This window comes from Henckelia pumila, chromosome 3 (assembly GCF_033568475.1).
Source record: "Henckelia pumila isolate YLH828 chromosome 3, ASM3356847v2, whole genome shotgun sequence".
Taxonomy (NCBI): domain Eukaryota; kingdom Viridiplantae; phylum Streptophyta; class Magnoliopsida; order Lamiales; family Gesneriaceae; genus Henckelia; species Henckelia pumila.
Window position 1 is genome coordinate 58,371,594 of NC_133122.1, and position 144,179 is coordinate 58,515,772.

Genomic DNA, 144,179 nt, shown 5'->3' on the forward strand with positions numbered 1-144,179 from the left:
CTTGAAAAGATTTTTCGCTTTGTTCATCCCACTCAAAGTTTTTAGTTTTTTCTGAATGCTTTGAAGAAAAGAAAACTTTTTTCCGCCGATCTTGAGATGAATCGCGCCAGTGCGCAATCCTTCCAGACAGCTGTTGGACTTCCTGAATGTTCTTGGGTGACTCCATAGAGATGATGGCCTGAATTTTTGTCCGGGTTAGCTTCAATTCCTCTCCTAGTGACCATGTACCCCAGAAATTTCCCGGTTTGAACCCCAAATGTACACTTGCTCGGATTCAACTTTAGTCGATAATCACGCAATGTTTGGAATGTCTGAGTCAGGTCGGCAATGAATTGTTTAGCTGTTCGGGTCTTGACCAGAATGTCATCCACGTACACTTCAATATTTTTGCCTATCTGTTGTTTGAACACTTTGTCCATCAATCTTTGATAAGTGGCCCCAGCATTCTTGAGCCCAAAGGGCATAACCACATAGCAATAAGTCCCCGCGAAAGTGACAAAACTCACTTTATTTTGATCTTCTTTGGCCAAGGGGATTTGATGATACCCCTGATAGGCATCCAGGAAGCACAACAACTCGTGCCCGGATGTAGAATCTACCAGCTTGTCTATTCGGGGCAAGGGATAGCAATTCTTTGGACATGCTTTGTTCAGATCACGAAAATCTACGCACATGCGCCACTTGCCCGAAGACTTGGGTACCAGTACTATATTTGATAACCAGGTCGGAAAATATACTTCTTGAATGTGTCCAGCTTTCAAGAGTTCCTCAACTTGTCCTTGAATCACAACATATTTTTCAGGCCCGAAGTGTCTTTTCTTTTGAATAATGGGGCGATAGTCCCGCATAACATTTAGCCTATGCTCCATTACTTCTCTTCGTACTCCCAAGAGATCAGATACAGACCATGCGAAGGCGTCTTTGTTCTCCATCAGACATTGTATTAATTGCTCTTTAAGTGAAACGCCTACTACTAATAAATGCGGAATTTTATTTTTTTTTTAAAATAATACTATTATACATACATGCCCATACATATATGTATATAAAAATAACATACTTTTTCTTAAATAACCTGAAAAATATTAAATAAATAAATCATTAAAAATGTTTCATGCATCAATTTAAAATAATAAACAATGCTGCTGAAAAATCTCATATGCGGAAACAATAATAAAATAAAACATGTTTCAAAATTCAACATAATAAACTAAATAGCTGCGACGGTCACGGGGTCCACTGCTCCGTGAGCTTATAAGTCCTCACCACCGGTAGGAGCTACATAAACGTCATCATGCTCACCTGCACCATATAAGCGTAGTGAGCCTACGGGCTCAACATGTCTAATCTTTTATAACAAGGTTAAAAATAATGCATCACATAATTACTAATACATATACATGTACATGAGCATGCATGGAAATATTTTCATCACATAATAAAACTGCTGAATCATAAACTGAATCATAACCATAATCATAAACATATTATTTCTTCATCATATATTACATAATTGAGCAATGCTTTTGAAACCTGAAGATGGTCCTATCCATAAGTGTGACGCTCATGTGTCGACTGATCAGTCTCCTGAACCAACGTACGATGGCGGTGATAAATCACCTCCTATGGTAGTAAACTACCGAATCATGTGGTGGATAACCACCCCTATGGTAGTAAAACTACCGAATCATATGGTGGAAAACCACCCCTATGTCACACATACTTCAATTTCCACCAAAATATTTTATTGCTCATCATTTACATAATTATATACATAAGAAATTTCATGAATGCATGCACTGAAAATATGTCTGTAAGATATATATTTAATTAATTTTTCATAATATACTTAAAATAGACTTCATGCATAAAAATAATTAAATATATATTCCGTACTTATTTATTTTTCATGATTTGGTCCAGACTGCTGGTCACTCACTCTAAGCCCATTATATTTAAATTAAAGCCCAATAATCATATCTTAGCCCAAATAACTTAATTAAACTTAACTGGGCCTAAATAAAATATTTAAGCCCATTAACTTAATTAAACCGAATAAAATTCTAGATTGACCCAAAAATCCACTGACTGACCCAAAAATTCTCATGGGCTCCCAAGCCCATAAAAAATTGGGCTAACTTAAATAAATTATTTAAGGCCCAAATAAAATTATTTGGAGGCCCAAATAATTTTTTAACTAATTTTTAAAACCCAAAATACACTTAAAACTATTAAATACTTAACAATTAAAATACCCGAGCCCGGCCCACCTATCCCAGACCCACCCTACTGACCCGACCCATGACCTAACAGACCCGACCTAACCCAAACCACAGCCCAAAACCCGATCCCCCTCCCTCTTCCTCTCTCGGCCGCGAGCAGCAGGCCTTCTTGGCCTGCTGCCGGCCAGCTCCGGCCGCCCCTGGCCAGAGCGCTGCCGCCCAAACTTAGCCCATGTTTGGTCGGTCCTAACCTAGCCCACGCCCCGCTGGTCCATGACCATGCATGGACCAACCGAGCTCTCTTCCATTAAACCCTAACCCTGCGCACCCACAGCCCTTCCATGGAGTTTCTGATCGGCCAGCCCCTAACTAGCCTGTAACCTGGCCATGGTTCGATCCTTAGGCACCCTAGGACACCCCCTGACCGAACCCTCAGTCCTGGACCAAGCCATACTATGAAAAACGTGAGCTATGAGTGAAAGAATCATCAAACATACATCAAAAACCTTACCTACATGCATAAATCGAAAAGTTCATGATAAAAATCTGAAATAAAACCATCATGCGTGAATAGTAGCTTATATGGTGGCCAAGAGAAGGATTTAGACATGCCTTGAATTTATTTGACGAGAGTTGATGCGTTTACGGGTCTCTGGGACGACGAACGGACCAAAATCTCCAAAGAAAAATTGTTCGATCGACTATGGGGCTGAGTTTTCTGGTAAAGAAATGTGAGGAGGGTTGATGATGATGATAGGAGGCGGCTGATGGGAGAATCACGTAGGGTAGGAATTTATTTTAGTGTAATTAGGAAATTAACTAGGCTAAATTAGTGTAAGTTAAATAGATAAATAAAATACCATAAAAATATAAAATTTTAAAATCTTAAAATACATACTTATCTGATAATAAGTCAAAAATCTCGAAATACTTAATTAGGCTAATTTTAAAAATCAATAAAAGTCAATAAAGGGACTAATTTTGGCTAAAAATCAACCCTTAAATAAATATATAATTAAATACTAAATTTTTTTTGACAAAATACCTTAAAATATTATTCTAAGGCTCATAAAACTGATAAAATATTTTTGGCTAAGAATTTTGGTATCTCGTCCGTCCACGGTCCCGTCTACGCGATCAAAACCAATAATTCCTTAAAAATCTAAAAATTCTAAAATAGCGGGTTAAATGCTAAAATAAATTAAATCATGCATATAATTCACATAATAACACATAAATGTCATTTAACCAAAATATAAATTTTTAAATAATTATTTTCCTTAATTATGCATGCAAATTTACGTATTAAAATTTTCGGGTGTTACAATTCTCCCCCCCTTAAATTGAATTTCGTCCTCGAAATTAAAGTGCTTACTCGAATAACTCCGGGTAGCGAGTCCTCATGTCTGCCTCGGTCTCCCAAGTGGCTTCCTCCTCGGAATTATTCTGCCACTGGACTTTGACCATCGGTATGACCCGCGTCCTCAATCTCCGCTCATCTCTGGCTAAGATACGAACAGGCCTCTCCTCAAATGCTAGATCTGGTGCTAACTGCAAAGGCTCGTACTCCAACACATGCGTCGGATTAGAGATGTATCTCCGAAGCATAGATACATGGAAAACGTTGTGCACTGCTGCAAGCCCTGGCGGTAGTGCTAAACGGTATGCCAGAGTGCCAACTCTCTCCAAGATCTCAAATGGCCCAATATATCTCGGATTCAACTTGCCTCTGCGACCAAATCTCATCACCCCTTTCATAGGTGATACTTTCAAAAACACATGATCATCTACTACAAATCAAAGATCTCGTCGTCGAGTATCAGCATAACTCTTCTGACGACTCTGAGCTGTCCTCATACGATCCTGTATATGTGTCACAATATCGGCAGTCTGCTGTACAATCTCGGGACCAAGTAAAATCCTCTCGCCAACCTTATCTCAATGCACTGGCGATCTACATCTCCTCCCGTAGAGAGCTGCATAAGGAGCCATACCTATAGACGACTGAAAACTGTTTGTAAGGCCCGAAAATATTAAATTATTAATTATGGAATTTGAGAATTAAATTCCATATTAAGGGCTAATATTTATTTGAGAAGTTATGGAAATGATAATTTAATTTTCGAGCCGAAAATATTTAATTTGAGAATTTACGAATTTTGAGAATTAAATTCCGAGAATTTTTAAATTAAAAGAATCAATATTCGATTTGAATATTTATGGGATTTAAGATTAAATTCCATGTTTCGGGAATTAACGAAGATTAATTTTGAAGATACAACCCGATCAGGGACTGATTTGAAAATATCGAAGTTGCAAGGGTTAAAGTGCAAACGGTCGGGATTATTTAATTAATCCGAATTTAATTTATTTTAATCCAAGTATATTTAATTTGGAAATATTTAGAGTTTCGATTTTAATTCTAATATTCTTAAATTATTTTGGACTGAAATTGAATTAAAAAGAAGGTCGAGGACTGAATTGCAATTAATGAAAACTTGAGGGACTAAATTGAAAATATTCAATACATATCAAATTTTCTGAAGCTTACTCAGCCTTGATACGTGTATGTCAATATCAGATTCAGAAATGAGAACAGAGGAGCTCGAACCCTCTTCCATTTCCTTTGCTTTTCGATTTTCAAACGTCGATAACTTTTGTTTCGCTCGTCCGATTTCAATTCCGAAAGATGTTCGGGAATCCTTGCGACGAGGGCTTCGATTTGATATAAGTATTTTGTTATCTCAGCATGTTTTGAAGAACAAAATATGGCAGAGATCAGATTATGAAACTATGTTGTGTTTTTGAGTTCGTATGCCGTTTGATATCGCAATCGGATTGAAAATGAATTAAGAAACGAACTTGTCATGGTTTCAGCATGTTTTGACTTGTTAACATGTGATTATAGCTGCTGATATGTGAAGTATGAATGATATGAAGTGATTAGAAGTTGATAAGAAGTTCATAATAAATTCGATACCGAGTCGGTTCCCGATTTTCAATTGCTACAACACCGGTTGATGTTTTAATCAGTTTTGATAACCAAAGATTGAATTGAGATGTTAGTGAAATGTTAGCAATGATATAGCATTTTTATTTCTCAGTTTCAGTCATGTTTGAAAGACGAACGATGCAAGACTCCGAGTTATACCGAATAAGAAGAAGTTGAAGTTTGAAATGATGTTGATTGAATCTATATTGATGATTTTGATTCAATTCTGAAATGATTGAATAGAATGAGGTTTGATATGCATGTTTTGATTATATGTTTCAGAGTTTAATAGGAGACTATTGACTCAAGAACCTCAACTTGAAACCGAAGAAGAAGTGATCAAGATGGAAGCGAATGTGAGTGAAGATGATTGATGTTTGAATGATCAGATTCTTGTAGGCATTGTTGTTGTACTTCCTATTCAGATGTGGAACATCGTCAACTCTATAATGACGACATCGCGAGTCAGGGAACTTTGAAACTCAAGAACGACTATTCTTGAGTTATCCCGAACAAATCACATACTTGTTTAAGTACTTGTTCTTGAGGTAGAACTTATGTTATTGTCGATCCATCACAGGTAGTGGATCTTTATTGCTTTTGATATGATTGTATATTGAGTTGATTCTATGCCAAGGTTGCGGTTAACCTTATTTGCGAGTCGTTTACGAACTCGTTAGATGGATATCCATGTCAAGATCATTTACGAATCTTGATGGCAATGAAGTGATAAGAATCAATTTTTGAGATAAGCGCGCTATATAAATTGAAGTTTTGATTTGAAGTTTGAGTCGAATTATGCATTATATTTACTCTATTCTTGATTTGATATGTTTAGAGTTGATATGAATTTATTTAAGGCATTTATATGCCGATTATACTGAGAATGATTTCTCACCGGAGTTTATCCGGCTGTTGTTTTGTTTTGTATGTGTGCATCACAACAGATGGGGCAGGAGCTGGTCTGAGACGATATTGATAGCTCGGAAGAGAGATGTAGCAAGTGTGGACTCGGGTTTATAAGTTAAAGCTTGGTATAGTGATAGCATCAAACATAGCAAGAACTTAAAACTTGAAGTTGTTTATGCTATGTTGAATAGCTTGTAGTTTTATATCTCGTAAGCTATTCATTTGATGTAATACATGTATGATTTGATGATAGGAACTTGGTATATGAAAGTATGCATGTTCTCAGAATTTATTATATGTTTAGACTTGAATTTGATTGAGAAATCATGCTATGGTTCCACGTTTTGACAGCAAAGATCAGCAGCAGATTTTGAGTAGAGGGTAGCTCGCTCGATCGGGTGAAAGTTACCGATCGAGCGAGGCTTGTGATTCTTGGGCAGAAAATGTGATTTTTATTGCCCGCTCGATCGGTAGATTTTGCCCGATCGAGCGAGGCCAATGTTTGTGCAAACCCGAGAATTTGATATTTTTTCTCGCTCGATCGGCTGACTTTGCCCGATCGAGCGAGGCTCTAAAATTTTAAAAAAAAAATCTGCTCTTGATTTATTATTCTTTAATTGTTTGATTAATTGTTTAATTAATCATTAGCTGCCCTAAAACAAGATTAGCAACCCGAGGTCCCCACAACAGGTGGTATAAGAGCGTAGGTTCTGGACTGAGATAGAAGCTGAGCGGGGTAGAGTGAGTCATATGCATTTATAGTATTGCATGATTATACAGTATTTGATTCGATGATTTAATAAATTGCATGTGCTCTTGATCTACCTTTGAAATTAAATTGATTAATTTACTGATTTGTAAATTTTTGAATTCTTATCGATGTTATTATAAGAATTTCCTCGGGTGATGTAAGCACCCAGAATCAAAGAGAATATTGTTCTTTGGGTGATGTAAGCACCCCAGACTGACAGAGTTGTATGGCCAGACTGAACAAAATGGTATGGTCAGATTGAACAGAACAGAATATCAGCGAATGAATAGATGTATTGCAGGTAGAAGTTGTTCTGAAGAACTGATGTTCAGATATCTGGAAGATACCGATGAATGATATATCAGATTGATGTTTTTACCAACTTCAAGACCTGGCAACTAGCTGATAGATTTTGACGAAGAAGTTCTAACAAAATAGAGGTATATATGTTTGTTGGTAAGTGCTTAGAATAAAGTTTTAATTAACAAGTTCTTTGCCACAACAAATAAAAATGAGGAGAAAAAGAAGAATATACCAATCAGAAGAATAGTACTTTGAATAGGAAAGCATGCATTGCTAGATTTCAAGCCTATTATGATTCTTTGAATTGTAAATGATAATAATGAAGCTTGGGTTTTAGTTGTTTCATTATGGCTTGAATTGGAAGATTATGCCTGAATAAATGCTGATGACTGAAACATGTTATGAAAGACATAGTCTTGGTTACTAGAACTGAAGTTGAATGATGAATCAAAAGGACTGAAATTGTAAAGATGCTACGGTGTGTGAGAAAAAAACGTATTTAACTACAATTTCTATTTCAGAAGTATACAGAGAATCAGAATGAAATTGCACTTGAGAATGAAAGTACAGGTAACAAATTTATGTTGTTTTAACCTGTTTAATTTTTGGTGCAATAGATGATGATGCAATAATCGAATACAGATGAATAGAAGAATTGATGATAAGAAGCGATAAAATTAGATCAGCAAGAACATAACGTGCATATGAATAAGTTGATATGATATAGAATCTCGAATTAAGATTCTGTGATTTCGGTTTGATATATGATGTTTGATTACAGAAATATTCCGAAATCAGTATATTCGATGCATTAGATATGTTCAAGATCTAAATCAGCAGTGATAAGTATGCCAATGAATAGAGATTACGGAGATGTTCCAGTAATATTTTTGACTTTAGATTAAGTTGCGAACTGGAATTCAATAGTGAATTGATGAATTGATGAAATACCGACGTGATGAGAATATGAACTAAATAATGATTTTGAGGTTTAGAAAATAGAGGATGATATGAAAATCAGTTACAGATGAGTCTTTTCTTTGATTATGCTGAATCGATTACATCAACTGGAGATATAATTCTTGAATGATTGAATATTGATTGGCTCTCATGGCACATTGCTTTCGTTTAGAGCCTGTGTTGATTCACTCATTCTGAGTTATGCGATGCAAGTGAGTTGTTTTCACTTTGCAGAGTTTGTTATCCAGATGATTTGATTTTTGGATGACCTTGATTGAGGGATTTTCTCAATCTTGATTTATTCTTTTGATTTTGAGAATTCTTGATCCTTTGATGATATTTCAGCGTATTTTAAGATTGTTGGCTCGTAACTGATAGAAGAATTTGAATTTGATTCCTGAATTTTTGGGATTAGATGATATGAATTGTCTGTACTTAGAGATAGAAATGAGGAATGGACTAGACATCCGATGAATTGATTTTAGATTTCTGTGTATTCTGGTTTGACTATTCAGATGAATATGTGATCAATCAGAATGATTTTTGCTTGGAAGCGATCCAGAACTGGTTATAAGATGAAAGAAACACAGAAAGTAAACTGAAGCGATGAGAATTCAGTAAAGAATGCCAGATGAAGATATGAATTGAAGCCTCAGATCAGAATGAATGAATTCTATTATGATTGATTATCTGATTGTGCTTGATATGTCCGAAAAAAAATATCAGATTTTGAAGAAAATGCACAACAATGAATTTGGGATTCATCCAATAATTGTTTTATCAAAAGATAGAGCAACTAGATGGAACTGAATTAGTATGTTTTCGAAGTTAAACGTACAAAGAGTTTCTGATGAAGTTGCAAATCATTGACCAGATTAGTTCAGTGATAGTTTAGAAACTCCAGAAATTGAAATGAGATCATGATTTGAAAGAGTAATTTGTGAAACTACCAAGATGAAGCCGTTTATATAAAGTAAACAGGTGGTAGTCATGAACAGATTGATTGAAATTACTGGATACGATAATTTGTCTGTATGATCAAATCACTGAATTGTGATTAGATTCGTTGTAAGACGAACAGTAAGCCAAGAAATAATGTTTCAGATTGAAACATTGGGTTTACTATTACATTGTAATATAGATGATTCGAAGACTTTGAGTACTTTTTGAGGTAAAGGTACAATATGTTATCCTTGAATTGGAAGAATAATCAGAGAAGATGAATTGAATTTCGAGAATAAAATTTTATCTGATATGATACCGATTATCAACAGTTCTGAATATGTTGAAATCTGTGAATACAGCATAAACTCTGATTACGAAATAATCTGAATAGACTAATCAGATTTGTGGAATACACTGTATGAGATGTGAACAACAGCTATCGATTCAGATCTGTGAAGAAGGTAGAGATATGATGAATTACAGAAATGATTACAATCTATTGTCAGGATTAAGACTTTAGAATTATTCAACAGATGCGGCATCGATTGATTGATTGATGTTCTGAGAGTTGGTTATATGTGATTGCATTATACCATTTGTCGATTTATGGATTATCTGAGTTGATTTTTCGGATATTGAGACTATTCTCAGAACTTTGATACCTGATTCGGCAATACTTGTCTTGATGTGTTGCCACTTGATAATTATAATTCCTATAACAGCTAATGAATCGATTTTGAGATAAGGTCATGATGATATGATGAAGGAAATTAGATTTCTTTGTGTTGGAATGATACTACTGAAGTATATGATATCAGATCAGACATGATTTGTTGACAGCAGATCAGATTTGATTTGAGGAACACAAGGATGATGAATATGAATCTGTATACAAAGAAGATGAACCAGAATTAGTAATTGAATGATAGATATAACTTTTGAAGCTGAAATTGATTAGTTAAGTGGAAAAGTTATTCTTGAAACATCATTCAATTCAGAATAGAGAAAGATCAGAGTTAATTTACAGATTCAGAATATGAAGTTGAATACTTATCTTGAAGCGATGAACTGAATAGCAGTGTAGACTTGATTTATGTTCTATACTCTGTATAGAATGATATAGAGAAAGAATCAAGTCATCACAAAGGATGAATTTCACTAAATGAACTGTCAGACATAATTGATGATTTCATTAAACGAATGTATTCTTTTCCTGTTTGATAAGTTCAGTATCTAAGTGAAAGAAGTATCAGTAGATTCTTCTTATGTACTTTATTCAGATGAGATAGATATTGACGAGATTCTAAGTTAAGTCGATTATTCGACAAATCCTTGATTGAAGGAAGAAACAGCTCAGAATAAATTCTTTTCAATGACTTAAAGTACAACTGAATAGATACCGAATACAAGAGAATAGAAGCAGATTCGAAGTAATAATCTGACATGAGATTGAAAGATGAAGTGAAATATGAAATGCAGAGTTGGATGATTGAAGTGAGAATCACTTCAGATAATCATTCAGTCAATTAGATTTGATATTCCGGATGAATACGATTTCGAGGACGAAATCATTTCTTAGAGGGGAGGAATTGTAAGGCCTGAAAATATTAAATTATTAATTATGGAATTTGAGAATTAAATTCCATATTAAGGGCTAATATTGATTTGAGAAGTTATGGAAATTATAGATTTAATTTTCGAGCCGAAAATATTTAATTTGAGAATTTACGGATTTTGAGAATTAAATTTCGAGAATTCTTAAATTAAAAGAATAAATATTCGATTTGAATATTTATGGGATTTAAGATTAAATTCCATGTCTCGGGAATTAACGAAGATTAATTTTGAAGATACAACCCGATCAGGGACTGATTTGAAAATATCGAAGTTGCAAGGGTTAAAGTGCAAACGGTCGGGATTATTTAATTAATCCAAATTTAATTTATTTTAATCCAAGTATATTTAATTTGGGAATATTTAGAGTTTCGATTTTAATTCTAATATTCTTAAATTATTTTGGACTGAAATTGAATTAAAAAGAAGACCGAGGACTGAATTGCAATTAATGAAGACTTGAGGGACTAAATTGCAAATATTCAATACATATCCGATTTTTTGAAGCTTACTCAGCCTTGATACGTGTATGTCAATATCAGATTCAGAAATGAGAACAGAGGAGCTCGAACCCTCTTCCATTTCCTTTGCTTTTCGATTTTCAAACGTCGATAACTTTTGTTTCGCTCGTCCGATTTCCATTCCGAAAGATGTTCTGGAATCCTTGCAATGAGGGCTTCGATTTGATGTAAGTATTTTGTTATCTCAGCATGTTTTGAAGAACGAAATATGGCAGAGATCAGATTATGAAACTATGTTGTGTTTTTGAGTTCGTATGCCGTTTGATATCGCAATCGAATTGGAAATGAATTAAGAAACGAACTTGTCATGGTTTCAGCATGTTTTTACTTGTTAACATGTGATTATAGCTGCTGATATGTGAAGTATGAATGATATGAAGTGATTAGAAGTTGATAAGAAGTTCATAATGAATTCGATACCGAGTCGGTTCTCGATTTTCAATCGCTACAACACCGGTTGATGTTTTAGGATCAGTTTTGATAACCAAAGATTGAATTGAGATGTTAGTGAAATGTTAGCAATGATATAGCATTTTTATTTCTCAGTTTCAGTCATGTTTGAAAGACGAACGATGCAAGACTCCGAGTTATACCGAATAAGAAGAAGTTGAAGTTTGAAATGATGTTGATTGAATCTATATTGATGATTTTGATTCAATTCTGAAATGATTGAATAGAATGAGTTTGATATGCATGTTTTGATGATATGTTTCAGAGTTTAATAGGAGACTATTGACTCAAGAACCTCAACTTGAAACCGAAGAAGAAGTGATCAAGATGGAAGCGAATGTGAGTGAAGATGATTGAAGATCAGATTCTTGTAGGCGTTGTTGTTGTACTTCCTATTCATATGTGGAACATCGTCAACTCGAGAATGAAAGGTATAATGACGACATCGCGAGTCAGTGAACTTTGAAACTCAAGAACGACTATTCTTGAGTTATCCCGAACAAATCACATACTTGTTTAAGTACTTGTTCTTGAGGTAGAACTTATGTTATTGTCGATCCATCAAAGGTAGTTGATCTTTATTGCTTTTGATATGATTGTATATTGAGTTGATTCTATGCCAAGGTTGCGGTTAACCTTATTTGTGAGTCGTTTACGAACTCGTTAGATGGATATCCATGTCAAGATCGTTTACAAATCTTTATGGCAATGAAGTGATAAGAATCAATTCTTGAGATAAGCGCGCTATATAAATTGAAGTTTTGATTTGAAGTTTGAGTCGAATTATGCATTATATTTACTCTATTCTTGATTTGATATGTTTAGAGTTGATATGAATTTATTTAACGCAGTTATATGTCGATTATACTGAGAATGATTTCTCACCGGAGTTTATCCGGCTGTTTTTTTGTTTTGTATGTGTGCATCACAACAGATAGGGCAGGAGCTGGTCTGAGACGATATTGATAGCTCGGGAGAGAGATGTAGCAAGTGTGGACTCGGGTTTATAAGTTAAATCTTGGTATAGTGATAGCATCAAACATAGCAAGAACTTAAGACTTGAAGTTGTTTATGCTATGTTGAATAGCTTGTAGTTTTATATCTCTTAAGCTATTCATTTGATGTAATATATGTATGATTTGATGATAGGAACTTGGTATATGAAATTATGCATGTTCTCAGAATTTATTATATGTTTAGACTTGAATTTGATTGAGAAATCATGTTATGATTCCACGTTTTGACAGCAAAGATCAGCAGCAGATTTTGAGTAGAGGGTAGCTCGCTCGATCGGGTGAAAGTTACCGATCGAGCGAGGCTTGTGATTCTTGGGCAGAAAATGTGATTTTTATTGCCCGCTCGATCGGTAGATTTTGCCCGATCGAGCGAGGCCAATGTTTGTGCAGACCCGAGAATTTGATATTTTTGCTCGCTCGATCGGCTGACTTTGCCCGATCGAGCGAGACTCTGAAATTTAAAAAAAAAAATTCTGCTCTTGATTTATTATTCTTTAATTATTTGATTAATTGTTTAATTAATCATTAGCTGCCCTAAAACGAGATTAGCAACCCGAGGTCCCCACACTGTTGTTATAGGTAAACTCCACTAATGGCAGTCTAGTCTCCCAAGAGCCCTGAAAATCAATGACACAAGCTCTCAGTAGATCCTCAAGAATTTGGATCGCCCTCTCCGACTGACCATATATCTGGGGATGGAACGTTGTACTGAATAATAGCCGTGTCCCCAAAGCTGTGTGCAAACTCTTCCAGAATGCAGACGTAAATCTCGGATCTCTGTCCGATACTATCGACACTGGTATGCCATGCAGTCTAACAATATTCTTGATGTAAAGCTCTGCATACTGCGTCAATGAGTAAGTAGTCCTCACCGACAAGAAATGAGCTGACTTGGTGAGCCTATCCACGATCACCCAAATAGATGTACATCCTCTAGTACTCCTCGGAAGGCCAACTACAAAGTCCATCGTGATGTTCTCCCACTTCCACTCCGAAATGGGTAGAGGCTTAAGTAACCCTGCAGGACGCTGATGCTCTGCCTTGACCTGCTGACAAGTCAAGCACTCTGATACAAATCGGCCAATATCTCTCTTCATGCCGGGCCACCAATACAATGACTGCAAATCTCTATACATCTTTGTACTTCCGGGGTGAATGGAATACGGAGATGTATGAGCCTCTGTCAAGATCTCAATCCTCAATTGATCAACGTTCGGTACCCATATACGACCATGGTACTGAACGATATCATCAACAACTGTATAGAGAAGCCCACCCTTGGCTTCATCTCTCTGCCTCAATCGCTGCAACTCCTCATCTGCAGGCTGTCCAAGTCTGATACGATTCCGAAGATTCGGCTGTACCACTAACACTGCCAAACTCGGTGCCTGACCGCTCGAGTACAACTCCAGCTCGAATCACTGAATCTCCTCCTGAAGTGTCAACTGAACTGTCACACAAGATACCACTGAAGTCTTCCGACTCAACGCATCAGCCACTACATTAGCCTTACCCGGATGGTAGCTAATGTCACAGTCATAATCCTTATCTAATTCCAACCATCGGCGCTGTCTCATGTTCAACTCCTTCTGTGTGAAGAAGTACTTGAGACTCTTGTGGTCTGTGAAAATCTTGCACTTCTCACCATACAGATAGTGCCTCCAGATTTTCAAAGCAAAAACCACTGCTGCTAGCTCCAAGTCATGCGTCGGATAGTTCTGCTCATGAATCTTCAACTGTCTCGACGCATAGGCAATGACTCGGTCACTCTGCATCAATACGGCGCCCAACCCAAGCTTAGACGCGTCCGTGTAAACCACTAACTCCTCGTGTGGAACAGGCATCGCCAACACTGGTGCAGATGTGAGTGCTTCTTTAAGTCGATTAAAGCTCCTCTGACAGTCTGAACTCCATATAAACTTCGCATTTTTCTTGGTCAAGGAAGTCAAGGGTACTGCAATAGAAGAAAAACCCTTGATGAACTTCCGGTAGTAGCCTGCTAAACCCAAGAAACTGCGAATCTCTGAAGCATTCTTCGGAATTTCCCAATCCTGCACTGCCTGCAATTTCGTCTGATCCACCGCTATCCCATCTTTCGAAACTATATGGCCAAGAAATGCCACCTGCTCTAGCCAAAACTCGCACTTACTGAATTTCGCATACAGTCGATGCTCCCTCAAAGTCTGCAATGTTGTCTGCAAGTGTTGTCTATGCTCCTCAATGCTCCTCGAGTAGATCAAGATATCATCAATAAAGACTATGATAAACTGATCTAAGTACGGCTGAAATACGCGGTTCATGAGATCCATGAAGACCGCTGGAGCATTGGTCAATCCAAACGGCATTACTAAGAACTCGTAATGCCCATAGCGTGTCCGGAAAACAGTCTTGGACACATCTGCATCTCTGATCCTCAACTGATGATAGCCAGATCGCATATCGATCTTAGAGAAAACCGAAGCTCCCTGCAACTGATCGAACAAATCCTAAATCCTCGGCAGTGGATACTTGTTCTTCACAGTGACCCTGTTGAGCTCTCGATAATCGATACAAAGTCTCCTGCTACCATCCTTTTTCTTCACAAACAACACTGGAGCTCCCCAAGGAGAAAAACTAGGACGAATAAAGCCCTTCTCCAACAACTCTTGAATCTGCTCCTTCAACTCTTTCATCTTAGTAGGAGCAAGTCGATACGGTGCCTTAGAGATAGGCACAGTACCTGGTATCAGATCAATACTGACCTCCACCTCTCTAGCTGGTGGGACTCCCGAAATGTCCTCCGGAAAGACATCTGAAAAGTCACAAACCACCTCTATATCTGACAATGATCTGCTAGGTGGTTCTGATGAAGTGACTACACTGGCGAGAAACCCCCGGCAACCACGTCTCAATAACTTCCTCGCACGTGTATAAGAGATAACAGGCGAGATCTCACTGCTCGGAGATGCATAGAAAACAAACTGGTCGCCTACCACTGGTTTTACTCCCATTGTCCTCTGCCGAAAATCAATCACTGCTCCGTTGACTGACAACCAATCCATACCCAAAATCAGATCGAATCCAGTCAACGGTAAAACCACAAAATCTGTTCTGATAGTATGTCCCTGTAAATCCATCTCCAAATCTCTGCAGACGCTAGTGGTAGTAAGAATCTGACCAGACGGCATAGTGACATCGTAACCTGTAACAGCAACCTCAGGCTTGATGCCTACCCGCCTGATAAACTCTAGGGAGATGAACGAATGTGTGGCTCCTGAATCTAGCAACGCAAACGTGGAATTTCCTCCCACTAGAATTCTCCCTGCACGCAGAAAATCCCAACAATCGCATACTAAACTTACTTTTCTCCCAATACGAGTTGCAAAATATTTCTCTTAATTAAACACGAATAAAATGAACATCCTACTCTAACCAAACAAACAGATAATTCATGCAATTTAAAATCATGAATTAAATTCCCAAAAATTTCTTAAAAGAAGAAGTTTAGGAAATACCGGTGATTAAAGAGGTATCTGGGTCTGCCTCCTCAGCCTACATGACGAACACCCGCCCAGTGGTGTTCTTCCTCTTCGGGCAGTTATATGAAACATGCCCTGGATCCTTGCAAACATAGCATACATTGGACCCCACTAGACACTTCCCGATGTGCGGCTTCTGACACTGCGGGCAGATCGAAACTCCTCAAGTATTAGGGGCCCCACCCCTCTGCTGCTGCTGTGGCTGACGCCCCTGAGGCCTCTGCTGCTGTCCCTGCTGATTCGGGCCCTTAGACGGCCCAATATACGGCTTCTTCGTAGGAGGCTGCGAAGTCACCCTCTGATACCCTGGCTGAAACTGCCTCTTACTCTGCTGCTCTTGCTGCATCTCTCGCCTCCCTTCCTCAGAATGTAATGCTCTGCTAACTGCCGCCTCATAAGTAGTGACATCCAACATGCAAACGTCATGCTTGATGTCAGCCCGCAAACCATCCAAAAATTGCCTCAACTTATCCGGTGCACTGTCAGCAATAAGAGGCACGAAACGACACCCTCTCTCGAATTGGGTGATGTAATCCACCACAGACTTGTCTCCCTGGCGGAGACTCATAAACTCCTGGATCATGCAACTGCGCACATCCTCAGTGAAATACTTGGCATAGAATATGCGTCTGAACTCTATCCAAGTCAATGTAGGTAGATTCACACCTCGAACCGCACCTTCCCTCCAAGAGGCTGCATCACCTCTCATCATATACACTGCACACTTTACCCTGTCAGCATCAGTGATCCCCATGTAGTCAAATATGGACTCCAGTGATCGAATCCACCCCTCAGCAATGAGTGGATCAGTGGTGCCGACAAACTCCTTAGGTCCCTTCTTCTGGAACCGCTCGGCAACATCCTCATCATGTGTGAGCCTAGGACGTGCCGCTTGCTGCTCCAACAGAGCAGTAATCCCAGCCATCATGTTAGCATTGGCCTGCTCCAATGCTGAGAGAGGGTTCTGCGGAGCTTGAGGTGGAGGTCCCCCTCGCCTATTCATCTGTCTCGGAGGCATTCTGCACCACCACATATTTTCTTTACGTAAATCACAATGCATAACTAAGGGTTTCAAAAGTCTTACTGAACATGAAATACTTAAACTTAATACATAAGCTCCTTCTAAATATTATTAAAGCATTTAAAACTTACAGACCGATAGTGAGATTTCTGAGCTTCACGTGATAGTAGATACCCTCCAAGGACCGTTCTTTGATACCAAATGAAACGCCTACAACTAATAAATGCGGAATTTTTTTTTTAAAATAATACTACTATACATACATGCCCATACATATATGTATATAAAAATAACATACTTTTTCTTAAATAACCTGAAAAATATTAAATAAATAAATCCTTAAAAATGTTTCATGCATCAATTTAAAATAATAAACAATGCTACTGAAAAATCTCACATGCGAAAACAATAATAAAATAAAACATGTTTCAAAATTCAACATAATAAACTAAATAGCTGCGACGGTCACGGGGTCCACTGCTCCGTGAGCTCATAAGTCCTCACCACCGATAGGAGCTACATAAACGTCATCATGCTCACCTGCACCATATAAACGTAGTGAGCCTAGGGGCTCAACATGTCTAATCCTTTATAACAAGGTTAAAAATAATGCATCACATAATTACTAATACATATACGTGTGCATGAGCATGCATGGAAATATTTTCATCACATAATAAAACTGCTGAATCATAAAATGAATCATAACCATAATCATAAACATATTATTTCTTCATCATATATAACATAATTGAGCAATGCTTTTGAAACCTGAAGATGGTCCTATCCATAAGTGTGACGCTCATGTGTCGACTGATCAGTCTCCTGAACCAACGTACGATGGCGGTGATAAATCACCTCCTATGGTAGTAAACTATCGAATCATATGGTGGATAACCACCCCTATGGTAGTAAAACTACCGAATCATATGGTGAAAAACCACCCCTATGTCACACATACTTCAATTTCCATCAAAATATTTTATTGCTCATCATTTACATAATTATATACTTAAGAAATTTCATGAATGCATGCACTGAAAATACGTCCGTAATATATATTTAATTAATTTTTCATAATATACTTAAAATAGACTTCATGCATAAAAATAATTAAATATATATTCCGGACTTATTTATTTTTCATGGTTTGGTCCAGACTGCTGGTCACTCACTCTAAGCCCATTGTATTTAAATTAAAGCCCAATAATCATATCTTAGCCCAAATAACTTAATTAAACTTAACTGGGCCTAAATAAATATTTAAGCCCATTAACTTAATTAAACCCAATAAAATTCTAGATTGGCCCAAAAATCCACTGACTGGCCCAAAAATTCTCATGGGCTCCCAAGCCCATAAAATCATTGGGCTAACTTAAATAAATTATTTAAGGCCCAAATAAAATTATTTGGAGGCCCAAATAATTTTCTAACTAATTTTTAAAGCACAAAATACACTTAAAACTATTAAATACTTAACAATTAAAATACCCAAGCCCGGCCCACCTATCTCGGACCCGAACCCTACTGACCCGACCCATGACCTACCAGACCTGACCCGGACCCCCAGGACCCGACCCAACCCAAACCACAGCCCAAAACCCGATCCCCCTCCCTCTTCCTCTCTCGGCCGCGAGCAGCAAGCCTTCTTGGCCTGCTGCCGGCCAGCTCCGGCCGCCCCTGGCCAGAGCGTCGCCGCCCAAACGTAGCCCACGTTTGGGCGGTCCTAACCTAGCCCACGCCCCACTGGTCTATGACCATGCATGGACCAGCCGAGCTCTCTTCCATTAAACCCTAACCCTGCGCACCCACAACCCTTCCATGAAGTTTCTGATCGACCAGCCCCTAACCAGCCTGTAACCTGGCCATGGTTCGATCCTTAGGAACCCTAGGACACCCCCTGACCGAACCCTCAGTCCTGGACCAAGCCATACTATGAAAAACGTGAGCCATGAGTGAAAGAATCATCAAACATACATAAAAAGCCTTGCCTACATGCATAAATCAAAAAGTTCATGATAAAAATCTGAAATAAAACCATCATGCGTGAATAGTAGCTTATATGGTGGCCAAGAGAAGGATTTAGACATGCCTTGAATTTATTTGACGAGAGTTGATGCGTTTACGGGTCTCCGGGACGACGAACGAACCAAAATCTCCAAAGACAAAATTGTTCGATCGGCTATGGGGCTGATTTTTCTGGTAAAGAAATGTGAGGAGGGTTGATGATGATGATAGGAGGCGGCTGATGGGAGAATCACGTAGGGTAGGAATTTATTTTAGTGTAATTAGGAAATTAATTAGGCTAAATTAGTGTAAGTTAAATAGATAAATAAAATACCATAAAAATATAAAATTTTAAAATCTTAAAATACATACTTATCTGATAATAAGTCAAAAATCCCGAAATACTTAATTAGGCTAATTTTAAAAATCAATAAAAGTCAATAAATGGACTAATTTTGGCTAAAAATCAACCCTTAAATAAATATATAATTAAATAATAAAATTTTCTTGACAAAATACCTTAAAATATTATTCTAAGGCTCATAAAACTCATAAAATATTTTTGGCTAAGAATTTTGGTATCTCGTCCGTCCACGGTCCCGTTTACGCGATCAAAACCAATAATTCCTTAAAAATCTAAAAATTCTAAAATAGCGGGTTAAATGCTAAAATAAATTAAATCATGCATATAATTCACATAATAACACATAAATGTCATTTAACCCAAATATAAATTTTTAAATAATTATTTTTCTTAATTATGCATGCAAATTTACGTATTAAAATTTTCGGGTGTTACATTAAGAGAGGCTTCTAACGTCCGAGCTACCTTGACCGACCCGGTCGGAGGGCAAATCAAAAATTCTTCGCACTCTTCTTCGGCAGTAAGAGGGGTATCTTCTTCCAACAAATTTACTCGTTCCCGACCTATAGGCCCGGGTCGGTCATCATGATTAATTTTGACTGCTTTTTGTTCTATCTGTACCTCTTCTACGTAGCACTTTCGAGAAATCTTCTGATCTCCTTGAACCTCGCCCACTTCATTACCCACAGGAAATTTGATCTTTTGATATAGTGCTGAAGCCACGGCCATGAATGTAGTCATGGCTGGTCTTCCCAAGATAACGTTATATGCTGATGGTGCATCCACGATAATAAAGCTGACAATTCATGTTTTACTTGTACGGTCCTTGCCCAAAGTGAGCGGCAAATTGATCAATCCAGTAGGTCGGATGGCATGACCCGTGAACCCGAACAATGATGTCACCACGGGTTCTACTTTATATTCTCCCAAATCCATCTGATTTATTGTCTCTTGGAATAGTACATTGACCGAGCTCCCGGAATCCACAAAAATCCGGGACACATCGTAATTGGCGACTAGAGCTCGAATAACCAGTGTGTCATTATGAGTAGTATTTGACAAGCCTTTTAGATCATCTGGGCCAAAGGAAAGGGTCGGGCCTGTCCTAACCACCTGGTCGGCTATCTCCATGTTGCTCAATTTCCGACTGCTTGTCTTTCTTGCTCTATTGGAATCTCCATCAGTCGGTCCCCCAGATATCATGTTGATGAAACCTTTTGTGGGAGTTGGTGTTCCTTGGTTATTCCTAGGTTGATTTTGATTCGGACGCTGGAAATTTCCCTGTGGCGGCCCAGGTCGGGGTCTTTGTGCATAATGATCGGGACCTTCGTGACTCCTCTTATTCGAGGGATATCCTCCTTTTTGTGAAGACCCGGATTCTAATCTATCAAACATAAATAAATCATGTAATCAAAAGAAATAAAAATAATCAATAAGACATTTAGCGACGCACACCTTACATTCGGCGACGCAAAACCACGTTGCGAAAAGTAGATTTTTTTTTTATAAGGGGGGACGCGCGGGCGCGCATAACGCCCTGCCCGGGCCTCCGAGAGAGTGCAGGACGTGCGGACAGGGCGTTATGCATGCCCGCGCTCACGCGCGTGGTCTGGCGTGGGCGCGCGTGAGTTCCTTTAAAAAAAAATTTTGATTCGTTTTTACGCGGCTCATCGTGTTTGATTTTGTTTAATTATTCGAGAATAGAAGATTAGAAACGGGGTCTCACACTTTTTGTCGTGCCAACCTATCCTTCATCCCTGGCTCCTGTTGTATTATTCTTTCAATCTCTTGTTCCAGCTGACGACAATCATTAGTATTGAGCCCATACTCATTGTGAAAGTCACAATACTTATCTGATTTTGGCCTACGGGGTCCCTGCTCACTCCATGGAGGTCTCTGTAGAAGTCTCTTTTCTTCACATATTCGCATGACCTGAGTTTTACCCATCCTTAGAGGGGTGAAAGAGGTGAATTGTCCAAGCAGCTCGGGTCGAGGAACTGGTCCCGCTCTCCGAGGCGGGTTAGGAGTTCTAACATTCTTTGGACTCAAGGGCTTGTTCGTCCACCCATTCGACCGGGAAACTTGTATCTCTTCTAGATTCACATATTTTTCCGCCCGAGCAAGCAGCTCATCGTAAGTAGATGATGGTTTTTTGATCAAAGATTTAAGAAAATCCCCCGTAGCAAGTACTTGGGTGAAAGTGCTGATGAGCAGATCAGTAGTAGCAGTAGGCACTTCAAGGGCCAAAGCACTGAATCGTCGAATATATGTGCGCAAATCTTCTTGGCCTTGCTGTTTGATGGCAAAAAGACTAAGAGTAGTTGTAGGGTGTTTTTTGCTACTAGCAAAGTGGTGTAAAAATGTCTTGCTGAAATCTTTGAACTCCTTGATATCCCCCGGTCGTAGTAGGTTAAACCATTGTTGCGCTGGCCCAATCAGGGTATTGAAGAAGACTCGGTACTTGATCGGGTCAGAATATTTGTGCAGCAGTGCGGCATTCTCGAAACGGGACAAGTGCTCTTCTGGGTCTCCTTTTCCATCATATTCTCCCACATGTGGGAACTTAAAGTTTTTGGGGAGTTCGGACTCTAGTATTTCAGTAGAGAAGGGAATATTTCGGGCTGGCGTGGCTAGATATCCGGATTGTTTTTTTTTCAAAAGCTCCATCTCTTCTTTCAATTTCTTGATCTCCTCTAATTGCTCGTTCTGATCTGGTGGTGGGGGAGGGAGATTAGCCGCCCTTGCAGCCATAGCTTTTTCAACCGCGGCCGCAACTAGTTGCTCCATCTGTGTATCTACTCCATTCGTGCCAACCATCTTAACTCTGTTTCTTTAATTTTCCACAGACGGCGCCAATTGATGATGTCGAATTTTTCCTCCGGGTTCGGTCTGGTAAAGCGAATCTCCAAATCCTCCACAAAGCGGGTCGGGTCGGGCACGACGGAGCTCTGCACAGACAGAAGCTAAATTAGGGGCGCCGAAGGTGTTTCGGCGTGACCCCTCTGATGCCTAAGCCAGTGCTCGAAAGTGAAAGAGCTTGACAAAAAGTAAGAACAAGATAATATGTGTGCGTGAGTGTGTGAACAAGAAGTGAATAGAAGAGATGAATGAATAAATCATGAACCATACCTGTATTTATAGGGGCTTGGAGGGGTAGGTTACCTTGATGAGGTAGAACATGTGTTAGAGTAGGACTCTACTCGGATAGGAGCCTTGACCCAGTAGGACTCTAACACCAACTTAGAGATAATGTCAAATCTTGGATTCATTAGATACTGTCCTTATCTGTTGATGATCTTCATGTGCCCGAGAGTAATAGAAGGTTCCAGATATTGGGCCCTTCCTGGGCTCGGGTCGGCTCCAACCATACCAGTTAGGGCTCAAGCCCATGAATTCATGATTATGATCTTATTCCCTAACAGGGCCATTTCAGACTGGGCTTTTCATAAAATAAACTAGATGAGCCTCAAAGTATATTTCCAAAAATATGGATTATTGGGCTCGGGTCGGGTTAGACCTGTATATTTTTTAGGGGCATCAATATGGTAAGTTTTCGATGTGCTATAATTTTTTTTTTAAAAAGAAAGAAAAATGTTTGTGTATGAGTTACATTATACTGTTACAATGATATTTTTCAATATGAGAATCACAATTTTGAGATGACTAGTAACTAATACGCATATTGTAACTATGAATGCATGTTCAAATCCACGTTTGAGAAGCATATTGACAAGGGGAATTTCGATCTTACAAATATCATGTGGGTCCCACATGATTTTGGGTCAATAAAGACCCACCACGCGCAGAATGGGTAATACCCTCTCTATAGCTTCGAATTTTCCATTAAGAAGCCGCTAAACATCTCTTCAGGACTGCATAAGTCTTTGCAATGTGCAGTTCAAATCGGTTTAGTCTATGCTACCCCATTTGGATAATGCTCGAATGGGAATCCAACGGTCCACATTTTTTTGCATTTGAGATGTTTATGTGAACATCTCAAATGCAAAAAAATTGAGCCCTTGGATGATGCAAAAAAATTGAGCTCTTGAATGCAGCACATGAGCAATGCTCAAAAAATAAATGATTATAGAGATTTTCTTCATTAATTTGTGAAGAAAATCTTCATATTGCAAACACTACCTAAACCGTTCAAATCAACCTCGCAACTTGCCCAAAGCAAAAGAGATCACCGAAGTTCATCCTTTCCCACAACTCCCACTCCGAAATAATTCAGATTTGGGTGGATAAGGGCTTCAACATTGATTTTGATCAAGCCTCTTGGACTGTTGTATACACATATAATAATAGAAAAATGAAGAAAAAAAAATATTATTATTATTTTGAAATAAAATATATACAATTTTAAATTTTAAATGATAGAATATTATGTGTAACTAGTAGAGGAAAAATAGAAAGAAGTAAAAATATATATTTGGTAATCTAGATTCCGGGCAGAGGGTTTTCGCCGGGTTTAAGGTTAACAGTAGAATCCTGCAGAGCAGAGATTTCCAAGACTTCCCCCGTCAAATCCATCGCCATGAGAAGAGCTGCATTCGAACTCTTCTCCCACCTTCGAAAACGTCACTCCACAGCTACATTTTCTCTTCTTTCAAGAGACTTTGCGAACACCACAAATTTACACTCTCTTGCTCACCCAGCAAAAGCCCATCACAAGTCTTGCGCCAAGATTCGATCTTTGCTGTCTCTCGACCTTTACTTGAATGGGTTTCGGGTCATCCCATCTCAAAATTTCAGTGCCTTCGTGGACGCAGAGTCACAAAATGTGCCCGTGCCCCAGATGTCCTCAAGGCAGAGGAAAATCAAGGAAAAATCCGAGCTTGAGGAGGCCTTTGAGTCTGCGGAGTCTCTTGATGACATGCTTAAAGCTTTCAAAGACATGGAAGCGTGCTTTGATGAGACGGAACTGGGATTGGCCTGTTTGAAGCTAGGGCTTAAACTTGATCAAGAAGGTGAGGACCCTGAGAAGACTTTTTCTTTTGCCCAGAGGACTTTGAGAATTTTGGATGATGGTGATATAAGCAGCAGCAGTAAGCTATCTTTACCTCTTGCAATGACTTTACAATTGTTAGGTTCTGCTTGTTTCAATTTGAAAAGGTTTAATGATAGTTTGAGTTATTTGAATAGGGCGAATAGGGCTTTGAGTAAGTTAGAGGGGGATAGTTCTTACTCTCCGGATCATATTATGCCTATTTTACACGCTGTTCAGTTTGAATTATTTAATGTCAAGACGGCTATGGGGAGGAGAGAGGAGGCTCTTATTCATCTTAGGAAGGCTTTGGAAATTAAAGAAAAAACTTTGGAGGAAGATAGCAGGGAACTTGGTAAGGCCAATAGGGATGTTGCAGAGGCTTATGTTGCTATTTTGAATTTCAAGGATGCGTTACCGTTCTGTTTGAAGGCTTTGGAGATTCATAAGAAAGAGTTGGGGCAAAGTTCGGTGGAGGTTGCCTATGACAGGAGACTTCTGGGAGTTATTTATACTGGATTAGAGGAGCACGAAAAGGCCTTAGAACAAAATCAGTTGTCTCAGAGGGTATTGAAGAAATGGGGCCTTAGTTCTGATTTGCTGCGAGCGGAGATTGATGCTGCAAATATGCAGATTGCTTTAGGGCGATATGAAGAGGCTATTAGTACCTTGAAGGGAGTTGTTCAACAGACTGAGAAAGAGAGCGAGGATCGAGCTATGATCTTTATTTCCATGGCCAAAGCACTTTGTAATGAAGAAAAGATTGCCGATGCGAAGAGGTGTTTGGAAATTTCCTGTGGGATTCTTGACAAGAAAGAGAAAAGTTCTCCTCAAGTTGTTGCTGAGGCATTTATGGAAATCTCAATGCTGTATGAGTCCATGAATGAATTTGTGGCTGCAATTTCATTGTTAAAGAGAGCTTTATCGATGCTGGAGAAGCTGCCACAAGAGCAACATTCTGTGGGAAGTGTATCTGCAAGAATTGGTTGGTTGCTTCTGTTAACAGGGAAAGTGGAACAGGCAGTCCCTTTCTTGGAAGATGCGGCAGAAAGATTAAAGGAGAGTTTTGGTTCCAAGCATTACGGAGTGGGCTATGTCTACAATAACTTGGGGGCAGCTTATTTGGAATTAGATAGACCCCAATCAGCTGCTCAGGTTTTTGCTTATGCAAAGGATATCATGGATGTTTCCCTTGGACCTCATCATGCAGATTCAATAGAAGCATGCCATAACATTTCGAAAGCATATGCAGCCATGGGAAGGTAAAAATGTTGGACAACTGCTTCCTGAATTCTTGATTTGGTTTATCTTTTGCTTGATACTTTGTCTTACCTAAATCTAAGCATGATTTTCCATTGTGTTGCGGTCCTTGATTACCTTTCTTCTTACTATGAGTTACTATCTTAAAAAAAAACTTTAATAGATTAATTTTGAAAGATTAACATTATGGCTTATGCTAAGTTAAATTGTTGTATACAAGTTGCGTCAAGGAAGTTTTTGGTATTAGAATCCATTTGGCACTCTAGTCAATAGATTGCTTAGTCCTATGGTGCCGTTTCAACTGCATTTTTTGGCTATAAGCTACATGGTCTTAATGGAATGAAAAAGAATTATCATCTCAAATGTAGAATTAGAAAGGCGAATGAGAAATTTTCATTTCTCTGCATGTTTGCATGTGTGTTGTTAGAGGTGGCCCACAATGGCATGGCATGTTGCGAAACCTTAGATCTCTTTTAGTTTATGATTCTATTTTATGTGTGGTTAAACATAAAACTTGAGAGACACAAACGTGAAAATCAGAATATATATGAGAAAAGATGAAAAAAATGGGTAATTACTCAGTTGCAGATATTGTTACATCTGCTAACAATTGATTGAATTTCACTTCAAAATCTTCAATTCAGTATGAAGTTTTATACATCGTTGAAGAAGTTTCTACACCAGTGGCTTCATCAAGTGGAAGTATTTAAAACCTTGATTCAAAACACTTTTTGTCCTGATTTGGGCATGAAATTGTTTAGTTTGGGATATGTAGCTAATTTTCCATGTATTCCAGTCATTGATATATGGTTTGCTCTATATCAGAGGACAGATATCCGAGATCCTGTGAATTCTAATAGGTTTTTGCACAAACATGTCAAGCTGTGATAACCTGAACCTCTCTTTTTCAATTTAGCAGCTATCCAATAGCGATCAACTTTCAGGAGAAGGTAGTTGAGGGCTGGGAGGGACATGGACCTAGCGCACGCGATGAATATGATGAAGCTGTGCAAGTTCTTGAGGAATTAAAGAATAAAGCTAGCGGTTCTGTCATGGAATCTCTTATGAAGGCATTACCTTTGCCTCAAAGTGATGAAATTTCAACTGCAAAAGATTTAGAATGCAATACCCCAGCTGTGGAAAGGTAATACAATGCACCATACTGCGGAATTCTGCTTTACGACAAACAATGCTTACATGGAGTTTGGAGAAGTTGCCTTTTATCTCAATAAGAGGTTTTTGTTGTCCATTTTACAGTTGTTACATCGATTTGTTTTTGGCTATTCTTGTAGCTACCTCAGGTTTAGTATATGCTGCTGATTAGTATTTAGTGTTCGAATTTGATTGGTGTCTTGTTCTCGTGGCCCATATACAGTCAATTTTGGAAAATCTCCGGCTTGATCAAATATTTCAATAAACATGTCTTCTTGTTGTTTATAAAGGATGCATCCGTCCACTTTACATTCAAAGTTCTACCAAAATTGTGAATAAATTTAAAAACAAGTAAAAATAATATTTTTACCTAGGGAGTGGAGTTTGTCACATGGATCATGTTCTCACTTCACTGGTCAAAAGGATTATAGAAGTCTGGTTGTCAGTGCATTTTTGAAGAAGCATGTGCATGTAAAAGTCAGCTTGAATGGCTTGGATGGGGAACCATTTGACGCCACATTTGCTGCTCATTTCAAGTTTTTTGCTGTGTTTGATAATACATTCTTATTAATTGTTTGATATCGCTTCACTTTTTCTTTTTTTTTTTCTGGAAAATGACAATACTTGGTTAATATAGCACCAGATTTAGCAACAAAATTGTACTGGTTCTATATTTTTAAGTTTTGTATACGTATATAAGCCAAATAGTATTTGGAGCACGCGGGCTTTCCAGTAAAATAATATTTTGAAGAGATTCTGGCAAAGCTTAGGATCTGATTAATATTTTCCCCAAGATCGCACCATCTTGAACTTCATTTTTTTTCCCGTTTGACTCGATATTGCAATATCGATGGGCTCCGTAATCACGCCTAGTGGTCTAGATTAATTAATAAAGAAAGCTCCCAAACTTGGAACAAAATATTTTTCATTCATGAAAAATTAGTGCAACAATCCCTTCAAGAAAAAAAAAAAAAAGTGTAACAATTCCTTTTGCCAATGCCTGCTTTTTTATTCCATTTACTATATACGAAAGGGTGGTTGCAAAAAAATTTAGTCGAGGGAGTAAACTTTCCTTTTACGTGCTAAAGCTCAAATGGGTAGAACTGCATTTCTTGATTCTCTTCCATGTCGAAAAGAAAAGAACGATCTTTGGCTTCTGCTGCTGCTTCCTTCATTGCTTCTGACCTGACTAAGATCCCTGTTTTGCCGTAAATTCTCTTGAACTGACAAGTAAACGCGGCGATCCACCACGGAATCCATAGAGAAAGATCTTCTGATGGACTGAACGGAAATCTGATCATCCTCATCTCCCATGATCGGAACATGCTGAAATTGTCTTGGTTTTGATACCCCAACATTCTGCTCAAGCTTTCTTGACGAATGGCTTCTGGGTTGTGCCAAGAAACGACTCAAATTGACTCGTTCCTGCTGTCTACTAGCTAAACCACCATTCCCATCTCCCCCACTTAGTTCAATCACTGCAAAATCTTCTTCACTTCCAACCATTGGGTGTGGATCTTGAGGTGATGAATTAGGCGCCCATATTTTATGGGGCCGAAAGCGGTTTCGGCCAGAAATGGCCGATCTGCATAAAGGGCAGTTGGAACAGTTCTGAAGCCATAAATCAATGCAATCCAAATGGAATGCATGATTACACTTTGGGAGAACTCTCAGCAATTCATGTTCTTGGAACTCTGTCAGGCACACGACACATGTCCAAAGAGCGCTGCTATGTCCAAACTCGCTCTTTCTGTACTTGTAAGTTGGAAGTTCCCGGATCAGTGACTCGTCGAGCCCTTGATTCTGCCACAAAGGCGAGTGAGATGCCGATGGATTTACACTTGGCGGTGTTCGCCTGAAGGAAAAACGCCGTAAAGGGTCGACTTGTTGCCATATGAAGTAACGTTTGGTCACGAAAATGTAGTAGCTGATCAGTAGGAAAGCTGTGGCTGCAATGGCTAATATTAAGATGGCAATTATTGGGAAGCCATTGTTGGAAAGGTGCTGAGGAGATTGAGTTTCAGGTGTGTTTTGTGATCTCTCCATTAAAGAGAATCAAGTTTGGAGAATGAAATGAAATGAAATGGAATGGAGACGATTCAATGAAAGGAGGTGCTTTAATGTATTTGTGAAATTTCATTGGGACAAATATTTTTTTTTTTTTAATATTTAAAATTGCTTATTATCGTACTAATGAGTTGACTTCCGAATATGCGATGCACTCATAAATTATAATATAATAGTTGACTAAATTAAAGTTATTTAACGAGGGAAACGAGGGGGGAGATTTGATAACTTGAATCCAGCCTTGAAATATTCTTCGAAATTCATACCAATATTTTATCTTCTATTCTGTACAATATTTTGGGAAAATTGTATTTTTGGTCATGTATGTTTGTCGCTTTGCGATTTCAGTCATCTATATTTTCAAATTTCAGTTTTAATCCGCTATCTTTGTTTTTTTTTTTGGCCATTTTAGTCATTTTCTGATGTGGCGCTGATGTGATATCAATGCAGTGCTGATGTGGAGCTGACGTGTATAGTGCTTACATTTTCGAAGAAAAATGACTAAAATTGCCAAAAATTAGAACATATAGGACTAAAACTGAAATATGAAAATATAAAAGATCGAAATTGCAAAATGACAAATATACAGAACCAAAATTACAGTTTTTCCTAATATTTTAGTTTTGTTATTTTTTTATAGTTGTGCCAAAGTGATGTCTCTACTTGATAGTTAATTGGGTATTTAATATTTGTTAATCAATATTTTGGTTATTAAAATTCTTTAATTGTCATTCAATATCCACACACTATTTTCTTCCTCTCCCAAATTGGACTATAGTAAGAGCTCTCACATTTTTTTTTAAAAAAAAAAAAAAATTTATTTGTTCTTTCGAGATAAACATAAGGAAAAGATAAAAACGATAGGCATAATTATTTTTGTCATATGAGGTTATCTATGTTCTTTGCATAACAATCTGAATAGTGTCAATTTTGCTTTTTTTTTATAAAAATAATAATAATAATAATAATAATAAGTACACATCATCTTCATTAATTAATATCTGTCACGTTAAGATATGATATAAACGTTACAGCCGTTTAAAACATCTACCGCTGAAGTAATTAAGCGGATCAAATTAATGTCACGTTTACAAATTCAAATTGGTGTTCACAAATATTAAAAGTTAAAATAAATGTAGTAAACTCAAATAAAATAAATATATTGTGGCTCGTGAGGAATATCCGAGTCAGTAGAATATGTAAGCACTTAATTAATAATTAAAGTTCGATTATCCCGATCAACTTTTTTTTTTTTTCTTGAGATGACCTATTTATTTCATAGAAAGAAAGACCGATTTATATATGTAAATGTAAGTCGTGGCTTCTATGAAGTTTTTATATTTAATCAAAATTATTACTTTAATATTTTTCCATACTATCTAAGTCGGATATCCGGGACAATTGGTTGCTCGGTCAAAATTAAGTAGCATATAATCACGGGTGAATCGAATTAATTAGATGGGAAAACTATTTTAAAATTATTTAATAGATAAATTTTTAAAATTATCGAAAATATGATTATTTTATACATGCAAAGCGTGTATCTATGTATATGTTCAATGAATCACACTTAGTACGAAAAAAAATATTATTTCAGTTCGACCGAGCCTCATGTATGAAATAACGAATACATGATGGTTAGTTGGTAACTAGAAAATATAACAAGTGTGCTAAAAACATTAGTAACATTTTGCTTAAAAAAATTCATGTGACTCCATTTTCAATCAAGACATGCGAATAATTTTATATAAATGTGCGTGCGTGCGTGCGTACCAGATATATATAAAATTTCAAATATATAACATATAACTAATTAAATGTTCGATTAAAGTATATAAATTTTAAGAAGTATATATCTTATATTGGATCAAACTGCCATGAATTTATAGATTTAAATTATATGATATCGAGTTCTTACATTCAAAAACTAAAAAAAGAAATATATTATAAATTTAATTAAAAAAGAAAAGAAAATAGTGAGTTTGAAAATGACTCACAAACAGAACTCATGTTTATAAATTACAATTATACGATACAAATATGTTAATGAATAAGACTCGGACATTTATTTTAAACAAAAATCTATTTTAATAATTATCTATATTTAAAAATCATATCCTAAAACAATAATAATTATTTTGTATTTTTTTTTAAAAAAAATCAGATGAATACTCTAATTAATCTTTCGAGAATTATTTTGTGAATTGAAGAACCAATGGACCGTGACATTTACAATAGGATCCTTTATAATCTAATATTAGGCCCAAAATTTGTTGGAGTGAAAGAAAATTACAAAAGTAATAAATCGACAATGCAACAGTTTAATTAGTACCTAAAAACAAATAAAATAATATATTCTTTTCTTTCTTTTTCCTGGTGGCAATATCACATTATGGGGACCAGATTGCCACCCCGGTACTAAACATTTCGAAATTAAAAATATATCATGTAAATTTTTTTTTAGGTAAAAAATATCATGTAATTTCATCTGGAATTCATTTATTGATTTTTAAATGTATGAGTATACACACACACAAATACATTTATTATATTTTTATTATTAAACATGAACCATTTATACTAATTAAATCTGATATACATCATGATACGTTTTTTATTATTTAATACTAAATATATGTATATATCTTTATTATATATAGTATAGATTTTGAAGAAAATTCAATTTTTTTTTTACAAAATTTCTGATAACCATAATTACACTCGTCAATTTTTTTACAAAAAAAATCTTATAAAAATAATTTATATATATAGTTCTGAGTTTAAGTGAAATTTAGGAAATATATATACGTCCGGACTAGGAATCTTAATTACTTAATAAATGACAAACAAAGTTGATATATCAAATTTGGCAGTAACCGAAGAAATTTCTTCAACACTCGGATGCTGATTCATTATTCAACTTTACAAAGCTTTGTGGTCACCAGATATACATCAAATCAAAGTTGATATTGAGTTGAAAGCAATTCAATTACTTAACAAATAAGAAAAATTTGTGGGGCAATGTATTTTTATTATGTAAAATTCCAATTATATCAATTTCCTGGACATCAATTGAAAGTCTAATGAATTAGCATGCATATAATGGTCCCCTTTTGTTAATCAATCGCGCATTAATTAATTAATAGACTCTTGTTATGGAAGAAACATAAGAATTAAGACCAATTCGTCTTGTTTGAAGAAAATTGTCGAGAATTAAGGAAATGTATAGAGGAGAACGATAAGATCGCTACCGAGACGTGTAATCGATGTTGAAGATAAGTTTTGAAATTTTCTCGTTTTTATGTTATTTCCAACGTCTATGATATGTTTTACTTTTATCATATTCATCTTACTGTTTGTTTGTAATTAAGGTTGAGGTTCTTATATTAAGTAAGTTATTAACTTTTAACTGATTTGGTGAGACTTTATTTACAACTTCAATCAGAACCTTTATTATATAACTTTATTGATGAAAAAATTTTATATTATGAGCGTTGAATGTTTATTTTAACTTATGTCCTTATATATGGTGTTATTATTATTTGATTTGTTATTTTATTAGCATGCATATATATAATGGTCCCATTTTCTTAATCAATCGTGCATTAATTAATAGCATCTTGCTTTTGAAGATAGGTTTATGAGGGTAGAGTTCAACCTACCTTATGAATATTATTCTAACTGTTAATTTAATGGTTTAATGATTTCTCACTCTCCAACATTAATACTTTATGCTACATTCAGGACTTAAAAGTCTAATTTTATTTAGTTATGATGTCTATACTTGGTGATGTACCATATCTTATCAGCCTTTGTTCCTTTTCAACTGCATGTCATGTCCCCAACAAAGATAATATTATTTGTTAAAATCGTTTTTTTTAGATCACCTACTAACCAATCAGATAAAAAAGCGAAACTCGTCAGCTTTACTCACAAGAGTTTTCTCTAGGAGGTCACACAATTAATTTCTCAATATTTCTCTTAATCATAATCGTGTAGCCCAAAAATTTATTTACAAACACGAAGGGTAAATGACGTAACATCATATTATAAGAATCTAATACATTCTTGATCACTATTCTCTAGTGTCTATCATTCATTTAAGTTCGAACAATATCTTATATGCGCATGCACTTTATCTCCTTAGATCATATTTGTCCCCTTAATAATATATCAAGTGCAACTTAATCCACTTGTATTATTAATTGTATCAACTTGCCACCTCATATCAATAAACAATAAATACACTTAATTTTATTTTTTTACAAAAAAAAAAAATCGCTAATAATACCATCAACTTATTTTATTTTATTTTATGATTTAAATAATTTTAATTTCATCATGGTACATGATAGAATATATTTTGGTTATGTAATGAATATAATCGGTTTAAATTCAAGTTCTTGCGAAGGTACACATACAAAACGTCATATCAAATGGATATTTCGAATTGAAAGCTGAAATATTTGAGTTATTTTGTTTTAATAATTCGACCTATTTCAGATAAAAATAATAATAAATTTGGGTTACAACTTACAACTTACAAGTATGTACGTTTTCACGCTATATTTAAAACTGCTTAGTTCTTGCTTATGAAGTAATTAATACGAAACAATAAATAGTAACATATTATATTATCAAAAATATATATAAAAGATTAAATGAGATGAAACCCTTAGGTAGTATCCTAAAAGTTTATATCCAACAGTGAACATTTATCAATATGCTAGTAATCGAGACACACGCGATGCATGTGCAACATAATAAATGACAATTATGTAATTAATAAAAAAAATGAGGAAGATATATGAGAAATAAATAAATAAACATATTGGTTGGAAAGAAGTTGATATGCAAGGTTTTTAAATTTGAAATTGAAGATGATAATATATTCTATCAACTGAGAGAGTATAATTTTGATTTCAACCTCTTTGTCATTTATCCATACAAATAAATGAGTATTTATAGTTTTATAGGATAGATGTATAATTTGACGTTGGTAACTTTGATGGACCAAATTGATCAGTATAAGTGTCTCAAGCTTTAAATATAGTATAGATATAGATGTGAGTTCGGTCGATTGGTTATTCAGTTTATAAAACATATATTATTAAATAATCACCGTTAGATGCACTATCATATCAATATCTTAAAGTTAACTTGAAGTTTGTCGTAAAGACACAATCATATATATTCACTTATTTTTATAGTTAGGGCTTGTTTTCTAATTATTTGTTGTTTACCTAAATTTAATTAAAGAGTTTTTTGAGTAGAATATGCAAGTGGATCCGCCCATGGTACTCAACCCCATTTGCTAGCTGGTCCATACCTTTGAAATGAAATATATGATTTTTTTAAAAAAAAATTCCAGGTCCTATGATAGATCACTTTAATTAGCCTCGATGATTTTTCTTCTTCACCTATTTAATCAGGTTCTTGGAGTCATAAATCCTCACCAGATATCAAAATAAAGAAATTATAATTAATGGAGGTTCTTATGTCAAACTGGAGCACTAAAACGGCACAATATTTGCCAGAAAATTACGTGTTCCCGCCTGGAAAAAGGCCTGGAAAACTTGATTTCCCTGTATGCGAAAACATCCCCGTTATCGATCTTGAGAAGGCGAAAAGTCAACAGATTCTGAATGCATGTCAAGAATTTGGTTTCTTCCAGGTCTCAAAGCGTCAAATTTTTTACGAATTCGTCAATTTTTTTTTTTTTGGCATAAGAAAATATAATATTTTTGTTAATTTTTCCAGGTGATCAACCATGGAATCCCTGTAAGCCTGATGGACGAAACGATGCGCGTATGCCAGGAGTTTTTCGGTACGTCACCGGAGTACAAATCCGGCTTCTATTCTACTGACATGAAAAGAAAATGTAGAATCTATTCCAGCTCCATGGATTATGACAAAGAAGATTTTCATTACTGGAGGGATAATTTTACCCACCATTGTCATCCTGTCGAAGATCACATCGGACTGTGGCCAGAAAACCCGACCAGATACCGGTATATATAAATAGTGTTTGGAAGAGCTTCTAGAAAGTACTTCTCAGCTTTTCTTTCACAAAAATTCAAAATTTTGTTGAGAAAAAACTATAACGTGTTTCCTAAAAGCTCTCCCAAACACTACCATAGTCCATACATATATATGAATATTGATGGATCCTTATTCATCATATTGGTTCCATATTTCCATTCACTAACTATTTGTTTGGTTAATTGGTTTACCAGGGAAGTTGTGGGCAAATATTCATTAGAGGGGAGGAAGTTTTTGTTTCGGATATTGGATCTTATTGGTGAAGGATTCGGGCTTAAACCCGGATATTTTGATGGAGAATTGAGTAATACTCAGTTACTGTCGATTAATCACCATGTTCCATGCCCGGATCCGAGTTTAACCGTCGGAATGCCCGAACACCGTGACCCGAATCTCATAAGTATGCTTCAGCAGTGTTCAGTTCCAGGGCTTCAAGTTTTTTTCCAGGGGCAATGGATGAATATAGAGCCAATGGAAAATGCGTTTTTTGTTATTCCTGGAATGCAACTTAAGGTATACTATTATTATATATTCTTTCCAAATTATTATTTTTTTTTGGAAAAACTTTTTTTTGGTTGCGTATATTTGTCACTTTGCGATTTCGGTCATCTATGTTTTTATATTTTAGTTTTAATATGCTATCTTTGTTTTTTTTTTTTTGGCAATTTTAGTCTTTTTTCTGATAAATTTTAGTCATTTTTCTGATGTGTCACCAATGCAGTATTAATGTGGAGCTGACATGTATAGTGCCACGTAATAATTTTCGAAATAAATGACTAAAATTGCCGAACATACAAGACTGAAACTGAATTATGAAAACAGGAAGGACCGAAATTACAAAGTAACAAATATACATAACCAAAACTGTGATTTTCTTTTTTCTTTTTAATGAAAAGAATTCCCTAGATTAAAACCATTTTGTAAAACTCAGTTTTTGTAAATTATATCTACAGGCTATCACTAATGGAAAATTTTCCAGCCCGATCCACCGGGTGGTGACACACTCGGAACGGGCTAGGACGACGATTGGTACTTTCTTGATTCCGTCCATGGACATAGTCGTGAAGCCTGCGGAGGATTGTGCTGTAATGTCTCCTGTTTATAGAGGTTTCACATACAAAGAGTTTTTCAGTGCCTATACAGAAAATAAACGCGACTGGGAAGTTACTTTGGAAAGTTTCAAAGTTAAGAATAATTAATATTTAATATGGATATTGGTGAATTTGTAATATGTTTGAGAGTTCGTTGCATTAATTGGAGTCAAATTGTGTGGAAAAAATAAAATATGAAGCTTGTAAAATTTGGTGTGTACCTGTCGTTGAGTGTGTTTGAATTTGTATATTGTTTGTTTATAAATTTGTAAGTAGATTGCAAACAAATCTTCTTTACCCCACTTAGATTTGATGTCTGCCCACCAATAAAGTCGTGATTAATGGTGATTTCATCGACCCACTAATTATTTAATTGTACCAACTAAAATTGTATTTTGGTACCCTTCCCTTTTCTTGATCAGTTTAAATATAAAAATGTTTGATTTAAAAATATTTATTGTTCAGATTTTAATCAAAGTGAATGCACCGTTTGATTTGAGTGATAGGATAAGTAATCCATTGATAAGTAATATAATGTAAATTAAAAATAAATAAGAAAAAATAGTTAATACATTATTTGATTTGATGGATAGATAGATTATAATTTATTTAATTTAATTGATATAAAATTATTAATTAATAAATAGATAAATAATATGATGAAAATAAGGCAAAATTAATTGGGATAAGTTATACATAAATTAATAATATATCAAACCAAACAATGTCTACGAATAAAAGCAATTCACATGTTTGATTGGCTCTTTATGTGTTTGCGCTAATGATTCGAGCGATGAGTTTGAAATTAATCCATTTGAATTTAGTCTATCCAAGTAAGTCGAGAATCTGAATCTATAATTTCAAGTTCATCAATCCAATCGCAATATATATATATGAATGTGTTCCGTTTGTGTGATAAACATTGAATATATAAGATGAAAATAAATCGAGTTCATACAAATGAAAATATAAAAAATATGGGAAACAAATATTATATTGCATACCTAAAAGAATGACGTCACATGAAATCTTCCAAAATCGTATATGATTTTTTGGGAAAATTATTTTTTTGATACATTAACTTGTCCATTTTTTTTAAAGTTTGGTTTAGATACACTATATTTTAATTGTCGGCTATATTTGATATAATTGCGAACGTGATAGCTTGATATGTCAGTATTTTTCGATATATTGTCATATTTTGATGACATGTCAGCAATTAAAACAAAATAGTTAAAAATTAAAAGTTAATGTATCAAAATTAAAATTTAAAAAATTAATGGCTCAAAACCTACTAACCAACAAATTAATGTAAAAAATCTATTTCCCATTTTTTTATTTATCAAATGCTGACAAGTTTACGTACGAGTATGAAATACATCGATCCAGAATGGCATTAATTATTTGAACTCATTGCTGATGTCTATCGAATTTTTTTTTTTGGTGAGTCATACAACGAAGGATAAAAAACAATTATATGTATGTATATATAATAAAATATAAAATTGGTGTAATTAGATGGGCTTTTCGTTTTAGAAAAAATAAGCACCTAAAAAATTTAGAAGTCAAAAACTGATTGTGGATTTCTGTTCACGCATAGATCATATATCTCATTAATATACATTCGTGACATAAGTCGACAATCCGCGTTATATTTACTTGTGACATAAGGAATAATAATTTTTTTAATTGAAAGAATTGAATAGGAGATCTGTCTGTTTTTGTGTTATTATATGAGAAAATAAGTTTTTTGGTCCAGTAATTTTACTCTTTTTGGGTTTTGGTACATTGACTTTTTCGATGTTAGTTTTAGTACACTAACTTTGCATTTTCAAAGTTTTTTAGTCCAACTGCATACATGTCAGCTTATGATTGGTCCATGTCATCATTTTGGACCAATCAGAAATTGACGTATGCAGTTGGACTAAAAAACACTGAAAATGCAAAGTTAGTGTACCAAAACCCACATCGAAAAAGTTAATGGACCAAAACCAAACCATGGACAAGTTAATGGACCAAAAACTTATTTTCTCTTATTATATTAACCTTTTTTGTATCTGGGAAATCTCATATGTTCGAAACTTGTTTATACTGAAAGTGTACGTGCTTAATGATACAGGGAAAATAGTCGATAAAATTACACAAAACGTATCTCAAACAACATATTTGATGATCCAAAATCAAAGAGAAAAATTAATTATATAACTGCTTCTCAAGAAGATCATCCAGCAACTTATTATCCAAATACTCCAACTCCAAAGCCTGATCTTCCGACCCTTTACACGGCCATCCTTCCAACGCGAAACCATCTCCCGAAATCCCCGAAAATTCGAGGAGGAGGAGGAAGAAGAAGAAGGATCAAACAGTTGATACTGTACTGCTGGTGCCTGCTGATAGTTACTGATATTATTTATAATACTTGGCGCGACGGGACAGGGATTTCTGTAAAGCTCTTCATTTGGGAAATTGAGAGTTGCCCGATGACCTCTCAATGCGTAAGCAGCCCTGTCGTACGCCCTCGCCGCCTCTTCCGCCGTCTGGAACGTGCCTAGCCACAGCCTCGCGCTGTTTCTGTTGGGGTCACGTATCTCTGCCGCAAATTTCCCCCACGGCCGGCGGCGGATGCCGCGGTATTTCGCTTGTTTCTGTTCTGATCCTCGGTTGGATTCCATAATAAGGAGGAAAATGTGAAGTACTTTTTTGTGAAGATATGAGTTTCAAATTTGGAGTTACATAACATTTGTTATGGCGGTGAAAAATTATTTAAATATATATATGGAGGTCATATATGACAGCTTGAATTTGTCGACTGTTTAAATGGTTTTGTATATACTGCTCATATGCTGCCTCGAAGGGCCCATGTTTTTTGAGATTTAATATAATCTCATTTGAAATGAGATTATATCAAATCCCAAAAAATATGGACTGTTGGATCCTCATTCGGACACTTGAGGTAGCATAGACAAAAACCTGTTTAAATATTGTTTCTTCTCAAAGAGTCAAAAGTCATAAGTACACTTCAAACTTTGCTTCTTCCGTGCCCTAAATTTAATTCTGTTGAAAATTTCTTCTTTTTTTTTTTTTTGTCTCTTCTCAAAAAAAAAAAAAAACTATTTTTTTTCCTTTTACCCTCGATTTTATTTTTGTCATTTTTTCCGGAGGATTAATGAGACATAAGACACACCCACCGCCTCAAATCATTTTCGAAAAAATTGCTAAGTAATTATTGTTGTGTACAAATGAGATTAAAAATTTGATTACAAAGTGCAATTGAAATTACAAGATTATATCCCTACACTTTATTTGGAAAAAATCTTTCAAAAATATGTTTATGATAATTTTGTAATTACAAATGCAATTTGTAACCCAATTTGTAATTCAATTTGTACATGCATGCATGTAGCATGATCCATAAAAATATATTAATTTCTCATTTTATAATGAATAATAAATCACTACAGCATCTATATTATATCTAAAATGGCCAAGCTAATGGGGGCATTGTCGATGAAAAAGAGGCCAAAACCTTGTTACATATATTATTGCCTCGAGTATAATTATGGTAGTCAATTGGTTCGCGGGAACAGGAATGGTAACTCATGTTGTTCCAATGTTCCGAGCAAAAGCTTTGGTGGTATTTTCACTCGATTTTCATTGGTGGTATTTTCACTCGGATTTTGAAAATCGAGTATGTTTAATTTCAGACATATAATAAAGTTTAAGAGCTGACAATTGACATTTGATAGTTGGAATATTTTACGAACGGATAAAACTTTGGAGCTGATATTGGACTGATTATATATATATATATATATATATATTTCAAAAACGTTGTATCTAGTGATCTATGTCATGATTTATATATTGCATTGTTACATATTTAGGAACACAAAAGTCATGCATACAAAATAAAAAAAAAGAAAAATTGCAAATTTAGTTCTGTATATTTGTCACTTTGCGATGTTGGTCCTCTATGTTTTCACATTTCAGTTTTAGTCCTCTATCTTTATTTTTTTGGCAATTTTAGTTTTTTTTTTCGATGTGGCGCTGATGTATCACAAATTCACTGCTGATGTGGAGCTGACGTGTACAGTGTCACGCAAGCATTTTCGAATAAAAAGGACCGAAATTGCCAAAAATCAGAACATGAAGGACTAAAACTGAAATGTGAAAATATAAAGGACCAAAATCGCAAAGTAACAAACATACAGGACTAAATTTGCAATTTTTTCTAAATAAAAAAAATTAGGGTTTCTAAAGTACTTACAATACAACAAATCATTTTCGTGAAGAGATCATCGTACATGCGCACGGGCCAAGGCCCGATGCGTGACAGTAATAACATGACTTTGAATGATTAAAAATTACACAAACATCGATCCTTGAATATCCTCATCCCCAAACTGCGTCTCAAGAAGATCATCCAACAACTTATTATCCAAGTACTCCAACTCCACAGCTCGCTCTTCCGACCCGTCATTCGACGACCTGCATCCCTCTCCGGGAGCCGAAGAAAAATTCGACGATTTCACGTCTGGTGTCTGCTGAGATTTACTAGCTATACTTGGCCCAATGGGGCCAGGATTTCCGTAGAGCCCTTCATTAGGAAAATTCAGAGTTGCCCGGTGACTCCTTAATGCATAAGCAGCCCGGTCATACGCTCTCGCGGCCTCTTCCGGCGTCTTGAACGTGCCGAGCCACTGCCGAGCCCCTTTCCGGTTGGGGTCACGTATTTCTGCGGCGAATTTCCCCCGAGGCCGCCTGCGGACGCCGCGATACTTTGTTACTGCTGGTAGCTGTTCTAGTGCCCTATTTGATTCCATGAGGAAGAAATTTGATGTTGTTTTGATATGTGGTATGGAGTTTCTATATTATATATATATATATGCTTGTTGGGATATTATTTGGCATTGATCAAGTGAAGTGTTATTTAATTAAGTTTCAAGGTCATACATGGCAGCTTGAAATTATTGTGAATGTTTTAAGGGATTATTTCTACTTAAAATTAGTCAAAAGGTAAAAATTAAAATCTTTATTTAATTATTTATTCTTAATTTTTAATAAATATTATCATTACTTAATTATATACATTATATATAAATCATATTATATATTTAACAACATTTATTTATGGCCATTATATTTATTATTTACCAATTATTTAATAAACAAAAAAGGGCTAGATATATATGGTAAAACTCTGCTCCACGTCATATCATAATTTTTGGTACCCAATTCTGAACTGTGTAAAATTAAACCCATTCCATTTGCATAGCTATATTCCAGTAGGCACAACCATTAAACACTAAAATCAATCAACGTCTCTAGTCACTTTCTTTCTACAATTTCATTATTTTTTTTTTCCAACTGCTGTGTGGAATTTAATTGCTAGGTGTTCAACAAAATTTCTTCAAATTCCGTTGCAGAAAATTTAGTCGCTAATTTAATTAGAGATCGACAGATTATGCTGGTCTAAGAATTAGAGAGACCCAACATTTTGTTATCGGGAAAAATTGGTCACTGATCGGTCTCTATTATAAAATACAGGCCTATTATCAATCTCTAATCTTCAGTTTTTTTTTCTCGTAGTGTCGCATTCTCTACATCAGCTTTTTTCTTCATTTTTTTTTTTCCAAAATTGGTCTTTGGTCTAAAATTTCGACAACTATGTAAGATATTTATTTATTATCTTACACATATGCAACACGGGTGGGCACTCACTAGTTAAGAATAAGATAGCATTAAGAAAAAACAAGTGATGAGATCTGGTAAATTTTAAATTTCAAGGATTCAAGGAAGTGAAAATATATGGTACTCATTTTTGTTGAACATATTTTTAATTGAATTTTAAATTTTAGCAACTTATTTAATGATCATATATGACTGGTTATATAAAATTAATTATATAAGGATTTTCAGAGATAAAATACTATTTAACTAATTGACTGAAACTGAGAATTTATTATTGCTTAAGTTGAGGCAAAGAAAAGTTGTTCGTTACTAATTAAACTATACATATATCTTAAAAATAATGATTTTGTTTAATAAGTCGAATCGACATATATACATTTGTCTTGTGTCACGGGCCCGTAACCAACGCCAAGGCTGCTATAACTAAAAATTATTATAGAGAGGGACAAAGATCGGCTCACAGGAAAGCAAGTCTGACTCTTATGAGTAATTTATGGTCATAAAAAATTTAAGTTAGATGTGAAAACAAACGTCACATTCTTTAATTAAAAAATGATTAAAATTGAAAATAAAAGATAAATATTAAGAAGTAAAATGATCAACAACAAGAAAAAAAATAACAAGATCCAAAAATAGAATTTTTCCTTTTGTTTATTTAATATATAATCATATGCAACGTCTATGAATATATAAGCCTAATATATAACAATACATTAAAATTGCGTGGTACAGATAATACTAATCAATTTTATAGCCCTTGAAATTATTGATGTCATTATTCTTAGTTCAAACGACCGTAATGGACCAAATTAAGGAACCTGGATCTTCTATTGTTCAAGAAAAACAATACCCTGAACTGTACAATGAAACGATATCGTTTTGTTGCAATTTTTATTTTTTCCAATTAAGATATATGTTCACGTGAACATCTCACCAAAAACAAAACAAAACATCACCAGATACTGTTTTCGTTGGACAACAAATAATCCAAATCCGGCAGTAATCTACTTATTGCAACTTCTAGGAAACTAGAATTTGGTCCACTTAATAATTATATAGAGTTATCGTCGATTGACTACTACTCATTGACTCATAAATAAGAATTTGCGATTGTCTCGTGGGTGAGTAGTACATAAACCTCTCCCACAAAAAGACAAGTCGTGGATTTCATTTCTGGTAAAAAAAAATAATAATAATAAATAAATAAATAAATAAATAATCCCCAACCTCACCTAAAGTTGTATTTTAAAAAAAACAGGAATTTCGGGAAGCTATATACTGAGATCATAAAACGATTGAAAGAAAAACGAAATTTATTTTTCAGAAAAAGTCAAATATTCCACAAAATTTTCATTTCCAAAAATATATTTTTTTGTCAAAATTTATTATGTTAATTAAATACTAGATTTGACCAATTGGATGTTTCGTGATGATAATTTAATAAAATAAATTTATCAGACAAAAAATTTCAATAGATTTTTCCGAGACCAAATTTTGTATGGTACTTTTTTTTTTGCTAATTTTCTAAAGTTATATAAATAGTTACTCACAAACCAATTGCATATGTCGGAAGCGTGCTCATTTTATTTAATTTTTTTTATGATGTGGTAACTCGCAGTCGCTATTTTTTAGGTGTGCACTGGGTAAATCCCCGAAATAACGTAATATCCTTCAAACTACGCTAGTCAGATAAATCACACTAGGCAAGTCTTTTGTGTCAGACTAGTCCAAGAAGGTGTTGGTAGGAAAAATTGAACTCATGACTTCTAGCCAATAGTCCACTTAGGCCATCAACTTGGTCAATCTCTAATTTTCAATTTTTTTTCTCCTAGTGTCGCATTCTCTACATCAGCTTTTTTTCTTCCTTTTTTTTTCAAAAAAAAAAAACAAATTGGTCTGTGGTTTAGAATTTCGACAACTATGTATGATGTTCATTTATTACGTTGAGAAACCATCCAGATTTCAGACCAACTCTACAACCTCCAAATGCAATAAAAAAATAAAATAAAAACTAGTGATGAGGTCTCCAAGGGGTGTTCAAGTTGGTGGAGTATGTGAACTTTTGGCCATAGGTCAGGAGTTCGATTCCCTTTGTCAACACCTTTTTGGACTAGTTTGTCACAGAAGGCTTGCTTAATGTAGTTTACCTGACTAGCGTAGTTTGCAGGCTATTACGTTAGTCCGGGGGTTTACCAGAGCGCACCGAAAGGTAGTGGTTGCGGGTTCCCACGTAAAAAAATAAAATAAAACTAGTGATGAGATCTGATATTTTTAAATTTCAAGGAAAAACAAGTGAAAATGTGTACTCATTTTTGTTGAACATATTTTTATGTTTCATTAAAATTTAAATTTTAGCAACTTATTTAATGATCATATATGAATGGTTATATATTAATTATATAAGAATTTTCAGAGATAAAATACTATTTAACTAATTGACTGACACTGAGAATGTGTTATTGCTTAAGTTGAGCAAAGAAAAGTTGTTCGATCGTTACTAATTAAACTACATATCATAATTTTGTTTAAGAAATCGAATCGACATATATACATTTGTCTTGTGTCACGGGTCCGTAACCAGCGCCAATGCTGCTATAAATTAAAGGCTCGTTTGAAGTGGGTGATAAAATAAATAATATAAAAATAAGTAATATTTTGTAATAAAAAATATATAAAAAATTATAGTTAATATAATATTTGATTTGATTCATAGATTATAGTTTGTCTGATTTGATTAATTATATTTTATAAAAAAATAATAAATTACTATTTTATCTTTTTAATAATTAACAAAATATGAATAATATTATTTATGAAGGTTAATATAATAATTTAAATTTAATAATTTGATTTTGATTGATGTAAGATAATTAATTAATAATTTGATTGATGTGAGATAAATAATTGAAAGATGGATAAATAATATAGTAAAAAAGCCGTGAGACTAGATAAGACTATTTATACATAAATTAATAATACCTAACTTCAAACGGACCCTAAAAATATTATAGAGAGGAACAAAGATATGCTCACAGGAAAGCAAGTTGACTCTTATGAGTAATTTATGGTCATTAAAAATTTGAGTTAGATGTGGAAACAAACGTCATTATTTAATAAAAAAAATGATTAAAATTGAAAGAAGAAGAAGAAGAATTACAATGATCGACAACAAGAAAAAAATAACAAGATCAAAAAATAGAATTTTTCCTATTGTTTATTTATAATGTATAATCATGTGTACACTATATTATGTATGATGGTATTATGTATGATTGAGAAAAAATGGGATTGTTAAGTTGATTATAAAAGATATTCAAAAAATGGGTATTTGTTTGGTTGGTTGTTTGTGATAGGGATAAAATATTAAATATTTTGTTATATGCCAAAAATAACCCTGTCAAATATTTGATTTTACGATGCAAGTACCAAATCATAATTCGAGCGTAGAAACTTGGATCTCATTTCCTATATCCTCTACACCAAAAATTTCTGGCCTCCTTAGCAGATATGTCCTCATCGGCTTTTACCGAGATTTGTCCTCCACGGCTTCTGTCGATCTCTTATACTTTTTCAATTCTTGTAGTCGTTAAAATTTTTGCTCCTCCGTAGTTCTTGCTCGGCCGTGGATTTTCACCGTTTGGTGTCTTTGGGTGAGACCTATGTTACTCCACTACGGATACTTCGACCGGAATACGGGGATGGTGAAATCTTCTCCCTGTCGAGATGTGAATGTTTTCTTTAGAGAATAACAACTATCCTTCTTCCAATTTATTACAATTTATTTGAATCATATGCCCGTGGAATAATAGGTGCTTAGTAGTATGAATTGAATTGAAAAGTTTGATGGTGGTTCATGATGGAGTAATCCCTCGTCCAGGATTAGTTGTAATTTACCAATTCTTGGTTTGGTGTAAAATTTTTGCAATATTATTTGGTCTCTAAACTTTGAAAAACAAACAATTGTCCGGAAGAACATCAATACTGATGATTTTGGGTTTCCGTTTGCCCAAAATCGTACAAATCACTGCATCGTAATTCTTGCGTTTCCCCACTGTCTCGCAACTTCATTCTGCACAACGGCGAAAAATATGCGAAAATGGTGAAGGGTAAAAAGGTAACATCCACTGCTTGTCCGAGATACTGTTCAAAGCGTGACTCCAATACCTTCTGAAATGGAGGACACATAATCTGCTCTTTTCAGGCTCGTACAGTGAATTATCACGGGCCCTTGGTTATCCAGAGTTGAATTAAAAACGAGACAAACATTGAACTAAGTATTAATCTTTGAGTTATCAGCCCTACCAAACGGGCCTAAATACATAAACCAATCAACAATACATTAAGATTGCGTAGTCCAGATAACACTAATTATTGGATATTATTGCGATATTTAATGTGTTTGGTATTTTACATATATTGTAATTAAAATATTAGATATATCAATAATATTATCTCATAATATATCATTTAATATAAAATATTTGATATATTAAATTGTATTCACAGTTTGAAATGGACTAGAATTTCAGTCAGACCATACCAGGAGTCCTTTAAAATATAAATATAAGTAGTCCTATAGTTGGCAGATACATGAATAATACAGACACACACAATACACACAACCAAACAAATTATTGTTGGTGTGATTTGTTCGTGAAACTTGCTTGTAGATCGAGTCAGAAATTTAACAACCGTATCTTATTTTCCGTTGAAAAGGTACACATTATTTATTGCTTTTAGACAATATATTTTAACGGTGATATTAGAGCGATCAAACGCTCGATCTCGCCTGTAAATTAATTTGAGGTGTTCGTTTGCTTGTCGATCACAATTAATCAGATTGTGCAGCGCATCAGGCGAGACGCCGCCACCAATACTCGATTCGTTGCTCCAAACTAACTTCAAAATTGGCCCCATATTGGAGCAATAACGAGTTTAATAATACAGGCGTTTTTCTGTTTGATTTTTTCCTTATATTTACCATTACATATAAATTATTATTTCATAAATACGTGAACATGACTTATTTAAATTATCTTAGATGTTCATGTAATCAACATAATTACTTTTTTACATAATTATCATTTTCGATCATAATTTCTCAAAATTAAAGTATAAAAATCATTACATATAAGAATGATTTCACATAAATATGATAGTTACACAGATTATATTGGCAAATATTAAAAGCATCCACCCAACATAAAATTTCTTTGTATTTTGTGATGTTTGATATGGATTTTTTTTATTTTATGTTTTCTTATCAAATTTTATAATTTAATCGGGCGGGGTATTCATTATATTATAATATCTGATTAATACTAAAAAGGAAGTAAATTAGAATAAGCTCTGTATTTGGTGCAAAACTTATAATCATATTTTTTGTTCTCACTAGATAGAACTCGTGATAATGGGAAAATAAACAATGGTGGAAGAGAGGAATTAATCATACTTCTTTTTTGGAATTCCTATTTTAAGGAAAGAAATATGCGGCCATTAAGAAATACAAAGTCTGCTTTAAATTATAACCCTTGAGATTGGACTTGCAATCGAGTGATGAGCACATGCAAGTCAGTGGGAGATGGGAAAGTTAGTGATAATATTATTGTACTAAGGAATCTTACAATAATATTGAAAAATTACAATTATTTTATATTTGTCTCTTCATGATTTATATTATCTATGAATATTTGTTGGATTTTGGTTTAATTTATAATCTGTTATTTTTGTTTGTTTGTATTTTGCCGTCTTAATCTTTTTATCGATGCGATGTCGATATAATATTAACGTGTGTGTAGTATTATTTTAAAAAAGAATCGAAATTACTGAAAATTTAAAAATACACGGTTAAGACCAAATTTTCACAATCCATAGGACCTAACTCTTCTACCCTAACTTTTAGATACTTTAGTTCATGTTTTGAATTTTTTTAGCAGTTTGATTAATTATTAACTGAAAAAATCGATTCTTAATTTGGTTCATTATGTTTAATTTTGATGTACTTGGGTTGATGAATTTAAAATAATGATTTCAAGTTGCTTGGTTTGTTTGGATAAACAAGAAGATAAATTTAAAATAATGATTTGTATATATCGAGTTAAACAATTTCAACAATAATTGTGATAGATTGTAAATAAATCATATATGAGTTACATATGAAATTCACCTTCCAAATTAATTTGATGAAATGATAATTAATTTTACCATTCAAAAAAAGAAATGATAATTAATTTTATAGGATCCAACATAATGGAATCGGATAATTTGGGAAAAATCTAGGTAAACCAAAACGTGACGAGAAAATTTTGTTGGTCAAAAGTCAAAAGTGGTTATAATGTGCATTAAATATTGCGATCTTTCCCAAAAATACAACTATGCAAATACAATAAAATTTTCTGATTATGTGCTTTAATAAATATTACACTATAAATTAAAAAAATAGAACGTGTAATCTTTCTCAAAACTAAAATTCTGTCTCTAAAAAATATAAGTAAACCATTAGATTATTATTATTATCGACTATTAATGTCAAACTTTAACCTTCAAAAAAATCATCATATATACTCATAATTATCTCAAACTTTACTCGACCCTTTTAAGAAAAAAAATTACAAATATGAATTCAACCCAAAAAACAACAAAAATCTTCGTTACATAAATTTTATTACTGAATTGTTATAATAAAATCTCAAGTCTATGGGTGATGATTTCGTGATTATTACGATTATAAATAATATAAACCAATTTTTTTGTAAAAGGATAAGAGTTGGCTCAAAATATTGACTGGTATATGACTGAGGATACCCGAAAAAGAAGGGAATATTCCGGCGAAGATCCTTGGCGGTTTGAGTTTCCTCCGCCGTATAAATACCCACAACCTCTCCGTATTTATTTCACCTCCAAACACTTTTACAACCACAAAATTGTACAATCAAAATACATTCTCTAATTCAAGAATACTCTTCCTCCTCCATTCACTCCTCTGTATTTTCATATCCCCATCTTCTTCACAAATTAAGAAGGTAATTAAATTCATAGTAACATTTTCTGAGTTTCTTTAACACTAATATTCTGGGTTTTGAGAATCGGAAGAATATTGGGTACGTATCTGTTTGCATGATGCAAATATTGATCGATTTTATGTTTTTTTATGCTTTATTTATTTATATAACATCGTCCTATTTTTGTCGGGTTGTATTCATGGGATCTTATCTTTTTTTCTTTTCTTGTTCCATGCAAAGGTGGTCACTGGTTTTTTTTTTATTATATATGTATAAACAGTCTTCGATCTGATTTCTCCGTGTTAAAATATTTGTATATACAATTTCAAGAATTAAGGTACCAATCTTTTATCTTGTTCGTTGATTTCCATGGAGGATGGGAACGAATTGAACAAATGTTGTGATTTGGAAAAATTGTATGCATATAATTTCTTGTTCATGAATCTATGGATCCGATCCAGATTTGTTTGAAGAAAATTTGGAGAAGATATGAAAATTTTTGAGAGAAAATAGGTAACAAAGGGCAAACGAACAAATCCTACTCCTTAAAAGTAGGCGATTGGTTATGCTGTATTTATCTTCTGTTACTCTGATTTTTTAATTCAATTTTTTCCCAAGATTTTGTAAAATAACTCATCCATCCATATTTATATGTTTGATATCTGCTGTTAATTTTTGTTGTGCAGAAAGAAATTAATAGAGAGAAACAATGTCGGGGGAAAACTTGAAAGTGCTGAGTGCTCTGGATGTAGCCAAGACACAATGGTACCATTTCACGGCAATCATCATTGCGGGGATGGGATTTTTCACCGATGCATACGATCTCTTCTGCATATCACTCGTCACCAAAATGCTGGGCCGCATATACTACCATGTCGACGGATCGCCTAAGCCGGGAACCCTGCCTCCTAATGTATCGGCAGCTGTTAATGGCGTTGCTCTCTGCGGGACGTTGGCAGGGCAGCTCTTCTTCGGCTGGCTCGGCGACAAATTGGGACGGAAAAGGGTCTACGGAGTCACCCTCATGCTCATGTGCCTTTGCTCCATTGCGTCGGGTCTTTCTTTCGGGAGAAGCGCGAAATCCGTGATGACTACTCTCTGCTTCTTCAGATTCTGGCTCGGTTTCGGTATTGGCGGAGACTACCCGCTTTCGGCCACCATCATGTCTGAGTATGCTAACAAGAAAACTCGGGGCGCGTTTATTGCGGCGGTGTTTGCTATGCAGGGATTTGGGATCCTCGCAGGAGGGATATTTGGTATGATTATTTCTACAGCGTTTGAGGCCAAGTTCAAGGCGCCTGCTTACGAGGTCGATCCCATAGGCTCCACGATTCCTCAGGCGGACTATGTTTGGAGGATTATTTTGATGGTTGGTGCAGTCCCTGCTTTGCTGACATTTTACTGGAGGCTGAAGATGCCGGAAACAGCCCGTTACACAGCCCTGGTGGCGAAGAACGTGAAACAGGCGGCTTCGGATATGTCTAAGGTGTTGCAGATGGATATTGAGGCCCAGCAGCAGAGTGTTGTGGTGCAGCAGCGCCCCAAGGTGGAATACGGCTTGTTTTCGAAACAATTTCTCCAACGCCATGGTTTGCACTTGCTTGGAACTACAAGCACCTGGTTTTTGCTGGACATTGCGTTTTACAGCCAGAATCTGTTCCAGAAAGACATTTTCAGTGCAATCGGATGGATCCCTGCTGCTAAAACCATGAATGCAATTCAAGAAGTTTTCACCATTGCCAGGGCTCAAACTCTGATAGCCCTGTGCAGCACGGTCCCTGGATACTGGGTGACAGTGGCGCTCATCGATGTAATCGGAAGATTCGCCATTCAGATAATCGGATTCTTCTTCATGACCGTCTTCATGTTCGCCTTGGCCTTCCCTTACCACCACTGGACTCTTCCAGAGAACCGGATCGGGTTCGTGGCCATGTACTCGCTCACCTTCTTCTTCGCCAATTTCGGTCCAAACGCAACCACATTCGTCGTGCCAGCGGAGATTTTCCCAGCAAGGCTGCGGTCCACGTGCCATGGTATATCAGCTGCATCTGGTAAACTGGGAGCCATAATCGGCGCTTTCGGATTCTTGTACCTGGCACAGAACCAGGACCCTAAAAAGGCTGATGCCGGATATCCGGCTGGAATCGGGGTCAAGAATTCGCTCATCGTACTAGGTGTTGTAAATCTTTTAGGCTTGTTGTTCACTTTCTTGGTGCCGGAATCCAAGGGAAAGTCTCTGGAGGAGATGTCCGGAGAAAACCAGGACACTAACGAGGAATCTGGTAGCAGCAGCAACAGGACAGTTCCCGTAGCATAAAATCTCCTCTCTGTTTTTTTTTTTTCCCCCTTTTTGTGTTGGATTTATATTGTTCTTGATTTCAGAATGAACCCGTAATTGCAATGAGACTCCACAATTCAGGAGGAAGCAAATGCATGCATTTCTTCTTTTTTTTTTTCTTTTTGTAGATATTATGAAATCCATTTCGGTTTTTATATGGTAGAAATATATATTTTGTTATTTTTTCAGCATTAAAATATAAAATGAACATGAAAGGGTGCGACCCTTGAAATTTTTAAAAAATTTAGTACTATATACATGATCTATCTTTTAAATACAAAGTTAATTGTGAAACCACCTCCTTTATTTTTTTTTTAAAAAAAATAACTTAGTATTATGTATATAATATTTCTATAAAATATTGATTTACTTATTCATTGATCAATGATCTTTGATGAATAAGATAAGAATAAATTTATAATTTATTTTAGGCTATAATAGATTTGACATTATGCTTTATATTGTTCCACATATTTTTTTGAAAAAAAAAAACGAAAAACCTTTTGATTTGAATGTGTTAAACGAAAATAGCTTTAGTTTGCTAAGTTTTATCCATCTGATTTCTCTTTGATGGAGTTAATACATCCTACAACTAATTTGATAACTTTATTTTTGGCATGCGACGTAGCAATTAGTCTTTTAAAATTGCTTGTAAAATAATGATTAATCAAATAAACATCAATTATATCATTTGATATATATATATATTTAATTTTAAATTTAGCATTATTAATATCCATTATAAATGTAAAGAGTGTTTTTAGCAATGAAAATCATAAAAAAAATCAATTCGTAATAGGTTGGGAGATGATATATTATTAAATGATTGTTTGATACCACATATTGAGCGATGTGTATTTGAGACAGTTGATAATGAGCTATTATTCGCATTTTCAAATTATGAAATTATATCGATATGTGTTAGAGAAAAAAAAAGAAGTTAATATATGACATTTATTATACGTTGTGTTATATTAATTTTTTAAGATTTTGAATTTGCCTCTCCTGATTGAAATCCTGGGTGCGTCACTGATGATGATAATTAATAACAAATGCATAAAAACTACAATTCATAAAGAAATATTATTGCTGTGAATAAAAATAATAATAAGAGTAATAAGTAACACATCCACCAACCAAATGTTTGATTACAAAAATGATGTTAAATTAATCGCACCAAATTAAAATTAATTATTTCAGCTATTATCCAAAAAACTGAATGTCGAAAAAAATTAAAAATTGTAAGTTTTATTTTTTAAAATTATCATATAAACTGAATTTAATAGAAATTAATACATTATTAAAAAAACCCATTTATTTGGTTTGACTTATTTCTTTAGACAAATAATCTAACAATAAATCTTAATTTCCCTAAAATTATTTCATTACTTTTGTTGATTTTTTCAATGTATTTATTTTAAATATTTATAACAATAATATTATAAATTTATTTCACATTATTTTTTTTAAATGTATTATTTATTGTTATTGGTATTACTAATATGATCATTCTTAGTTTATTTCTTTTAAATAGTAATAATTTATTTGATTTATTTAACATTCATGTAAATAAATTTCATATATTTCATTCATACATTAAAATATTATACTTTAAGAATTTTTTTTTAAAAATTGAATCTATCTTTAAGAAACCCCGGTCACTTGGGAATTATATATATTTTAATGTATTATTTAATTTAATTTAAATTTTTTGTTTGAAATCATTTAATTTAATTTATTAATTAACAAACCAAAGTTACCCTTTTTATCAAAATTTGAAATTAGGGGTTTTACCTTCTAAACGACGACGTTCCTCGAGCACCCCGTTTCATGGTTTCTTGATCGCGCTGGGCAGGAACACAAAAACGAGGAAGAAACAGTAATACAACGTTGATCGGAGCCCATTGAATCTCGTAGCAACATGGATTCTGAAGGTAAATCAACCATTTCAGCAACCCTTTTCATATGTATATTTCAATCGCATCATTTGGTCTCGCATCTTTCGTTTCCTTTTTTGACCAATTTTCACAGGACAACGAACTACTTCAAACCCTTCTGCGATGCTGACTGCACTTTTATGCAAGAGGGCCAAACTGCATGAAGAACTTCGGAATATAGAGAAACAGGTGAAATAATGGTTCCTTTTTTTGGTATTTTTGTATGGTTGTACTTTATGTGATCATAAATTTCTTTAATTTTTTTTCTTGGATGTGATTCTGTAGGTATATGATATGGAGACGATTTATTTACAGGATCCAAGCCAATGTGGCAATGTTTTGAAAGGTTTTGAAGGGTTTTTGTCATCCTCCAAGAATACTGCTCTGTAATGTTTTCTTGGCATGCTTACCTTTCTTTGACTCCTAGTTTTTATTCAGAAATATGCTGAAAAATGGATGAGTGTGTGAAATAATACACCACCTTGTGCATTAAAAGATAAGTTGACTAAAAACTAAAGCTCGTTTGGCACCAATCAATGCTTCTCGAGTGTGTCTAGGATTCGATTCCATTCAGCTCTTTTCATGTTTTAAAGTTTCTTTTATGTGTTCATTTCAGGTGACTTGCTTTTCTTGCATGTTATATACAGTGGTGTTCTTTACTACCTCCTAATTAACATTTACATTGCAGCTTGAAACGATCCCGGAAGTTTCAGCCTGAAGATAGGCTCTTTTCGTTATCTTCAGTCACTTCACCAGCTGTATGCCTTTTGCTTGTCTCAATCTTTTTCCCTAATGTATTCACAATATTATTTTCTTATGGCTAAATCAACTAATGTGTGCTTGATTGTTATTGGAAACCTGCGATTCATTTTTCTTGCATATGCTGGCTTTGCGGATACTTGAATGGATGATGATTTACACAAATTGCGGATACTTTGAGATTGGCTACCACCAGTGTCTTTTTGATTCCTTATTTTATATTTTAATTTGCATGTGTTAATTCGATTTTGGTTGTGGTCATTGAAGCCGTATTTTCTGTTCTCAGACAGCTTCATATATGTATTGCATGGAAGTATAGTTTGTAAAAAGAGTTGTGGTGGGACTTGGTGCTATTCATTTTCTTGAAAAGTAGTCATCTTGATGTGATATGAGTTTCCCTATTCACTTTGTGTATCAGGCCGAAGAAGTTGCACGGGACGGTGGTATAGCAGCTAATGGACCGTAAGTTTTCCTTTTTCTCATAGCTAGTCAGTCTATCCTCAGTTTTGATATATTTAGTGACTTCGTATATTAATCTGTTGAGGATCCATCTCACCTAAAAACTACATTTTAAAAGCGATATCTATATCATGGGCTCGATACATTTGATAGGGGAAAACCAAAGAAAGGTAGAGGACCAAGAGAGGCAAAGAAAAGGCAATCAAGCGAAGTTGACTGTGACTATGAAGATGATGCTGATTTGATGTAGCCCTCATTTCTTTTTTCGACTGGAGTTTGTGCATTTTCAGCTATAGAAGGTTTTTGGTGGTTGTGAAACAGATATAATTTGCAGAAAATTATCTTGTTTCGAACAATATCTAAACCATCTGGCATGTATATATAGAACTAATTTCTGTTTCTGGTGCAAAGTTCATTTACCTTTTCAAACCTATCCATTATTTCCGGATTATTCGTCTTCAGTAAAAAAACGATATACAAGCTAACATGACGGAATGATAGTTTGCCACCACGCTGTCTCCAAATTTTGTCTATTTTACATCTTCTATGGAGATTTCAGCCATGTTTTTTATATATCTATCAATGTTTGTTACATATTCGCTGTTTCTCTGAGTCGGAAAATCAATCATTATTTCTTTTAGCCTGAGCATGAGGAATGCTTATGATATAGATCTAGGATGATGGTCGACCGTGGATGGAAGCATATTATTTTCTCCGAGTCTGAGCAATACCACTCTTGTTCAATTCGTGGATCTTTTATTCCTTAAATAGTTGGCTAATATACTGACTGACATGTGATTGTAGTTGCTGGTTGCATTTGTAGCATAGAAATTCTTGAGTTTTGAGTCCAAATAGACTCACCGCTGAACGCTCGTTTTCGTGATGGAACTTATATCGTTTTTAACTAAGTGAGATTAACTCTCATAACAACTTGGATCGACTATTTACGTAAAGTAAAGATAGATACAAAATAGTTATTATAAGAGCTCATTGCATAATTGCGTTCGCACGAGTGTGGAGCCAGAGTCTTCACGCTCGAGTGTGACTAAGTGGGATCGAGTGTGACTAAGTGGGATTATAGTGGTGAAACGAAGTAGCTAGCTAATGATGGAAGTGGGTAGGCGGCACTCTTTGGTTTTAGTCGTTTAAGATGGTATCTTTATCAATTCGCACACCAAGAAAAAAATATTAATAATCCCCCTTTGGTAAAGCTTTACATAAAGTGAAAAATTTGTTCGCATCATCAAATTATTAAGCTAATAAAGTACTAACTAAATAGACAAGTGACATAATTACCATTTGACTTGCTACCTTTTACACAATTTTTTATTATTATATATGCTAGGCAGATCATTTTCCAACAAGTCACTAGTGTCTGAAAATTGAAATTATGATTACCAAACATGAATTAAGTCGAATTGTCACGTGATTAATGAAATTTTATAAAAGTAGTATATCATATTAAAGGCTGCATAATATTATAAATAAGATATCTTTTTTTTTGATTTGGGTTCATTAAAATACTGATTAATATGGATCGAGGTGATGCCTCATCTTAATTAGTGCTTCAAGAAAATGACCCTTTTTTGATCTATTCATAGAAGTGTCGATTTACTCTCGCACCACTTAGTTAGTATCCATAAACACTAAATTTGTTTATAACAATTAATCAAAGTAATTAGGGATAAAATTAAATTCCTTCGCTGAGATTTCTTGAAATAAATTTATGATTTTTTTCCCTTGAATATTTAATTTTAATCAATAAATATTATGAAAATGTTGGTGATTATTTATATTTTATGTATATGACATGTGATCAAGAATAAGTGGACAAAGTCTTGAGGGGTATATGAGTTGGTTAGATTGAAGAATGTTTGGTAAATGATCAAGAATTTGATTTTCTTTACCAATAATTTTTCGAACAAACATATCGTACAAAGTTTGTGTAATACGATTTAACAGCTAATGTGGTTTTATAAACTATATAATTGAGAATATACTAGGAAATAAAAGAATTAGTGAACGAATAGTGTATAGTACTAGTTTCTATCCATTTTCTCTTTTTTATTTTTTTTTAATAATTTCAAGGTTCATGCATGAGATATGATTCAAGGTTCAACGGGGAAACATGCCTTTTTCGATGGTAAAATCAATGCATCTCTTATTGATTTAGTATAGTGGCAGTGATGGTGCATCATTTTTGGATATTAATAATATAAACGAAATTTAATGAAATCAAACATATAGTATATATTACTTTTTGTAGCCAACTGCAACCGTGCGAAGCTTATACTTCAAGCAACAATTGTTTCTATAAGAGATTAGAGAAATAGTTTAAACGTGGTATTTGAGTTGTTGCACTGTCAATCAATTATTATTATTATTTTTATAAATTAACAAGTTGATTGGTTTTAAATTTATCTGATCGGAATTAAGTTGGTTACACAAAGTATTAATTAGAAATGACCATATTGTTTTTTATGAATAATAATTATCCATGTTAAAAGATCAATCGAGACATGAAATTTAAATTATTCTATATTTGACTTATATTTGTGTCACTCATCACTACTCGCTAGCTATAACATTTTGCAAACAAAACAAACCATCAATACTACAACTTTTATCGTTTTCTATCGGGTCTTGTGGTTATAAAATGATATTTTTAGATCGATATTGATGAAGTTAATTGACTTGAGTTGTGCGTAGTTGTAAAATGATATTTTTTCTTTATAAAATGCATTATAATTTATTTTATTTTATTTTTGGTTAGTGGTATTAGTTATTCCTTGATCAATTGTAAGCAGCCGCGAAAATATTCATAAATATAGATATCTTTGAGACTTTTGACAATATCCCATAAAGAGCACCTCTTCAAAGTTGAGAGGAGTGGACTATTAATTAAATGATTTAAAAACATCTCCAATGGTATGCCAATTTATATTTTAGTTATAACTCTAGACATACAAATTATTTTTTTATTAATATTTTTTTAATTTCTTCATGTAAATATTGATTAAAGTAATATTATTTGAGTATATTAATGTTTTTCAGATTTTAATTTGTGATATTTGAAAGAGTGAATGAGAGCCAAAAGAGAGTTTTATTTTTCAGACAGATAAAATATAAAATTATTTCCAAGCATGAGACTGAGTGACCCATTCCACCACTCTCGACTCTCGAGCATCCTTTTGTTTACTTTGGACGAACATTCTTAAAAATTATTTTTATATGAATTACGTTAATAAATTTTAAGTTTTACAAATATTTATCTATAAATAGGATTTAAAATTTTTTACTACTTACTTATATTTCACGTACATATTTGATATTTCGAATATAATTCTGTACTTTATATCAAGTGATCACAAACCTTTATATTAAAAGAATTTGGTGTAACTTTGTGACACCAATTAATTTCCCCTTTAAAAAAAATCACACACTATCCCTTACAAAATATATAACACAGTGTAGTCGCCTTATTGTTATCCCAAATAGTGATTTAATGGAGAAATATGTTTTTTGGTCCATTAACTTGTTCATATTTTGGTTTTAATTTGTCCATTATAACTTTTAAAAATTTAGTTTTGACGTGTGCAGTTGGCCACCAAAATCACTGAAAATTAAAAGTTATTGTACCAAAATCAAAATTTGAAAAATTAATTGAACAATACCAAAACATGAACAAGTTAATGGACCAAATTTTTTTTTTCTAATTTAAAATATAACAAAATAATCGATAATCCTATTTTTAAAAATAAAAAATAAAAATAAAGATCAATCATATAAGCATGCAACACGTGCGTGGGACACTAATATATTATTATAGCCTTTTCATTTAATTAAACTTATTATTAATTAATTGATTTAATTTCATATAAGAAGTGATATAACTAAAAAAGATTTAAATAAACGACTTACTAATTTCTTTTTCAGGCAATTCAATTAATTAAAATTAAATTTTACTATCCCTTCCAGAATATGTGTTTTTGTTTCTCTTGAAAAACATTTTAAACTCCCAACAGATGCTTCTTTCTTAATTTCTAAGAAAATAAATTTTCTACATATTTTCAAAAAGAAAAAGAAAAAGGAAATTGTTTATTGCATATGCAAGGACAAAAACAAAACAAAAATAATGTTATGTTAATCGCCTCCATAATTGACTGATATTAGATCAGCCTATATGATTACCAAAATGGAGTCTCCCAAAGCCATGACATGCTTTGAGTAGATGTGTCAAAATGCACTATGAGGTGGGTGTTGATCCCGGTGCGACATCACGAGATAGAAATTATGGAAATTAAAAAATAAATAGACACCAAGATTTACGTGAAAAACCCCCAAAAATTATTAGGATAAAAACCACGGACAAGACCAAAAGATTCCACTATAATATTTGGAGAATTACAACCTCTCTCTGTGTTTCGAAAGAAACACTCACTCTCTTAATACAGGAGAAAATCTATCTCACAAATATATATAGAAATATAGGAGATGAAATACACTCAAGAACAGAAGAATGCTTGAGGCTGGGATGATTCTGAAATGCCGAGGGAAGAGCTCTATTTATAGAGCTGATCCCTCGTCTGAACATGCAATTTGAACACAAGCAGCAAATTCAAGAATGAATTTGCCACATTTATTGCACCTGCCAAGTTAGACTTTTCAAACAACATGTGCACATTTGCCTACATTTCTTCCACTTGGAGATTTGATTGAGAATCAAACACATCTCCACGCATCCTTTCAATCTTGTCATTCCCACTGCTTACGTTCCTGCGAGGCCACTTGAGGATCTACACCATTCAAACTTCTCCGTGTTCACTGGCTTGGTCAGAATATCAGCAATGTTATCTTTCGTATGGATTTTCTGCATATCCACACTTTCTTCCTCTACTACCTCTCGTATAAGTGAAATTGAACTCCAATGTGTTTAGTCCTAGAATGAAAGGCTGGATTTTTTGCAATGTGCAAGGTACTCTGACTATCACAAAACAAAGGAATCTTTTCTTGTTTGTGCCCAAGCTCCTCCGATAACCTTTTAATCCATATTGCCTCCTTGCAAGCTTGAGTAGCTGCCATGTATTCTGCCTCCGTTATAGATAACGCCACAACTGTTTGCAGTTTTGAAACCCAGCTGATTGCACCTCCTGCAATTGTAAACACATAACCAGTAGTAGATTTTCTTTTATCTGGATCACCCGCATAGTCTGAATCCACATAGCCCCTGAGTGTAAAATCTGATCCTCCAAAACATAATGCAGCATCCGAGGTATCCTTAATGTATCTAAGGATCCTCTTAACCGTGCTCCAATGCTCTTGTCAAAGATTCGCCATATACCGACTGACTGCTCCCACTGCTTGTGCAATGTCTGGTCTTGTACAAATCATGGCGAGCATTAAACTTCCCACTACTGATGCATACGGTACTCGAGACATCTCCATCTTCTCTGCTTCACTACTAGGACACATCTCAGAAGATAACTTGAAGTTAATAGGAAGAGGGGTTGAAACTGGCTTACTATCTTGCATGTTGAAGCGCTCCAAGACTTTCTTCAAATAATTTTTTTGGAAAAGCCAAATCTTCCTATTGCTTCTGTCTCGGTAAACTTGCATCCCTAGAATCTTGTTTGCTGGTCCCAAGTCCTTCATATCAAATTTCCTAGTCAACTGTGCCTTCAATTCTTGGACCCGATTTTTGTTGGGGTCTGCTACCAACATGTCGTCCACGTACAACAACAAAATGATATAATCATCATCACCAGACCTCTTAAAATACGTACAAGGGTCTGCACTGAGTTTGTTGTACCCAAGGCTCCTGATATAGGAATCAAATCTCTTGTACCAACACCTCGGCGCCTGTTTGAGACCGTACAGAGATTTGTTCAACAAGTAAACCAAGTTCTCTTTGCCTTCTTCTGCAAAACCTTCTGGCTGGAGCATATAGATTTCTTCTTCAAGATCACCATGAAAAAAATGCCGTTTTCACATCTAGCTGTTCTAGATGTAGGTCAAACATCGCACACAATGTCAATACTACCCTGACTGTTGACAGTCGAACCACAGGAGAAAATATCTCATTGAAGTCAATGCCTTCTTTCTGAGTGTACCCTTTGACAACCAATCTTGCACGATACCGCTCCACTTGGTTATTATCATCACGCTTGATCTTATAGACTCATCTGTTACCGATATCTTTCCTCCCTCGTGGTACTATAACAAGATCCCAAGTTTTGTTTTTGTTTAATGCTTCCAATTCTTCCTGCATCGCTGTCATCCACAGAGATACATCTAAGCTTTGAGTAGCCTCATGGAAACTCGATGGCTCACCATCCTCTGTTAATAGACAATATGCAATGTTGCTTTCAGTGACATAATCTGAAAGCCAACCTGGTGGTCTTCTCTCTCGAGTTGACTGCCTCACTTTGGAAACTTCTGACTCAACTGGTTCTTGTACCTCATGCTCTGGTACTGCTTCACAAAAAACTTGATCTTCGTCTGTATTATTTTCCACCTGAATGATAGTAGTTTCTGAATTTAGTGTGTCTTTGTCTCCCTTCACTTTATCTTCCTCGAAGATAACATCTCTACTGATGATAAGCTTGTGGACAGTAGGATCCCACAAGCGAAACCCCTTTACTCCATCAGCATAGCCCAAGAAGATACACTTTCTGGATTTAGAATCCAACTTTGATCTTTCTTGCTCATTGTACATAACGTACACCGGACTTCCAAATGTATGTAGCCGAGAATAATCAGCTGGCTTGCCAGTCCACATCTCCATTAGAGTCTTCGAATCAATCGTCATTGAAGGAGAACGATTGATGATGTAAGAAGCGGTTTTTACTGCTTCTGCCCAAAATGACTTTGGTAGACCCGCAGTACTCAACATGACCCTTGTTCTGTCCAACAAAGTTCTGTTCATCCGCTCTGCCACTCCATTCTGCTGAGGCGTGTAAGCCGTCGTGAACTGTCTTTTGATGCCCTCATGCTGGTAAAATGCATCAAACTCATCACTGGTATATTCTCCTTCATTGTCAGTCCTCAAACACTTGATTTTCTTATCAGAATCAAGTTCAACTCGCGCTTTGAAAACTTTGAAGACTTCGAAAACATCTGACTTCTTCTTGATTGGATACATCCAACATCTCCTAGAGAAATCATCAATAAACGAGACAAAATATCTCGTTCCTCCTAGGGATACCACTGGTGCTTGCCAAACATCAGAATGAATCAGCTCCAATATGCCTTTGATTTTGGCCGTAGATGTGCCAAACTTTAATCTGTGTTGTTTACTGGTAACACAATGCTCACAAAAGGGTAGAGTCACTTTTGTAAGCCCCGGCAATAGCTTCCGTTCTGAGAGAATTTTCATTCCTCGTTCTGACATATGCCCAAGCTTTCTATGCCACAACACTATTGATTCTTCTCCCGAACCAATTGATGCAACAACTAGTTCTGCCTCTTTGTGTGTTTCCCCCAACAATACATACAGATTTGCAGCAACTTTTTCCGCCTTCATAACCACAAGCGCGCCTTTCACAATCTTCATGATCCCTTTCTCGATACGGGTTTTGCACCCAATATCATCCAATTGCCCAAAGACAAAAGATTATTTGTCAGACCCTTCACATGTCGTACCTCCTGTATGGTGCAAATAGTACCATCAAACATTTTGATTTTAATGATACCAACCCCACCGATTTCCAAGGCATGATCATTTCCCATGAATACAGATCCTCCTGAGACTGGTTCATACTGATCGAACCATTCTCTCCTTGACGTCATGTGCCACGTCGCTCCTGAATCCATAATTCATGCATCACAAAACCTGTGTCTGCCTTCTGCAACTGTTGCTTCTTCGCTGAATAATATTTCACCACTGCCTGAAGTACTGGCCACATTTCCTTGAGATCCCTTCTCGATGCTCTTCGTACACTCTCTCTTGAAGTGCCATTTACCGCCACATTTAAAGCAGTAAATATTCTTCTTCTTACTTCTTGACTTGGATCTACCATATCTGTGGCTCCCACTGGAGTCACACTCCGTCAATCTTCCTCTCGTCATCGGTAAAGCCTCTGCTTGATTCGACGTTGCCAACATATCTTCCTTGTTCCTTCGACGACTCTCTTCTCCAAGAACCGCAGTTAAGACGTCGTCAAAATTTAAATTATCCGAAAGAACATTGTTGGTAACATTGATGATGAGCTGATCGTATGAATCTGGTAGACTCTGAAGTAGAAGCTCCGCACGTTATTTTTTCTCTATTTTATGCCCCATAGACGTGAGCCGTGAAAATAGAGTATTCAGTGTATTGATATGATCGGTCATTGATGAGGATTCCGTCATCCGAAGGTATAAAGCTTTCTCTTTAGAAAAATTTTGTTGTGTAGTGACTTGACCTCGTACAGTTTTGCCAGAGTATCCCAAATAACTTTTGCACTTTTTATTTCAGAGATACTTGACAAAACTTCATCCGTTATAGCCAAGTGCAAATTGGCAATAGCATTGTGATTCATCTCATTTCTCTTTTGATCGTCCGTGACGTCCGCCGGTCTATTTTCAATAGCTGCCAAGCAACGCTCCTTTGTTAGAATTGCTTGCACCTTAAATTTTCACAGCAAAAAATTGCTTCCGTTGAACTTTTCTATCTCGTATTTTGCCGTCATCTTGACTACAAGAATCCTGCCTTATAAAATCTTCAAAAAATCTTTTCTGATGTGGAAGATCAGTCAAAGCTGCAACCATAGAGTATACTCAGAATTTTAAGAAATTTTATGACAAGGCTCTGATACCACTTGTTGATCCTAGCCTCAAGCATTCTTCTGTTCTTGAGTGTATTTCATCTCCTATATTTCTATATATATTTGTGAGATATGTTTTTTCCTGTATTAAGAGAGTGAATGTCTCTTTGGAAACACAGAGAGAGCTTGTAATTCTCCAAATATTATAGTGAAATCTTTTGGTCTTGCCCGTGGTTTTTACCCTAATAATTTTTGGGAGTTTTCCACGTAAATCTTGGTGTCTATTTATTTTTCAATTTCCATAGTTTTTATCTCGTGATGTCGCACCTGGGATCAACAGTGGGCCGACTTATAATTCGTCGCAACTCATTAGCTACATATTTTAGAATGGGACGGGTCAACCCGCAACATACCACGATCCATCATTATGTGCGGCGGGCGGGCCAACCCCCATTTGATGGGTTGAAAAAATTTTCAACATAATTTATCTATTTTATATGGCGGGATGGGCCAATCCGTCGAATCTAATCAATTTTGACACTTCTAGCTTCGAGTTTAAAATGATAATATTATTTTAGCAAAATATAATAAAATGCTAAATTTGCAAATATGGATACATGATTTTCAATATACAAGTAGTCTAAATTTCCTGTTATTTTTGTTTAAAGCTAAATCATATTATTAAAACATAATAATATTACGCGTTACATATTAAATAAATTACACAAAAAAATATGTAAACTGGCAAATGAAAATGATACTGGTCAAACAGCATACAACATATATTCCATAATATATTTTACTTTTCACTGTAAGCGACTTGAGGTGTGTTTGGATAGAGAAGGTATCGTGTCATAACCAATTTTTAATTATTTTATTTATAATAATAATAGTTTTTTAAAAAAAAAATTGCGCATGTATATATAAAAACGACGGAAAATTGTTTTTTTTATTATATGTTTGTCACTTTGCGATTTCAGTTTTTTATATTTTCAGATTTCAGTTTTACTCCGCTATCTTTATTTTTTTGGCAATTTTAGTCCTTTTCCGATGTGGCGCTGACGTGGCACCAATTCAGTGCTGATGTGGAGCTGACGTCTACAGTGCTATGTAAGCATTTTCGAATAAAAAAGACCGAAATTGCAAAAAATCGAAACATACAAGACTAAAACTGAAATATGAAAACATAGAGAACCAAAATCGCAAAATGACAAATATACTGGGCCAATTTTGCACTTTTCAGACAAATATACAGAAGCCAGAAAATTAATTCTTAAATATAATAAAAGAAACCAGAAAATTTAATTTCCCGGATTCCTACTTTCACTTATTTAAAAAAAAAAAAAACAATCAGAAAAAGGTGCATTTTTTTAATACATATTGGCCTTTGAAAATTTTGGCCAGCTATCTATGTCATGGACAACAAATTTAATATTATTACTGTTATATTTTCCCCTGTTTTGACTTTTATTATTCAATTAATAATATAAATTCCAATAATTTGTGTAATTGACTTTCAGATCGATTTTTCTTTATAGATTTTGTATTTCTCGGTGGATTCGATAATAATAAAATGAAATTTATAACTAGCTTTTTTCCAATTCGTCCACGTATATATATTATATGTGTATTTTAATACGCGATTCGTGCTTGTGTATGATTAAATTTTTATTAAAAAATTAGAAATTATATTTACATAATATATTGATTTATTTTATTGATATATTTTAAAAAATGTATGGTTTTTAATTATAATAGTTGTTGCGTGAGAAATGATATGACATTTATTTAAATTTGGTGAGATCTGGATATATAAGATTATATGTTTTCGCAGTACGAAGTGATATTGACATACTTTGTGTTGAATAAAAAAATTAAATTATGACCTCGACTTATTAAAATGTTTTTTTTATAGTTATTCATAATTTATATTTTTTAATGATTATATCACTTTTAACATAAAAAAGTTAATGAAAATTGATAAGTGTACAAATAATAGAAACAATTTATTTAAATAAAAATGCTAATAAATCATTAAAAAATCTTATAGAAAATTCTCAGATTTTTTGTAATATAAACTCTAGATCTTTATATATTTTATACGTGTATGCCTCCCATATGAAATGGCAAAATTGTTCATAAATAATTACTATTTATTTGTACAATTTTTTTATCCTATAAAAAATTTCATTAAATAAAGGAAAAAATTGGAAAAACACTTTTTTAAAATAAAATTTACCTTTTCCAAACACTTTATTAATTTGTGTGAAAACACATATAAACCTAAATCAGTGAGATAGAAAAAGTATATGTCTCATCATTTTTCCAATATTTTAAAAAAAAAAATTCTTCCAACATTTTTCAAAACTACTGAAAATATTATATGTCTCATCTATATTTTTGAATTTAATCGGGATTAATAATTAAAGATTTTCAAAAAAATAATAAATTCAATTGAAAAATCTTCAAGGGGGGAATATTCCTAGCTATCTAAATCTAATAGTTTAAAAAAAATTAAATCACTTAAAAATTATTATGTGCACACGAATAACCCAGTACAATATATGCCTATTATATAATGCTCCAATATTTATTTTATTTTTCAGTTTTGGTTTTAAAAAAATTAGGGCAAGAACAGTGGGAACTATATAGTTCAGTATTTAATTTCTCTGAGGAAAAAAAAAACAAATACTCGTTCATGGAAACACACATAATTTGACTCTATTTTGACTTTAATTATCTTCTAAAGAATATTGAATATGAATAGTTCAACGTCAGCAGTAGCACACGATACTTTTCCAAATTAGGACATTGAATTCTTCAAATCTAATGTACGGCCTCTACTTTGGCTGCCAACTGTCCTTATCCACGTGCATCTCTACTCCACACAACCGCAGTAATTTATCCCCTTAATTATTTCAAGGTGTATACTATTTTCGTCTCGATTATGCATATTTTTTTTTCATGTATATAAAAAAATTATCGTAGATATCAATCATATAAATAATTTTTAATTTTATCTTTATATAACGACTATTTACATAGTTTGTTATATTTTCTGGTTACAAGACCTCATATTAAATGAGGTATGTTGTAAAGTGTAGATCGAGAAAAAATTACTACATTTGGTCGATGCATGTCTATATATTTGGAATAAATAATAATAAAAATAAAAATACGCCACTTATATGGTTGTGATGAAATTAATAAGTTAAGAGTAAAATATATTTTACGTATTAATTTTTCTACTTTAGGATAAAACATTTTTACCAATAGGTCAAAAAACATGTACATAATAGCACGGGTGTAACTTTATTATTATTTTTTATATGTATCCATATATACTATATATTAATTAGTTAATGAGATCCTACATTTAGGTATTGTCCAAATCATAATTTTAATGATTTATATTTTAACACATAATCATAATTAATGATCTTTACCAGTTTTAATTGTAGTATAACTTTTTTTTTTTATAATTATGAAATTATCTCTATTTTAATATAAATCAAATTAATTTAGAAAAAAACATACAAACAAGCATTGTGTGTGTGAGAGGACTATAAATTATAATAACAGATAACCTCATGTTTAATGGCGGGTGCTCTAACAAACAACGCTTGAAAGACCACATGATGAAAGTGCAAACATATGTAATTTAAGAAAAAAATAAGAGTTAACTATAAACAATTAAATAATTAAATCATAATTTATTATGCCGACAAGTACCCTTATTTGACATTCAAATAACATATAACCTTTTGCATTGAAGCTTACTACAAAATTTGTTTGACTATCTAAAGTTATAGATAGACATACTAACTTAGCAATCATTTGTTAGTTACAACCCTTTGACACACAGCAAATCTATCATGATATGACATTACAAATTTACATTTGTTGAATGGTTCTAATAATTTCATATTTGAACTGAAAAATAATATTTTTTTATGAATCGAATAGAAATTTCGTCTTATAAAATTAATTCATTATAGTATCTCATAAGATTTTTTTTTTACACAAAATTTGAATAAATATATCATTTATATTTTTCGTTTATGGCCTTTTATGATAATTTCCAAATAAGAAGTGATATGACTATTTTGAAAAAAAAAATTATTTTTAATTTATCAAAAAATACATCAGAACATCCTCTTTTATTCAAACTTTAATAATTACTTAGTTAGTTAATATATATATATATATATAATTTGTATATATGTATATACATGCATATGTGTATGATCATTATTGTTAAATATTAATCTCTTATATATCTATACTATATATATACATATATACAAATACAACATATATATAGTATAGATATATAAGAGATTAATATTTAACAATAATGATCATACACATATGCATGTATATACATATATACAAATACAACACGGTATAATAATTGGGTATAAAATAGTTTAATACAAGAAATGGACGTCAAAAATCTTCACGTGCATCTTTGACCACTATGCACCATCATAGCGTCAGGCCTTCATTTTCCTCGAAATTATGGGCCCGAACTCTTCATGAAATTTCCTTTTTTTCTTTTTTTTTTTTTTTTGGTCCTCACTAAATTATTATTATTATTATTTTTATTTTTCAAAAAAAACCATTTGATCGCAAGATGTGGCCCCAGTGCATTAAATTAATGGACATTCAAAGATATATAAACCACACCACACCACACCTCTAAAGTATTTCCAATCGTCCAATATTACTTTCATTCGCAGGCTCTGCTTCAACTTCAAACACTTCCCCCACAGCAACAAACAACATAAGAAAGTATACTAACAATATATATAAACAAGAAGCTTGAATCTTGATCGAAATGGGTCGGGCTCCATGCTGTGATAAAATGGGCTTGAAGAAGGGCCCGTGGACAGCAGAAGAAGACATCATTCTCGTCAATTTCATCAATCGGCACGGCCATGGCAATTGGCGGGCCCTTCCCAAACGAGCCGGGCTTTTGAGGTGTGGGAAGAGCTGCCGGCTCCGGTGGATGAATTACTTGCGGCCCGATATTAAGAGAGGGAATTTCACAAGGGAAGAAGAGGAAACCATCATCAAATTGCATCAAGAATTGGGGAACAAGTGTGTAGTACCCTTTCATGACTTTCACATTTTTATTACTTCTAATTAATTTAATTTATAGTAGAAAAATATTAATCTTGATTTTGTTATATATATATATATATATATATATATAATAATGGAGATGATATTGGAATCTAACGTGCATGTTACCTTATCTCGACTGTGCAGATGGTCAGTAATGGCAGCAAGATTACCGGGCCGCACAGACAACGAAATAAAAAATGTATGGCATACCCACTTGAAGAAAAGGGTCGCCAGAAATCCCCGACCCGAATCCAAACCCAAACCCGAATCCCACATCCCCTACGAGTCACCGCCGAATTCGCCGGCAAGCGACGCCTCTTCCGTGACGGCCGCCGCAGATTCCGGCCATGATCAAGACAAGAACTTTCTGGAAATGGACGAAAGCTTCTGGTCGGAAGTCTTTTCTGCGAATGATTTGGAACTGGAATTCCGAATGGAGGAGAATTTGTTTGGCGGAGATTCTAGCATGGATTTTTGGCTTGAACTGCTCAACGACGCAGAGGAGCTAACGGGATCGCCAGCTTTTTTGTGATTTATTTAACCATTTGATTTCATTTAGTGTTAGATTTTTCTTTCTTTTTATTAGGCTCAAGCTAAGCTAATTAATTAAGCTTAGCTAGCTAATGGGAAACATTTGCTTACATTTGTTTCTTACAGAAATTATTAGTCAATCAGCTGTGTGATTGTTCAAACATATCAAGAATATTTTTTTTTGAACGAGAAAACATATCATTAATAATCGACGAGTACAAGCCAAGAAGGGAAGTCAAACGAAATCCAAATACACGAATAAGGACTAGAAATTGCAAATTTAGCTAGTCTATGAGTCGTAGAATTAGCACTTCGGCGCATGTGATAAATCCCAATAAAATCAGAGGCAGTCATAATGTTTCGAATTTGAGAGATCGGTAATCTTTCTCGACTGAGAACCTCTGATGATCCATGCAATGTTTTGACCGCGTTCATCGAGTTGAAAAACATATCAAGAATTTTTTAGCCATGCCACAACGTGTTAACTTATGCGCCTCAAATTTCAACCTTTTTCTCGTCTGAATTGAATTGGCATCGTGTGGAAGATTATAAGATATCGATTGAATTATTCATACTTGCTTTAATTTAATTCGTTCGATGTTTACATTATGACTTTATCGAAATATATTGATTAATCGTTATTATATCAGGATCCTAAATCATCCGACCCTTGTAAAATTTGGTCTTTAATTTGTCATCATCAATAGCTCTCCCTTTGGTAATTTTGACTTGAGCATTGCAGTTACATGATTGAGGTGAGTGTCCTCGGAAGATCTGCAAGTACGTAATCATGGTCGGTGGCCAATCAATTAATTACAAATTAGCAAAAAAAAAAAAAAAAGAATTAGAAAGAAAATATATATTATTTTTTTTTAAAGAAAGTATATGTTATGCTAATAGAAGTATATATATATATATATATATAGTCACAAAACATGGAGACAAAATATAAATAATGGAACACATGGGAACATTAAGACTAATCTAAAAATATTTCACGCCGAAAATCGGAATGTTTTCTTTCATGTTTTTATAATTGTTCAGATCGATAAATGGCTCAATTGAATATATTTTTAAAATTAAAACTAATAATTTTTGTTAGAAAAGAATTATTTTGGTCAACGGGGAGGACCTGATTTATTTGTATCCATAAATAATATGCCGTCTTATGCACAGTGTTCACAAACACTACCGCAATCTTTGATCCATCATTTGTTTGATGTCCAGTGTATGCACACGTACAATATAATGGTATATATATATATATTATAATTTAATTTATACAGCCGGGCATCCGATATCACTTATCGTTTTTATCAAAAACTATATATAGTTACTGATAGGTTACACCTGAAATTTCAACTGGGCCTAAGCCCAATCATGAAGGTCCACTCCAAATATTTTTGAGGCCCAAGCTTATTTAAATATTATATATATTTAAATTAAGCAGACTCTGAACTCTACAAAAGCCCATAAAAGGCTCAAGCCCGTGAAAACTCTCCGAATATCTATAAATAGCTCAAGTCACCTCATTATTAAGGTACACACTTTCTTAAGCATTATATCGCTCTACTCTCGATTATTATTCCTTGAGTAATCGCTGACTTGAGCGTCGGAGAGCCTTCGCCGAGAACCCTCCCGGCTCCTCTGACGTTGTTTTGTGGCGTAGGAACAACCCACTGAAGATCTTCCAAGGGAACGTACAAGGAATTATTCATACTCCGGATTTTGCGAAAGCAAAGTGTCGAGTACAAGTGATTTTTGGCTACATCAGCTTGGCGTCGTCTGTGGGAACCCGTTCACTACGTCATTGAGAACACATATTACTTCAAAAATGTCTGAAGGAAATATTAACAATGGAAACGCACCGCCGAGTATTACTCTCACCCGTGAAGACTTGACTGCGCTAATGGAAAACACAACAGCACTCGCAGCAAAAGATGCAGTTGCTCAGTACCTAGAAACCCGCAAGCGCAAAAGCAGCAAGAAAAAGGCTCAGACTGAAGGCTCGTCATCTCTTGACCCTAATAACGGAGACCCAAATAAAGATAAGTCTAAAGTGAATGATAAAGATCAAGGGGGGACCAAGAAAAATACTACTCAAAAAGACGGTGAAGCAAGTGTTCACACAGTTCATGACATTTTTGGCGAAAACAAGATCATTAATCCAGATCGAAAGGATGGATCTCGCACACATGTAACTGGAGAGAATATGTCCGCAATTTTGCCGTCACGTCGAAGCCCCTTCACTGATGACATATTATCTGAAGCATTACCAAAGGGAGTCAAAATCTCCAGCTTACCTGAGTTCGATGGAACGAGTGACCCCAAAGACCATATTGACAAATTCTACGCGAAAGCGGATTTGTATGATATCACAGATGCTGCATACTGTAAAATTTTCCGAACAACATTATCAGGAAGAGCACTCACATAGTTCAATAAGTTACCCTCTGGATCTATTGCCAATTTGGAGTAATTTACTAACTGCTTCATCTAGCAATTCTCAATTAACAAAAAATACCCAAAAACAGCAGCATATTTGTTCACAGTCATTCAAAAAGAAGGAGAATGTTTGAGGGACTATGTTCGGCGATTTACTCATGCGGTGCACGAAGTCTTACACGTGAATCATGATTTGTTAGCTGGAATAATGCAACAAAACTTGCGCCATCGGAATGTAGTGACCCTTACCCGGATCACCTACTAAACAGAACTTAGGCATGCAATTAACTTAATTAAACAGATATCAGAATAAAACTGCGGAAACCATAAATAGTTTACAACCCCAAGTAAAGGAATCTGTAATTTATCCAATAATATACAACCAAATCGAATAGCTGTATAAACCCAAAACAACAGTAATAAAACCTAAGCGAAGCTCCAGCCGGCCAACCATTGACTAGCCCCTCTTGGATCCACCCTCCTCGTCCAATCGCAAACCTGCCCCATGAAATAGGGTGTCCACAAAATACAGAGTACGAGACGTGAGCATAAAACGCTCAGTGTGAGAGTAAGAGTATACATGCATGCAAAATGAACTCCCTATAGACTCGAGGTCAAGGATCAGATAACAGAGACAGACCGGGCCCTGGTATGTAGCACGCTGTGTCGTCGCTTCAGGAGGTGGCTCCCATACCGAGATAACCGTGGAAACGCCGGACCCAAATCGATGGAAGTCCATCCACTAACAGGATAGGGTACAACCCTACTAACAGACATCTCGAAAGAGATACAGCAAGATGCAAATGAATGCAGCATAATATCATGGCATATAAATCATGCAGTCACATAATACATGCATACTCAGTCAGGATATCTCGAACAGTACTTTCGTACCTCAATACAGTGCAAGATCTACCAACTCTAGGTCCACGCCTATAGTCTGCTCTACACTGCCAAATGATACTACTATCATTAAAGTGCTCTAAAAGCCTTAACTAAGCTATTGCATACTCCTAAATATTTATAGGAAGCAAAAGCTATACCTTCGTCCGTCGTTAGCCCTTTGATGTCGATGCCTCCGGAACTTGGGCACAACTCCGCTACGATTACCAAACGCCTCGCCGACCTCCGGACCAAGCCTAAGAAGACTAGAACAGCTCCAAAAGGACTAGAAAGGAAAGGAGAACTCGGAATTGGCAAATGAAAGTGAAGTCTCGGCCTTCTATTTATAGACAACGATCAGAACTTCCGATCCTTGATCGGAACGTCCGAACCTCGATCGGAACGTCCGATCCTGTTCGGAGCTTCCGATCGTGCCTTCGGAGCTTCCGATCGTGCCTTCGGAGCTTCCGATTCGTCCAATACCCAATTCAATTAATTAGCATTAATCCTTTAATTACTCAATTAGGGTACGGGCTACTACACGGAAGTTCAAAGAATCAATAGCGGGAAGGCCGCCCAAAAACTTAGAGGAATTATTGGAAAGAGCTGAGAAATACATACGGGTTGAAGAATCTGTAGAGCCACACTACTTGAATAAAAGAAAGAGAGAAGAAGATAAATCAGGTATTAGAAAGTGATACAAGAAGCGAACAGCACAGAGCCCCCGCCTCCAAAATACACCCCTCAATGCACGTCTGGCCGATATACTGGTAGTGGCTGAAAAACAAGGGTTGTTGCGTCCCCCTCGCCCAATGCAAAATAACCCAAAGCGCCAGCATTCGGACAAATACTACCATTTTCATAAAGATAAAGGTCATACTACAAAAGATTGCTTCAGTTTGCGAGCAGAAATTGAAAAACTCATAAAACGCGGGCATTTGGGGAATTTTGTGGACAAGTCCCGCGGTGAGAAGCGAGATGACAGGCGTCGGGACGAACAACCAAAACGTGACTATCAAAAGCGACATGATGAAACTGGGAAACAACATGAACGAGCTGATGAAAATTTGCCCTCGGGAGGGGTAATCGCTGTAATCACTGGGGGACCTGCTTGTGGCGACTCGAACAATGCAAGAAAAGCTCTTTCGCGGGCAGCAAAAGGAACCAACAATTTATCTTGCCCCACATACTTGTCGATATATGAAATTAGAACCATCCAAGAGGGATTATCATTCAGTGACAAAGATATGGAGAACCCTCGGGGCACCCATAATGATGCTTTAATTATCTCAGCTACAATCTCCAATTTTTGGGTAAAGAAAATTCTAGTGGATTCAGGAAGTTCAGCCGACATAATTTTTCATGATGCATTCGTGAAGTTGGGTATTAGTAATGCACAGTTAGCTCCAATCAACACTCTACTAGTTGGATTTTCCGGAGAATTAGTTGAAGCTTTTGGAGAAGTAACGCTTCCTCTTTCCTTGGGTTCTTACCCAAAAAGGTCTACTAAGATGGTGAAATTCCTTGTAGTAAAGGCTTCATCTGCATACAATGTGATATTGGGACGACGAAGTCTCAATATATTCCAAGCCATCGGATCGACATATCATATGAAGCTGAAGTTTTCGACTCGAGGAGGAGTAGGAGAAGCCATTGGTGACCATCGTCTAGCCAGAGAGTGTCATGCGGTGACACTACGGGGTTCATTAGGAAATCGTAAAAGACAAGTTTCTAGTGAGGAAAGAGCACCGAAACCTGGTAAAATTTTACGTGGAAACGGAATACACTTGGTGGATGAGGAAGCCGAGAGCAAAGAAAGAATAACAGCAACCAAAAATCTAAATCATGTAGAAATCGTACCGAGTAATCCCAAGAAGACACTGAAAATCGGGACCGAATTACCTCCTGAATTGGAAGAGAAGTTGAAAAATTTTCTTGGTCGCAATTTGGACGTGTTTGCTTGGGGTGATGAGTATCTGCCAGGAATACCTCATGAATATGCGCTTCATCACCTCCGTGTTGATCCGAAAATGAGACCGGTGAAGCAAAAGAAAAGAGCATTTGGTCCAGAGAAAAATCGGCATATAGCCGCTGAAGTGGAGAAACTCTTAGCGGCAAAGTACATCAGGCCAGTTTCATACCCAGATTGGCTTGCAAATGTGGTTTTAGTACCGAAGCCGGGAGGAAAGTGGCGTTTGTGTATAGATTTCATTGATCTCAACAAATCATGCCCCAAAGATCCGTTTCCACTCCCTCGAATTGACTTGTTAGTCGATTCGACAGCAGGATGCGAGCTGCTCACTTTTCTTGATGCATATCATGGATACAATCAGATCGGCCTAGCGCCAGAAGACTAGGAAAAAGCAAGTTTCGTCACTGATCGAGGAATTTATTGTTATGATGTAATGCCGTTTGGGTTGAAAAATGCTGGAGCTACCTATCAACGTCTGGTAAATTCCATGTTCGAACACTTGATCGGGCGTAACATGGAAGTTTATATAGATGACATGCTCGTCAAAAGTATTCAAGCATCTAATCAGTTGGAAGATCTTGAGGAATGCTTCAGTATACTCAGAAAATACAGGATGAAACTGAATCCGGATAAATGCACTTTTGGTGTACGAGGAGGCAAATTTCTCCGTTATGTGGTGTCAGAACGAGGAATAGAGGCCAACCCTGAAAAAATCAAAGCAATTTTAAACATGAATCCTCCGAAGAGTGTAAAAGGCATCCAAGAGTTGACAGGACGTTTGGCCGCCCTCAACCGATTTATCTCAAGATATTCAGACAAGGGTTTACCATTTTTCAAAATGTTGAGGAGTGGGAAAGGTTTTCAATGGACAGAAGAGTGTCAGCAAGCATTTGACGAGTTGAAAGTGCATCTGACCTCTCCGCCGTTGTTGGTAAAACCAAACGAAGGTGACACCCTGTTGATTTATCTGGCAATATCTGCGGAGGCGGTAAGTGCAGTATTGGTCTCTGAAGTAGGACGTGAGCACAAACCAGTTTATTATATCAGTCAAATTTTACACGGAGCAGAATTAAGATATACAAAGATCGAGAAACTGGCACTGGCTTTGGTAACTGCAGCGAGAAAACTACGTCCTTACTTTCAATCTCATGCAATAATTGTACTCACCAATCATCCTCTCAAATAAATTATCTCGAGTCCTGAAGCATCAGGAAGAATGGTTAAGTGGGCTGTTGAACTGAGCCAATATTAAATTGAATATCGCCGTGAAAACTCTCCGAATATCTATAAATAGCTCAAGTCACCTCATTATTAAGGTACACACTTTCTTAAGCAATATATCGCTCTACTCTCGATTATTATTCCTTGAGTAATCGCTGACTTGAGCGTCGGAGCGCCTTCGCCGGGAACCTTCCCGGCTCCTCTGACGTTGTTTTGTGACGTAGGAACAACCCACTGAAAATCTCCCAAGGAAACGTACAAGGACTTATTCATACTCCGGATTTTGCGAAAGCAACGTGTCGAGTACAAGTGATTTTTGGCTACATCAGTTAGCGTCCACAATGTAAATCACAAATTTTAAACTGTAAAACAAGTCAAAGACGATCACATTTCGACTACTTTCATAAGGAAGATTATTATTCCAACATTTCCCTTGAATATTAAAAGATGTCCAATGGAAATTATCTATGAACACGATTTTGTCATATGAAAGTTGTCTTTTAATTTTTTGAAGAGCAAGTTGGTGTATTTTAACTTTTAAGTCAAGGGAAAAAATGTGCAATTTTAAAAAGTTGAATTAAAGATTTATTGTTTTTATTTTACTGTTCTAGTAGAGCCCAAAAGATTTAGAAGGGCCAACTTATAAAGAAGCTTTTACATGGAGTAAGATTATGAGACAACTGACTAGATTTGAAGTTATCAAATCAATCATTAACAATAAACTAAAATGTCAAAATCCAATTGTTCTTACGACATATCCAACTAATTAACGTTGTCATTATGATTTATTTAGTATAATAATAAAAGTTCGATGATAATAATAATAATAAAGAAACAAATATGGTATTAATTACAATGCACGTTTTAAATTCAACAATTATTTTATTTGTACATAAAAAATTTGGAACACTTTTTTTTTTTTAGAGTAACAATTTGGACCACTTGTTCCCTAGTCAACACTTCTAAGTGACGAGGCCGCGTGGGATTTTTTATTTTTATTTAATTTAGATTTTAATTCGATAAGTTATTTGCCTTTTTTTTTTTTGGGTTTTTTAAATTCTCTATATGAATGGTCATTCACGTGTGGACATCACCATCGAAATTCGAACGCCCTTAAATTATCAGTAATTTATAATTTAGTGACCAAATCTAAACTTAAATTGGTAATCAGTCTTTGTCAGAAAAAATTTTTGTTTAAACTTCCTGGGCCCACATGTTTTGTTTCGGATGAAATTTGGTACAAAACATGAAAAATATGGTACAAGTACATGATATTTGAGTATCAAATGTGTTAGATCTAGTATAAATATATGATTTTTGAGTACTAAAAAAAATATTGATATTAATAACACATTTATCTTATTTGGATGAAAATCGGTACAAAACATTGAAAATATGGTACTCATATGTGATTTTTGAGTACTCAATGTGTTAGATCTGGTACAAATATATGATTTTTGAGTACTCAAACACATGTTGCAAGTTCATATTAATAAAGATGTTTAGATTTTATACTCAAAATTATATTTTTTGTACTCGATCTTGAACAATTAGTGCTCAAATATCATGTATTTGTACCATATTTTCAATGTTTTGTAATTAATTTTATTCGAGAAAAATAATGTGGGCCCAGAGAGTGCAAACAAATTTTTTCTGACAAGGGACTGATTTTTAATTTGATTTTGGATTTAGAGACTGAACACCAATTCACCCTTAAATTATACAGATCGTACAAAATTATTGTCAAATATATGTATGTCTGAGATTATTAAAAAAATGATTTAGAAAATTTTAAAAGTAAAAAAATAAAATTCGATTTAAAAAAAATAGGAGTTAAACTGTCAAAAAAAATTCCTATTTCCTCTATTATTATATAATTTATAATATATCTGAACCCAAAAATAACATTATAAAATTTCATAACAACTTTTTATTATTATTATTTTTGAAATAAGTCCGATGTATATATAGTTAAGGAATCATAACAATATTTTGTAACTAAGCATATCTTAGATGGAAGAAATATACATTTTATTTTTCCAGAATTTTCTCAAAACTCCAAAATTAAACAAAACATGTCAAAAATTTCGTCAAAATTCTAGGTTGTGTTGTGTATGCATTGATGGATTTCAAATCCATAGAATTTTATGAATAGCGATAAAACAAATAATCAAATCTTATATTCATATCTTACTCATTTACCTACTTGTCATACGTAGTAGAATGAATTTCAAATGACATCATTATTATATTTGTTTGAAATTTATCATAATTAACACAAAATACTATATAAACATGCAAAACATGCTCTTAAATTTCATGATTTTACATCTTTAAGAAACGAAAATAATTTGAAATTCTCGATATTTGAATATTTTTTTAACATATGAGAGATGACAATTTGTACATGTTTCCAAGTATACATTATAATTTATAACTACAAGATATTGTCGGGTGGAGGATTAAGGGAAACGAAAGTACTCCCATTTCAAGTGTTTGATTACCGAATAAATTTGTAGCTTTATGCAGATGTTTCCATCATACATACAAAAATTTCGTTTAACTCATATGGAGTCAAAAACTTTTTTCGTTTTATCAAAAATATAAATCATCTGGCTTAAAAAAAAATATATAAATCATCAGCATAAACTTATCGCACTGAAGTCATTCCAAAAAAAAAAAAAAAATTAGTGTAAAAACACAATAAAAACTAACCCATAAAGAAAAGTATACGTAGTAATTGATTACAGTGAATCAGAATTTTCACACAATTGATATATATTTTTTGATTATTATTATTATTTATCCACAATCCTGGTTGGCTTGCATAAAGTTGCGAGCTTGAAGAGCAGCGGCATCTTCAGAAACCAGAGCCTGAATAAGCAGAGTCTTGACTTCCCAGGCCGCGTATGGATACCCTTTCCGGGCGTAGGAATTGAGCAGCGCCGCCGTGGACTGCTTGAGCAACGCCGCAAAGACGCTGTCCCCGTCGTCGTTCCTGGAGGCGGCCTCCAGCAGCGTAAGGTCGTACCTGTATCGCTCGTACGCCAGAGAGCTGAAAACGTTGGAAACCGTAGATGTCTGAGGCACCATCTTCGGCCACGATTCCCTCCTGCTACTCCAGTACCTGTTGGAACTCGATCGGATCATCAAGATTAATCATGAAAACTAATAATCAAAAACCCCAGAAACAGCTATAGCTAGCAAAGTTTCTTAATTAATAATTCCCTTACTGGGGAGTGCATCTTCCTCTGTTTCTAGCGTAGAGGAACCCCGGAATTTGGTGTCCCTCTCTTGCTTCGGCGAGAGTCACAGCACAAAAGAAAAGAGCAAGAACAAGACAGGGAAACCTTCGCTTGTGAGCACTAATTCTCCGCTCCATTATCATCAAGATTCACGAGCTACAAAGAAAACCAACATTCTCGAACGTGGTTGTAGCATTTCTGTTGTTACGGGTTCCGAGGTTTTTTGTTCCATTCGATGAGTACTGTCAGTGGCCTCGTGACTCCTGAGCTGTCCATTTCCCATCGCCTTTTACTTTTCTTCCTGGAAACGGTCGTTTTCAAAACTACATTCTCTGGACTGATTCATCCTTCTCTTTGCTCGTTATTGGATGCACTGTATAAGGTTATTTTGGTACTTTCAGGGAACAATCTTTTTTCAATGGACAATTTTGGTCTAGCCGTTGCCATATATATACCCCACCTACTTCTTTATATACGTATGACATTTTATTATATTATATATGTTTATATTTGTGTGATTTTTTTAAAATATACAATTGAAAAAGTGATTGTAAAAATAAATTTTCATTTCCTCCTTATTTAAGAATAAACATATTAAATTGAAATTAGTTAATGTATTTAATAACAAGAGTACAATTATAAATTATTAAAATAATATAAAATAAGAAAATTACAATATGTATAATTTGAGAGTGGTGAAAAAATTGTTTTGAGAGTCTTTATGCTAGGAACCATTAATGAATTGAATGATAATAGTTAACACTGAAGTATCATTTAAATCGTCAGTACTTTTAATTTCAGTTTATATAAATTTAAATGATCTTTCTCCACTTATTCATATTTTGAACATAATTTCATATATACTATAGTTTGGATGTCTAATTAGGTACCTATCCAAGTTAGTCAAGTTATTTGTGAATAATTGCGGGTTTGAATTTTCAAGGGGTAGCTCGACTATTCCCTTCCCTCGAGCAAGTCAAGTTCAAGTTTTAAAAGCTACTCATGAAGTAAATAAATATATATATAAGATGTATAATGTAATGGTATTTTTTGTCCATGTAAATACAAAATTTAACCCTAAAATTATGCTACAAAACAGTTTTGAGCACAAATTCAAATAACTCGATATTTTTACTGACTTAACTCAACTTTGAAATTGTGAATGGACGGCTCTCGATCAAACTCAAGCCAACAAAATTTAAATTTTGTTGAATTTATTGTACTACTCAAGGTCGACGAGGCTTATTACGTGCATCCAAGCCTAGCTAATTAAAGTACTTCGAAAAGAATTTCAACATTAACGGTCAATTTTATAGTTGAAAAGGATTAATGGCACACAAAATCTGCATAGATTAGCATGTATCATCTCCATGCAAGCACCAAAATCTATTGCTTGCAGAGATATATATATCACCAAGAAACAAACAAACCCTTTAGATATATGTTGTTTACACAATCCAAGTTTCCTCCTATGCAAAGCGTGATGGATATATAGAGCTCAAAAATCCCATCTTCCATCCTCAAAACTCGTCTTTCCACGACGAAAATGTCTATAACATTCAAGGTGTCTATAAATACCGTAGCCGATGTCACAACATACAACATACAAAGTCGTGATGGGCTCGCCATTTTGGCTAAAGACACCAAGTAAACGTACCTATGTCAAGGCTGCACCAATATCAACTACTTAAGATTTAAGAAAAAAAAAGAACTGTTAATTATTATTATTATTATTATTATTATTATAATTAAAAAGCTAAGCAAATTAGAAACAAAACGCTTGATTGAGCTCTTATTGAGTGCGGAGGTCACCTCTTACGTAGTACATACAATACAATAGAAGACGACCCACCAAAGCTACCATTATTACAAACATTCTTCCTTTTCTTCTCAATACAATAATCTACGCGTACGCAGCTCTTCCTCCTCCTCCTCTATATGACCTTCCGCTTCCGCTCGAAATGAACGTCTCCTCCCGCGAAAGCTTCAGACTCGAAGCCTCCTCCTCCGATATTTGATACGCGTTGGCGATTACGCCCACCGGAAGCCCTCGCAAGGTCGAGGTGCGCCCGCTCAACGTGTTGATCATCGCGTTTTCGTTCGTGTTGAACGACACCCATTCAGCACCTTCTTCTCCGGCCTGTTGCACCACCACGAAGTTGTGAGGCACCACCACCACCTGACCCTCCCGGACACGGTCGTCGAACACCGCCTGTCCCCGCTGGTTCACTATCTGCATTCTCAACTCCCCGCGGGTTATGTACACGATGTTATGCGCGTTCACGTACCAATGTGGCGCCATTATCGCATTCTGCATCATGCAAATCATTATTTTCAATATTGAGATAATGTTTACAATCTTTAAAAATAAATGATTATAAAGATTCTCTTTTTAACCCTATAATATATATTATATAATATTATATATGAGATAACGTAGCTGCTGCATATATGTATGTTACCTTGTGAAGAACACCTCGGGCTGCGCTGAGGCGGAGGAAGCTGAGAATGGGGAGGGTCAGGCTGTTGATGGTGGAGTATCTCCCAGCACGGGGGTTGTATACATCGGCGCGTGCCGGATTGTCGATATTCTCCCTGAGCTTTGCGGTGCACATAGTCTCCTCGAGGCCGTTGAAAGGCTCGTCTCGTCCCTCTCCACGACCATATTCTTCTCCCCCCAACGGTGGCTTGATCACATGGAGACCCTTTTCGACTTTAATGATCATTCCTCTTGAATCATCCTCACCTCGGAGCTTTCTCGCAGTCTCTTGATCGACTCCGAATACTTCTGCCAACATCTCCACATCTAGACCCTGGAAAACGTTGCCGAATTCGTGTTCGCCGCGTCTGCTGCCTCCTCCATGCTCCTCTCTGTGCCGCTGTTGCTTCTCTTGCGAACCTTGAACGTTCCCCGCCAGGAAAAATGACTGCATGCATGCATGCAAATATATATATATATATATGAATCATGCATGATTTTGAACTTGTTAGTATATATATATTTAAGATATTTTGAAGCATGCATACTCGTGGGTTCTCATCTAGCTGGTTAGCATTATTGGCATTATCCTGCAAAATAACGACCACAAGATCTTCATCGGCATCGTTGTAACACCAGTGCGGTGCCCCGGCAGGAAATACGATGATGTCTCCCTTCTTGAAATGCCCAATCCTCTGATGGCGGTCCCGGAATCTCTGCTGCTCACCTCCTCCTACTGATTGCTGGGAAGACTCGAAGGTTTCAGGGCATCCCGAAATCATCACACCATAATACCCCCGGCCTGCGACCAGAAACAAACAAAACATTCATGCATTCATTATTCATCAAGAAAATCATTTCTTTTATTACAGATTATTAATGATATATTAATTCATGCATGCACCTTGGACAACGTAGGCTAAAAGAGGGGAATTGTGATAAGCAGGCTGCACCATTCCCCTGTTCTTGATGGTATGGCGGTGGAAGGAGACACCGGCACACTGGAATTCATCCTTGTTAAAATCCCAGAACTCGCTGTATCCTCCGTCGGATTGGATGCGTTGCGTGGGCTCGTGGGCATTGATTCTATTGATCTGGCACCGGTTCTGTTGCCAGCTGCTTCCTCGAAGAGCGAAGCTGAAGCTGGAGAACAGAAGAAAGGCGAGACAAACTGGAAATAAGATATAATTAGGAGCCATGAGAATAGTGATGGTAGATTTTGAGAAGTGGGGGTCCTTTAATATTAATATATAGAGTAGTTTGGAGAGGACACATAGGCTTGGGGGTTTTGCCATTTTGCAGTGTGCATGTTTCTTGGCTTCCACATAAGGCTTTGTGTTGGGCAGGTGGCTGTCTTCCTTCTAGATCTTCTCAGGATAATAATAATAATAATAGTAAATACGTTCAAGTTTTTTAATAAATAATAATTATAATCCTCAAGATACAAAGCTTGGAGATTATCGATCGCCATGTATCTGCTAAATTTATTCAATCAAGCAATTATAATCAATCTGTTAATGTGTGTGAGATTTTTATACGGTGGGTGAGGAAAGCATATTTATTATTATTTTTTTAAATGACGAGGAGCAATTTAATTTAATTTAATTTAATTTATCTTAAGTAGGTATAAAACGATCAATATCAAAGGAGTTTTGTAAATTACGAGCGGTTTGATCAAAACTCAATTTGAGTTCGATATCGAGTTGAGTTGAAGTAGCTATAGCTCAACTCTTCCCTCAATTTGAGTTCGACTTTTAGAAGTTACGTATATATATTTATAAATAAGATATATTATTAAGTATATTTTTGTCAATATAAATAAAAAACTTTAAATCGTAAAATTATGTTATAAAGACTTTCGAAATTTTTATGTAATATTTTCACGAGTTGAGCTCGACTTTGAAATTGAATGGAATTCTCTTATTTCAAATAAGAGAAAGAGCAATGTGAACATATAAAGATAACCACCTAAATCGAGTGTCTAACATGAAATAGTTCACATTTATTCAGAAAAATAAGTAAATATTGTTGTGAAAAAGTAAAAATTTACGGTAAAAAGTAAAAACTCAAAAACTCAAAATTTATCAAATTCTACACTTTCTAAAATTTTTCTCTCTTCACAATTGTGTTTTTCTACACAAATGGAGAGACCTATTTATAGATCTCAATTGGAGATTAGTCAAAAATTAATACATCATTAATTACATCATCACACACTAATTTTCAATATTTTACAACTCAACGTTGTATACTGCCTCGTTAAAAACCTTACTAGGAAAAACCCATTGGGACAAAAACCATAGTAAGAAAAAGAGTGCAGCCACGTAAACTCCCTGATGTCAACATGAATGATTCTTCACATATTTCGTAGATTGCGCATCCCAATATTATAAATGTGTTTTCTGAATATCGCCGTGGGAAGTGCCTTTGTGAAGAGATCGGATGAGTTCTCACTTGATTGAATGTAACAGATATCAATATCTTTATTCTTCTCCAGCTCTTGAGTGTATGCAAAGAATTTAGGAGGAATATGTTTAGTTCTGTCACTTTTGATGTATCCTTCTTTCATTTGGGCAACACATGCGGCATTATCTTCATACAGTGTGATTGGATTCTTGTCCACTGATAATCCGCAAGAAGTTTGGATATGCCGAGTCATTGATTTAAGCCAGACACATTCACGGCTTGCTTCATGTAGTGCAATAATCTCGGCATGATTTGATGAAGTTGTAACAAGTGTTTGTTTCTGTGATCGCCAAGAGATTGCAGTGCCTCCACGAGTAAATACATATCCGGTTTGGGAACGTGCCTTATGTGGATCAGATAAGTATCCAGCATCAGCATAACCGATGTGTTTCTTTTCTCCCCCTAACATTGGGAAGTTATTTTCATCAAAATGACAATCAGCAAACCGTGCTGTAAACACATCGCCTGTCTGAGCCTCAAGATATCTAATGATTGATGGACTATCATAGCCGATATAAATACCATTCTTTCTTTGAGGTCCCATTTTTGTTCTTTGAGGTGGTGCAATAGGCACATACACCATACATCCAAAAATTCTCAAATGAGAAATATCTGGTTCTTTGCCAAATACAAGCTGCAATGGGGAGTGTTTATGATATGCACTTGGCCTGATGCGAATCAATGCAGCAGCATGTAAAATTGCATGTCCCCATATAGAAATAGGGAGTTTCGTTCTCATAATCATTGGTCTAGCAATCAACTGCAGACGTTTAATCAATGATTCAGCTAATCCATTTTGTGTATGAACATGAGCTACAGGATGTTCAACAGTAATTCCCATCGACATACAATAGTCGTTAAAAGTCTGGGAAGTAAATTCTCCAGCATTATCAAGTCTTATTTTCTTGATCGTATATTATTTGAGCCATCAATTTTGCAAATGCCACATTCCGAGTGGACAATAAACATACATGTGACCATCTGCTAGAGGCATCGATCAATACCATAAAGTATCGAAATGGTCCACATGGTGGATGAATTGGCCCACAAATATCACCTTGAATACGTTCAAGAAATATGGGTGATTCCTTTTGGATTTTAGCTGGTGATGGTCTTATAATAAGTTTCCCCAGAGAACATGCTTTACACTGAAACTTATTATTCTGAAAGATCTTCTGGTCTTTCAGTGGATGACCACTTGTATTTTCTATAATCCTTCGCATCATTATTGAACCAGGATGTCCCAATCGATCATGCCAATTTGTGTATTGAAGAATTCCATATTTAATTCGATTGGACTTATATGTGTATAATGCAATACATATTTCTTTCCTGATTTATATGTAGTAAGACACATATATTTCTCATTTTCTTCGATTTTCAACAAATATTTCTTTATTTTTTTAAAATAACAAGTACATATTCTTGAGAGACAATAGGTGAAGAAAAATGTAGAGCTTGACATAAACAATGCATGTGAATTTCCCGTTACTGTGGGCACTAAAACTAAAGAATGTGAGATTCAATTCAATACATTATATTAAATCAGGTAGAGTTCCAAGCATGAATCATATTATTGATCCACACGTACGTACGCTTCAACCTGTATGACATCAAAGACCAACTTGGTTGTTCCTCCTAAGGTGCGCAACCCTCTCAATAACTGCAATCGTTCTTTCAAATACTGCAAACAAGAAAGCTCGCTAGTCATAATCGACTAGCGTTTTAAGTTTTGAAATATGATAACAAACACAAACAAATACAACAAAATCATCAGTTCATTAAATTTTGTGATACAATTCATGATGGATTTTTCATCAGTTAAAAACCAAATAGATCATAAAGGGGAACCCCTCTGTCACAAATTGAATATGCCAGTTACACACTGCAAATAACTAGTAACCCAATTAAAATAATGTGCCTCGGATTCGGAAAGCGAGAATATCCGAGGCTCAACTTTGACAAGTAGTTGCAGATTTTCAAGAAAATAGAACCAGCAACAAAACCAACACTAGAACTTTACATATCAATTTTGACATAACCAGAATCTGCAAGAACGAGTTTCCAGTGACTGGTGAAAATTGTAATGATGAGTACAAAAGAGTAATAGTTTTGAATTAATAATATATAATATATATGATACCTTTATACGTTCCTTCCCAGTGTGTTCTGTCTTCAACTACCACAGCATCCATAAATCTGCCCATTACAACAGTAACAGCAAGGTTATACTTGTTCTGTGTTGGCCGGCAGAGATCAGTCATGCGACCATGAACCCCAGGAAAAAAAGGCGTTTTAGAGTTTCAACTGCCTGAGACATCCTGGCATCCCTCTCATTCTCATGTCTATCAGCCTTTAGTTCCCGCAGGTGATTGTCAAGATCACTAATTTTTGCCTTCAGCATTTCACACTTGCGCCTGTAAGTGTATGAAAATTATCACACCGCTGGTATTTTAGTACAACTGTCAAATATTAGCACCAGCACTTAACCAAACATGGATTCTACAACCTTGTCTTTCATTTCACGTTGTTCCTTTCACACTCTTGTTAGCTCATCCTACCAGCACTTAACCAAACATGGATTCTACAACCTTGTCTTTCATTTCACGTTGTTCCTTTCACACTCTTGTTAGCTCATCCTTGTGCTTTCCAACAGCGTCAAGAATTTTTTTGAGTCTAGTCTGCATTTGTTTCTCATGTGACTCCATCTCCTGCTTTCGACTGTCCAACAGCTGAATATTTTCTTACAAATTTTCCTGGCTTCAATATCAGCACTTTGCTGCCGGTCTAAAACCTCCTTCTCATCTTTTAATTTAGCAGTTTTCATCCCAGCCTCCTCTTTACTGCAAAATAATCGCTATTAATCAACAGTTTAGGTAATAATATCTGCCACATCATAACATGCAACCGGAACTAGAAAGCAGAGAGTAATTCTGATTTCAGAACACTGAAAAGTAAGCACTCACATCGAAAGATATTTTTTATACAAACACTTGGATCCAGATACAGCCGCCTTTGTTCTTCTGAAATAAGCTCATATTATTCCCAAGATTAGTGTGTATCATCTCCAAGCACCAAAATCTATTGATTGCAAAGAAACATCACCAAGAAACAAATCCTTCAAATGTTGTTTACACAATCCAAGTTTCCTCCTATGTAAAGCGGGATGGATAGCGCTCGAAAAACCCGTCTTCCATCCTGGAAACTTTTGTCTTTCCATAACATGAAGTCTATAAATACGTGAAACCGCAGCAGAGCAGCCGATGACGAAACAGTAACAAGGTCGGGATGGGCTCACCATTCTGGCTAAAGACACCAAACACAAACCACTACAGTTTATTCCATATGTCAAGGCACCGTCAAGTTTAGATTCTTGAGATGTTAATTCATCGTTTGCTTCTTCGAGCTCAATCTCTTGAGTTGAGGGAATTCTGCTTAATGCTAAATCAAACTTCCTCTCTACCACAGTCTCATGGATCCTATATTTCGCTGCCAGTGTTCGGATGCATGACAATCTTATTTGACTGGAAATCATGAGTTTCACTTCATTATAGTTGTCACACTCTTTGTACCATCTTAGCCAACGTCGAACTATCCCTGAAAACCAATGGATAATTTGATCATCATCCAGTACTATTAGCAAATGACATGTGCAAGCGTATCCTTCTTTATTAGTCAATCCGTATCGAAAGAGACGCTTCTTAATGAAGTTAGTTGGAGCAAGAGTTTTTAAAATAAAAACACAATCTGGAGAAGAACTGGAACCAGATAATAGAGCGAGTGTTGAAGCTGTTTCCAAAGATACATATTCTTTGGCACGTTTCTGAAATTCATGATAAGAATCTCTTAGTTCCTGGGGAAGAGCAGGTTCCACAATCTGCTTAGCTAAGATGACTTCTTCATTCTCCATATTTCCAACATTTGCATCTTGTATCCAGATTTTCAATAATATTTTGTACCAGTGGTCGGTTTTTGTACCAGATTTACGGTGTAAGGAGATTTGACTCAAAATCGAGTTACTATCAACTAGATGCTTGATCTCTGACTCTTTAACTTTCTTCAGTCCATGACCCAGCCATTTCCTCCCAATTCTGATAGTACCCATCTCCCAAGACTCCTGTCTCTGCTCAGTGAATAACCTCACTTTTTCCTTCAATTTGTGAACAACTCGTACAGCAGAAGTCTCTTTCAGATCCCTTTTAATCAAAGTACCAAGAAACTTAACACCATGCGGATCAGAAGATGCTAAAAACTCATTTCGATTATCAACATCCAGGTAAAGAGAATTCTTCAAGTACTTCTCAATGTCAGATTTGAAAGCAGTAGCAACTTCCTTGGGACCTGAAATGGCAAATAAAATCTCATCCATGAAACGACAACAATGTATCCGTACAACAGAGTTTTCCACAACATTTTGTTGTTGAACATGATGGCCATTCATCTGTCTCCTGAACCAGTGACGCAGCCTTGCATGAGATGAATGCTCTTCATTGTGTTTTGAATCAAGAGCTTCATATCGCATTGACATCCTAAATATTTCACGGTCCAAAAGGTCCAGATATATGTTCATCAATATCGGGGACAACACCCCCTCCTGTGGAAGACCATGTCCCTTAGGAAAACCCCCAAACTCCATGTTGAGTGCCCTTGCATCAAACATGCTTCTGATTATAGCGAATAGCCTAGGGTCTTCAATCTTTTCCTCCATGGATGAAAGGAGTTTGGTAAGGATGGAATCATCAACTTTTTTTCTAATGTGCAGTGTGAACCACCAGTCAGGACAAGGTATGCCTTTGCTGATATATCTTAGAGCAGACCAATGGCACCTGCCACTTCGAAAACCATGAGAAAACTTAGAAAAGTGAGGCCGATAAACAACGTCCAAGACTACTCTGATGGCTTCTTGAACAACCCTTAAGTTGAGTTTTGAGAAAACAAGCTCCTCTTTCTCTGCCTTAGCCCCTTTAGTTGAGATTGAGTAAGTATTGGCCTCAACATCAAAGTTTCCGTTAACTAGATCTTTCGCCACGGACTCAAATGACAAGTTACCACCATCAACAGTTAGATCCACATTAGATGTCACCTTTATGCAATCATAAGCATCCTTGAGAGTGTTTGGATCTGCAATCACTTTGGCAAGAAGGTCATGAAATTTCCCATTCATGTATTGTTCTTTCACCTTCTTCTTTATGCGCATCGCAAGGAACCTCTTCACCTCCAATCGTGTCTTTGGTTTGGAATTCTGTTCAAGGACATTGTCAGATTCTTGAACCAAACAAGCTAAATTACTAGCCAGATTCATTCTGCCATTCTCAGTATCGTCATTGCCATCCCCCACTCCTGTGAGCACCGAACGAGAGGAACTCTTCCCCAAATTCTTAGCAAGAGCTACTTTGCGAGTCCCTTCATTAACGTCATTGTATACACCAAAAGCTTTAAGAGTTGTATAAAATGTAGCAGGAAAAAATCTTTCAGCAGGCCTCCCTGTCACAATTTAAGCACAACTCAATCACAAGCAGTACTGGACAACAGATATGAGAAAAACTGCAAAAAAATGATGATGGAGATGATACTAAGTGTTATAAAAAAAAGTTTAAGAGATTAGGTGCCGGATTATACCCACATCTTTTCCGAATTCAATTCAACATCCTGTTTTTAGATTCAGGTGATTGACCTGCATTTTGTCTTCTTTTTTTTATTTATAAGAAACGTGATTATTTTATATATATATAAAGGATTATGTGATAATTACAAAAAGCGGATAAGACATCCGCATATTTTCTCATATTTATATGCAAATGGCAACTGCATTTAAAGAACACATAAGATATCTTGGGGTAGGAGATTGAAGTGTCATCTAGGGGAAAGGAGCTCTGAATTGAATTTTGCACAGCAGCAAATGACAAGAAATACAATATTTAAGAATTAAAAATTGATTGTTAAATTAAGTTAGCAGAAAGATGATAACTTTACCAATATTTGTCACTGCTATCGACAAAATGAGTCCAGAATGGTGCATTAATTTCTGAACTACATCTTTTCTTAGCATTGCACTATGAATACTAGAACAGGTTAAAAAACCTTGTTTGATCTCTCTCTTCCATATGCTTCAGCAAGATTCCAATGTTTTGAGAAAATTGAGCATACTCATCGCCATCCATCAATCTGAACCAATAGAATAAGAACATTACAAACGATGAAATAGTCCTTTGCAGTTATTGGTTCTAAATTAACAAAAATGTGGAATGAATAGAAAGGTAAGTTCGACCTGCATGGATTTGGTCCACGGAAACATTTTTCAGTGAAACAACACATTAACTAAGCAATCAATAAGAAGTCAGAAACTATGTCAGAAGATTACATCAATTACTTTCGTAAGAAAATAACCAAAATTAAATACCCGTCAGCTACGGTTAAATCAAAGGAAACTAGGAAAGTATTGGGCAAATTAACTAAAAATCAAACTTGAATCCAATAAAATATATATGAATCAGTTTATAGAGTCCAGAAATTTACGAATTTTTTCATAACTAGTAGAACAGCCTAAAAAACCTTCTCCTTGAGTTTTTCTTTCCGGATTCTTCAACAAGATTGCAATTTGTTGAAATTTGTGCATGTTCATTACCTTCGATCAAAATGAAATAACAAACACATCATAATTAATTAAAGATAACAAAGTGTCTTTACTGTTAACAGTGTCACGGAGACGTATCATCGAATAAGATGGATGCATATGTAAAACGAAGATACGTTAATGCAAGTCCGATTGTGCGAATTCGACATTCTTGGGTTTCAACATCGATTTTGAGATGGACAACTTTGAATTTCATACGAAACGAAAAGGGTCCATCCAAATTCCCAACTGGAAATCCAAAACAAAGTTTATGGTGCAAGAAAAAATTGAACCTCAAAATCCACAAAAACTTTAATTGCAAAACTTTAATCCTCGAAATACCAATATACTCATGCAGAAGTCAAACATTACTACCTTTGCCAGAACTTTGTAGGAGATGTAAGCCTGAAATCCACTCCTCGCTATAGTCAAATATGAACCTGGGGCTGCACATGTACCCAATTTGAAAGCGGAAAACAATGGAGTTAATTTCCCGTTCAAAACCGCACCTTTCAAATTTAGGCTGAATTGATTAACATAATATTTCCAAATTCCAATTACCTTAGCAATCAATCATGGTCGTTTCCGGAGAAAATACAATACGGACGCTAAAGCACGCCGGTTACGCGCAGCTTAGGCTTACTTCTCCGGTGGTTAGCCGGAGATACCGGCGAGTTACTTCGCGTACCTCGTGGGCTGCGGCAGTGGCGGAATTGGTAGGCAACTGTGGGAGAGCAGCGGCATTTAATTTAATAAATAAAGATAAAGACAAATTTTGTAAATGAGTTAAAAATTAAATTAATTTAATTTAATAAAAAAATAATCCTCAAGGTATACAGTATACATTTAGGGACGTAAATGAGATGAATTGTTCGCGAACTGTTCGGGTCTCGACTCGTTAAAAGCTTGTTTGGGCTCGTTTAATGAGGCTCGTTAAGGCAAACGAACCAAACTCGAGCTTTACAATATTCGGCTCGTTAGCTCGTGAACATGCTTGTTAACAGGCTCGTTAACAAGCTCGTAAGTCATCTTTTAGACGAAAAAATAATAGTATTGATATTTAATTTATAAATTTACACTTTACTTATGAAAAATATTGAAAAATCTATAAAAATTAATTTAATAAAATAAAATTACAAATTTTAATAATAATATTATATTTTTTTCAAATATATAATTTAGTTTTTAATTAATTTAATGAATATTTAAATTTATAATTTAAATATATTAAGCTCGTTTAGGCTCGATAAAAACTCAAATAAGCTCATGAGCCATGAATATATTCGTTAAATAAGCTCAGGCTCGGCTCGTTTATAAATGAACCGAGCTTGAACATTTAAAAGCTCGGCTCGGCTCGACTCATTTACATCCATACATATCAGCATGTAGCTAACTATTGCAGTATAAATAAATTTATTCAAGCGATTTTGAAACCGACGAAAGCAAATTAAGCAATATTTGTTTTTTAAAAGGGTGAGTAAGGCAATTTATTAATGCATTCAAAGAAGGTAAAGATCAAAAAGCACTTTTTTAATATCTTTTTTTAAGCAATTTTTGTAAATTAGATACAGTTGATTGTGTTATTTTTTAATATCTTCTTTTTAAAGCAATTTTTGAATATATTTTAAATTCATCTAATTTGTATATTCTTTTGCAGGTCGATCTATGGTTGCGAACAATATTAAGGTAATGTTTGGTAGAGTTTTTAGGAAGAACTTATCAATTTTTTCTTGACAAAAAAACTTAACGTTTCTAAACTTTTTCTTAACAAAATTCAAATATTTGTGAAATTTAGTTAATAAAAAACTCATAAGTGTGTCCTAGAAGCTATATCCTTGAGGGCCCAAGAAGCTTAATGGGCCAGGTCAGGTTGGGCTTTTGGGTTTTTGGGCCAGTCTAAGAATTTTGGAGTTTAAGTCTAGCGGTCAGCAGCTCGAACAAGTCCTTGGAAAAATAAATGTTCGTAAATATATATTTAATTCATGCATGCATTTTTATTAGATATATAAGTATTATTTTTAAGAAAATAAATTAAATATATATTTACGGACAAATTTTCATGAAATAAAGAAATATTGAAAATTTTAAGTTCATGCATCATTAAGAATTTTCATGATAAGTTTAAGAGCATGTTATGAAAAATATTTTTATGGAAGTTGAAGTGAAGGTGGAAAGTGATGATACCTGGGTGACCTTCCTAATGATGTGTAAGTATGATGAGCTTATGGATCCAGCTGAGAGGGCTGGTGAAGTAGCAGCACAGAGGTGGAAATCCCACCGCCGCGTACGTTGGTTTATAGATTGATCAATCGCTCAGTATGATGCCACCGACATGGATACGACCTGTTGAGAACTAAGAAAATTTGATAAGTTAATTTATGATATTTATGATGATACATGTTATAGCATGATGATTAAATAGTATGATTTTATTTCATGTTTATATTCATAATATTTTAAGAGCATGCACGTATAATTAATATTCACGTATTTTATATGATGTGTGCTTGTGTGTGGTTTCATTTTGTTATATAAGGATAGAACGTGCTGAGCCTCTAGGCTCACTAGATTTAAATGGTGCAGGTGAGCAGAATAATAATGAAGTTAATGTGTTCCCGACTGGCGGCGAGGGCGTATGAGTATCCAGGCGGCTAGTACCCGTGACCATCGCTCAATTATGAATTTTATGTTGAAACTAGAACATTTATTTCCGCATATGTTTTACTATTAGATTTTTAGTATTTATTTTATAAGTTTGCATGGATTTTTGTCAAGGAAATATTATTTAGGAATTTTATTATGACAATCTTATGGATTATTATTTAGTAATTAATGTTAGGTATTTATTTGCATGCATGTACTTCCGTTATTATTTATGTTTAATGTGTATTTATATTAAATTAAGTAAAGTTATTTTTAAGTTATATATATGTATGGGCATATATATATATATATATATATATATATATTTATATTCATTATTTTATTATCAGAGAGTTTTAAAAAAAAAAAAAATGCTACATGGAGCTCAGAAGCCGCACTGCCAGTCTGTAAGTTTTAAGTGTTTTAAATTATGATTTATGCATGGACGTAAAGAAATATGTGGTGGTACAGAATGCCTCCGAGACCAGTGAACAGACGTGGGGGACCTCCACCTCCACCTCCACAGAATCCTCTTTCAGCATTGGAGCAGGCCAATGCGAATATGATGGCTGGGATTATCCGAGGCTTTCACACGATGAGGATGTGGCTGAGCGGTTCCAGAAGAAGGGACCCAAGGAGTTTACAGGCACCACTGATCCGCTCATTGCCGAGGGATGGATCCGATCACTAGAGTCTATCTTTGACTACATGGGGATTACAGATGTGGACAGAGTCAAGTGTGCAATTTATATGATGAGAGGGGATGCAGCCTCGTGGTGGGAAGGCGCTGTTAGGGGCGTAAACCTACCTACTTTGACTTGGATAGAGTTCAGACGTATATTCTTTGCCAAGTATTTCACTGAGGATGTGCGCAGCCGCATGATCCGGGAGTTCATGAGTCTCCGTCAGGGGGACAAGTCTGTGGTGGAGTACATTACACAGTTCGAGAGGGGGTGTCGCTTCGTACCCCTTATTGCTGACAGTGCACCGGAGAAATTGAGACAGTTTGTTGATGGGCTTAGGGCGGACATCAAGCATGATGTACGCATGTTGGACGTCACCACTTATGAGGCAGCGGTGAGTAGGGCACTACGATCCGAGGAGGGTAGGAAGGATATCTTGAGGGAGCAACAGAGGAAGAGGCAGCTACAAACATCGTACCATGAGTCGTATCCACAGCAGGATGCAAAGAAGCAGTCTACTGGGCCGTCGAAAGGCCCAAATCCACTGAGACAGCAAGGAGCTATCGTCCCTCGTGCAGAAGCACTACCTCTCTGCCAGAAATGCCAGAAGCCCCATCCAGGACCGTGTATGAAGGGATCAGGCATGTGCTACCATTGCAAGGAACCGGGACACATTATGCTGCATTGTCCCAAGAAGAATGCTGCTGGACGAGTCTTTGTGATGCAGGCAGAGGAAGCAGCACCAGATACTTTGCGCATCACGGGTAATGTTATTTAAATGCATTAAATTTGTCGTATTTGGATTGCTCGATTCGGAACTACACGAGGAAACTTGTTCTTGCTTAGAGTTCGTTTCAATTTCGAGGACGAAATTCCATTTAAGGGGGAGAGAATTGTAACGCCCAGAAATTCGGCACGTAAATCCGCATGCATAACTAGGGGATTTAATAATTTTAAAATAATGTGAAAATGTGTTAAATTAATTTTATATGTTATTATGTGAATTATATGATTTATTAGCATGTTTTAAATGTTTGTTCGGCATTTAAATAGGTATGATGTGATTTATGAATTTATTTGAGAAAGTTTACTTTTTGATCGCGTAGGCGGGACCGTGGACGGACGAGATGCCAAAATATTTAGCCAAAAATATTTTATGAGTTTTTTTAGCCTTAAAATATTATTTTAAAGTATTGTGTCAAGAGAATTTTAGTATTTAATTATATATTAATTTAAGAATTTGTTTTTGGCCAAAATAAGTCATTTTATTGACTTTTATTAATATTTAAAAATTCCCAAAATTATTATTTCGGGATTTAAGTTAAAAATCAGATTTAATTATCTGGTATTTAAGAGTTTTAACTTTATTTTATTGTATTCAATAATATCTTAATATCTTAACCATGTTTTATTAAAGATTTAACCTAATCCTACCCCTTTAAAAAAATAAAACCTACGGTAATTCACCTAGCCGCCTCCTCCACCTCTTCTCTTCCCCATCCCCACGCTCCTCATCAGATTTCTAGACCACCATAACCAACCTTTGGAGTTTTATCAAGTTTTGTTCGTCGTTCGTCGTCCGGTAACCGAATACGCGTCGGTATCAACACTTTGATCAAATATTCATCAAGGCACGTTTGATTTCCATTCTTTAACACCATTTAAATCATATTACAAATATTTTATGCTTACAAGATCTGTTATTGCATGTGTTTTGATCTAGAAAATAAAATATTAAAGTTCATGCATGTTCCTCACGTTTTTGCACTTCATGGCTCGGTTTTGCACTATTTCTGGACATGTCTTGGGTTCGAACTGCTGGCTGCTCATTCAGGGGTCTAAGGGGGTTCCTAAGGGTCGGTTTTGGCTAGGTGGTTCACGGCTGGAAGGGCTGGAACCAAGGGAAAAGGGGCTGGGACAGCAGCTAGGCGTGCAGAATTTTCTGTCGGGTTTAGGGCCTTTGGCCGAGCCATGCATGGGCTTGGCTCGAGTCAGGCCTGGTCAGGGGGATACACTTGGACCCTGGGGTGGTCCAGGTGTCGGACCTCCGGCCGTTGGTGGCCGGAGCTGGTCGGAACATGCAATGTATCATGGGCTGTCCAGAAAAGGAGCCTGCGCAGCTTGCATGGAGTTTAGGGGCCTTGGCCGAGCCATGTAAGGCTTGGCTCGAGCCAGGCCCTAGGCTGGGGTTGCACCTGGATCCTGGGGTGGTCCAGGCGCCGGAGCTCCGGCCAGGGGTGGCCGGAGTTGGGCTGTAGCAAAGGGGATAAGGGTCATGGCCGTGAGGTATGGTGAAGGGGAAAGGTACTGTTTTCCTTCCTTGGGTTTCATGGGCCGGGCTCGTTTTGGGTTCGGGTCGGGTCTAAATTGATGGGTCAAATAATTTTAGTCCGGGTCTAGATTTTTATTATTTGGGCTCGGGTGTTTTTATTTTAATTAAATGAGAGATTAATTAACAATTAATGGGTTTGGTCTTGATTAATTAATTAATTGGACTAGTTTAATGGGATTAAATAAATTATGTAAGTGAGCCCTCTAATTTGTCATGGGCCGTGTGATCCATGAGAATTATTGGGCCAAGTGTAGTCGGGTTTAATAATTTTATCGGTCTAGTTTATAATTAATGGTTAAATAATACTTTTATTAATTAAATGTTAAGTTAATTAGTTAATGGGCTTAAAGTATATTTTAAGTGAGCCCATTAGTTTCTCTTGGGCTTGAGGGCCCAAGAAGCTTAATGGGCCAGGTCAGGTTGGGCTTTTGGGTTTTTGGGCCAGTCTAAGAATTTTGGAGTTTAAGTCTAGCGGTCAGCAGCTCGAACAAGTCCTTGGAAAAATAAATGTTCGTAAATATATATTTAATTCATGCATGCATTTTTATTAGATATATAAGTATTATTTTTAAGAAAATAAATTAAATATATATTTACGGACAAATTTTCATGAAATAAAGAAATATTGAAAGGTGACCTTCCTAATGATGTGTAAGTATGATGAGCTTATGGATCCAGCTGAGAGGGCTGGTGAAGTAGCAGCACAGAGGTGGAAATCCCACCGCCGCGTACGTTGGTTTATAGATTGATCAATCGCTCAGTATGATGCCACCGACATGGATACGACCTGTTGAGAACTAAGAAAATTTGATAAGTTAATTTATGATATTTATGATGATACATGTTATAGCATGATGATTAAATAGTATGATTTTATTTCATGTTTATATTCATAATATTTTAAGAGCATGCACGTATAATTAATATTCACGTATTTTATATGATGTGTGCTTGTGTGTGGTTTCATTTTGTTATATATAATGTGTTCCCGACTGGCGGCGAGGGCGTATGAGTATCCAGGCGGCTAGTACCCGTGACCATCGCTCAATTATGAATTTTATGTTGAAACTAGAACATTTATTTCCGCATATGTTTTACTATTAGATTTTTAGTATTTATTTTATAAGTTTGCATGGATTTTTGTCAAGGAAATATTATTTAGGAATTTTATTATGACAATCTTATGGATTATTATTTAGTAATTAATGTTAGGTATTTATTTGCATGCATGTACTTCCGTTATTATTTATGTTTAATGTGTAAATTTATATTAAATTAAGTAAAGTTATTTTTAAGTATTATATATATATGTATGGGCATATATATATATATATATATTTATATTCATTATTTTATTATCAGAGAGTTTTAAAAAAAAAAAAAAAAAATTTTTTTTAGAAGTTCTAGGATGTTTCAATATCAAACTCAACCTAAGAAGACCACCAGTCTAATGGCTTCAAATGTGCGCAGATATCATGTTAAAGGCCCGTCATCTCATCTAGTGTGTCAAAACTCAACTCAATCCGTCAATCCGACACGAATCAACCCGAAAAATATCGGATTAAGGTTTGAAGTTTTGGGTTTGGGTCGAATCAGATTGACCCGAAACTAACCCAAAAAAATTAATCGGGTCCGCGTAGGACCCGAAACTTTTTATTATTATTTTTTTTATATATAAAATTTTAAAAAAAATTGCTACTTTTTATACATATATGTTTGAAAAAAAATTTATTGTATTTTGATATATAGATTTTCGTCATTTAAATTTTAACGTTTATTTTGCATAATTTTTATTTTTTAAAATAATTTTTTTATTTTTTGTAATAAGTATATTTAAATTTTCTACAAATAACTTTCATAGCCAAACCTTCTAAACCGAACCGATTAAAAATTAGTTATTTCAATTTTTGACCGAAATCACCGATTTTTTATTTAGAAAAAAAAATTCTAAAAAGTATTTTCACAATAAAGCACGTGATTCATAGGAAAGAAAAAAAAAACAATCTCATTTCTTTAAAAATAAAATGGGCTGGTTAAAAATATATGATTACTTTGGGGAGTATTTAAAAAAAAAGGATGTTGACTTCTTTTTTTTTAAAAAAAAGGAGTTGACTCAGGTAAATTAAAATTAAACCTAATAAGTTAATTAGTTAAACTAATTAACAATCCTAACAGTTTTATTCGATTCTTTCTCGCAATTTGCCCTATTTTATTTTCCCGCAAGAAAAACTTGGGGTTGTCATCTTCTTCATTTTTCTCTTCACGTGGCTGCTCCGATCTTTGAGCTGTGAAGAAGACCTAATCTATTTCAAACATTGTCTATTTCCCATTCATCTGTATTTGAAGAAACTTATCTCAGTACAAGCGCAAGTTTTCTCCATTGTTGTTGAATGTAAGCATTAATACGATTTAAGTCTTTTTTTTTTCATTTAGCAAGTGTGGATTAAAAAATGATGTGTTGGAATAAGCTGAGTTTGATTTTATTGGTGATCTCGGAGAATTTTTTGGTCGACCCAAAGAGTTCTGGGACTGAGACTGAGAACTTTCTTTTGGTCGACCATAAACTCTATTGATAGACCATGGGTAGACCATGCTAGACCATGGAGAATTTTTGTTATTTTTGGTAATTAAAATAGTCTTATTCTCATTATTTTTGTGAATTTTGTAGGTTATGCCTACGGTTATTGTTGTTCATTTCGATGGTCGATGGGAAGCGAGTGAAGATAACATATATAAATGGAATCCAGGGCCCAATTCAAAGTTTGCTGCTATTCCAGTAGATGGTGATTTTTTTTTTCTTGAAAATTTAAATCGTGAACTATATAGAACTGGGAAAATAGAAGAGTCTGCCAACCTGAGGTTGAGTTACCTTCTAGAGTTGACGTGCAACATTCAACCGATCTATATCGATAATGACCAAGATTTGAAAGCATATCTGTATTTTGGTTGTCCCAAAACGAGGCCAGTGCTCAAAGTTGAAATTGAACATGTTGGTTTTTTGGATGTTTCTGATAACGTGCATGAAGTTGATATTGATGAAGGCAATACTGATTATAACGATCAAACCTCTTATGATGATTATTTTGATTTGAATATTGTTTCTTTGGATCGTAATAATATCAGTGAGGCTTTTGATGAGGCAGATGTGGTTGCAAATAGTGAGGCAGTTGTGGTTGCAAATGTGGATATTGATAGCGAGACAATTGTGATTGCAAGTAATGAAGCAGTTGTGATTGCAAGAAATGAAGCAGATGTGGTTGAAAATGTGGATATTGATAGTGAGGTAATTGTGATTGCAAATAATGAGACAATTGTGATTGCAAGAAATGAGGAAGATGTGGTTGCAAATGTGGATATTGTTAACGACACATTTTCATTCACAGATGGTTCAAACTTATTTGTTGGTCAAGAATTTCCAAACAGAGATGCAGTGAAAAAGGTGTTAAGAAGGATCGGTTTGGAAGCATGTTTTGAATTTGAGACAGTAAAAAGTAGTCATATAGTGTATGCTGTAAAATGTATAGTTGTTGATTGTAAGTGGAGAATCTGGACCTCAAAGATTAAAGATTCACATGCATTCTCCATTCGAACATATTGCAATACACACACTTGTGATTTGACAGGGAGAAGTAAGAGAATACGCGGAGCTAGTTTGGCTGTTGTTCGTGATATGTTGGTGAATACTTTCCAAGGTAATCCAGTGTCAATAGCCCCGAAAGCAGTCATGGCGATGATACGCAATAATATGAATGCTGATATATCATATTACAAGGCTTGGAGAGGGAAAGAACTAGCAGACAATATTTTGAAAGGTGATCCTACCAAAAGTTTTACTTTACTGCCTTGTTATTTACACATGTTTGAGAAGATGAATCGAGGAAGTATAACAGACATATGTGTTGACGAGAAAAATCGATTCAAGTATATGTTTCTTGCTTTTGGTGCATGTGTCAAGGGATATCGAAGCATGCGAAAAGTTGTATCAATTGATGGCACATGGTTGAAGGGAAAATACAATGGTGTTTTACTTGTGGCATCCGCACAGGATGGAAATTATCACCAATATCCTGTGGCGTGGGGAATCGTCGATGTTGAGTCTACGTTTTCGTGGAGTTGGTTTTTGACGAAGTTGTTAGAAGTAGTACCAGACGAGGATGAACTGGTGATAATTTCAGACAGACATCAGGGAATAATTAATGCGATTTCTAGTGTCTATAGAAATGCACATCATGGCCATTGTACGTGGCATTTATCCCAGAACTTGAAAATCAGGTGCAAAAAGAAGGGTGCAACGGAACTGTTTCTGCAAATTGCAAAAATTTATAAGCAAAACGAGTTTGATATTGCATACAGTGATTTTAGGAAGAGATATCCTGAGGCCGCACAGTTTTTGGACGAGAGAGATACACTTGATCGATGGACTCGAGCATATTGCCCAAATACCCGTTACAATATTATGACGACAAACGGGGTTGAATCGATCAATGCTCGACTACTTGAAGAGAGGAAGCTTCCTATTATTTCACTTTTAGATTCTTTGCAGAGACTGGCATCATCTTGGTTTGTCCGCTATCGCAACGCATCAGTTGCAGCTAACACTAATCTGACCCCAACCATAGAGGGAATTCTTCGAAGCCGTTTCACTGATGCCCAGGGAATGCAAGTTTTTGAATTGGGCCGTCTTGAGTTTGATGTTCGGAGTGGTCGACATTCGGCCATTGTGGACCTGAAATCTAAAAGATGCACTTGCCGAGTTTTTGATATTGATAGAGTCCCATGTGCTCATGCCATTGCAGCCAGTTGGTTAGCGAAGATTGACTTATATCAATTGTGTTCAGAGTATTATTCTACGATGACATGGTGCATGGCTTACTCAGAGACTGTCTATCCCGTTCCCGAAGAAAGTGAATGGCCACGTAACATTAATCCCGTTCGATTGTTAAAACATGTATTATTATATAATATACTCGTGAAATAATTTGATTTTTGTGTTAAAATATGCATCATTATGTCTCGATTGTCTTGGTCCAGCAAGACAAATCTCCATGGTCTGTACCAAAAATGCCAATGGTCTGCCATGGTCTGCCATGGTCTACCATGGTCTGTATCAAAAAATGTCAATGGTCTAACATGGTCTGTCATGGTCTTCCAAAAAATTATCTATGGTCTACCATGGTCTATCTAATCTCCATGGTCTGTACTAAAAAATGTCAATGGCCTAACATGGTCTGTCATGGTCTACCAAAAAATTATCTATGGTCTACCGTGGTCTACCTAATCTCCATGGTCTGTACCAAAAATGCCAATGGTCTGCCATGGTCTACCATGGTCTGTATCAAAAAATGTCAGTGGTCTAACATGGTCTGTCATGGTCTACCAAAAAATTATCTATGGTCTACCATGGTCTGTATCAAAAAATGTCAATGGTCTAACATGATCTGTCATTGTCTACCAAAAAATCAGTTGATTTCTATATCAAAATATGTATAATTATCTAACATAATCGTGAAATTAATGGATTCATATATTAAAATATGTATAATAATATAACATAATCATTAAATCAGTTGATTTCTATATCAAAATATATATAATTATCTAACATAATCGTGAAATTAATTGATTCATATATTAAAATATGTATAATAACATAACATAATCATTAAATCAGTTGATTTCTATATCAAAATATGTATAATTATCTAACATAATCGTGAAATTAATGGATTCATATATTAAAATATGTATAATAACATAACATAATCATTAAATCAATTGATTTCTATATCAAAATATGTATAATTATCTAACATAATCGTGAAATTAATGGATTCATATATTAAAATATGTATAATAACATAGCATAATCATTAAATCAGTTGATTTCTATTTCAAAATATGTATAATTATCTAACATAATCATGAAATTAATTGATTCATATATTAAAATATGTATAATAACATAACATAATCATTAAATCAGTTGATTTCTATATCAAAATATGTATAATTATCTAACATAATCATGAAATTAATGGATTCATATATTAAAATATGTATAATAACATAACATAATCATTAAATCAGTTGATTTCTATTTCAAAATATGTATAATAACATAACATAATCATTAAATCAGTTGATTTCTATTTCAAAATATGTATAATTATCTAACATAATCGTGAAATTAATTGATTCATATATTAAAATATGTATAATAACATAACATAATCATTAAATCAGTTGATTTCTATATCAAAATATGTATAATTATCTAACATAATCGTGAAATTAATGGATTCATATATTAAAATATGTATAATAACATAACATAATCATTAAATCAGTTGATTTCTATTTCAAAATATGTATAATTATCTAACATAATCGTGAAATTAATTGATTCATATATTAAAATATGTATAATAACATAACATAATCATTAAATCAGTTGATTTCTATATCAAAATATGTATAATTATCTAACATAATCGTGAAATTAATGGATTCATATCCTATATCAAAATATGTATGATTATATAACATAATCGTGATATGTTATGAATTCATATATTAAAATATGTATAATAACATAACATAATCTCCGTGGTCTACCAAAAAATTTTCACGGTTTAACAAAAACTTTTCATGGTCTACCAAAAAATTTCTATGGTCTACCGTGGTCTACCAAAAAATTTTCATGGTCTACCAAAAAATTTCTATGGTCTACCGTGTTCTACCAAATAAGTTCCATGGTCTACCAAAAACTTTTCATGGTCTACCAAAAAATTTCTATGGTCTACCAAACACTTTTTATGGTCTACCAAAAAATTTCTATGGTCTGCCGTGGAGAGCCATTGTTGACCAATTCAAATGATTTCTATGTCAAACATTCAAAGATTCAACCATAAAATCTTAAATTTCTCACTTCAAAAAAATAATTACAAATCAAAATAATGTCCATCGATTATCAAACATATTACATGTTAAAAAAAATCTAAACTCAGTTACAAGTCTATCATCTAACTTTAACACTAGGTGAGCACTGTCTCTAGTTAATGAATATCCAGCCGCAGCTAGGACAAATGCTCCTGAATCCTCGCTGTACAATAAAAAGCAATGAACTAATTAGTCATCTGTCAATGCTAAACATATTAACATTATATGTTAGAGAACCTACTGTTTTATCTGGGCTTTGAATTCATCATGCATCTTTATATACCATGACCTCTCAGGGTGTGGATTGTTCCCAACAAGAGATAGCAGACGAGCATCATTGATAAGTATAGGTCGTATGTCTTCGTCCAGAGCTTTGCAATTAGGGTCGTGTCTTCGCTGCAAGTCAAATATAATGCACTTATTGACCCTTGCTATGAGTTTTAGCAAAAACCAGCGCCCATCAAAGTGAACATGGATCATAATTAGTTGTGCCTTTGCCCATGGCACGCACGGCCATTCTGGATTAGTCCCTTTAACCACCCCCACAAGATTTGTGTTCAGAACTTGATTTTCATCTTCATTTACTACTGACATCAACGTATATAAGTGCCTATTCATCAGCGATACATTGGGTGCCATCACTTCAGGATGTCGCAGCTGAATCTCGAGCAATCCCCGGAGAGCTTCACCCATGTGCTTCATTTGATAGAACAATAAATTTTCAAAGTTTAAAAATAAGTGTTATACAAATATACACGAATTGTAAATGCTTACACTAATCAAGAATGACGAATTTGCAATCGCCATGGGCCGGTAAAATGTCTTGTCATAATCGTCATAAAACCCTTTAATTCTGCTAGGCGAACTCACGAGTATCGATGCCCTGACTCGAGCCAGCGAGTTGTTTACCTTGATAATCACACTCTCCGCAAATGACCTCACACCGTCACAACCTCTCGACGTGGTTGCCTCGGCACTTGACATGACCGCATCAGGAGTCACCTGAATATCTAAACATAAATTTGATTTTTTATTATACTATGCATAAATATATAAGTAAAAAATGCATCAACTCACCTTCCGAGGATTCTTCTGGTATAGTTGCCAGCTCAGCTCGGCTACTATAGGGAAACAATTCCTTGACCATATTATGATCCACACCTAATAACATACATCAAATAAATTAAAATTCTAAAGAGAATTCTATTACATAATCCTCTTATGAAAACATAATTAAAAATTATTCACCAACGTCTGTCTCAAGTACAGATGATTTCCTCTTCTGTCTTCTGCAATAGACTGTTCTAAAATCTCTCTGATCATGCACTGTTTTTTGAGACCTGATCTCATCCAAACCTGCTCTAATTTGTTCCACCAAAATCGATCTCAACTCATCAAAGCCCAATCTCATTTCCGTTCTGCACTCTCTCATCTCTGTACGCAATGATTTAACATTATCCTCCAATGCACTCAAACGATGCTCCAGTGGTGATGGGCGACGGAAAGGATTGAGTCCAAAGTGGACCTGTACGAATTAGAGAACTGGTGCTGGAGCTGGATCTAGTGGCTTCAGCAGAAGAGGTGCTAGAGCTGGATCTAGTGGCTTCAGCAGAAGAGGTGCTAGAGCTGGATCTAGTGGCTTCAATAGAAGGGGTGTGCTGGACTAGGGGAGACTCCACATCATTCTCGAGACGGTGCTGACTACATATAACAGTCTGACCCTGACTCCACAGCTCTAGTACCCGAGTGGTGACAACATCTGGTGCAGAATCAACAAATACACCGGTCGTATAATACGATGACACGAGCTCCTCAGGAGTAGGAGTCAAACATCCAACACAATCCTATATTAATTTAATCTCGTATCAAATAAATTAAAAATTTATTACAAGAGTTATTATATCAAATTAATTCATATTACTTACATGTATATCACAGGCACCAAAGGCTGCACAAACATCAACATCAGACGGGGCACGGTTTGAGGACCACGTGTTAGTTATCCACTGAAACATCCTGGGCAACATCAAACCGTCCACCACATCTCTTCTCTTGGCAAACTTTTCTCCCACACTAGGATAATATTCATAAGCAAGTATCTGTAACATAAATTTCAAGCAATGTTATTATTAGAAATAAAGAAAACAAAGTCACTTTAAAATTAAAAAAAATGATATACCTGCAGAGAAAGCACAAAACCACTGAAAAAAAAACTGCCATCAACTTCTTTACAACCATGTGTATCGCTAAGGGAAGTATATTTCCCTGAAAGGTCCTTTTTCAAAGATTTGACGACATCCCGATAGGTTATTCTACCCCAAGGATAACTATTAAATCTATCCAAATCTTCTATAAGCCTTAACCATCTGAGATCAATCTTCATGCTCTTTTTCCTACTCCCCCCCCACCGAGCACATCACAATAAAAATAAAGACTAGCTATCTTCAAATTTTCCACATCCATTCCCTCGGTCTCATTCTGCCCTACGGCTTTTATCTTTGCCTCCAAATCACAAATCTGAGACTTACCAACAAATTGTCTGGATGCAAAGACATCTTCCTCTGGTAAATCTATCGGCTCTATACCGCAATCGAGACTGGTTATTAAACAATACTCTAACATAGAAAATCTTACCGGCCTCTTGCGCACAACCATCCAAAAATCATCACTGTTATTATCAAATATCTGCCTACTCATTAGATACCAAATAATTTGACCGAAAATATTAAAATCTCGGTAATACTTAACGAGATTACCAAATGGAGAGTGCTAAAAAAACGTCGCTCTCTCATTGTTGTTTAGATAGTTATGAATCTTCTCCGACGTCTCTTTATACCTCGACTCCATAGTCAATTTGACACGAAAAATTACATCCTTACCTAATTTTGTTGGCAAATGCACCTGCAAAATTCAAAAATATATGCTTTAGAATAATTAAAAAAATAAATATTAGATGAGTAGACCTAGAAAGCAATAAACACTTGGGTCAGACCCAAGCTTGGGTCTGCCAAGCAAAGCACACGGTCTGCCAAACACTTGGCAGACCCAAGCTTGGGTCTGACCACTTTGGCCAGACCCAAACTTGTGCTTGGCAGACCCAGCTTGGGTCTGCCAAGCAAAGCACTTGTGCTTGACTGACCCAAAGCTTGGGCTGCCAAGCACAACGCTTGTGCTTGGCAGACCCAAACTTTGGGTCTGTCAAGCACAACACTTGGCATTGCTTGGCAGACCCAAGCACAACGCTTTGGGTCTGCCAAGTGCTTTGCTTGGCAACGCTTGTGCTTGGCAAACCCAAGCTGCTTTGCTTGGCAGACCCGCATTGCTTGGGTCTGCCAAGCACAAGTCAAGCACATGGGATCTGGTTCGACCCAGAGCTTTGGGTTTACCCAAAGCTCTGGGTCGACCCAAGCTTGGGTTGACCCTTAGCTTGGGTCGACCCAGGCCTGGGGCGTTTTATCGAGACCCACGCTTAAGTCGATCAAGGGTTCACGTTTGATTAAATACACAGACGATGAGTTTTGAAAAATACATTTAGGAAGAAACGTTACCACTGTGTTGTCAGCCATTTATCTCGTTTTGTTGCCAAGATTTGTCCGCTTTGAGAAGATGAAGAGTGCGTAGAATTTTTGAGTTTAATGAAAGATTTTGTTTGATAAAAAAAAAGATTGAAAAATAGAAAATAATTTAAATGAAAAAGAAAGAGATAAAGAAGAAAGAGAAAAGAGATAATCACGTCGCCCGTTTAAGAAGAGATTTATTATTGATTTAGAATTATAATAATAACATAGAAGGATATATAAATAATTTTAAACATGAATCTTTTTTTTAAATAAGTTAGAAATGAATCTCTTCTCCCTAAATTTTCCAAATAAATTCGGCAAAATTAAGCTAATATAATAACCCAGAGGCACAAATTAGTGAATCACAATCCTCTCGAATTTTTAAACTCTTTGAATGGAAAAACAATTATGATTTATGAAACTAACCGACCACAATCGTTATTCAATTGCCTACCTACGACGATGGATTTACTGCCGATTCCAAGTTCTGTTCACTCGCAAAACTATCGTGTAGCCCTGCACTTGAATACTTCTTAGCAGGTTTCAATGAGTACAATCATTATGTCAGAAATGGAGCATCGATCCTTGCTGCTCAAAACAATGCATTTTTCGCTTTTTAGGATTTCAACCCTCGGAAATGGGAACTCGGTTCGTCTCCCCAACTTGCAATTAGGGCAACAAATCGATCGGGAAGTGAAATCTTCCCTCGGCAATGGGAACTCGGTTCGTCTCCATGAAATCTTCCCGCGGCGCTCAAACTCAGTAGATGATGGGAAGTGAAGAGGAATTCGGATGTTGGGAATTAGGGCAACAAATCGATCGGGAAAAATTGGAAAAAATAAAATGAGTCAGAGTCAATATCTTTTCTAGTTGGGCTAAATAAAATTGGGTATGTACTATATAATGGATAAAAGCCCAACGAAAATATAATGTCCAAGTTAAGGCCTAATAAGCTAAACATGAAATTTTTTTTAAATATAAAAATAAACATCGATTTAATCGGTTACCCATTTTTTTCAAAAAACCGGAACCCAACCGACGAAACCAATATTATAAAAAAATAACCGATCAACTGAATAAAACGAACCGAATTTTTGATTTTTTTTTGTTCGATCTGTTTTCTCGATTTGACCGATATTTTGCTCACCCCTATTGGTTCGAGTATGGGCTCGGGTTGAGAAATTTTTTAAAAATATTTTCACCAACCCGTCCCGATTCTCCCGAACCCACCCGACCCACACGAATTGACGCCCCTAATCCCATCCGAGTTGTAATTTAAAAAAAAACATTAAGAGTTGGAAATAACAAATAAACCTTCAAGTTTCTTTTTATTCATCATCTCAAATAAGATCGAAATCTTGGAAATAAAAATAACATGAAGCCATCAAATTATTAACAGAACACGAAATCATCCAATCAAAGTTTGAGGGTGTGACAGAAGTTTACGGAGAAATACATATCTGATTCGGAACACAAATCTTTGCGGATAAAAATTACGAAGTAAGACTCACCTGAAACTAGGCAACTAGCATCTATGACACTACAGACCCTGAACCTGTACATTCTAACATTCCTGAGTAACATATCTTAGTACATACTTTTGGGATCGTTATAAACGTCAGAAACTAGCTTCAGGCCAACATGGAACGAGCCTGGAGTCAGTTGAATCACTCACTATTCATGGTATTTTGTCAAATCAAACGTCAACGTCCGTGAGCATCTGCAGCAAAGCACCAATATTTGTTCTCTTGTGACTCAAATATGAAGCAGACGAAATAATTGAACAGAGTAAGGATTTCTTACCCTCTATCAGAGTCTCTGTAAACACCAACCAAAGCTTCTGCTTTATCGTAAAAATTATCCTTGAGTGAGATCACGATGCTCTGAAATCCAGTACCAAGTTCTACATCTACATCAAGCCTTGCTCCTCCACATGATTTTGACCGTATAAAGCTAGCAACTTTGGCGACATTTAGATTGTCTAATGCAGCATCCACTTCATCTAATATGAAGAATGGTGAAGGTCTAAAACTGGAAAATCCCGAGATAAAAAACAATCAGTTGGTAAGAATGAGGGGGAATTCCTTCAAAGAGATCACACATGCATGGTATTTTAAAATACCTATGGATTGAGAAGAGTAGTGCAAGTGCTGCTACAGTTTTCTCACCACCAGATAGCTGTGACATGTCACGATATCGTTTTGTTGGTGGCATAGCACTGTACTTAATGCCATATAAATATGGCTCATCCGGGTTCTCCAAGTTCAGATACGCGGTTCCACCCACTGCATGGGTACTGCTTGCCCCACCCACTGAGTGTGTATTGCTCTTTGTGAGTTCATTGTATATTTTGTCGATGTTACCAGATATATGATCAAAGGCTTTCATAAACAAGTCGTGCCTAAATTGAACATTAAGTCAGAAGCACGAAAACAAGTTGGGACAAACACATGGTCTCTGTGCCATACAGAAGCAGGAATAACATGTGTGATGCTAATGGTAAGCTGCTCAGCATAAACCGAAGGTTGCACAAGTCAACATCAAATTGAAGCATAAGCCAAAGTCAGAAGCCAAAGCATGATAGGACAGCAAAGCACTTATAGATCACATATAAAACCGAGAATAAACCAGAAGAAGCTTATTCTTATGACAGGCATGCATATCACATGCATAACAAACACTTGGCCTTCTTAATTTACACTCACAGTACAATTCCATTTCAAAACAAGATGTACAAGTAAACATGACTCCAGCACAATATAACAGGCCATTTACACCATGGTAAGTTTTGCTGTCTATAAATCATGTGTTTGGTTCAATATTGAGTAGGCTGAGTTAAGGCTTTAAAAGTTTTATACAAGATTTACAGGAAGACCTTACCTCATTAAACAGTTGCTACACATTTTTCGCAACATCCGATATCATTATTTGGTGCAGTAAGGACAATATAGGTATTTAGGTAATTATATTTCTACCGATGCTTAGGTTTAGAAGGATAATATTCCACGACATAGTAAGAAAATTTTTAACAATTAATACAGCACCTCGTCTGCTTAACTCTGTTGTATTCAGCAGTTATTTTGTTCTGCTCATCTCTGGCAGCTTCCCATTCTTTGGACGCAGCTCTTTCCTTTGCCAACACAGCCTCATATTGGTCGAGTGCTTTCAAATTCGGAGCTGTTCTTTCAATTTCAGACATCAAAGAAGTTATTTTTTCCGTAAATTCAATTTCAATCTTCTCCCTTTCAGATGGTTTTGACTTTTGCAGAAGAGAGATATTCAGTAAACTGAAGTCGAAAACCGGCCCCGATGTTGAGGATCCGGTATCCATAGGGTCATCCACCGTTGGAATATCTATATGTTCTAGTTCACACTTCTCCAATATCTCTTGCTTCTGCAAATTCAACTGCTCAATCAGAGCCTCCTGCAATTTCATAAGAATATAAATTTTATATAAATTCATTTCGCTACATTAAGTAATCTAAACTTGAAGGCAGTAAGAGAATGATGTTGAAGAAGCTAATGTCTGGAAGCTCATCAATGATTTTTCTCAAGGAAAGCAACCGATCATTGCAAACCTTGGACTTAATTTGACGATTGTGCTTGCTAATATTTGTAGTAGCTGCAGATATCTTTTTCTTCCATTCCTGGATATCCTTTTCACAGTCTTCAGATTTTGACTTCCACTCTGAAGAGGATAGGATGTTAAATTTAGAGTTTTCATGTTGAATTCAAAATTTAAATGGTCCAGAACGAAAAGTATGGGACCTCAAAACCGGAACTTAAGATCACGAGAATACAAGAGTGATAAGATGACAAACCAAATCTAGCATCATCATGAAATCCGAAGCACAAATACCTAATCCCTCCAGCAAAAGCAAATCCAAGATGTTTCTAAAGCATACGTGGAATAAATTCAAAATGAAATACAAGATAATAGTAATTCATTTGTGCTTATGAACTGACATTTATTTATTTTATAGCTGTTTAATAACTTTTTAAGTGCATGTTGGCATCTATATGATGAAAATCACATCAGAGATCTAGGTTCTACAATAATATTCCTTTGAATGCCTCACTTCAATATATCATGCACCATGTCTTTTGCCTAGGCTCTACTATGCCTATGTGCCTTACGATTTAATATCTATCAATCAATCGTTTCATCAAATAAGAAAACAGATATTTCTATTGAGATTTATGTTATACGGCTAGACTTAATTCAGATGCTTACAGGACTGGCACTTGAGGGTTTTAGCCCAAAAAAAAGGGGAAAAAAACTCCAAGTACCTTGTACTTCTTCCTTTAAATTCTCGATCTCAGAATTTGCAGTCTCCGTCGCTGATTTCAAATCATTCTGACTTTTCTCTACCTCTTTCAAAGAATTTTTCAAGTCAGAGATTGTTGACTCCAGCTTGGCAATTCGTGAACCCACATCTCGTTTCATTTCATACTCCAACCTAGCCAAAAAGGTTGAAATTAATAGACTGTACTTCATTCAATGCAAAAGGAGATCACAATGATACTGAGGACTACCTTCACAAACGATACCAAAACTAAGAGTTGTAGTTTCTTATCAGAAGAAATTGGCCAGTCATGGAGAAAAAGGGATAGAGTTTTGGGTTTGTCGTCCACAAAATGCAAATGAGACGACAATGATGCTTGTCTCTACCTTCACACACAACACCAAAACCAAGAGTTTTAGGTTGTGCTTGGATCGACGGATTTGATGACCAAATCCATTGATTTAAAATTATTTGACTTGCTTGGATGTACAAAATTGGAGCGAATTTCAAATTGAGTACTAACAGGTCCGTAACAAGAACATACCAAGTTATGCAATTTTAATAGAAATTGTGGTCGATCTCAAAATCCCTCCCAACAAATCAAATCCATCAATCTAATCGTAGCATTAGTTTCTTACAGAAGAAATTATCCGGTCATGGAGAAAATTGGTTAAAGTTTTGAGTCTCGCTTGGAGCTGGGTAACATGTTAAAAGAACAAATCTGGAAGTTGAAATAACTCGGCACATAATATACCATAAGATGGTAGCTTGATTGCATCCATGATATTTGTTATTAAAGGTTTGAAATGTAGCCAGCTGTGCAGAAAATTTAATGAAAACTTTCCATTCCTGAACTTTTCAGCTTTGCTAATATTTACATGAATTTATCTGGAAGACAAAATAACTGAGAGCACAGTTAACATAAGATAGTAGCTTGATGGCACTCATCATACTTGTTTTCAAAAAACCATTTTCATTCAAAATTATCCAGAAAATGACTGCAGCTTTGCAACATATTAGGCTATTAGCCCTCTGTTAATTAAAACGATTCTTAGAAGCATCGAAGCTAGTCATGCTGTACCAAAATGGATATAAAGAGAGACGATAAAATTCATATAGAAGTGACTATTGGACATGCAGGTTCACTTGTTCAGTCATGAATCTCAAGAAAAAGTCCAATAAATGCTTCAACAGTGCCTGAAATGTTTCTCTTTTATGAATGCAAATTAACACGTGAAAGCATTCGAGGGATTATGAAAAAAGTCACTCAAACAAATATTAGAGTTAGCATTCCAAAATCCAAATAGACATGCCAAAACAACCATCTTAAAACCTGATAAATAAGCTTCTAGAATACATACTGGTATTTTAGCTTTGACTGCTGGTTATGCAAGCTGAGCCTCTCTGAAGCCATCTGATCAACAGCCTTTAGATGATTTTCTTCGTATTCACGAATGTTTTTCACCCCAACAGACTCACTGAATATCTTGTAGATTCGGTCAACTATATCATTGATCCTCTTTTCCAACGATGTAATCTTTGATGTCCTTGTGCTAATAGCATTTTCTAACTACAAAGGCCAGACCCATTTTTAGGCACTTTTAACCAGAAATAGGAATATTAAGGAACCAAAGAAAACCTTTTGAAATTCAGGTTTGACTCGACCAATTTCATCTTCTATATTGCTCTTCTCCACCTTCATTTTGGTAAGCTTGTCTTCTATGCTTTTCTTTTAAAAAAAATAAAAATAAAAAAAGGTCAAATTACATCACAGTGTGATGAAATCTAAAAACAAACACAGAACATGACACCACTTTCAAACTAATTAATACTGCATTTTAAAAAAAAAAAAAAAAACATGGATAGGCATCTTTAGTTTACCTATGGTAAGCTACAGACATTTTGTAATAGATGCCAATCTGCAACTGTCTAGATAATTACGTTCAGAAAAGCTCACAAATTCATAAAAATTCGTCGACAAATCAGCTACGATAGAGAATTGAATTTATTAACGACGGTAAAGTAGCTATGATTGAGAATTGATTTGAATAAGTTTGGAAAGTTAAATCCCATTATTATGGACAGAATAAATTAGTTTCCAGATATAGTTGGAACACTTGGATTCGCTTTTCTCAATTCAGATTGTAATTGTTTCCTCAGCAAACAAGTAATTCAATCAAACGACAGAATATTATCTTCATCTTTCTCCTTATGATCATTGCTTCACAGTTCCAAACCCCAGGGCATAGGCATGATTAAAATTAAGGCCATCATAGTCGGTGCTCGTTTTACCACTTCGAAATCCAGCTGCGGCATGATTTCATGGGAAGGAGTGTCTCAGCCACGTCTGCCTATTTCATTTTCAGAAAATTCCCTCCAAGTTATGATTCACCAATTGTATGGCTAAAATTACCATGAATTGTCTCAATCAGTGCACTTCATGATCGATGACAAATCCAATAAAGCAGCCAGCCGCTAAAAAACCAAAATATTGGTGGTCACAGTTGAAAATTTTGATGGCTACTGCCGAGCTGATCTATTCCGTGGATTAGGTTGTGGAAAAACATTTTATGTTCTCGTCGGCAGCTTGAGATGCTTTGGAGGCTGGTTGAGAAACCTACTCAGCTTTGGAAAGTTATTGTCAATTGTTGGAACTGAACAATTGAATGAGAAGAATGCAGCAAGGTGATCGCCAGTTGAAGGTTGACTATAATGAACAGTTGGTTGTTTGATAGAAACTAGAGTTGAGATGGAAATTAGGTAAGTACCAGTGATGAGATTACTCTCATTTCACGTTAGCCAGGAAAGATGGCTTCACTAAAACATAGAAGGGGATGGGGGTCAGCAAATAAGATGATGGAGAATTAATTTGTACTATAGTTGCTTCAAAATTCTATTAAATACAACAAAGAATTTTCAACACAATGTATTGAAGCAAAAATAACATAATACGCCAAGTATCCTCTTTAATCTCCGATCATTTTCCTTTCAAATGAAAATACAATAATATTACCTTCAATTAAACCAGAACCAGCACAAAACATGTAAATCATCCTGAATTCTTGTGCATTCCCAGCAACATTACGCAAACGAAATTATTAGAATCGGAATGTAACAACCTTAAAATAGGATTGTCAGGTTTGTCCAATTTCTTATGCCATTAAAACTTTTGTTCAGTTTGCGATTACACTTTTGTCCACTGGCCGAAAGAAATAAGAGAATATGATGCGTACAGAAGGGATTCCTCGCTAAACCATTTAAGAAAATTACTTCATTCAGGAGAGGAAGGCAAACCTTCTCAATTTCTGCATACTGAATCTTTTTCTCAAGTCCACTGATTTTGCCAGATGCTTCAGACTCCCTGAGCTGCATTTCTCTTATGGATCCAAGCTTTTCAGATTCGGATTCAAGATCTTCTTTCTTCTTCTTAAGCCCTGCAATGCACAATAACATCAGCAGAACAGCAAACAAACTGAGATGGTGTGGAAAACTTTCAAAGACCTTCAATTTTTTTGTCATCCCATTTGTGTGAACGTGCCTCCATTCCACCACTTGTGCCACCAGTCATGGTGCCAGATTTTGTCAGTAAGGTCCCATCAGTAGTCACAACTATAGGCCAAGAAAAAGGAGAGATAAATAGCATCGGTCAGTTTAGCAACTCTGGGAATAAATACAGCATCATTATACCTTTGAACCTCTGTCCGCTCCAGCTCAGATCTTTAGCTTCATGAAGATTATCACAAACTAAGGTATTTCCAACCGCAAACAGAATAGCTTTTTCAAGCACGGGATCAAATCTGTGTCTGTCAAGGAAAGGACCTACAATAGCATTGCTGAAAAGGACCCAACCTCCCACAGAAAGATTTGAATTATAAATAACCAAGAACACTAAAGTATATATCATTCTACCAGACAAAGGCATAATTTATGCAACATCCCTGCAAGATTTACCAGAAAGACTCGCATATGTATCAGATTTGTTCACATACGAGGTATTAAACAGGAGAGCTATGAAACTTAAAAATCAAATTTTCACGAGCAGCAATCATTTAAATTTTAGAACCTTCCGGCAACCAGAAAACTTCAATAATACAAAAGCCTTTATTTCAGATAAGAGAAAGAGCAATGCAAACATACAAAGATAACCTTAAGCAGCTGTGTAACAAGAAATAGTTCGCATTTATACAGAAAAATATGTACAAATTCTTGAGAAACAATAGGTGAAGAAAAATGCAGAACGCTTAAACGCATGTGAGAATTTCCTGTTACTGTGGCACTAGAACTAAAGAATGTGAGATTCAATTCAAAACGTAATCATAATCAGGTAGACAATAACTAAGAGTTCCACGTATACGCACGTGATAAATCATATTATTGATCCGCACTCTTCAACCAAGGATACTGTATGACATCAAAGACCAACTTGGCTGTTCCTCCTAAGGTGCGCAATCTCTCAATAACTGGCTTCACACGCACCGATTGAAGAGGTATGAATGTTAGTGGAGGAAGCCTTTGTTCTTTCAAATACTGAAAACAAGAAAGCTCGCTAGTCATAATCGAGTAGCACTTAAATCACAAACAAATACAAATCATCAGCTCATTAAATTTTGAGAAACAATTCATAATGGATTATTTTCATCAGTCAAAACAAATAGATCATAAAGGGTTCCTGTCACAACTGAATACGCCAGTTACACACCGCAAATAACTAGTAACCCAATTAAAATAATGTTCATCAGATTCGGAAAGCAAGAAAAGCTGAGGCTCAACTTTGACGAGTAGTTACAGTTTTCAAGAAAATAGAACCAGCAACAAAACTAACACTGGAACTTTACATTTCAATACACAACCAAAATATCATTCGATCTGCAAGAACGATTTTCCAATGACTGGTGAAAATTGTAATGATGAGTACAAACGAGTAATAGTCTTAAAGTAATCATATATATTATACCTTTATACATTCCTTTCCAGTGTTGTCGTCCTCGACTACCACAGCATCCATAAATCTGCCCATAGCAACAGTAACAGCAAGGTTATACTTCTTCTGTGTTGGCCGGCAGAGATCAGTCATTCGACCATGAACCCCAGGAAAGAGGCGTTTTAGAGTTTCAACTGCCTGAGACATCCTGGCATCCCTCTCATTCTCATGTCTATCAGCCTTTAGTTCCCGCAGTTGATTGTCAAGATCACTAATTTTTGCCTTCAGCATTTCATACTTGCGCCTGTAACATTCCAAGTGTATGAGAATTATCACACCGCCGGTATTTTAGTACAACTGTCAAATATTAGTGCCAGCGCTTAACCAAACCTGGATTCTACAAGCTTGTCTTTCATGTCACGTTGTTCCTTTCGCACTCTTGTTAGCTCATCCTTGTGCTTTCCAACTGCGTCAAGAATTTTTTTGAGTCTAGTTTGCATTTGTTTCTCTTGTGACTCCAGCTCCTGCTTTCGACTCTCCAATTGCTGAATATTTTCTTCCAAATTCTTCCTGGCTCCCATATCAGCATTTTGCTGCCGGTCTAAAACCTCCTTCTCATCTTTTAATTTAGCAGTTTTCATCCCAGCCTCCTCTTTACTGCAACATTTAATCAACGGTTTAGCGAACAATATGAAACATTATAACATGCATCCGGAACTAGAAAGCAATAGCAATTGAGACTTGACAACATTGAAAAGTGAGCACTCACATCTGGTGATAAGTCGCCATTTGACTGTCAAGTAACTGAAGCTTTCCACCAGCATCCTGGCCTTTTTTCGTCAACTCCTCGAGTTGCTTACTCACATCCCTTAAGTCGTTCTGAAGTTTCTCTACCTCCTCTGTATGTCTCCTTTTTTCTTCCTTTTTCTTACTAAGCTCTTTATTTGTACTTTTAATTTTTGATGTTATACGCAAAATCGCCTCCTTCAATCTTACATGCTCAGGTTGCTGTGGCATCAGAACCAATTACTAAGTAATCACAAGACTGAGCGAGTAACAGAGCATGTACGATATTTATGACAGGATAACTGTAACTCAAGTCGTGTGTAAAGTCAAGAGAGAGAATCGTGGTTCACCAAATCTTGCTTATTTCTAGAACCTTTTCATCAAATCGCAGCAAACTACTTGATAGTGCTGACCGTTGGTATGATCTGGATTCACAATTAATCAGACTCCAATTCTAGTTTTATCTAAACCGTAGAGAATCCAAGAGCCAATATATTTTTTATCTTGCCTGAGAAAGGATTGATGTCATTGCAAGAACGAGTTGCTATTGACAAAATCCTTACTGTTTCTAGGGGGAAGGGGAAAAAGCCAAAGAAAGAGACAATTCAAAAAGTTTATGAAATTTCATAAAGAAACTTGTTCAGTCAAGAACAAGTCGCGATTGAAAAAATCATAATTGTTTCTAGTGGGAAGGGGGGGGAAACAAAGAAAGAAAGACAATTCAAAAAGTTTATGAAATTTCATAAAGAAACTCGTGTGTCATATTGAAATAAATGCATTCCAAACCAAGATTTAATAGACTGTAAATTTATTTGCCTTTCCTAGTAGTTAAGTGAAACTATTTTCCAGAACGAAAAAATGTATCCAAATACATGTACAGCTTTTTTCTTCCATGCGGAAATATCCTTGCGAAAATAAGAACAAAGGGATGTAAACGAATCGAGCCAGTTCGCAAATTTTTCGAGCCGGCTCGAAAGATATTTGATTCGAACTTTTCGGACTCGAGCCGAATTTGAACATGTTCGAACAATTTTTCGAGCCGAACTCGAACTGAATTTATTTTGTTCGAAAGTTCGTGAGCCGGCTCGCGAGCCTTTATTTAATATTTATAACACACGCACACACGCACACACGCACATATATATATATATATAATTGTATATTATGTATAAAGTATGATAAATATATTTTAAACTCTAAATCCTAACATTGTGCCGCTTTCTTCCTTGAGCTTTTCATTACTCATTTCTCATCCTACCCTAGCCCGACGCCTCTCCTCATCTCCTTCCACTGCTTGGTGATGGCATTTCTTCTCCTTCTGCGTCGTAGCCATCTCTTTCCACTGCTCGGTGGCCGGTGCTGATTATGCTTTCTCGGTCCAATACAAGTAAGACCATAACAATACCCTAGGGCCTAGGCCCATAACAGAGGCACATATGGTTGGAAATTTTTCCAGATGAAGCCAAGAACTTGAGAACATTAGCAGTACTTTGATATTTCAAATATAATCTTGTGGTAAAAATTGTTGTGCCTAATGATTTGTTTCTATATTCACATTTCCATTGTGGTGAATTTTCTAGTAGAGGAAGAGAAAGGGATTGGTGAAGCCTTGTAGGTGAAATATCAACCGTAGAGGAAAGTATTGAATTTGTTTGCATGTGAGGGAGATCAATTTGTCGGCCACTGTCATAATTTTATGCAAAAATTTAAATATAAGCTTATTAAAATTACTTTTTAATTAGTTTAATTTTATCTTTTTCAGGAAACTTATTTAATTAGTATGTCTATTTCTCTTTCAATGGAAAATTAAGTAAGTCTAGCATTAGTTTCTGATGAGGATGTTCAACAAGGAATGGATGGTGATAATCCATTTCATAAACCTAAGAGACGACGAAAGTACGGCCAGAAATGACAGAAATAGTTTATTCAAATGGCGATCCCAGGTACGAGTGCAAACATTGTCATATTCAGTTAGCAAAAATCAAACAGGGACCACGTCAGTGACACTTGAGGCGTCATTCAATAAATTGTGGAAAATATTTGGAGGTTAAGAAGAAGAATGAAGACAGAACAAGGCAACAACAGCTTGAGTTGCCCGACAATTGAACAGATCATCGGTATACATTTATTTGTTGAAGTTAACATCAATAATTTTTGTGGTTATAGTTCATTTTTATTAGAATGACTTGTATTTATTTGATTTAAATGCAGGACTGCGACTGCAAGACTTGATGAAGAGACTTTTGTTGTGCAGTGAGTTTTTTTTACGATTAAATAATTTATTAACTTTCTTGTGCATTATTAATTTTAGAAATACAAATACTCATATTTATAATCGCAATATTATATATTATTACTGCTTTTAAACAGAAACATAAAGTTACTTTCTTTGATTGCAGGACTGCTGGAGTGTAATTTAGAAGAGTTGGATCGAGTAATTTCGTTGAGAATTTGTTAATATGTGGGACGAGCAACTTATTGATTATGTCGATGGATTGTTTTGATGAATTATTGTTTCGTTATTTTGATGAGATATTTGAATATTGAAATTGAATGATATTCAAGAATTGAATTTTGAGATAATTTCAGTTTTATTGTTAATTGGATGTAGCATTGAGAACCTAGATTTATTTGTGTAAAATTGTATATCTTGTAACACAATATACTTTAGAGTCAAATCGAGCTTCAAACCGATTCTTTTCATTTTCGAGCCATAATCTAGCAAGGGCTCGAAATCAAGCTTGTTATTTTCGAATTGAATCACAAACTCGAGCCGAAAATAACAAATTTTCGAGCTTCGAAAAAGTCAATTTGAACTCGAGCTCGAATACTAAAATTTTCTTAAAGTTCAGCTCGATTCGATTCAATTAAAGCCCTAATACCAACTAAGCCACAAGAATACGAGGCAAAAAAGCAGTCACCCGACTTTTCGACTATGCCGAAGTTGGTTGATGAGACATTCAAGATGTAACTTAATTTAGAGAACCGAGAGATGAAAAATTGCATTCTCAGATACAAAGAAACATCAAATTCATACATTATCCAGGAAACTTTAGCCAACGATTGTCAGCAGAGTAGGGATCTTAGAAGTAATTCAATCACTTTTATATGAGCACCAAAAAATGTATATGATCATCAAAGATAACTCACACTCTTGTCGATTTTACTCCGTTTCTCGGTGATCCTCCTCTCACGCTGTGCAATATCTTTCAAGTATCCAATCTGCTCTTTCTTCTTCTTGCTTGCTTCAGCCTCATAATTACCGAGTTCATCCACAATTTCTTTGCGGACATTTTCCTCAACATCCAGGTCCTCATTGGCCTTTTCAATATCTTTTTGAATGTTCAAGAGTTGCCAAAGAAAATGTTCCTGCTTCAAAGATTTCTGCAGAGATGATAGGGGAAAAAACAAGTGTTAAGAAAGAAGAACCTATTTCGTACCGTAACATCACAGTTAAGGAGCCTCGATAAAGCTTGATGTATGTGGGTGATGGTGACTATAAAGTTGAAGATATTAAAAAACACGATAGGATCAGCTTATAAAGAAATTTTGTTGTGCATACCAGTTGATCTTGCAATTTGATATGTTTTTCAGCTTCCTCTTTTTGCAGCTTCTTCTGTTTTTTCTCTGCTGAAATAGTTTTCTTCTTTTGATGGGCAAGCACTGCCTTTTCATCAACTTCTGCTTTTTGTTGCTCCAGTTCCTCGTATTGTCTCTTATATTCTTCAGAACCAGAAATTTGCTCCAGGAGTGCTGTCAGCTCTTTGGGATTTTTTGAAGCTATAGACTCCACGTCTCCCTGCATAATAAAGGATCACATAATTCACAAAGTGCATAACCAACTGCATAACTCAAATCGATTTAAAGAAATATCCCTGACATTTTCTGCCATCTATATTACTTTGCTTGTCAGTGGAGTGGCTATAGAAGCTTAGGAACATGTAATAACAGCTTTATAAACTAACACGTGTGAAGAAAATAGAGACACACACACTGACACACAAATATGTATTGATAAAATGCGCTAAATACTCAGGCTTCATTCTAGGCACGCAACAACTAAATCGGCTAATTAAACCATGAAATTCATACAGGCATATAAAAAACGTAATCACCTGAAAAACAAGAAAATTCCGCGCTTTGACTAGAATGCCAAGGGACCTCAACTTCGCATTATACTCATCCCAATTCACTACGCGATCCCCTATCCTATACTCACTGCCACCAGCAGTGGTAATTGACCGCGTGAACTGAAGTCCCGAGCCGTCAGGAAGCTGGTACACCAGCATCACATGCGCCTTACGGCCTCTCTGCTCCTTCTCGCGGTCGTCGAAAGCGTAAATGAGGTCCCTCAACTGGGCCCCACGCAGCTGTCCAGTCCGCACGCCGAGGACGAAGCTTATCGCGTCCATCAGATTAGATTTACCGGCTCCGTTGGGGCCAATTATGGCCGTGAAATCGTAGAACGGGCCGATGACTTGGTGGCCCTTGTAGGACTTGAAGTTCTCCAGCTCCAGACGGAGGATCTTCCCGCAGGCGGGCCGGGATGGCATTTTGGGGATCGTAGCAGAAAACTGAGCCCTGGGCTTCAGAATCCGAGGGTTTAGGGTTTTGGAGCGGAAAATCAAATGGATTTGGGGATTGAATTTTTTCGAGTGCGGGAACTAACAGGGATGGTTCGATACTAACCCTTGGTCATTAGCCCATGCCTAAGTGGAACTGGTTCAAATTACGAGGGTCTCACATTATTTATGTGAGGTTCGTATAATTTGAGTAATCACGTGCTTCCACTTATCATATGGGGTAAAACTTATGGGGTAGGATGAAATTTTCCAACTAACAGAGGGTGAATATTTCTCATAACAATTTTATAGCGGGTGTGAACCGTACAGTGCAATTTACAGTTGGGTGCAGTGCCAATGGATATCTAAAAGCGATTTCTTTTTTCAAATGCGACTTAGGGAGTGTTTGCAATCACTAAAAAAAAGTGATTGTTAGCTTTTGACTTAAAAAAATTATTTTTTTGTGTTTCTTAAACCTATATTATGTGTTAGCTTATGCTTAAAATTCAAAAGCTAGTCATGTGGTGATTATGATTCTCCAAAAGTGATTCTTATAAGAATGTCATTGTTAAAATCGCTCTAATCACTTATTTATCAAACACTACCAACTTTGATTTTTAGATTTTCACATTTGTTTCCAAACACTACCAACTTTTGATTTTTCTCAACTTTTTTATAATTTATAAATTAATCACTTCTACAAAAGCACAATCGATTGCAAACACTCCCTTATGATTGTTAGCTTTTGGCTTAAAAAAATCATTTTTGTGTGTTTCTTAAATCTAGATTATGTGTTAGCTTTATGTTTAAGTTAATTGAAATCCAAAAGCTAGTCATGTGATATTATGATTCTCCAAAAGTGATTTTAATAAGAAGGTCATTGTTAAAATCATTATAATCACTTATTTATCAAACACTACCAAACTTTGATTTTTAGATTTTCATATTTGTTTTAAAACACTACCAATTTTTGATTTTTCTTAACTTTTTATAATTTATAAATTAATCACTTTTACAAATGCACAATCTATTGCAAACACTCCCTTATTATAGTTTCTACGCTCCAAAGTCCAAACTTATTGTGAAATTATATGCGACAGTCCTCAAATCAAAAGTCAAAAGATAAATGCCAATTGTCAAACTCCATCAGGGAGTTGATATTTTATATTTACACTTCATTTATTTGCACTTTATTATGAAAAATTGTATTTTAAACATAAAGTGGGAAAATAGAATATAAATAATATATATCAACTGCTTTTGGTAATGGTTGAAGAGGTCCATATTAATTTTAGGTTCATACAAAGCCTTTTGGGCTGGCTACATATAATTTAAAGAGGTCCATATTAAATTTAGGTCCATATAAAGGTGCTGGTTAAGACCCAACATAAAAAGAAAAACATAAATTTCTTCTTTTTTAAAAAAACACAAACGTACATTTAAATTTTTTAAAAAAATGGATTAGATGTAAAATAAAAGAATTGAAAATGCACCAGCCGGGAATCGAACCCGGGTCTGTACCGTGGCAGGGTACTATTCTACCACTAGACCACTGGTGCTCGGTGACTACGATCATGAGTAACAAATATACAATACTTGTAACACTTAATTAATATCTATAGCCTATAGTTGATTCATTGAAACAATTCTTGTATGAATTATGATTATCGACTAACTTCGCGTGATTAAATGTAAAGAAATATATCTGAATGACTAAACTGGTAATTTTTTTTATTAAATATCTAATGACAATGCTTGTGAGGATAATGCAAATCTCTAACCAAATTAAAGTTCCAACTATTTTATATTTTAGTAATTTGTAGCTGCAGATAAGCCTAGCTATTACCTTAAAAGAATTTTGATTCAAAGTTATATTATAATATTATTCATAGAATTATCTAATACAAATAATAAGTTTAAACTCCATGCATTCAAAGCATACATCTACACTCAAATTAACATATATAAGAAGATTAATTTTGTTTATGAACATGTACATATATCTTCAAGAATCATATCCAAGCCGCAGCTCCAAATCCAACTCCTCCTTATGATTCGTCGCATGGGGAAAATCGTCTAATCTCACTTGCCAGTCGCTAGGATGAATCGAAGGATTCGTTCTAGGACGTCCATCACGATCATAATCGTTCATGCTATAATAACGCTGCTGCTGCGGAGGGTGTCCATGCAAGGGCACTGCCGAGGTACCAGCTGCAAAATATGTTAAATATTTATTATTATCATTGATTGGTATCTGTTGGTAGAATCTAGGCCGGCCTGTGTAATCTTCCTCTTGCTTGCTTGGATCGGTTGGCTTGTTTCTTGCCCTATCTTTTCTGTGGATATTCATGTGTCCCCCCAAAGCCTGTGCTGTGTTGAACCCTCTCTTGCAAAACACGCACTCGTAAAATCGCCCTACGCGAATGCATGTGCTTTCTTGTTCGGCTTCTTCGCTTGAGTTCATATGGAACTCCATTTTTGGGATGATGATTCTTGGCTTTTCGACGTTTTCGAAAATTTTGGAAAATCTGATATTCAAGAACTTCTGGGGAATGATGTGTTTGATGTAATGGATATCAGATGCCAGATGGTGTATATATATAAGATGTAAGGAAATGATAGGGAATTAATTAAGTAATTGGTATTTAAATTTTTGTTGATATATAGACTCATTCTAGCAAACTAATTAAGGCCGGCCGTGCCTGTGGCAGATTCCCTTCTACTTAATTAGCAGTTAATCAAGTAAAAAAAATATAAATGTATACCTAATATTATTGCTCCATTCAAACAATAATTATATATATGAAAGACGAAGTTTGAGCGTCGTATTTTTTTCCCCAAAAAGTTTAAATTCCGATATTATACACATATATAGGTGTTACGTCTTTAATTTTTACACTTACGCATTTAAATTTTCGATGGTAATATATATATGTGTGTGTGGGACAGCACAATAAACTATATATTTTTTGCTTATTGGAAACATATATTTAATATCGATTGAAAATTTATATAGAAAGATATGTATGACACATAAATGCCACTTTTTGCATGGGTCAACAAAACATTGTGTGCGTCATTGTTGTCTTTAATGACATGATTTTAAATTTTTATGCGCCTTTGTCGCCTTATATCAATGAAATTTATATTGCATAAATTAATAATTTGATTATTTCAATGTTGACATTATGCATATAGTCACGGGATTTGTGGGATATAGTCATATAAGAAGGTTTTCGGTGCCAAAATGTCTTATTTTTTTTTAAATATCGTGGGAATTTAGGGTCGTTATTCTACTATGATATTAAGTAAATTCAAAAGTTCCATTTTACATATTTTCTTTATTATCGTACATTCATATATAATTGTAAATTTGTAATTGGCGTACGTATCAAATATTTACACAACTAACACAAGTTCTGTGCCATAAGACATCAAATTAACTTAACATATTACATAAGTGGATTGGCATTGTTAAAACCGATTTCAAATTCAGACTTAGTTTGGATAAGTGTTTATGAATATAAATTTCTTTATAATTTTTTTTATAAAATGTTTTAAAATTTGTTTTAAAAATAAATATGTGTTTGAACAACAAATTTTTTATAGTTAAAAAAGCAATATGTTTTGATTTTTGTCATTGTTTTCATTTCTAAAACATCAAACGATATCGCGATCGATTATTCGATCTTTTAAAAATAAATATGGGGAACGATTTTTTATTAGAAAGAAAAAAACAATCAGAAACAATTTATAAAAATAGTATGCACCCACGTGCTTATGAATGTTTTAAAGTATATACTTGACGATCATCATAGATAATTTTCTTTAAAAAATATTTATATATAGATTTGTGGTGCGGAAATTTTATTTTTCACTGAATTTTAAAATTCTGGAGTATAATATAATTTAATATTGGTAAACTTTGTGTTGTATCGATTTTAAAAATCAACCTTTTGTATTTTTTAGTTTTATTGTACTTCAAAATTTTATTTTATTTAGCATTTTCCTTGACAAATATAAAAAAACGTATGTGAAATATATTCGATTTCCAATATCACCTTCATCACTTTAATTACCTCACAAATATCTCTATATTTTTATTTATTTTTTTAATTTTAAATATCTCTATTTTTTTAATCAGCCCGATGTACCATATATTTTCATACGGAAATTCAACATGTGAAAAAGATAATATATTTTTTGTTTCAAATTTACACTAAACTCCTATATTTGAGTCTCGTAAACTGATTTAATTTGTCAATATATGACACTGTTAACCCATAAAATGAAATATTATATGAATTAAAATTTCTTGGCCCAGTTTCTAAAAGCCATGCAGCCTAAATGGTTCGGCCCACTAGATGAAGCCCACAAGACGAAAATCCATCAGCAAGAAGTAAAGGAGAAGTTACATTTAAAAAGGGATGACCAAGTCAAAAATCAGTTGAGAGGAACATGGCCCATGTTGAGAGATAGTGGGGTGGAAGTTATAGAATTGGGAACAAATGAGCCGGTTGAAGGAAAAGAAGGACATACATCATCTCCTCAACATTTTCAAGCCTCAAAAGCTCTGAAATTTACAGCAACATTTCTGCAAATATTTCGTTCTTTCATCTTGTCATTTGTTCTAGACATTTTAGCGTACATATTTAGATCCTTTTGCTGGGTTCCTCGAACTATTACAGCGCTTTCTTTTGTAGTTAGTATGGCAAGCACTTGTCATTTTGAATTTTTAGTAACAAAGAATCCATATTCGGTTGTTATTAATAATTCTTCTTTTACTTTATTTTAGTTCTTTAGTGTTTTACCGGTGAACTTGAGACCGACGACGAAACCGGGATTCATTTTTGCTTGGTACTAGAAGTTAGATTTTTTATTTTATTTTATTATTTTTCAGTTGGCACTCACGTGCCTGGCACGCCTGCAATCAACCCGCTCGAGCCAATTTTTGTGTGCAAACATAATTTTGGCACGCCCAGTGGGACCGTTATGGCACCAAAGAGCCGTAGAGACCAAGAGAAAGGTGATGGCAAGGCATTACAGGGAGATGGTGCAGGGGGTTCTATTTCGCAAGTTCCTGATGCAGAAATAATGCACATTGAAGGTGAAAATGTTGATAATATTCACCAAACTAACGATGATGGAGGGATTAGCAGAATTCCAGAAAAGTTGATGGTTCCTGCTGAGCATCTGGATTCCGTAATATCGAAGAAATTTGAAGAAATGGATATAGTGGTCTCGAGCACCATGGAACATCTGGAAGAGGCCCATAGGCTAGTGATTTCGGCCATGGGTTTTATGCGAGGCGAGATGAGTAAGATTAAGTTCGGTGGGGAGTCTGTTCCTAAGGTTACTGTCACACAAGAATCAACAGTTAATCCAAAGAAAATGGTGGAAGAGAGCTATAAGCCAAACGAAGGTGGTGGTTCAAATGGAGGGTCTCCGGCAGGTGATTTTCGCCGCCCTGGACATTCTGGTTTTGTTCATCAAAATGAAAGGTATACGCCTCCTCATTGACGTGAAGAAGAACAATGGGGGAGATTTCCTCCAAACCCACGAACCAGTGGAAAAGTACATGTTATTCAAAACTTTGCAGTCACAAATCCAGGTGCTCAGCCTGGATTGTATGAGGAACCGTTTGTTCGACCTTATCCCATGATGACTGCTCGGGGGGCAAATACTTATTCTCACCCTTTGACTGGGCCAACACCAATGGATCAGGATATATTGAGGGAAATGGTGTAGGATCTGTATGGACCAGGGATTAGGCCAATGGTTAGGCCAGAGTTCCACAAGCCTTATCCAGATATCATTGACATTAATAATCCTTACCCCAAAGGCTTCAAGGTACCTGATTTTACATTGTTCTCAAGAGATGATGATCAATCTTCTACGGAACACATAGCACGGTTCAACATTCGATGTGGTATGTTGGCTAACTATGAAAATTTTCCGTTCTTTAAAATGAGGTTGTTCCCGAATACTCTTATTGGAACAGCTTTTACGTGGTACACTCAATTGCCAAGGAACTCTGTTTTTACTTGGCATGAGTTAGAAAAGTTGTTTCATACTCAGTTCTACTGAACGGAACCGGAGACTAGTATTGCTGATGTTGGAAAACTGGCGGTCAGATCAATCACGATTGATACCCGGTGCAGCGGAAGTTTAAAAATTTTATCATGGAACAATTCCATAGTGTGGGTATCAACCGTTCAACGATTAAATTATTGTGTGTGTAAAATTCAAATAACAATTAATTAAATTTTACCTTCAATCTCGCAACGAGATTACTGGACACCAACAGATTTTATCTGCTCTTGTTGTCTCTCCCTGGAACCGATGAACTCCTTCAATCAGGTCCACGAACAGAGGTTTAATCCCTCTGATAGATTGCACTAGAAAATCTATCAGAAGTTTTCTGCGAAGAGAATAAACGAATCTGATTCGTTATTCCTTACTGCGATTCAAAATCACAGACCGGAAAATCTCGGGCAGAGTATGGGGAGGTTCGGCCGAAACAATCTTTGAGAGGAACTAGGGTTTTCGATTTTTGCTCTCAAAAATTATGACCTGTTGTGTTTAATTTCTGTACTGAAATAACTTATTTATAATGCAGGCCACTAACACCTTAGGGCCCATTAATCATAAGCTAGGGCCTGACAAGCAAAGCCCGCTCGTTCAGAAATTAATATAAAATTCATCGTGACTCCGATTGATGAACCGATTTCACCAATGTGCACAGAAACCATTTCTGCACGTTTTAAAGTCAAAATAAATTTTCCTGAATCCGAATTCAGTGGTTTCCAAAAATGTCCATCCCTATGTCATTTTAGGAAACCCTACTCCCTTACTCTTAATTAAGAAGTCCAACTCCTTAGTTCATTAAATTTAACTCTTTAAATTTAACTATCTCAACGGGGATTAAAACTCCATTACACTGTGTGACCCTCAATGGTTCAGGGATACAGCTAGCTGTGGGCTCACAACTCCTTGTGACTCGGAACAACACTTTCCGACTTGCCCAACGAATCATGGTAAAGCGCCTAGCAACATCGCCCCATGATTCCCTAGGTATCTCTGATAGTGCCTACAAGAACCAGTAGATTTTGGTTAGCGTACAGTACGGTCCCTTCATCCAAATATCCCGATCGAATCAACAACCATTGGTATATCGAGAGTCGCTCAAGATTCGATAACTATGCAATACATCTTGAAGATCAAATTAGTGACATCGCATGTGCTACTAAGAAACCATTTCTTAAATCACATCAAGTACTCTGGCCAGAGATTTGTCACACTAATATCTCCTCAGATCGCATAGGATATCCATACTCGCAAGTATGTGGTGAATCCTTGACAACAATGCATTGACTCCTATATGTGTCGTAACTGTACCCAATCTCGACACCTGATGACCCCCATAGAGTCGGTAAACGAGTCAAAGCACAGCACTAGCATATAGAGTCTCCATGATGTTTCAAGTCGTAAGGACTAATGGTGTACAACCAAAACCGCGGACTTTATCCACTCGATAAGTGATAACCACTTGGAAAGTCCGGATAGGGTAGTTCGATTATTCATCCTATGAATATCCATTTGCATGCTTCGAACATCTCCATGTTCCCTACCAATGAAACGTGGTACTCCGCATCGCAAATGCTAGTCTCAAACTCGAGCGATCCTTATCCTTATTATCGGACGGCTCAATCGACTAGGAACGGTTTTTAGAATATACAGTGACTATAAGATGTATTTCATGATAGACATCTCCATGTTCTACCACATCTTACATACACTATAGTATATTCAAGGTCTTTATCAAAACAACAATAGTATATCACAATATAACAATATGAAGTAATATAAAGTCATTGCCATAAAAGTGCAAATAATATTAAACAAAAGATTGTTTATACAAAGAGTCATCAAAGCCCATAGCCACACAGTTGGCTCACTGGGCACCCACTCTTACAATCTCCCACTTGCCCTATAGCCAACTAGTCATACTACGTAGACCCATTGCTTCGCGATGTTTGTCAAACAATGGTCCTGGCAAAGGCTTAGTAAGCGGATCAGCGATATTGTCTGCAGAGGCCACTCGTTCGACAATGATGTCTCCTCTTTCCACAATCTCCCGGATTATGTGGTATTTCCTCAGTACGTGTTTGGATCTTTGATGAGACCTTGGTTCCTTTGCTTGAGCAACGGCACCCGTGTTGTCACAGTACACCGGGACTGGACCAACAAATTCAGGAATGACGCCCAACTCTTGGACGAACTTCCTCATCCAAACGGCCTCTTTAGCAGCAGCTGATGCTGCAATGTATTCAGCCTCAGTGGTGGAATCCGCTGTGGTGTCCTGCTTGGAACTCTTCCAAGAGACAGCACCGCCATTGAGCATGAACACAAATCCAGAGGTTGACTTCGAGTCATCCACATCACTTTGGAAGCTAGAGTCGGTATAGCCTTCCAATTTGAGTTCTCGTCCTCCATAAACCATGAACATATTCTTAGTCCTTCGCAAGTACTTAAGAATGTCCTTCACGGCTTTCCAATGCATTTGACCAGGATTAGACTGATATCTGCTCGTGACACTCAGAGCAAATGCTACATCCGGTCTGGTAGATATCATCCCATACATGATACTACCTATAGCTGACGCATATGGTACATGTGTCATATTCTCTATCTCTTCATCAGTCTTGGGACACATAGACTTGGATAGAGAAACTCCATGACACATGGGTAGATGTCCTCTTTTGGACCCATCCATTGAAACCGTTTCAATATGGTATCGATGTAGGTTGATTGAGTGAGTCCTATCATTCTCTTAGACCTATCTCTATAGATCTGTATCCCAAGAATGTAGGATGCCTCTCCCAAATCCTTCATCGAAAATCTACCTGATAACCATATCTTTGTTGACTGCAACATCCCTACATCATTCCCAATGAGTAGGATGTCATCAACATAAAGTACTAAGAATGTCACCGCATCCTTAACTACTTTCTTGTACACGCAAGGTTCCTCCGGGTTCTTGATGAAACCAAAATCTTTTATTGTTTCATCAAATTTCTGGTTCCAACTTCTTGATGCTTGTTTTAGACCATAAATTGATCTCTGAAGCTTGCATACCTTATGCTCGCTTCCCATGGATGTGTACCCCTCAGGCTGCTTCATATAGATTTCCTCCTTAATGTCTCCATTAAGAAAAGCAGTCTTCACATCCATTTGCCATATCTCATAGTCATACCATGCAGCTATGGCAATTAGGATTCTTATGGACTTGAACATTGCAACTGGTGAAAAGGTTTCGTCATAGTCAACTCCTTGCCTTTGAGTATAACCTTTCGCCACCAATCGCGCCTTGTAGGTCAATACCTTACCATCAGGCCCAAGCTTTCTCTTGTAGATCCATTTACACCCTATTGGAACAATTCCATCGGGAGGATCTACTAAAGACCAAACTTGGTTTGTATGCATCGAATCCAATTCTGACTGCATAGCTTCAAGCCATAAATTCGAATCCGCATCAGAAATTGCTTCCTTGAAGTTTCTTGGATCACATCCAATGTCGGGTTCATCTTGATCCCCTTCAAGAAGAAGACCATATCGAACTGGAGGTCTAGAAGTCCTTTCGGATCTTCTAGGTGCAGGCGTGTCCAGCAATGGTTCCTGAGGTGTAGGATCGTTATTTTGTATTTCGGGTTCTTCTCGAACTTCTTCGAGTTCCATCATCTCGCCTTTCTTATCCAATAAGAACTCCTTCTCCAAGAAGGTGGCATTCCTAGAAACAAACACCTTTGTTTCAACAGGATAATAGAAATAATATCCGATTGAATTCTTCGGATACCCTACAAAATAACATAAGCTGGATCGACTATCCAACTTATCTCCCACTGTCCGCTTCACGTAAGCAGGACATCCCCAAATCCTCAAGTACGAATACTTAGGAGCTTTGCCATTCCATAACTCGTATGGTGTTTTGTCCACTGCTTTAGTGTGGACGTTGTTCAACAACAATACCGCCGTTTCAAGCGCATAGCCCCAAAACGAAGGTGGAAGCTCAGTGAAGCTCATCATAGATCGAACCATGTCCAACAAAGTTCGATTACGACGCTCCGATACACCATTAAGCTGTGGTGTCATAGGAGGAGTCCACTGAGAGAGAATCCCATTCTCTTTCAGATAGTCCAAAAACTCGGTACTCAAGTATTCTCCACCTCGATCCGATCGAAGTGCTTTAATACTTTTACCTAGCTTGTTTTCTACTTCAGCCTTGAATTCTTTGAACTTTTCAAATGCTTCAGACTTATATTTCATTAAATATAAATACCCATACCTTGAATAATCATCAGTAAAGGTAATGAAGTAGGTGTGGCCATGTTGAGTCCCTACTCTAAATGGACCACAAACATCTGTATGGATCAAATCCAACAGATTCTGACTACGCTCAGGTTTCCCCTTAAAAGGAGATTTAGTCATTTTTCCTTTTAGGCAGGATTCACAAGTAGGTAGAGAATTAATATCAGACATATCAAACATGCCCTCTCCCACTAGCTTGTTCATCCTCCTTGAGGAAATATGACCTAGCCTAGCATGCCAAAGGTTTGCCGGGTTTTGACTATCGATTTTCCTTTTGTTTGTTGTCGCCGGTTTATCAACATAATTCATTGGAACGTCTTTTAGTTTTAAGTTGTATAGATCGTTTTCAAGTTGTCCATTTCCAATTAACATTCATTCTTGTAAATATTGCAAATCCCATTCACAAAATTGCAAGAATAACCATCTCTATCAAGCATAGAAATAGAAATAATGTTTTTAATTAAATCTGGCACAAATAAAACATCTCTTAACAATAATTTAAAACCGTTCTGCAAAGTCAAACAAACATCTCCAATGGCCGTAGCTTCAACTCTGGAACCATTCCCGAGCCTCAGCTGGGTCTCACCCATTCTAAGCCTGCGACTTCTTGTCATCACCTGCAAATCATTGCAAATGTGAGATCCACATCCGGTATCCAATACCCAAGAAGTTGTATTAAGTGACATGTTTATTTCAATATAGAACATACCCTTTGCAGTTCCCAACTGCTCAAGATATTCCTTGCAGTTGCGCTTCCAATGACCCGGCTTCTTGCAGTAATGGCAAACATCCTTGGATTTTCCATTGTTTGAAGCCTTTGTCTTTTGCTTCTTCTCGGGCTCGACTTTCTTGGGTGGGGTAGAACGTTTCTTGCCCTTCATACTTGGCCCCTTCTTCGCAGAAGATGAGGAGCCCACCAAGAAAGCTGGCTTATCCTTCTTAAGTGTGGATTCATATGTAACGAGCATATTGACCATCTCTTCAAGGGTGGCCTCTATCTTGTTCATATTAAAATTTATCACAAATCCATCAAATGAAGAAGGAAGAGACAGAAGCAATAAATCCACATTGAGTTCATGCTCCAACACCAAATCTAGGGTCGCCAACTTCTGTATGAGCCAAATCACTCGTACCCCATGATCACGGACCGAAGTCCCTTCACGCATGCGGCACGTCATCAACTCCTTAACAGTAGCGAACCTTTCAGCCCTCGACTGAGCCCCAAAAAGTTCCTTGAGTTGCGCATGAATGTCAGCAGCATTCACCGTGTCCTCAAATCGCCTCTGGAGTTCATCAGACATCGAGGCTTGCATATAGCATTTGGTCTTGATGTCATGGTCACACCATGCATCAAGTTTGGCCAATTCCTCCGGACTTATGTCAGCTGGTGTTTCCTTCGGAGGTGCTTTCTCTAACACGTAGAGCATTTTCTCCGAAGTTAAGACAATCTTCAACTTCCGGAACCATTCCGTATAGTTGGCGCCAGTCAACTTGTTTTGTTCGAGGATCGAGAATAAAGGATTTCGCGAATTCATTGTATGAAATACTGAAAAGGAAAACAGACATATATCAATGATTGTTTAACAATTTACTAAGACATAAAATAGGCGAATTTAATTTTATGAATCTCACTCCCACTATTTTATCGATTTCACCACCCTCTAGTGAAAACGGGAAACTTTTTCCTTAGTGAGAACATGGAGTCCAATTGACAAACTTATGGTCCCGAATAATATCAGCCAACCATAATTCTCAAAAGGTAGAGCCCAATTGCTTCCAAAGCAACCCCCATGTATTTACCTCATGTCCAATAAGGGCCCAATAATATGACGCCGTTTAAAGTGACATGTCAAGATGACCCATCAATATTAAGTTGTGATGGACGGTCGCCATGTGGATCCCCCAATAATATGAGCCGATCCCATGGGAGTTCCACCCAACTTACAACATTTGTCGATCCAATGTACAGCTTTCCGACGGACGGGCCCCCCCAATAATATGAGCCGGACCGTATCCGCGGGTAGCATCACATACATTGACCGTTGATAAAAGGTAGGAACATTTAAACAATATTTAAATTTCCTTTATTTATCTTGATATAAATTTTAAATCATATTTAAAATGAGGGATTTTATTTATAAAAATATTTGTCTCATCATATTTAATTTATTGCATGCATTGCCGGATTCACGCAATTTATGTCTAAACATGCATACAATCATAATATCACATATTATTTAGGATGATCGATTCCATTTCTAATTGACCCGTGGTTGCCAATCACGGGTCTTAGTCCAATCCTAGGTAATATGCAGTATGCAAATGCAATCCTATTACATATGCTTCCAATTTACATTTCTTCAGTCTTCATTGTCTGCTGGGCCCACCATCTTCAAATCTTGATCTCCCACTAAATCTAATGTATTTACAATAAATAACAATGACAAGTAGGGGATACATTTTTAGGGGGTGGGAACGGGCTATAAACCAAGCCCACTTTTATTACATATGACATTCATATCGGGCCATAAACCAGGCCCATTAATAAAACCAACAATAATAAAGACAAAATGTAAATTCCTAACATACACCTACAAAATTGGTCATGGCAATCGATCATCCTTATCCAATAACATTTAATTCAAAATTAATTTATTGGATAACATGCTGTGGCAATTCAAATTTAAACAAGATAAAATCATATTTTATATATAAAATCTCATTTCACATATAAAATCATATTTTATCTCTATATCAAATAAAATCATATTTTATCTATAAAATCCAATTTTACAAATAAAATCATATTTTACTTAATATATCATAAGATCATATCTTATCATCAATTGTACCAAAATAATTGATTTCAAAATTCAATTTACGGATAAAATATTAAAATTTTCCAAAAATTCAAATTTATCCAAAATCAATTTTAAAATTTACGGACTCGAACAATTCGATCCGAAATCTCGTGAACCAATCAAAAACAATTTTTGACCGGACCAAAAATAAAATTTTAAATATTAAAATTAATTTTTAAATAAAAATATAATTTTTCCCGCGGGCCGCCCGGGACACTCCCGGGCCGGCCCGCACCCGGGGCGCGGGCCGGGGGCAGCCCGGCTGCCCCCTTAGGGCAGCGCCTGGCGCCGCCCCTGGGCGGCGCAGTGCGCTGCCCTGGGCGGCGCCGAGCGCCGCCCCTGGGCAGCGCCGAGCGCTGCCCTGCGCAGCGCCCAGCGCTGCGCTGGGCAGCGCACAGCGCTACCCTGGGCGGCGCCGTGCGCCCCCTTTGGGCGGCGCCGTGCGCCGCCCGGGGCAGCAACAATTGCTGCCCCACCGGGCAGCGATCCGGGTTTCGCCCCGAAAATTTTTTTTTTTATTTAAAAATATTTATTTTGTTTTCCAAAAACCGAGATTCAAAAATTTTGTACAATCGATTAATTTAATCGTTTGATCTGAGCAACCTGGCTCTGATACCACTGTTGGAAAACTGGCGGTCAGATCAATCACGATTGATACCCGGTGCAGCGGAAGTTTAAAAATTTTATCATGGAACAATTCCATAGTGTGGGTATCAACCGTTCAACGATTAAATTATTGTGTGTGTAAAATTCAAATAACAATTAATTAAATTTTACCTTCAATCTCGCAACGAGATTACTGGACACCAACAGATTTTATCTGCTCTTGTTGTCTCTCCCTGGAACCGATGAACTCCTTCAATCAGGTCCACGAACAGAGGTTTAATCCCTCTGATAGATTGCACTAGAAAATCTATCAGAAGTTTTCTGCGAAGAGAATAAACGAATCTGATTCGTTATTCCTTACTGCGATTCAAAATCACAGACCGGAAAATCTCGGGCAGAGTATGGGGAGGGTTCGGCCGAAACAATCTTTGAGAGGAACTAGGGTTTTCGATTTTTGCTCTAAAAAATTATGACCTGTTGTGTTTAATTTCTGTACTGAAATAACTTATTTATAATGCAGGCCACTAACACCTTAGGGCCCATTAATCATAAGCTAGGGCCTGACAAGCAAAGCCCGCTCGTTCAGAAATTAATATAAAATTCATCGTGACTCCGATTGATGAACCGATTTCACCAATGTGCACAGAAACCATTTCTGCACGTTTTAAAGTCAAAATAAATTTTCCTGAATCCGAATTCAGTGGTTTCCAAAAATGTCCATCCCTATGTCATTTTAGGAAACCCTACTCCCTTACTCTTAATTAAGAAGTCCAACTCCTTAGTTCATTAAATTTAACTCTTTAAATTTAACTATCTCAACGGGGATTAAAACTCCATTACACTGTGTGACCCTCAATGGTTCAGGGATACAGCTAGCCGTGGGCTCACAACTCCTTGTGACTCGGAACAACACTTTCCGACTTGCCCAACGAATCATGGTAAAGCGCCTAGCAACATCGCCCCATGATTCCCTAGGTATCTCTGATAGTGCCTACAAGAACCAGTAGATTTTGGTTAGCGTACAGTACGGTCCCTTCATCCAAATATCCCGATCGAATCAACAACCATTGGTATATCGAGAGTCGCTCAAGATTCGATAACTATGCAATACATCTTGAAGATCAAATTAGTGACATCGCATGTGCTACTAAGAAACCATTTCTTAAATCACATCAAGTACTCTGGCCAGAGATTTGTCACACTAATATCTCCTCAGATCGCATAGGATATCCATACTCGCAAGTATGTGGTGAATCCTTGACAACAATGCATTGACTCCTATATGTGTCGTAACTGTACCCAATCTCGACACCTGATGACCCCCATAGAGTCGGTAAACGAGTCAAAGCACAGCACTAGCATATAGAGTCTCCATGATGTTTCAAGTCGTAAGGACTAATGGTGTACAACCAAAACCGCGGACTTTATCCACTCGATAAGTGATAACCACTTGGAAAGTCCGGATAGGGTAGTTCGATTATTCATCCTATGAATATCCATTTGCATGCTTCGAACATCTCCATGTTCCCTACCAATGAAACGTGGTACTCCGCATCGCAAATGCTAGTCTCAAACTCGAGCGATCCTTATCCTTATTATCGGACGGCTCAATCGACTAGGAACGGTTTTTAGAATATACAGTGACTATAAGATGTATTTCATGATAGACATCTCCATGTTCTACCACATCTTACATACACTATAGTATATTCAAGGTCTTTATCAAAACAACAATAGTATATCACAATATAACAATATGAAGTAATATAAAGTCATTGCCATAAAAGTGCAAATAATATTAAACAAAAGATTGTTTATACAAAGAGTCATCAAAGCCCATAGCCACACAGTTGGCTCACTGGGCACCCACTCTTACAGCTGATCTATCCCGATTAACCCAAAAATCTGGAGAAACAGCATGGTTGTTCATTGAACGATTCAAGAAATTAAAGAGTCGTTGTAAAGTGTTCCTTCCAGAACCTGAATTCATCAAATTGGCCCAAAGAGGATTAAACTTTGAGTTGAGAAAAAAGTTTCAGGGAACTGAATTCCGTGATTTCTATGAAATGGCAGCGAAAGTGGCTGAGTATGAAGAGCTCCTGCAAGAAGAGTCTCGAAGGAAGAAAACTACTGTTGGTTCTTATTATCAAGATGTGGAGAATGTTTCATTGGCAGAGGTAGGTAAATCAGGGTCTGTTGTATGTCCATCTTTAAAGTACAAGGCAGGAGAACCAGTAAAGTCAGGTTCCTCAATAATGCAAGGTCAGAATGCCGTACAGTACACATTTGATGTGTCAAAGATAGAAGAGATCTTTGATTTCCTGGTCAAGGAAAAGTTTATCACTTTTCCAACAGATCATCGTATCCCAACGAAAGAGAAACTGAAAGGAAAATAATACTGTAAGTATCATAATTCCTTTAATCATATCACTAATGCTTGTTGGGCTCTCAAGAACATTGTCCAGGATAGGATTATGAAGGGAATTTTGAAGTTCCCTGAAAAGAAGGACACCATGTTAATAGACAAGGATCATTTTCCTCCAGTGGCTCACGTGAACGTCAGTACTCCGGATCTAAGAAACATCATCAACGGGAGTTTCGGCGAGACAAAGAGATGCATACAAGGAAATCAGTGAAGCAAGGTTGGGTTCCCAAAGATATGCTGTTTGAGGTCAGAAAAGGGAACTACACAGATAAGACCAATTGGCGTAGAAATAATGACAGGGTTCAGGAACATAGAGAAATAACCATGGCCAATAGGCCAAGGAATTCTTTTGATAGTTCCAGGCGAACATGCTCATGGGGCAACAAGTGGGTTCCACAACACACAAGAGCATGTCATCAAACCAGTAGGCCATTGTCCACGAAAGTGAACTGTGGTCAAGGAAATAGAGGTTTTCAAAAGGATAAACTGAGGTTTGTTGTTCCACCGAATGTGCAACCTGAAGGACAATGGCAGTTGTTACGTCATAAGAAATTTCCTTTGCCGCTCACAAGAACTCAAAAAAGAAGGCTTTTACGAGCGAAGACAAGAGCACGCCGAGATGGAGAAGAACCATCTATACCAAATAAAAGTAAATTTGGTGGAAAAGCAACAGAAGACAAAGAATTTAAGGATGGTGATTTGTTGTCTGATGAGGAACCAAGTATCAAGAAACAAGTTAGTTTCCAAGTGGGCGAATTCACCATATCGGTGGATTGTGCCACTGGGTCTGTGATTTTACCAGATATGTTTAAGTCCAAGGAGAAGCCGGTTGATCGAGTGGACTTAATGCAAGATGAGGTTTCTAAAGAACCATGTCATGGTGTTACTATAGAGGAAGAACCTCATAAACCAAAAAAAGTGGTTATTGAGAAACCTGCTATTGAGATGACCAAGCATATCAGACCTTTGTATATCAAGGCTCATGTAAATGATCACCCAATATCAAGGGTTTTAATCGATAATGGTTATGCCGTGAATATCTTACCACTAAGGGTGTTCAAGAACCTTGGGAAAGAAGAAACTGATCTTATCCCTACAGAGGTTTATGTGACAGCATTCACTGGGGAAGCTACCAAAACTATTGGAGTGTTCCCTGCAGAGGTGTTGGTGGGAAGTAAAACATCGATTTCAGCATTCTTTGTGGTCAATTCTTCTGCCAATTTTCAGGCTTTGTTAGGCCGAGATTGGATCCATGCAAATCATTGTATACCTTCGTCAATGCATCAGTTCCTGATGTTTTGGATTGGAGATGACGTGGAAATTGTGCAAGCAGATTCACAACCTTTCCAGGCGAGTTCCAGTGTGGTTGAATCCAGGTATTACAATGGTGATTTTGGGCCAATTAAGTTCTACGGAAAGAACAAAAGTGGCCAACCTAAATCCGTGTATATGGAGACACTGGAAACTAACGAAATGTTTAATAAAATTTTCAAGATCACGGTCATTGCGCCTCCTAGGCCGATGATCCAGCCACTTATTGAAGGTGTTTGTGGGGACCCAGGTTGCTAATCTTATCTTAGGACAATTTATTAGAATTAACAATTAATCAAGTACACAAAGGATATAAAGAACCAAGAGCTAAAAAAAAAAAAATTTTTTTTTAAAAGCTACAGTGTCTCGCTCGATCGGCGAAAGTTGCCCGATCGAGCGAGCTCAAACTAGAAGCTCTCGAGTCCAGGGATTCTTGGCCTCGCTCGATCGGTGAATTTCTACCGATCGAGCGGGCAACAAACTCGATTTCTCTGCCTTGCAAAATAAGGGCCTCGCTCGATCGGTGAATTTCTACCGATCGAGCGGGCAACAAACTCGATTTCTCTGCCTTGCAAAATAAGGGCCTCGCTCGATCGGTGAATTTCTACCGATCGAGCGGGCTACGTTTTCCAGAAAATGCAGGAAAGATTTTTGCTGTCCAAACTTGAAACATACAAACACATACTCTGATACAAGCTTCAAAATAATAAACATGCAATCTAATAACATATGATAAGCTTCCATACACAAGCTAAAACATATTCAACTACTTATACAAGATTCTTGTATCCTTTCTAACATGTTTATCCACTCAAAGTACATGTTTTGCTGCTAAAACCCGTGTCCTCACATGCTAAGACTCTATCTCGAGCTATCCCTGTCTTTTCTGACCAGCTCCTGCCCCACCTATTTCCATGCACATATACAAAACAAAGCAATAGCCGGATACCTCCGGTGAGAATAAAATCCCAGTATAAATAACAAAACATGCAATAACAATAGCATCTCATCTAATGCTATAAAATAAATGCAATGCATGTTTGAAAAATAGGCTATCAAAGCTGATATCAATAAAGCTTGGTTCTTTGGGATCCCGAGAAATAAAATAACTATCAAACCGCCGACACTCCCAATCGAGGCGGCATCAAGTATTTTAATCCTCTGACTTTGGTGCAATTATAGAGAGTCTTCTGGCTCTGAAAGCGAGGACTGCAATCCATGCCACTCAACTATAATTCTCCAAACGTCATTTCACACTCTAGGCTAATCTGCCCTTTATACTTTATAGGCTGGAGTTCAAGATGAATGCAACATAAGCTGTATGCATTAAAAACTGTAAAACATCTTGAACATGTAATCACATAATCAAACAAAGCATCAAAACTCATATAAATCACATAGAAGCACATAACAAAACAATAGCAAGAACGTATGTGATTTACTCGAGAATAATAGCTATCTCGAGGGTTCTATCCCATCTGGATAGCTGTCATTTATACCTTTCGATTTCGAGTCTAAAAGTACTTCAAATCTGTAAATACAATCAACAACAACATGTCAAAATCTGCTCAGCTTCTCAACTTCATTTCAAATACAATACTAGCAAACCTTGCTTCAACTCTTTCTCGGTTCGAATCGGGATTCTCAAATCGTCAATCTTCGAATGAAAGCTGAGAAATAACATATTAAATAACTAACAAGATCAGATGCAACTCAAACCATGCTCCTGTCAAACCATAATAACAAAGTCTTGATATTTTGCAAATCGATGGCGTAACGGCTAAAAACCGGCAATACAAACAATATCACAATCGATCCAACAATCCATATAACTCATTATCTCTAACATATCATCACACATAACTCGAAAATCATCATAATCAGATATGATAGGGTTCGAATTTTGCTTGCTAAAATCGTATAAAATCCGAACGATAGTCTTTTTCCAAACCGTCTGCGAATTCACAACCGATACTAGCTCCATCACAAATATAGTCAAAAATAATATCAACCCATCTTCAACATAAAAATAAAGTATAAGAAAACTCAATAAAAGTTGTACAAAAACGAAGGTCTCGGAGCGGTGATCGCAGATATATATTTATCTGGAATTTCTGACAACCGGAGCGCGAGGTATCGAAGATTTTTAAGAGACCAAAAATGGAGTTTTGGGGTTTCAGCCGTTCTTCCTTTTCTTTTCTGCTCATTCACGTGTAAATTTTCTGAATAAGGTATAATTGTAGATAAATATTAGCCAAATTGCAGTTTAGTCCCTGAACTTTTGGCTATTTACAATTCAGTCCCCGAAAAAGAGATCTAATTCAATTTCAATCCTTATTCATTTAAGAATATTAGAATTTAATTCTAAACTCTAAATATTCCCAAATTAAATATTCTCGGATTAAAATTAAATAATCCCGGGCCTTACATTTCTCCCCCACTAAGACATGAGTTCGTCCTCGAAATCATAAGCAAGTTGTATAGACAATCTGTATACACATAAGAAAATGAAGTAACATAATGCAGAATAAGAACTCACATCAATGAAACAACTCTGAAAATCTCTGTCTCATATCTGACTCAGTCTCCCAAGTCGCTTCTTCAGTGCCATGCCGACTCCACTGAATCTTGACTAGCTGAATTGTCTTATTTCTGAGCTGTTTATCTTTGCGATCAAGAATCTGAATAGGCTGCTCAAAATAATTGAGAGTCTCGTCAAGTTCAGCTTCATCAGGCTGAAGAATATGGGAAGGATCAGGCTGATACTTCCGTAGCATAGAGACATGAAAAACGTCATGAATACCAGACAAAGATGGAGGAAGAGCGAGTCGATAAGAAAGATCACCTATCTTCTTGATAATCTCATATGGACCAATAAAACGTGGATATAACTTTCCTCTCTTGCCAAATCTGACTGTACCTCTAAACGAAGAAATATTCAAGAAAACTCTGTCTCCCTGATCAAAAGATAGAGGTCGTCGTCTGATATTTGCATATTTTGCTTGTCTGTCTTGAGCTGTTTTCATTCTTTTCTGTATAAGCTTTACTTTTTCAGCCATTTCTCGGATCATATCTGGTCCAACATCTGGTACGTCTGAGATATCATCCCAATACAACGGTGATCTGCATTTCTTTCCGTACAGTGCTTCAAAAGGAGCCATCTCAATGCTCGTCTGATAGCTATTATTATAAGAAAATTCTGCAAGTGGTAATGAATCTTGCCAATTAGTACCAAAGTCTAGTACTACAGCTCTCAACATATCCTCAAGTGTTTGGATAGTCCGCTCTGACTGTCCATCTGTTTGAGGATGATACGCTGTACTTAGATGCAATTGAGTACCAAGAGCTTGTTGCAAGCTATGCCAAAAGTGTGATGTAAATCTAGGGTCTCGATATGAAACGATAGATTTAGGCACACCATGTAATCTTACCATTTCTCTGACGTAAATTTCTGTCATCTGATCATGTCTGTACGTCATTCTGTACGGAATAAAACATGCTGATTTCGTCAAACGATCGATAATCACCCAAATGGCATCGCACCCTCTGGATGAACGTGGTAGCTGTGTAACGAAATCCATGGAAATGTGATCCCATTTCCATTCTGGAACTGATAGACTCTGCAATAGACCACCTGGTTTCTTTCTTTTTGCTTTTACCTGTTGGCAATTCAAACATCTGGATACAAATTCGGTCACATCTGACTTCATCTGTTTCCACCAATACTGCATTTTCAGATCATTATACATTTTTCTTCCACCAGGATGAATACTGAATCGACTGCTGTGAGCCTCTTTCAATATCTGCTGTTTCAAGTCTGAAACATCTGGAACAAAAAGTCTGTTATTCACATATAAAACATCATCAGCACTGATCTGATATTCAGATTGATGACCAGATCTGACCATATCAATAGACTTCTGAATATTCTGATCCTCTTTCTGTGCTTCTTTGATTCTCATTAACAGTTCTGGCTCAGCTCTTATAGCACAAACACGAATAGGTCGCATATCTGTTTCAAATATTAATCCAAAAATACAACAATCTTCCACCAATTGAGATACACCTATCGTAGACAAGGATAAAGAACATACCTTTCTACTTAAGGCGTCTGCAGCTGCATTAGATTTTTCTGGATAATATTTAATCTCGCAATCAAAATCTTTCAGTAAATCAAGCCATATACGCTGTCTCATATTCAATTCTGATTGCGAAAATAGATATTTCAAACTTTTGTGATCCGAAAAGATTTCAAACTTCTCACCATATAAATAATGTCGCCATATCTTCAATGCAAAGACAATAGCGGCAAGCTCCAAATCATGGATAGGATATCGAGTCTCGTGTGGCTTTAACTGTCTTGAAGCATAAGCAATAACATGCTCTTGCTGCATAAGCACACATCCCAAACACTTGTGAGAAGCATCACAGTATACAACAAAATCACCCGTACCTGATGGAATCGTCAAGACAGGTGCACTTGTAAGCCTCTTCTTTAATTCCAAGAAACTAGTTTCACAAGCTTCAGTCCAGACATACGGCTTATTTTTCTGAGTCAATTGCATAATAGGCTTTGCAATGCTGGAAAAATATCTGATAAAGCGTCTATAATAACCTGCCAAGCCCATAAAACTCCGTATTTCTGGCACTGATGTAGGTCTAGGCCAATTCAAGACAGCCTCGACCTTGCTTGGATCCACTGAAATCCCATCACCTGAAATAATATGCCCTAGAAACACAACTTTCTGCAACCAAAATTCACATTTCGATAACTTGACATATAATTTCTCATTTCTCAATGTCTGTAAAATGATTCTGAGATGTTCAGCATGCTCATGTACATTCTTGGAATAGATCAAGATATCATCGATAAAAATAATGACAAAGTCATTCAAGTATTTCTGAAATACCCTATTCATCAATCCCATAAATACGGCAGGAGCATTGGTTAAACCAAAAGGCATGACGATGAATTCATAATGTCCATACCTTGTTCTGAAAGCAGTTTTAGGAATATCTTCATCTCGTACTCTCAGTTGATGATATCCGAATCATAAAACAATCTTAGAATAGGTAGCTGAACCCTGTAGCTGGTCAAACAAATCATCTATTCTAGGCAATGGATATTTATTTTTGATGGTTACCTTGTTCAATTGACGATAATCGATGCATAATCGCATTGAACCATCTTTCTTTCGTACAAATAGTACCGGAGCGCCCCAAGGTGAAACGCTCGGCCTAATGTACCCCTTAGCCAACAAATCTTCCAGTTGATCCTTCAACTCCTTCAATTCAATAGGTGCCATTCTGTAAGGAGATTTAGATATTGGTTGCGTACCTAGAATTAAACCGATACTGAAATCTATCTCTCGGACTGGAGGTAAACCAGGAATTTCATCAGGAAATACATAAGCAAATTCATGTACAATTGGAATATCTGTTACTGCTGGACTGGATTTCAATACATCGACTGCATAAATCAGAAATCCTTCTGCACCTCTCTGTAATAAACGGGTCATAGATAATACAAATATCAAAGGGATCTTGGCTCGAGAACCCTTACCGTAGAATTTCCATTCAGATGCCATTTCTGGTCTAAATCGAACCACTTTCTGGACACAATCTACAGTTGCCCTTTACTTGGTTAACATGTCTATGCCAACAATACAATCGAAATCTGATAATCCAAGTACTATACAATCTAGATCAATCACATTCATATCATATTGCAACACACAATTTCTGTAACGCCCTGTTTTTATCTTAAATGAGTTTATTTGAGTTAATCAGA

General features: G+C 35.8%; 15 protein-coding genes and 1 non-coding gene across 25 annotated transcripts; 5 read left to right on the forward strand and 11 right to left on the reverse strand.

The window, feature by feature from the left end:
- Nucleotides 1-19,189: 19,189 nt before the first annotated feature.
- On the reverse strand, nt 19,190-22,410 carry LOC140888791 (uncharacterized). The gene is made up of 4 exons (XM_073296492.1): nt 21,338-22,410; nt 20,409-20,977; nt 20,215-20,363; nt 19,190-19,213 (listed from the first exon to the last, which is right to left on the reverse strand). The coding sequence occupies exons 1-4, from the start codon at nt 22,408-22,410 to the stop codon at nt 19,190-19,192; spliced, it is 1,815 nt and encodes a 604-aa protein (XP_073152593.1).
- Nucleotides 22,411-24,063: 1,653 nt separating this feature from the next.
- On the forward strand, nt 24,064-27,253 carry LOC140891621 (protein KINESIN LIGHT CHAIN-RELATED 2). The gene is made up of 2 exons (XM_073300208.1): nt 24,064-25,842; nt 26,760-27,253. Exons 1-2 carry the CDS (start codon nt 24,131-24,133, stop codon nt 26,986-26,988), a joined length of 1,941 nt encoding a protein of 646 aa, XP_073156309.1. The 5' UTR covers nt 24,064-24,130; the 3' UTR covers nt 26,989-27,253.
- Nucleotides 27,254-27,993: 740 nt separating this feature from the next.
- Nucleotides 27,994-29,038, reverse strand: LOC140893455 (RING-H2 finger protein ATL16-like). Its single transcript, XM_073302525.1, has one exon. It carries the CDS (start codon nt 29,036-29,038, stop codon nt 28,082-28,084), a length of 957 nt encoding a protein of 318 aa, XP_073158626.1. The 3' UTR covers nt 27,994-28,081.
- A 5,442-nt stretch (nt 29,039-34,480) lies between these two features.
- LOC140892638 (hyoscyamine 6-dioxygenase-like) lies at nt 34,481-36,643 on the forward strand. Its single transcript, XM_073301583.1, has 4 exons — nt 34,481-34,733; nt 34,820-35,070; nt 35,296-35,614; nt 36,055-36,643. Exons 1-4 carry the CDS (start codon nt 34,545-34,547, stop codon nt 36,298-36,300), a joined length of 1,005 nt encoding a protein of 334 aa, XP_073157684.1. The 5' UTR covers nt 34,481-34,544; the 3' UTR covers nt 36,301-36,643.
- Nucleotides 36,644-38,385: 1,742 nt separating this feature from the next.
- LOC140888792 (ethylene-responsive transcription factor ERF098-like) lies at nt 38,386-38,864 on the reverse strand. The gene is made up of 2 exons (XM_073296493.1): nt 38,612-38,864; nt 38,386-38,483 (listed from the first exon to the last, which is right to left on the reverse strand). Exons 1-2 carry the CDS (start codon nt 38,862-38,864, stop codon nt 38,386-38,388), a joined length of 351 nt encoding a protein of 116 aa, XP_073152594.1.
- Nucleotides 38,865-40,556: 1,692 nt separating this feature from the next.
- LOC140888793 (ethylene-responsive transcription factor ERF098-like) lies at nt 40,557-41,015 on the reverse strand. Its single transcript, XM_073296494.1, has one exon. It carries the CDS (start codon nt 41,013-41,015, stop codon nt 40,557-40,559), a length of 459 nt encoding a protein of 152 aa, XP_073152595.1.
- A 7,732-nt stretch (nt 41,016-48,747) lies between these two features.
- On the forward strand, nt 48,748-51,336 carry LOC140887764 (inorganic phosphate transporter 1-4-like). Of its 2 annotated transcripts, none has more exons than XM_073295223.1 (2): nt 48,748-48,983; nt 49,571-51,336. In XM_073295223.1, exon 2 carries the CDS (start codon nt 49,594-49,596, stop codon nt 51,199-51,201), a length of 1,608 nt encoding a protein of 535 aa, XP_073151324.1. In that variant the 5' UTR covers nt 48,748-48,983; nt 49,571-49,593; the 3' UTR covers nt 51,202-51,336. The 2 variants fall into 2 exon arrangements, with proteins under 2 accessions (XP_073151324.1, XP_073151322.1); XM_073295221.1 differs by having other exon boundaries at nt 48,749-48,905.
- A 1,679-nt stretch (nt 51,337-53,015) lies between these two features.
- On the forward strand, nt 53,016-54,787 carry LOC140892633 (uncharacterized). The gene is made up of 6 exons (XM_073301577.1): nt 53,016-53,156; nt 53,254-53,348; nt 53,445-53,545; nt 53,848-53,917; nt 54,337-54,380; nt 54,531-54,787. Exons 1-6 carry the CDS (start codon nt 53,144-53,146, stop codon nt 54,625-54,627), a joined length of 420 nt encoding a protein of 139 aa, XP_073157678.1. The 5' UTR covers nt 53,016-53,143; the 3' UTR covers nt 54,628-54,787.
- Nucleotides 54,788-67,845: 13,058 nt separating this feature from the next.
- On the forward strand, nt 67,846-68,892 carry LOC140887953 (transcription factor MYB4-like). Its single transcript, XM_073295589.1, has 2 exons — nt 67,846-68,224; nt 68,396-68,892. Exons 1-2 carry the CDS (start codon nt 67,962-67,964, stop codon nt 68,781-68,783), a joined length of 651 nt encoding a protein of 216 aa, XP_073151690.1. The 5' UTR covers nt 67,846-67,961; the 3' UTR covers nt 68,784-68,892.
- A 9,096-nt stretch (nt 68,893-77,988) lies between these two features.
- On the reverse strand, nt 77,989-78,788 carry LOC140893330 (uncharacterized). The gene is made up of 2 exons (XM_073302382.1): nt 78,536-78,788; nt 77,989-78,429 (listed from the first exon to the last, which is right to left on the reverse strand). Exons 1-2 carry the CDS (start codon nt 78,688-78,690, stop codon nt 78,105-78,107), a joined length of 480 nt encoding a protein of 159 aa, XP_073158483.1. The 5' UTR covers nt 78,691-78,788; the 3' UTR covers nt 77,989-78,104.
- A 1,662-nt stretch (nt 78,789-80,450) lies between these two features.
- Nucleotides 80,451-82,225, reverse strand: LOC140888794 (11S globulin seed storage protein 1-like). The gene is made up of 4 exons (XM_073296496.1): nt 81,931-82,225; nt 81,575-81,828; nt 81,010-81,474; nt 80,451-80,858 (listed from the first exon to the last, which is right to left on the reverse strand). Exons 1-4 carry the CDS (start codon nt 82,223-82,225, stop codon nt 80,451-80,453), a joined length of 1,422 nt encoding a protein of 473 aa, XP_073152597.1.
- A 2,672-nt stretch (nt 82,226-84,897) lies between these two features.
- LOC140886926 (nuclear intron maturase 4, mitochondrial) lies at nt 84,898-90,828 on the reverse strand. 5 transcript variants are annotated; one of them, XM_073293850.1, is made up of 7 exons: nt 90,667-90,828; nt 90,481-90,551; nt 89,466-89,657; nt 86,459-88,976; nt 86,002-86,335; nt 85,636-85,909; nt 84,899-85,176 (listed from the first exon to the last, which is right to left on the reverse strand). In XM_073293850.1, the coding sequence occupies exons 3-4, from the start codon at nt 89,539-89,541 to the stop codon at nt 86,554-86,556; spliced, it is 2,499 nt and encodes an 832-aa protein (XP_073149951.1). In that variant the 5' UTR covers nt 89,542-89,657; nt 90,481-90,551; nt 90,667-90,828; the 3' UTR covers nt 84,899-85,176; nt 85,636-85,909; nt 86,002-86,335; nt 86,459-86,553. The 5 variants fall into 5 exon arrangements, with proteins under 5 accessions (XP_073149950.1, XP_073149951.1, XP_073149952.1 ...); XM_073293851.1 differs by adding an exon at nt 90,009-90,117 and having other exon boundaries at nt 85,636-86,335; XM_073293849.1 differs by having other exon boundaries at nt 84,898-85,209; nt 85,636-86,335.
- An 11,834-nt stretch (nt 90,829-102,662) lies between these two features.
- LOC140890875 (uncharacterized) lies at nt 102,663-107,101 on the reverse strand. Of its 5 annotated transcripts, XM_073299010.1 has the most exons (9): nt 106,717-107,101; nt 105,459-105,603; nt 104,882-105,370; nt 104,628-104,801; nt 103,951-104,546; nt 103,780-103,863; nt 103,477-103,712; nt 102,944-103,398; nt 102,663-102,865 (listed from the first exon to the last, which is right to left on the reverse strand). In XM_073299010.1, the coding sequence occupies exons 5-9, from the start codon at nt 104,132-104,134 to the stop codon at nt 102,712-102,714; spliced, it is 1,113 nt and encodes a 370-aa protein (XP_073155111.1). In that variant the 5' UTR covers nt 104,135-104,546; nt 104,628-104,801; nt 104,882-105,370; nt 105,459-105,603; nt 106,717-107,101; the 3' UTR covers nt 102,663-102,711. The 5 variants fall into 5 exon arrangements, with proteins under 5 accessions (XP_073155111.1, XP_073155112.1, XP_073155114.1 ...); XM_073299011.1 differs by having other exon boundaries at nt 103,477-103,704; nt 103,955-104,546; nt 104,882-105,603; XM_073299013.1 differs by having other exon boundaries at nt 103,955-104,546; nt 104,882-105,603.
- A 519-nt stretch (nt 107,102-107,620) lies between these two features.
- On the reverse strand, nt 107,621-120,954 carry LOC140886250 (structural maintenance of chromosomes protein 1). The gene is made up of 18 exons (XM_073292776.1): nt 120,371-120,954; nt 119,818-120,054; nt 119,406-119,639; nt 116,239-116,477; nt 115,860-116,126; nt 115,503-115,773; nt 114,951-115,075; nt 114,236-114,345; nt 114,050-114,157; nt 113,843-113,982; nt 112,188-112,277; nt 111,910-112,118; nt 110,553-110,722; nt 109,841-109,950; nt 109,307-109,686; nt 108,385-108,663; nt 108,066-108,293; nt 107,621-107,982 (listed from the first exon to the last, which is right to left on the reverse strand). Exons 1-18 carry the CDS (start codon nt 120,806-120,808, stop codon nt 107,937-107,939), a joined length of 3,681 nt encoding a protein of 1,226 aa, XP_073148877.1. The 5' UTR covers nt 120,809-120,954; the 3' UTR covers nt 107,621-107,936.
- A 1,351-nt stretch (nt 120,955-122,305) lies between these two features.
- TRNAG-GCC (transfer RNA glycine (anticodon GCC)) lies at nt 122,306-122,376 on the reverse strand. The gene has a single exon. It is a non-coding gene; the product is annotated as a tRNA-Gly (tRNA).
- A 446-nt stretch (nt 122,377-122,822) lies between these two features.
- On the reverse strand, nt 122,823-123,293 carry LOC140888795 (probable transcriptional regulator RABBIT EARS). The gene has a single exon (XM_073296497.1). It carries the CDS (start codon nt 123,291-123,293, stop codon nt 122,823-122,825), a length of 471 nt encoding a protein of 156 aa, XP_073152598.1.
- Between the last annotated feature and the right edge of the window lie 20,886 nt (nt 123,294-144,179).

Coding starts and splice junctions, on each gene's coding strand:
- LOC140887953 (XM_073295589.1), top strand. CDS start 67,962: ATGGGTCGGGCTCCATGCTGTGATAAAATGGGCTTGAAGAAGGGCCCG. Junction 68,225..68,395: donor CATCAAGAATTGGGGAACAA/GTGTGTAGTACC, acceptor TCGACTGTGCAG/ATGGTCAGTAATGGCAGCAA.
- LOC140893455 (XM_073302525.1), bottom strand. CDS start 29,038: ATGGAGAGATCACAAAACACACCTGAAACTCAATCTCCTCAGCACCTT.
- LOC140892638 (XM_073301583.1), top strand. CDS start 34,545: ATGGAGGTTCTTATGTCAAACTGGAGCACTAAAACGGCACAATATTTG. Junction 34,734..34,819: donor AAGAATTTGGTTTCTTCCAG/GTCTCAAAGCGT, acceptor TAATTTTTCCAG/GTGATCAACCATGGAATCCC. Junction 35,071..35,295: donor GAAAACCCGACCAGATACCG/GTATATATAAAT, acceptor TTGGTTTACCAG/GGAAGTTGTGGGCAAATATT.
- LOC140887764 (XM_073295223.1), top strand. CDS start 49,594: ATGTCGGGGGAAAACTTGAAAGTGCTGAGTGCTCTGGATGTAGCCAAG.
- LOC140886926 (XM_073293849.1), bottom strand. CDS start 89,541: ATGCTAAGAAAAGATGTAGTTCAGAAATTAATGCACCATTCTGGACTC. Junction 88,977..89,465: donor GATAGCAGTGACAAATATTG/GTAAAGTTATCA, acceptor AAATTGTGACAG/GGAGGCCTGCTGAAAGATTT.
- LOC140888792 (XM_073296493.1), bottom strand. CDS start 38,864: ATGGAATCCAACCGAGGATCAGAACAGAAACAAGCGAAATACCGCGGC. Junction 38,484..38,611: donor TCCCTGTCCCGTCGCGCCAA/GTATTATAAATA, acceptor TCGCGTTGGAAG/GATGGCCGTGTAAAGGGTCG.
- LOC140888793 (XM_073296494.1), bottom strand. CDS start 41,015: ATGGAATCAAATAGGGCACTAGAACAGCTACCAGCAGTAACAAAGTAT.
- LOC140888794 (XM_073296496.1), bottom strand. CDS start 82,225: ATGGCTCCTAATTATATCTTATTTCCAGTTTGTCTCGCCTTTCTTCTG. Junction 81,475..81,574: donor AGCTAGATGAGAACCCACGA/GTATGCATGCTT, acceptor GCATGCATGCAG/TCATTTTTCCTGGCGGGGAA. Junction 80,859..81,009: donor CCCGAGGTGTTCTTCACAAG/GTAACATACATA, acceptor TGCATGATGCAG/AATGCGATAATGGCGCCACA.
- LOC140891621 (XM_073300208.1), top strand. CDS start 24,131: ATGAGAAGAGCTGCATTCGAACTCTTCTCCCACCTTCGAAAACGTCAC. Junction 25,843..26,759: donor GCATATGCAGCCATGGGAAG/GTAAAAATGTTG, acceptor TCAATTTAGCAG/CTATCCAATAGCGATCAACT.
- LOC140890875 (XM_073299010.1), bottom strand. CDS start 104,134: ATGAGAGAGTGCAGAACGGAAATGAGATTGGGCTTTGATGAGTTGAGA. Junction 103,713..103,779: donor ACCAGAAGAATCCTCGGAAG/GTGAGTTGATGC, acceptor ATTTATGTTTAG/ATATTCAGGTGACTCCTGAT. Junction 103,399..103,476: donor ATTCGTCATTCTTGATTAGT/GTAAGCATTTAC, acceptor TATCAAATGAAG/CACATGGGTGAAGCTCTCCG.
- LOC140888795 (XM_073296497.1), bottom strand. CDS start 123,293: ATGGAGTTCCATATGAACTCAAGCGAAGAAGCCGAACAAGAAAGCACA.
- LOC140892633 (XM_073301577.1), top strand. Junction 53,918..54,336: donor CTTCAGTCACTTCACCAGCT/GTATGCCTTTTG, acceptor TTTGTGTATCAG/GCCGAAGAAGTTGCACGGGA. Junction 54,381..54,530: donor GGTATAGCAGCTAATGGACC/GTAAGTTTTCCT, acceptor TACATTTGATAG/GGGAAAACCAAAGAAAGGTA.
- LOC140888791 (XM_073296492.1), bottom strand. CDS start 22,410: ATGGTTGGCACGAATGGAGTAGATACACAGATGGAGCAACTAGTTGCG. Junction 20,978..21,337: donor GAGCCAGGGATGAAGGATAG/GTTGGCACGACA, acceptor TATGTTTGATAG/ATTAGAATCCGGGTCTTCAC. Junction 19,214..20,214: donor GAAAGTGCTACGTAGAAGAG/GTACAGATAGAA, acceptor TTATGCATGTAG/GCAAGGCTTTTTATGTATGT.
- LOC140893330 (XM_073302382.1), bottom strand. CDS start 78,690: ATGATAATGGAGCGGAGAATTAGTGCTCACAAGCGAAGGTTTCCCTGT. Junction 78,430..78,535: donor AGAGGAAGATGCACTCCCCA/GTAAGGGAATTA, acceptor GAGTTCCAACAG/GTACTGGAGTAGCAGGAGGG.
- LOC140886250 (XM_073292776.1), bottom strand. CDS start 120,808: ATGCCATCCCGGCCCGCCTGCGGGAAGATCCTCCGTCTGGAGCTGGAG. Junction 119,640..119,817: donor TCAAATTGCAAGATCAACTG/GTATGCACAACA, acceptor TCATCTCTGCAG/AAATCTTTGAAGCAGGAACA. Junction 116,478..119,405: donor GGAGTAAAATCGACAAGAGT/GTGAGTTATCTT, acceptor CTGATGCCACAG/CAACCTGAGCATGTAAGATT.